A 107,714-nucleotide genomic window follows, 5' to 3' on the forward strand; every position below is an offset into this window, starting at 1 on the left:
AGTGGCCATGAAGAGTATGATGTTCCAGTCCCGGCTTTTTGGGTGGGGTGCTGCCCTGGAGGGGTCCCGGCCAGGCAGGCACCGCCGACTCCCACGGGCACGCCGACCCTACAGCCGCCGCCGCCCAGCCAGCCAGGGCCCCCCAACGGTGAGTAGGTGGCACCAGCAGGAAAACTCTGGCAAGCGGGGAGCAGTCTGCCTTGTTATTAGAATTCCCCCCCCAACCCTGAGGCTGGCGCAGGAGAGAAAGCCGGTCACCCCAAGGCTGCCCGCCTGGTACTCACCTTGGGGGTTTCAGCGGGAGCTAGGAGGGACCCAGGGGCCTCAGGGAACCCTCTCTGGAGGGCAAGGAGGAGTTACAGACTCTGGGAGGCCTGGTGCCTGTAGCCCAGGGTGAGGGCAGGGGGAGGAAAGACACCCCCCCTAGGAGGGGCCCCAGCGGATGGGGCTGGAATAATGGATCCAGCTTTGTTGGTTGGGGAGCCAGCTGCCCTGAGACCTACTGAGGAGACCGGGAGAAGTGTGGGAGGCTGAAAGTGGCAGACCCGGGGCTTGGGTGGGATGCCATAATGGGCCCCAGTAGACCAGCTATGGTGTGACCTTCGTCCCATATGCCAGTGGTTGGCACCGTACTTGGTCGCCCCACCCCAAGGCCTGAGGTCGGGATGAGAGAAGCAGTGGGTGGGCCCAGGCCCCCACCCCCCGCAGATAGCAGGATCTGCAAGGGAGGCCCATGGTCAATGTCACCATGTGTTAGAGAGGAAGGAGGCAGGCAGGGTGACCCGCTGGCCACCGGCCTGCTTGTGACATTGAGCAGCACTGTTTCTCTCTCTCTCTCTCTCTCTCTCTATTTCTCTCTCGTGCTTGGGGTCCCCCACTCTGGGGCTATGAAAAGGCGTGCGGGAGACCAAGGAGTCTCTGATACTTGGTAGCCTGGGAGCGGCGGGGGTGGGGGGTCTATGACAGAAGGCTGCAAAGTCCTGAGGGCAGGAGAGAGAGGCAGAAGTGAGGCCTAGGCAGAGAGAGGAGGGAGGTGGGCCAGCCTGTGACTGGTCTCCCCACTTATGAAGGAGGTGTGGCCTCAGCCACACAGGGGTCCCAACCAACTGAGCCCACACTGGCTCCTTCTGCAGATCAGGTGCGGCCCACCTTCGGGAACCGCAGCCTGGACCAGCCACAGGTGCAACCCACTTCCAAGGAAGGAGCCCACAAAGCCCCCGCCCAGCACCCAGCACCCAGCTCGAAGGCCCCCGCAGGCCAAAGCTGGCTCAGAGGGAGGAGTCACCCCGAGCAGCCTGGGAGCAGGAGTGGTGTCACAACAAGGGGCCTAGCAGCAAGCGGGCCCAGCCACAGGCCATAGCCAAAATGGGGGCTGAAGCAAGGCCCCAGGCCACCAAGCTCGGGCCCTTTCAGGCCAGCAGGGCCTCCCGAGCCCAAGAAGGGACAGTGGCCACCAAGGAGGGCCAAGGCAGGAAGGCAGGAGGCCAGGCACCCAGGCGATAGGGCCCAAAGCCCAGAAGGCCCCCCAAAGGTGAGAACCGGCCAGGACAGGTAGCCCCCAGATGAAGCCTGCAGGGGGTGATGGGGCTGTGCCTGAATCTCAAGTGGCTGAGGCTTGGTCACACGTCTCCCAATCATACCAGCATCACCAGCCCCTCGGGCCCCCACCCTGCTGTCAGTGTGCCCAAGCTGAGTGGCCCCGCGTACAGGGCCCCGGGCAAGCTCCTGTCCCTCAGCAGGCCCCTGTTGCTACATGACCAGGCTGGGGCTGTGTCTGTTGTCCTCTAGGGGCCTTCCACCAAGCTGGCTCAGGGGGCCGGCATCGAAAGAAGGATCATGGCCAAGGCCAAGGTGGCCGCAGCACCAAGAAGACCACAGGCCACGGGCCTAGAGGCAGGCACAGGCACGGGTTCACGGACCTGGGCACCTCACAGCAGGCCATGCCATCCCTGCCAGCCTCCTGCCTCCTGACCCAGGAGGCCATCACCCGCAGCAATGTCAAGATGAAACACATCCCTGCCCTGACTGACCCTGGCCTAGCCATGCTCCACCTGGCAGGTCGGTGACCCCTTTCCTCCACACTCACCCTTATGGCAGGAGTAAGAAGGCCACGCACTTGGGGTTCTCCTCTAGTGGGTCCTCGGCCGCTGTGGCTGCAGCATCGCTGTGCCTGGAAACGGCCCACCTACCTGTGCGTCCTGGTTAGCAGTGAGAAGATGCCCTGATGCCCGAGAGCCAGCTCCTCCGGTCCATGTTGGGGAGGTACCGAGTGGCAGAGGGGAGGGGGACAAGGGAGCGCGGAGTCCAGCTGCCCTGTGTCTGCACAGAGCATGAAATGGCCAAGATCCCATCCCGCACGTTCCCCGGGCTCCCAAATCTGGGGCGGCTGGACCTGAGTCAGAACAAGCTGGATGCCCGAGGCCTGCACCCCTGCGCCTTCAAGGTGTGCAGCACCCTTCCGCTTGTGCTCCCGGGAGGAGGGCCGGCAGGCCTGAGATGGCTCCAGGCGGCCACCGTGCCTCTCCCCACCCTGCCTGGGGTGATCAGGCCCGGAGGAGGCGCTGCGCAGACCGCCCAGCATGGTGGGCTTCAGTGATTTGGGACAACACGGTCCACAGCTGGGTGCGGAGAGCAGCGTGGATCCTCGGGCCCCCACAAGGGATCCTTGCGTCCCCACAAGAAGTTCTGGGAGAAACCGAGCAGCGATTCTCAAAACCCGCAGACACACCTGCTCCAAGCCGCAGTGCAACCAGATAGGTGTCCCTCGGGCAGAATCAGCCCAAAGCCATGCCCAGAAGGCCTAGCCTTCCTAGTGGCACCGCGGTCCCCAGCCCCCTCTTCCCCCTGCCCCCCAGAATCTGACACGGCTGAAGCTGGATGGGAACTCGCTGTGCACGGTGCCAGCCCTGCAGCAGCTTTCAGAGTGTGGGGGTGGGCCCTGGGGGCAGGGGTTGACAAAGCCAGGCCTGGGAAGGGGGGCGGTGGGCGGTGGGGGGCTGTTGGTGAGGCAGAGGAGAAGTGCGGGCGAGGGGAGGGCCGCCCGGGGCAGCCTGGCTGGAGGGCAGAGAAGGGAGGACTGGCTGGGACAGTGGCCCTGGCCTCTAGGAGCTACACAGGGAGTTCCCAGGGGGCCCCCAGACCCCTGCAGTCAGGTCACGTGCCCGTCCGCCCACCTGCCCTGCAGGGCTCAGCCGGCTGCTGACGCTGGAGGTGGAAGGGAAACAGCCGCAGGATGGCAACATCTCGTCCCTGGCCTTTCAGCCCCTACACAGCCTGCTCTACCCGGGGCTGGACCTAAACTGTCTGCGGACCATCCTACCTGGCCTGCCAGCCTCCCTGCAGGTGAGCCAGCGGGTACGGCTGCCCATGTGGATAGTTTTAAAGATAAACCCACAGAGCCTCGGTGCCAGAGGGCCTCTCCTCTGACTGACCTAACCTTCCTGAGGCCCACAGTTGGGCCTCGAGGACCGTCTTCGACCTTCTGGGTGTCCCTGAACAAGGCTCAGGCCCGCCCCGGGCCACCCGGCCCCCCTGTGCTGGATGGTGCTCTTTGAGGCCGTGAGGAGCCCTGGCACAGCTAGAAGGTGTTGCTGGGATCCTCTGCAAGATGGCCATGGCCCCAAGAGGGACAGACATGGCGACACCTGCAAGGGGATAGGGAGCCAGGCCAGGCAGGTGGGCCCCTCACCCTCACCCTCAGCCCCAGCCCTAGGGGCTGTACCTGGGCACCAGTGTCGTCAAGGAGGTGACAGAGGGCATGCTGAACCACAGCTTCCAAGAGTGCTGCCCCCTGACCTGGCACTGTGTGAGCTTTACGCCGACGGGCACGCCGATGCCCGAGAGGGGGGATTCACTCAGAAGGACCCAGAGAGTCACAAGGAGGGGTGGCTCCATTGCTTTCGGGCCTGGTCTCAGGTGGGTCAGCTGGGTCATCTGCCTCCCTGCTCAGGGCTCAAGGTGACCTGGGCCCTGAGCCACCCACCTGCTACTCCAAGAGTTTCCTCTGCCCCTCCCACCCAGCAAGATCCCCAAAGCCACAGAAACCCCTTCCTCTGCTGGGAATTGCCCTGTAGGCCCCCCAGCCAGCTCCCCTGGGAGGTGGCGTGGGCAGGGACAGAGGGGCAGCAGGGGCAGCGGGAACTGGCCAGGTGCCGAGTGAGATCAGCTGGGAGGTGACAGGGCAGGAAGGTGCATGGAAGAGGTGGTGGGCACCGGAAAGAACAGCGTGTGGGTGTCCTGGGGCGTACCAGACAAATGCCACATACAGGGTAGCTTAAGATAACAGAGATTTCTACTCCCACAGCTCTGGAGGCCGGAAGTCTAAAATCGAGGCGTTGACAGGGTCACACTCCCTCCACAGGCTCTAGGGCACAATCCTTCCTCGCCTCTTCCAGCTTGGTGGCCCCGCGTGTTCCTTGGCTTATGACCACACCACTCTAGTGTTGGCCTCCGTTGTCACATGGTCTTTTCCTCTGTGTGTCTCTGTGTCTGTCCTCTTTTGTCTCTTGTAAGGACACTTGTCACTGAATTTAGGGCCCTCCCTAATCCAGGATGAGCTCGTCTTGAGATCCTTCACTTACATAGGCAAAGACCCTTTTGCCAAATAAGGTCATGTTGACAGGTTCGGGGCAGATGTATATTTGGGGGCTACTATTCGCCCCACTACGGGAGGGGTCCAGAATGAGTCCTTATGATCTGGTTCGGACAACTGGGTGGAGGTGCCAGCAGAAGGGATCCCGGAGGAGACTCGGCTCTTACAGGCACTGCCTAAGGAGTAAGGACGTGGTCCTGGGAGCAAGCAGCAGGAGGGCTGGGAAGTACAGTCCGTGGGGTCTGGTGACCGCCATGGCAGGGCAGGGGGTGGTAGGCAGGGGTCAACAGACACTCCAACCGTACATTCCAGGGGCCAGAGCCTCCCGCCCTGTACCCTCATGTTCCAGGAAAATGTTACCAGGACGTTCGGGTTTAATTATTCTTTCTTCCTCCCTCCCCCCCCCCCTTGCCAAGGGGGCAAAGGAAAGCAGACAGCAGCCTAGGGAGGGGCCTCCCAGCCACTGTTCCACTCCCACCACGGGGCCTGGGCAGGGGGCCGGCGGCCAGTCAAGGCCTGCTGGCGCCGCCCCGCTTTCCTCTGGCTGGTGGAAGAGGAGGGGGCCCCTCCGCTGGCAAGGCGGAAGCCCTGGAGCCCCAGCCCCCGTGGGCTGAGGGGCGGCATGGGCCCCAAGGCCAAAGGGCTGGCCCGCCCACAGGAGCTGGGGATGTCACAGTCCGCGTGGAGTGACCTGGGCTGACGTCCACCCAAGCTGCACCGCCTGCTTCCCTGATCCCTCAGGGTCCCCAGCCGCGGCCCCTGGGAGCCTTAGTTTTCTCTCCGTCCCCATCCGTCTTCTGCTGATCGGGCTGAGTGAGACAGGAAGAGGACAAGAGAGTGTGTAAGGACGAGAGGAAAGGGCTCTGGAGCTGAGCGGGGCAGAGTGGAGACAGACTGAAGTGGGCCAGCACCTGTATCTGCACTGCTTTGTCCCCTGGACGTTTTAGGAGCCCCCGAGGCGGGGGAAGGAGTGGGAGAACGCTGGCCTCACTAGCCCTGTGGTGAACTGGGAAGGGCCCCACCCAGATCCCCTTTTCCCAGCCTCTTCAGACAGAGGAGGACGCAGAAGCCAGACAGGGCCTGGCCTGACTCGCGGTCAGGCTGCAGCCGGCCTCCTGGCCCTTCCCAACGGTTGGGAGCTCTGGTGGCCTCTGCCACCTGGGAGCCAATGCCCACTCTCTTCTTGGGTGTGGACCAGGCACCTTGATTTGCGGCTTCGGCTGTGGCTGCGGTTCCTCCTGGGCACCACCGGCTCACCCCACACCCGAACACCCATCCTGCAGGAAGCTGGAGACCCTCGACCTGTCCCACGACCCGCTGGTGCACGTGCCTTCCTCCCGCCGCGGGGCCTTCGGCACCTGCCACCGCACCACAACCGCACGAGCGCATCCCCGGCTACGCGTTCGCGCACACGAAGCCAGGCCTGGAGCTCCTGTCCCTGTCCCACGAAAGCCTATGCACCGACGGCGTCCGTGGCGTGTGCTTCCTCGGCCTTCGCGCCTCCCTGACCGGGCCGCTGCTGGATCGCAACCAGCTGCGGGCCGTCCCCCGGGGCCTCGGGGGCCTCAGGGGGCTGCGGGGGCTGCGTCGGAGCCACAAGAAGATCAGGTGGGGCTGTACGCCTGGCCCCACACGCTGTCCCACCACGCCCCACTGCCAGCCAGGGGAGAGAAGGGCAGCTGAGGCGGGGGGCGGTGGGGGGGGGGGGCCCTGCCTGGCAGGTGGGCCCACGGGAGGAGCCCATCACTGCTCCTATCCATATCCACCTTGGTTGTCACGACGGGAGGCCGTGCCCAGTGGTTGGCAGGCCCGGGCAGCCACGGTGGAGGGCTGCAAGCGGCAGAAATCTGGGCAGGGGTGGCCAAGGGGGAGGTGAGAGGGCCCTGGCCCAGAGACACGAGGGCTGAGCCTCCAGTGGGGAGGTGGCAAGTGGTGGCCGTGACCTGCGTGACCAGCTTCCCTGGGTCTGTTTCTCTCCTCTTGTATGACACCTGCCTCTGCTTTCTGGGGTCTTCACTCCTCTGCTTGACCCTGCCACCCCACTCTATAGACAAGTGCCCCTGAATTCCATCTGCGTGACACTCCAGTGGCTCAGGACTCCAACCTCATCCCCACGCACCTGGAAAACAGCCTTATTGACCGGCGCCGCATCCTGCCCACCGCCTTCTCCCGCATCTGAACCTGCCTCGGCAGTGTGGTCCTCCGGCCCCAGCAGGGGGTGGGGGCTGGGGAGGGACCCTGGGATTCCTGCCCCCCACCGCTCCTTAGGACTGGTTGGGGAGGCGGGGGGGGGGGGGGGCCAGGTCTACCTCCACTTGATCTTTGCACTACTAACAGAAAGATCTAGAAGACCCAGCTGTTTCAGATGCTCCCACTTCCCATTGACTGCTGAGGCCCCTTCACTTAGTAAATGGCCCAGCAGGGTACCGCGCTGGTCTGGACTGGAACATAATAAATGCATCTCATTCAAGCCCAGAAGCCTCCATCAGCCTCCCTCTCTCCCTCCTGGATTTAAGCTGCACTTGCGTGCTGGCTGTCTATTGTGCAGGCAGTTAAGAGGGCCTGCTTCTAGAAGCTTCTCCAAGAGCCTCCCCAGCCCCACCCACCCCGGCCAGGGTACTGAAGTCCCCAGTAGCTCAGCCCCAAGCCATATGGGGGCCAGGCTCACCTCAGTTGCTCAGGACAGTATCAGTACCTCTCTTCAGGAAGCATCCCCGTCCCAGGTGTGGACCGACAGAGATGGGCTCTGCTGGCAAAGCGGGCTGATGTGGAGGCCCCTGGTGCCTGCCCTTTGTCCTAAAACCGCTCACACTCATACCTGTACCAAGGCCGGGGACACCCCTCGTCCTTCCTCCCCCTAACCCAGGTCCCAGGGCCCTCACCCTGGTCCCCCACTCATCCCCGGTGCATACACATCCCCATGCCAGCCTGAGGGTCACCGTGGCCCCACCCAAAGCCCTTAGAGGCAGGGGCAGGCATCGAAAGACGTGGGACCCAAATGTACCTTTATGAGACCTGGTACCAGGGAAGGGTAGGGAGTGCTTGGTGTGTGGGAGGCCAGACCTGGCCGGAAATGCTGACCGTCTGGCGGACAAGGCAAATGCACACACCAGCAAGCTGTGAGGGCTCAACCCTGCCGAGCACCGAGGACAAGACAGGACCGCCATGCTGGGTGGGGACACGGGCTTTGCAGAGCCCCCTGAAGCCACTGGGGCAGTCCCTCTGCTTGTGCGAGGGGACCACTGGGAGCAGGGTAGGGTCACCAGGTCAGCCTTGACAGCTCACGGTGCCACCATACCTGGTGCTGGGGCGGGTGAGGGGTTGGGGGGGGCGGGGCACAACCAGCCAAGAGCACAGCTGACCCAGCCCCTGCCCCAAGGGAGTGAGAAGCTCATGGTGGTGTGAGGGCCAGAGAGAGAGCCAAGTGACAGGCATCAAGGATGTGGCAGGAGCAGGACGGGCCCCAGATTTCAGTGCTGCTGGATGTGGGTGGAGTGAAGGAAAAAGGGCACCAAGTCCCCCAGTGCAGACGCCTTCCCCTGCCACCACCTCTGGCTGGGGTCTAGGACTATGAACTGCAAGTCTTATGTGGGTCCCATTCCCGCAGCCAGTCCCCCACCCCCAACCCTCATCCCTACCCCCACCCTGGAATTCTCAGCAGAGAAAGGGCCAGACTCAGGCAGGGGGCGGGGAGAGGCCTGGGAAGCTTGGGGAGTGTTTGCTTTGGACTCATCTTTACATTCCTTCTCCTCCGGGCCCAGGCCCGCAGATATGGCACTTCCTGTTTGGGCTGGGTCAGAGGTCAGCAGCCCTAGAGGCGCGCTGGCCCGATGGGAGGGAGGGCCTGCCTCGTTCCCAGATCTCATGAACCCTCCTCCCCAGCCAGCCGCCTGGCCTGGGCCCTGCACTCCTGCTCCGGTCAACCCCCGGTCCCCTCCTCCCCCATAGTTATAGAGGTCAGGCCCTAGGGAGGCACAGGAAGTTCAAGTTAGGTGACCCCCCCCCATCCCCCGTGGGCCTCCCCTTCCTGCTGCTCTTACCTCTACTGAGCAGATGAGGCCAGAGGGCCTGGGAGGAGGGCCACACCCCAAGGCCCACCTGCTTGTCAGGGCAACCTGGCCTTGAGAGACAGAGAAGGGCAAGGGACACAGGAGGCAGGCAGCCCAGGTAGTTACTGGGGCAAGTTCCACTTCAGACCGGCAGCTACTTGGCCCTTGGGGCTGTTGTCAGGTGGGCTGAACCCAGGCCTGGAAGCCTGTCCTTGATCTTCCTGAGCAGAGCTGGGCCCAAGACAGCCCAGACGCAGCCAGGCCCCTAGTGGATGTCTCCCATTGGGCTCCCCAGAAACACACTAGGACTAGGAAGCCAGGGTTAGCTCACAGGGAGTTTACTGGGATGTCTTGGGGCCACCACCTGGGGGAGGGGAGGACAAGAACAGGAGTGGCCCAGGGAGAAGGTGGCCCATGACCGATGACCGTCCAGGCAATCCCCACGGGGGCTCTGGAGCTGAGCCAGTCCTGAGTGGGGGCAAGGGGACTGGGAGTCTATATAACCCATCATCCTTGCGTGGGGCTGCCCAGCGGAGAGTAACATTCTCTCCTGAAGGCACGGGGTGCCGGCAGCTGAAGGCCAGGACCTTCAGTCCAACAGGGGAGATGGCCCAGGCAGCACGGCATGCCCACAGTGGGACATCCCCGGACAGAGCCCCAGCCGAGTGTAGCCGAGACCTGCCGGGGCGACCAGGCCCGCCCGTTGCCCTGCGCCGACGCCTTCCTCACCGGCATCTCTGACCCCATATCCTCTACTCACGCATGCCAGCGTGGCAGCGATTACTGTGCTCCTGTTCAGGGCAGAGCTGGCTCCACTGGGGCATATGGTGGTGGGCACGGCCCGGAGCGCTGGGCGTCTGAGGGGTGACTGCAGTCGGGTGGCAAGAAGGGCAGCACTCGTCCGCCCTCAGATTGAGACAGGGGTATTGAGGTGGTGGGGGTGACACTGAGGGGAAGGACGGTGGGGACAGTGCAGACCCAGAAGGGGACACCTGGGCCAACAAGTGCAAGCGGTGGAAAATACGGACGGGGAGCAGATGTGTACCCCTTGGGGCCACCCCCCCGTCTCCTTCCCCGGGACCTCAGTGAAATGTTGTCCCACTGCCCACCCCTCCCAGCTACAGGCCCAGAGTCCTGCCCATCGGCTTCCAAATTCTCCGACCTGCCTGCTCCTTTCTGTCCCCGGCGCCCCTAACCGAGGGCCCGCCTCCCGCCCCTTGCCAGGCTCCCTGCTTAGCTTTGGGCACATTTGCTTCCAAGCCTTCCTCCTGCCTCGTACCGTGGTGGCAAGCTTGGCTCACGTCCGGGAGAAACAGGCCCCGGAAGGAGCAAAGGATATGCCCGGCATGGTGTGCCCACGCCTGGGCTCCCCTCCCATCCTTGCCCGTGTAGCAGCTGCCACCAGGGCAGCCACGCAGGGCCCATCCAAGAGACGCTGGCCACCCGGCCCCTTCCCCTGTGCCTGCCCTCACCCACTGCCCCAGATGGAGCCTCCTGGCCCCACAGGCAGCAGGAAGACCCAGGGGCGGGTCCTGGGTGCCAGCCTCCCCCCACCTGGGGAAGACCATGGCAGCCTCCCCGTATCTCACCGGCTTCTTGGGCAGCCCACAGATGCCTCCCTGCAGCACAGCCCCCTGTCCACCTTCCCTCATCTAGCCACACCCCAGACCATGCCTCTCTAAAGATAGCTAGACACAGGCCCAGCCCCCATGGAGACCCCTCTGGGCCCTGAAATTATAGCCCTGACGGCCTGGGGCAGAGAGCCGCTGTGTGATTATGTCCTCAGGGGCAGGTCAAAAAAAGCTCTGGCATAGAGAGTGCCAGCTTTCACTGGCCGCACCTCAGCTATCGGAGCTGGGAAACTTCCAGATAGTGGAGGCTCGGCTCACTCCGCGGCAGCTCAGTTTCCTCTTGGGCCTGTTCAACATGAGCCTCATCCGGAATGGTTCCTAGCCCCCTGCACCCAGAGGGTCCCCCTGAGCACTTAGGCATGGGACCTCAGGGCTTCAGGATGTTACGACTCCAGCCTCCAGGGAGTGGGAGGGGCTCGAGGTGGGAGGGGCTGCCTCCCGGTGACTGTGGGCCTGGTTCTCACCCTGTCCCTGCCCAGCCACTCAGAGTGTGGAGCTTGGGAGTGGACGAAGCCAGCGGGCTGCGAGTGACAGTCACGTGCAGGGCTGTGAACTTGGAGATGCTGGCTTGCCTTCAGGGGCTGCAGCGCCCAGGAGTCCTGAGGGCCGTCTCTGAGATCTCGGCTGAGTTCCGGGCAGGGTCACTTGCTCGAGCGGTGACCTTGATATGCATGATATGTCCCTGCCCGGGCGTTTGTCCGGAAGGCAAAGGCGTCAGGGCGCTCCCTTGGTGAGACCACTTGCTTTGGGCCGGCTTTGCAAGGGTCCTGTGTGGGCACCCCGGGGAAGGTAGCCCAGGGTGCTGCTGGAGAGCCGCCTCCTCCCAAGAAGCCCTCTCTGCAGCCCCATCCAGCGCTAGTACCTAGGCCTGTGCGGTTTCCTTTGTAGCACTCATCATAGTTGGTCACCATCATGCTTCTTCGAGCACATCCTTGCTTCTGGTCCAGCAGCTCATGTGCTCGGGGGGGGGGGGGGGGGGCGGAGAACAGTGAGGCTGACTGACTCTGTGCCCAGGGGAGGGAAAGAGAGACAGACGGGAGATCTAAGGAAGGAGTGAGGAGCAGGAGGGAAGTGAGGAGGGAAGAACAGACAGGGGAGCGATGCGTAGAGGCGGACAGGGATGAGCAGGGACCCAAGCAAACAGTGCAAGGCAGAGAGGCCAGGAAGGCCCCAGAAGGGGGCTGGCAGAGGGCCCCTGGAGCTCAGGGCCATGCTGTTCTTTCCAGGCCCCAGAGGCTCACGGGGCCAGCAGCCGGGTGGGCTGGAGCTCAGGAGGAGCTCCCTCAGCTGCCACCACCTTGGTCGGGGCCCTTTCAAGCCCTTGGGAGCCCCGCCTGCTGGGCCACCTCCCGGGGCCCCAGACTCTGCCCTCCAAGCAACCCTACCAAAGGCAAGGGTTCGTGCCCCAAAGGGAGCGGCGGCTCGAAGCCTGCCTGCTGTGTGCCCCGCTTCTTTCCTGGGCCTCCCCCCTCTAACTTTGAAGGCAGGGCACAAACAGCTGCAGGCCAGCTGTTAGGGGACGGGCTGCCGCTGACTCCAGGTCCTTCACACACGGCCCTACAGGATGGCGGGGGGCTTGGATTGCCCCACCCCAGGAGCCCCCCACAGCTGCTTACGGGCCCTGCCTTCCCCCCTGCTCCCTTCAGCCTGCACACACTCCCACCTTAGCACCCCTGCCCCTGCCAGCCCTCCTCTCTCCCGACCCGATACCCCTGCCCTGCTACCTTCGAGCACCTTCCCTGCACCCTGGGGCTGCAGGCCGGGTACCGGAGAGCCGGCTGGGGCAGCTAGGCGAGGGCTCGCCGCAGTCTGATCTGGGGCACCAGGATCACCCGGCACTCTGCAGCCATTTGGGGAAAGTGTTCGGGCTAGGGTTCTGGGGCCCTGTGTGCTGGTATCCCAGAGTCCGGGGCACGCTGGGAGAGGACCCTCGTCACCCATGGGTCCACGCTGGCGGGGGCTGGGGTCTGCCTCCCACGGCCCCCGTGACCCCCATGACTTGGCCGGCCCTGTCCACCGAGCGTTCTTGTGGAGCTAAGACAGCCGTGCCTTGGCCTCCTTCAGAGCCTGGGGGCCTCAGGAAATGCATGCGCTTCCTTCCTGCCTTGCCCTCCATGCTGCCTTCCCCTGCCTCCTGCCGCCTCCTCCCAGCACTGGGAGGCCAGAGGGCAGGAGGCCACTGCTCCTGCTAGCCAGCAAGGACTTGCTGTCCCCGGCACAGCTTCAGCTGGGGTCGAGGTAGTCCCTTGTGCTTCAGGGAAAGCCGAGGCCTGGGGACAGGGAGGGGAAGAGGGAGGCCCAGGACTGAGGTGCTGCCTGGCTGTTCTGGGAGTGGCCCCCAAATTAGAGGGCCAAGCCGGCCGAGTGACTCAGTGGGCCTTGGGCCGGGCGTGCAGTTATGCCTTATTGCAGACTGCAAACCACAGACACAAGAGCCTTCCAGGCGCAGGAGCCGTATTTACAGAAATATTGCCCCAGATGCATCCCCCAGCTGCAGGAAAGAGCTCCAGGGTGCATAATGTGCCCTGTGCACAGGGCGTTGCCTCATGGTCACCCCCAAGCTCCCTCCAGGGACGTGCCTGGCTGATGCCCAAGGGTGCGCGCTGCGTGGGGGACACTGAGGCTGCCCCACCTGCTTGCGGCGATACTCTCCCCTCCCCTGCTCCCCACGCCCTCTGCACCTTGGTATGTGCTGTTCCTTCCACTGCCAATGTTTCTCTTTGGCCCCAAGAACCCTCTAATGTACTCTCTGCCCCTATAGATTTGCCTACTCTGGATGTTTCGTGTGGAATCACAGTATGGGGTCCTTGTTTCAGACATGTTGTGGACACGTTTTTCCTCCCATGCAGCCATGGTTGGGGATATCGCAGCTAAGGGAGGCTATCTTCTGTGATATAGTCTCTCTACTGCCAGCGATGTTGGGAGTGTGTCTCCCAGAAACAGGAAAAAACAAACACGGAGACAAACGACGCGTGCTCCCAGCCAAGACCCTGTTTTTCCCACATCTCCCTTCTCCATGGTCCAGCCTGGAAGCTTCTTGGAGGCAGGCACCACAGCCTGGGCAGGCCACCGTGCGTCTCACGTCCCCGGCCGGGGCTCCCGAACCGAAGCTGGTGCACATGGGAAGGGGAAGCCGCACCCCCAGGCAGAACCTTCTGGATCCCACCTGCACGTGGCCCGGGACAGCTGGCCAGGTAGGCAGGACCCTCAGACCTCATCCCTCTTCTCCTTGGACCCGCCTCTTCCTGGCGTGCCTCAGCCTCTGCCCGGCTGGTCCTCTATGCAGTTTTCTCTTTTGATCCCTGGGGCATCGTGTTCCGTCCTGTGGCCCGCTTCACTTTCCCCCCTCTCTGTTTCCTTTGCGGAACTCAGTGTTGCTCCCCACCTTGGTTTCTAGCTCCATCTAAACCCTCACCTTTGTTCTGGGAGCAGCACCTGCAAGAGTCTTCCTCAACGCGGCCAGGCTCTCGGCCTCACTCCGCTGGACGCTGGGGCACAACAGACCAGGGGAGGAGTGGGGCCCCCCTGGACGGGGAGGAGGTGTGCTAAGGCCCTCGGCTCTAGCCGCAGGTGGAGCTGGGCGCGTCCTGGCCCTCAGGAAGCCGCTGAGCTCCCAGCGATCACGTGGGGTGGTGGCTGACGATGGCCTCTTCCTGGGACGCTTGGCAGGCTGGCCCACTTCGCCCCTGTCAGTGGCCAGCACAGGGCTCAGCCCAGAGGAAGTGCCCACCCACAGAGCATTCATTGCGTTGCAGGGGACCGCACGGATTGAGCAAAGAAAGATGACTCACTCTTCCACTCTCAGCTTGTCTGAGCCTCAGGGCTGGCAGGCGAGGGAAGACCCTCAGAGTCTGTGATGCCTTCCTGTCCGTCCCTCGCGGAGTCCCGTCTTGAGATCACACAGAGAGGACCCGTCCTGCGTTTTAGGGCACAAAGGGCTGCAGCGGGGTGGGGGGCTGGGGTGTCCAGAGTACCTGGGGGCCTGCCTCAAGCCCTTCCAGAAATCCACAACAGCCGCCTCCCTGACTGCAGAGAACCACCTCCTTGTTCAGGCCCAGGCTGCCGGGGGTTCTGGGCGGGCTCAGAACAAAATTCCAGGGGCCACTCGCTGGACTAGCAACCAGAGGCCGCCTCCCCCTTGTCTCCCTTCCCTTTCTGCCATCTCGCCTTCGCCTGCAAGTGCCAGCAAGATAGTTCCCGCCCCTCTCTGGGCCTCAGTGTCCCTATCTAGGCAGTGGAAAGTTTGACTCTCTAAGGCTGTGCCGGCCCAGAGACACCAAGGGTCCTTGTGGGAGTGGGAGTGTGTCCCTTCCCCATGCGCGGGGGGGGGGGGGGGGGGGGGGGGTGGGGAGGGGAGGCGGTGGGGAGGGGGAGGGGGTGCAGCTAGCCCAGCCGTCTACAAGAAAATTGCTCCCTTTGAAGCTTCCAGGGGGGCTGGGAGGCCTGCCCCCTCCCTCCCTTCTTCCCTCCCTCTCTCCTTCCCTCTCCGCCCCACCAGCCCCCTCCCTCCTTTCCTCCCTCCCCGCCCCCTCCCGCCGTCCCCTCCCTGTCGGCCAGCCCGCCCAGCCTTTAGCCTCCCTCCCACCGCCTCTGTCTCCCTCTCTCCACAAACTGCCCAGGAGTGAGCAGCTGCTCTCGGAGGGCCCGACGGAGACGGACAGACACACTGACTGCCTGACACCCAAGCCTGCCAACTAGCCAGCCTGTGCCCGGCCGCTTGCCCTTCCCAGGTAGGGCCCCCACACCAGCCCCACACTGTCCCCACTGTGTCCCCACGCCGGCCCTGAGCTGCCCTCCTTGTCTCATCCCTGGTTCCACTGCGCCCTCGCCATCCTCAAAATGCCCCCACCATCCACATCCCTGCCCTTGTCCCTGCTGCCCCCTCACCCCCCTCTCCCACTCCCAGGCTGTCTGTGATCCCCAGATTCCCGGCCAGCGCTGCTGCGGGCTCCTGGCCCGCACCCCTGCGGCCCCCTTAGTGCTTGTCCCTTTTTGCGTTTTCTCCCCACCCCCCCTTTCCTCTCCCCTCTGACCTCACTCAGCTGCACTCCATACCTGCCCTCCCTGTCTCCCTCTCGGGTTCTTCCCCGTGACTGGCCCCACAGAGCATCGCTCAGGGCATGGCTGGGTGGCTGGCATCCCAGCTCGGCCAGCGGCTCTTCCTTCACCGCCGGTCCCGAGTCCCGAGCCTGGGAACACGGGTGGGAGGGCTCAGTGCTAGGGAACAGTCCCCACTGTCCCTGGTGTGGGCTCACAGACTTGGTTTCCCAGGCTGCCTGCCCAGGTATTTCTCCCTTACCCACAGGCTAATTCCCTTCCTCTACGTCCTCCTGGCTGAGGCGGAGGTCCACAGGGCCCTGGCCCCCGGGGGCCCTGGGTGGGGCTGCCCGGACGGCTCGGCTCTGTCTGTCCCCAGAAGCCCCTTGGACTGAGACTCAGAATGCGGGGTTGTGGGCAGAGAGAAACTCAGGCAACCGTGCCGTGTTACCCTGGGCAGGCCTGGCTTTGGGCCTCGCGTGGCTTCTGGGGACCCTGGGGAGAAGTGAGGCCGCAGGCCCACTTCCAAACTAGGACACCATTGTCCCAGGATGGGTGCCTTTTTAAAAAATGTTCTATTTACTTATTTGTGAGAGAGAGCATTAGCAGGGGAGGGACAGAGGGAGAGGGTGACACAGAACCCCAAGCAGGCCCCACACTATTACCCCAGAGCCCAACATGGGGCTCGAACCGACGAACCGTGAGATCACGACCTGAGCCGAAATCAAGTTGGATGCTTAACCGACTGAGCCCCCCAGGTGCTCCCCAGGATGGGTGCCTTTAAGGATCAGTGAGGTTCAAGAGCTCTCTGACCAACTGCCCTGTCCCCCAGAAGCAGCCCCCCCCCCTCCGCCACCACGGGTGCATGGGGCAACTCTGGAATGGAGAGAGAGCCTCAGGTCAGAATCAAAAGTGTAGCGCAAGGTTACCCCCAAAGTTCTCTGGGAGGGGCCGAGCGGTTCCTGCTGGTCTCACTCCCACTCCATCCATCATACAAAGGGGGCAAGTGAATCCCAGAGACGGGCAGGAACCTACCCACAATTGCACAGCAAGTCAGGTGCAAAGCTGGGGCCGGGACTCAGGGCTCCCGACTGACAAACCCTGGCTATTGACCCCATACCACCCAAGGAAGCCTCAAAGTCACTGGGGCATTGATAATGACAGCCTGTGGCCAACTGCACCTCCTGGGGATTGGAGGCAGAGGTGACAGGGCCCCTGGCCCCTGTCCTGCAAGCTCCCAAGATGGCGGGCATGCTGAGGGGCCTGCCAAGCCACTTAAAAGAAGAGCAAAGGAGAATGGAGCTCTCTGTATGTGCCACCGAGTGCCGTGGGTGCGGCTGGGGACTGGGCACTGGTCACGGGTTGGGGCGGGTAGGGTAGACCTCGCTCAGGTCAGAGAGACTGCGGCGGAACAGTGTTCACTAAGGGCCACTCTGGCTGCAGATACGGGCCAGTCCTGTCCTCAGCGTGCTCCTGCATCCGTGTCCTCCCCCACTCGCTGGCCTGCCAAGTCTCCACCCTGCAGGGACTGATTGGCATTGAGGCAAGCGGGAGATGCTCGAGGCTCCCTGGATGCCAAGAAGGAAGGTTCCTGGGGATCTGTACCCAGGGGCAAAGGTCAGCGGGGAGTGAGAGTGCATAGGCACAGCTGCGAACACGCACGTGAGCGCCTCCTGGCGACACGCAGCTGCCCTGAGAGAGTGTGCAGGCTGCCCACGTCTGGCCCACGGGACATCATGGTCAGCCTTTGAGGGCAGGACTGGGGGGGCAGGGGGGATGTTGAAAGGACGGCACCACGCCGGACAGCGAGAGCAGACTGGGAGCCAAGGAGCCGCCGCGGAGTGCCGCCCCGGTGGGCCCGGCCCACCCGTTCGCTCCCCGGCCCACCTTTAAGCCCCAAGGACCCAGGGCACAGTGGGCATTAACCACCCACCGCTTTCGTGCCCTGCCCTGAAGCAGGGTCCGGAGTCCCCGTTTAGCAGACGGGGAGCCTGAAGCCCAGCTTTTTCGCTGCCGGGCTGGTGGCAGTTCTGGGCAGGCTTATTTCAGAAGCCCAGAAACCTGGCCTGCCGGCCCCTGTGACCAAATTTCTCCCCGGCCCTACCAGTGGCCCTGGCCCCCTGGAGGAGCGCAAACGAGGAAGGACAGGAGGAAAAGGGGCCTTTGAAAGGCCCCAGAGCGTCCCTTCCCGGGCTGTGCCAAGTCCCCAGAAGGAGGCGGAGCCTTCCAACAAGGCCCTCCCGTCTCTCCCAGCCCCCCTCCTTCCTGGACCGCGTCCCTCTTCCCCTCCTGGGAGAAGCCCCGCAGACACCACACGGTCGGGACTGCTCCAGCAGTCACCTCTCCTCAGTTGCCTGGGGACACAGCCGTGGCACGAGAGAGGGGCGGTCTCCCAGGATTTCCTCGGAGCACACAGGCACAGGCAATGGCCCAGGCGTGTCCACCATGACCCCGCAGATGGTCCCAGCTGCAGCTCCGGGGCCTCATCTGCTGAGCCACTGGGTCCTTTGTCCTGCATGACCCCAGGGCCCTTCCCTCACCTTCCAACACCCCTAATTGTGAGAGAAGTCTTCGCATCCCCACCCACCACACCCTTCCCCTCTGTCACCCGAGAGTGACAGAGCTTGTTCTCTGCCCAGAGCTGCCTCCTTCCACACCCGTGGGCCCCACTGGTGGGAGGGGACATACCTGCCCAGGGCTTCGCTCAAATCGAGGGGCTGGGGATGATGGTCGCTCTCCCAGGGCACCCTCCCGTGAGCCGGGGAGGGGGGGAGGGGGTAAGCAAAGGCTCCCGCCGAAGGCGGGGTCCTGGCAGTTCTGGCCCCTCCCGTCAGCTGGCACCTGGGGCAGTCAGTGCCCCTCCCCTCCCTCCTGTCATCTTCTGCTGAGACACGGGACCCACACCTTGGTCACCCACAGAACGCCTTCTGTAAATCCCACCTTAGCGGGAGCCGGTAGGGAGCAGGCAGAGGGGGCTCGGCTGGAGGAACGGGGTGGGTGTCTGCTCAGTCCTGTCCCCCCGGGCCTGAGGCCTGTTGAGGCTAGCTGGCCAGCCCCGTGGTCAGGCCCTTCCGTCTTCCAGAGCCCATTTCCCAGTGGCCCCTGCGGGAAGGCCCCTGTGGGCGCGGGGCCTCCTCAGCCACTTCGTCTAGGGGGTGGGTGGCTGTGATCCATCCCCCCCAACCTGGGCCCACAGCCCCAGGGTCCCCCGGGGCCTCCTTCACTCCCTCTGGGACTCAAGGCTCCTGGAAGCAGCCTCACACCCACCCCATTTGGCTCCCCCTCCCTCGATCGGCTCTGGGTCAGGGCAGTTGTGGGGTGGCTGCGGAGGGGGCCTTCTCCCCGGGGGCCTACCAGCCTGCAGCATCACTCGGATGACTCACCTGCCTCTTCCCTGTGGTAACACATCTTGAAGTTTTGAGGGGCAGGGCTCTCTACCCAGCTTCCTTGCACCCAGCTCTCCCAATCCATGGCATGGGAGAGCCGAACTCTGCAAACGCCTGGGGCTGACCTGCAGTTTCCCCCCCACCACCTGCCCCTTGAGGGCCAGATGGCCAAGGGGGACACAGCAGTCAGAGGCTGAGGTGGCCACTGGATCGGGAATTTGAGGAACAGACGTGCGACTTCAAGAAGAGGGGCAGAGGGCAGAGAGAGGCTGGTTCTGGCAGCCCTGTCCTAGGAGACCAGAGGCAAATGTGAGGTTCACCTTCTTGCAGTCTGAGTCCCTGCCTACCCTTGATTACGGTCCGCCAGGACCTTGGAGGCCGCCTGGCTACAAGCAGGCATGCACTGGGGGAGCCCTGTGAGGGGCTCTGAGGGGCCAGAGCCCCTGGCAGAGAGCAGGGAACCTGATGCAGGGAAGGGGATGCAGGAAACCCCGGGCCCAGGAAGGCAAGGGCCTCACTCGCAGGTGCCTGGCCACTCTCCTACCCAGAAAGTGGGGCCAAACCCCCTTGTCTTGGCCTGGCTCAGGTGGGGAGCAAGGCAGGCAGGGCGCCATGCTCTGGGAGCCGGGCTGAGAACATCTTGCTGTGGGGTCTGGGGCCTGCTAGGACCTAAAATGCTCCGGGGCAGTTCCCTGGCCTGGTGACCAGGGGGCTTGATGCCTTTTCCGTGTGACATCCCTGCAGGCCCGTAGCCAGCACAAACAGCAAGGTTGCGATTGGCCTGGTGGGTGTGTTGGGGCCAAGGAGGGGCGTATGGCCCCACAGCCAGTGGGGAGCTCCTGATATTGGCGGTCAGAGAGAGGCATCACGTTGCCAGAGGATTCATGATGCAAGCAAGGGGGCAAAGGACCCACAGAGCAGGGCCCTGCTTTCCAATGGCATCACCTCCCAGCCTAGGTGAGGGAGCTGCCAAGGAGTCTTTCCCAAGGCCCCAGAGGCTGGTCTGCCCCCCCCCCCCCCCCCACACACACACAGCACAAAGAATATAGGGTCTTGTGGCTTTGGGACCTGTGGCAAAGTCTGCAATGACAGAGGGTGGGGCCAGACACAGGCGCAGGTAGGCAGAGAGTGGAGTCCCAGTTCTACCATTTCCTTATCGTGTAGCCTTGGGCAAGAGTGTGGGGCAAAGTCTGAGCCTCCGGTTACCTATTCAAGCCTCGCTTTCTTCTTTTGGTCATTGGGAGGGCCGTTAAGAAATCATTTGAGTCCCCTGCCCCGCCTCTGGCAGGTAATAACATCCTCCCTCTTCCCCAAAGATTCTAGAACGTGGTGAGCAGGGGCTCAGGATTCCTTGTGAGTGGGAGAAGGAGGAAGGACACACAGCCCAGGTGTGAAAGGACCAGGAAACTCAGGATCCCCAGCTGGCTTGGGTCATCTGCTGCGTGACTCCTGGCCAACAGTTTGACTCCTGTTTTCCAGAGGTTTCCTGGCAGGGTGGGAGAGGGGTGGATGGCTCTCCTGGACGCTGTGGGGAGAGAGGTCCGGCCTAGCCGGCACCGGCCACCCCACCACCTCCCCGGTACCAGCGCTCTGCATGCAGCCAATAGGTTGGCTCCCGGCTGGCTCCCTGGGGCCTCCAACCCCCACATCCAGGTCGAATCCGTACCTGAAGGCTGACAGAGCACAGGACCCAGCTCTGTCCAGTCACACCAGCAGTGCCGGGGCCATGGCAGGAAGGAGCAGCTCGCGCTGTAGCCTAGAGGGCATGCGGGGGCGATAGCGGAGGGCCCGGCGTGGCCCGGGGTGCGGACACAGATGGGGTGGGGCTCAGGGCCCGCCCCTCCCCTCTCCAGCCACCAGCCGCTCACGCAGTCACCCCTGCACACGTGTGCACGTGCAGGCTTCGGCAGACCCATAGCTGGCACCCAAGTGTAGATGAGATGCTGTCGGGGGGGGCAGGCTGGGGCCTGGGAGGGCAGCGAGGGGCAGCTGGGCGTCAGCCTGCGCACCGTGCCCACCTGTGCAATACAGTTGTGGACAGCGCCCCTGCCCCTGGCCTGTTGTTTGAAGCTGGGCCCTGAGGGCTTTGGTGGATGGAAAGGGGCGGGGGGGGGGGGGGGAGGGGGGAGGGTACCCTCTGCTCAGCCCGTCTCCCTCCCACCCGTCCCCATCCACGTAGTCCTAGGGATGGGGCAGGGCTAGGGAGACGGTGGCACGCACGCCGGAGTTCAGGTCGGGTTGCTCGGTGGGGCCAGACATCCCGGGCTGAGGCCTCGGGACAGTGCCCGGCGTCTACGACTTGGCAGCTGCGGGCCACGCATCTGCAAGCAAGCTCCCAGGGCATGCCAGACCTTAAGTCCTGCTCCCGCCGCCCTTGGCCTGGCCTGAATGCCTGGCACGGCACCCCCATGTTCTCAGAGGCCGCCAACGCGTCTTGTTTGGCGCTGACCTGGAACGGTCGCGCTCCGAGGACTGTGCTGGCTTTCGGAGGGCTAGACAAGGAAGGCCCTATTGGTTTGGCGGCACAGCCTCCGGGAAGCCCGGCCTTTTGCCTTGCTCACACCTGTGGGCACCGGGCCGGAGGCCTCACCGCCATTACCACTTCTTTCCTTGGCCCCGAGGGGCGGGGTCCGGCGAGCTCCAAGCACACCGCGATGGGGCTCAAGGCCCTCCCCGAAGTCCTTGGGGACACCCCCTCGGGTTCACCGGCCGGCCGGCCCCCTGCTCCCCATGCAGTTCTACCCGCCGAGTCTTGTGCCAGCTCCGGGAGTGGAAATGAGGCTCTGCTGGGAAGCCTGCCCAGCCCCCACCCCGCCGGCCTGTCCACTGCCTGGGCCGGGCCAAGAGTGGGGGCGGGGGAGAACCGGCCAAACCTCATCCTCTGCCTCTATCGCGGGGCCCTGCTGTGGGACCTCCAAACCCTCGGCCTCGGTCCCTCCCCCCGCCAAGAGTGAGCCTGCGCTGGAGCCCAGGGCCCCTCCCTCGGCCTCTCTGTGGCCCCCAGATGCAGCCATGTCAAGCACGGCCGGTTTGAGCTGATTCATCTCCTCTAGAGTCCCCATTGCCCCAGGACGGGTCCTACGAGCCCACTTGGAGCCTGGGTGGCCAGTCCCACCCCGGTGGGCCTTCCCAGCGCCTGCCCGTCCTCTACCCTGGGGGCGGGGGGCAGCCACGGGAAGACAGAGGCTCCCTGGGGAGACCCCCAGCCCTTCTCAGCCCCCGCAGGCCAGAAGAGGCCTGTTTCTGCCCACTTTGCCTCACAGCCGCCCCTGGACCCGGCCCGACCACCCCAGCCACCCCCACCTGTCCAGGTGGACCGTGGATCCCAAAGCCTTCCAAGGCTCCCACTGGGCGTTCCAGCCCTGACTCATCCCCCCGTGAGGTAGCAGCTTTGGCAGGGGTGCCGGGCAAGAGGGGAACAGTCTCCTCCCTCCCTCCCATTCCATCTTGCTCTCCTGCCTCCGTTCTCCCCTTCCTGTTCTCTCCTACCACTCCCCCTCCTCCCAGCCCTGGGCATCCACTGGCTCCCAGACAAGGGCCCCAAGCAGCGGCAGCAGGCACTCGAGGCCTCGGCCTACCCTGCTGTGTCCCGGAGGTTGCAGAATCAGGGGAAGAAGGAGGGACACACCGTCCAGGTAGGCAAGCACAGGGCCTTCTCCCTACTCGGCCCCATGACCCTCTGGGGGCTCCCCTGGGTCCTGCTCGGCCAGCCCGGGGCTGGCAGGACCTGGGGCGTGATCGTGGGATCTTGAGGCCCAAGGGAGCCGGGGAGACGGGGTCCTCTCCCGACATGGGGGATCCTCACTCTGCTGTGTGACCTGGGACAGGCAGGCAGCTTCTCTGAGCTCATCACTGGGGGCCAGCCCTCGGGAGGGCTGTTGGGACCTGCCGCGGGTGCTCCGGGGCTGACTCTCCAGCTGAGTCCACTGAACCACGTCCTGGGTCTGTGACCTGTGCCTGACAAGCACACCACAGCCCTGGGAGCCAGAAAGGCGGCACACTCCTCTCCCACTCTATCCTCGGGGATGGCGGGAGCCAGGGCACGCTCTATGACCCACTCGGGGCTGGCCTGAGGAGTGTGGAAGGGGTTGGCGAGGCTGGGATGGAGAGAAAGCCGAGGCTCGGAGCAGTTGTGCCCAGACCTGGAGGTGGCCCCTGGCCTGCCGGTGGGAGGAGCCCAGGGGAGCCTGCAGGGGCCCGGGCTGGCCCAGGGAAGCGGCGGCCAGGGCCACACTGCGCACAAGGTGCCGGCCTAGAGGATGCGGGCTCTGCTCCCCGAGGACTCCTTCCACACTTGCAGCCAGCAGTTGGGCTTGGGGGTCACCCAGACCCACTGAAGCCCCTGACAGCCCCTCCCCCATCCAAAGCGGGCCCGAAGTGAGGAGGGGCTCCCGGGGGTGGGGCCCACTGGGGGCTACAGGAAGCCCCTGGAAGCCAGCCAGGCTCACTGCCCACAGATGCGCCCAGGGCAGCCTCAGTCACCCGAGCCTGGGAGGGAAGCAGGGCAGGCACACATGCCTGTTTCACGAATGGGGCAAATGAGCCCGGCTGGGACTTTCCCGGGAAATCCGAATTGGTGAGGACGGCGGGAGAGGCAGGGGCCCCGGCCTTTTCCTGTACAGGAACTTCTGGATGGGAGAGGGGAGGAGGGGGGTAAATATGGGCACCTGGGGGCAGGTTCGGGCAGAGGGCAGCCTCCCCCTCACGCCCACCCCACTGCCTGGCCTGGGGGAGCCTTCAGACAAGCCTGATCCTGCCTGCCACCCAGAGGCAGCCTGCTCCCCTCTGGTGGCCTCTCCAGGGGGCTGGGCCACAGGCAGAAGGAAGGCAGGAGCAGATGTGGGAGCCCTGGGGCTCTGCAGGCCAAGCCAGGGGAAGTCTTGTGGGCCAGGAGAGGGTGCTGGGGCCCCGGGGAGCAATGGGGGGGGGGGGCCGCACCCCCTCCACCTCAGCGGTTTCGCCCCTGCCAGGGAGGGCGCTCCTCTCTTTCTCCACACGGCCTCCGGGGCTAGCCCAGGTGTCAGCCCAGCGTGCCCAGCCTGGCCTCTTGGCCTCTTGACTTTCTTTGAAAAATGTGGACGTGCTGCAAGGGGGAGCTGAGGCAGGAAAGGAAGTGACTCATGGTGGCCTAACTCCATCCCGACGGCGCCCACATTGCCCTGAGCATGTGGGATTGGCCGTGGCCACAGTAGTACATTCAAATCCAAAGTCTTCAAAGCCTGTAGGGGGCAAATGGTTGCCCTTCCCTCTCTGCCTCCTCCACTCCCTCCACTAGCCTCCCGGAACCCCCCACCACCACCCCCCCCCCGCCCCGGGCAGGCTGCCAGCTGACTCAGTGGTGCGTGGAAGACAGCAGAGGAGGCGGTTAGTGCTGCAGACTCGCTAACTGGCAAGGCGATGCACTGCCCATGAACCCCCAGGCCTGCCTGCGATCAGAGGGGAGCAGAGGGAGGTGTCTCCTGCCTGCCCGCACCCCCTCCCTCCGCCGCCTCCTTCCCTGCCACTCCCACCCTGGGGTCTGGCCGTCCGCAGTGAGGGATGGCGAACGCAGTGCCATCACATGCAAAAGCTCAGCGCCTGGTATTTGGAGGTTTGCCAGGAGGGGGCCCCGAGGGCAGGGACCAGTGGTGGCTGGGCCCTCCTGACGGCCCCTCCTCACCCCGGCCTCCCAGGCATGCCCACCATGTGGCCCCTGTGGCTCCTCGCACCCCTGCTGGCCCTGAGCCAGGCCCTGCCGTTTGAGCAGAAGGGCTTCTGGGACTTCACCCTGGACGACGGGCTGCCCATGCTGAACGATGAGGAGGCTTCAGGTGCCGAGACGACTTCAGGTGTCCCGGACCTGGACTCCCTCACGCCCACCTTCAGCGCCATGTGTCCTTTTGGCTGCCACTGCCACCTGCGGGTCGTTCAGTGCTCCGACCTGGGTCAGTCCCGGGCCCAGGGTGGGACGGGTGCATGAAGGCGCAGGCCCGGCCTGAGCGCCCTACCAGGGAGACAGACACGTGTGTGTCCCGCGGGATGGGCGCGAAAGGGTGGGGTCGGGGATGGGGTGACCCCACACAGGGTCCGGGGACTCCTGGTTTCAGCGCGGAACGCTGTCCAGCTGTTCGTTTGCAAAAGAGCAGGGAGTGAGGAGGGCCCTGGTCTACGGTGGAGGCCCTGTGTGGGTGTCCGTGGGCGCCCGTGTCCCCGCGCTCTGAGCTGCTCTGGGGGCTGGGGCTGGGGCTGGGGCTCACGCTGATGACCGCGGCCCCGGCCCCCAGGGCTGAAGTCTGTGCCCAAGGAGATCTCCCCCGACACGACGCTTCTGGACCTGCAGAACAATGGCATCTCCGAGCTCCGCAAGGATGACTTCAAGGGCCTCCAGCACCTTTACGTAAGCCCGCCCTGGCCCTTCTGAGGCGCTGCGAGGAGGTGGGCAGTGTGCAGCTGAGGAGTCGGGTGCTCGTGGGTGTGCACACGTATGTGTCGGGTGCGAGAGGGGACTGGGGACCCACAGAGTCCTGCGAGAAGTCTGGAGGCGGGCTTGGTGGGAGCGCCCCCGGTCACGGCTCACATGTGCGGATGCCTGCAGCCGTAAGCACGGGGCAGAATCGCTCCACCTCGAGGCCTCACTGGCAGCCCCACCGATCTCCAGCTCGGGCGGCAAGGGAGGGAGGAAGAGGTGAGGGCAGGGCGGGGCGCTTGTGCCTTCACTTCCCACGCCCCCCTGCCCCAGGCTCTCGTCCTGGTGAACAACAAGATCTCCAAGATCCACGAGAAGGCCTTCAGCCCCCTGCGGAAGCTGCAGAAGCTCTATATCTCCAAGAACCACCTGGTGGAGATCCCTCCCAACCTGCCCAGCTCCCTGGTGGAGCTCCGCATCCATGACAACCGCATCCGCAAGGTGCCAAAGGGCGTGTTTAGCGGGCTGCGCAACATGAACTGCATCGGTGAGTGTGGCACGGCCTGTGGCGGTTGTCACCCTGTGGCCAGCAGGAAAGGCTCAGGGAGAGGGGCCTCTCGCAGCCGGAGGGGCTGGGTGCCATGGACAAGCCTGGTGGGCCTCACAGGACATTCTGGAGGCTTGTCTGGGGACATGCCCCAGAGCTGCCAAGGCGAGATGAAGAGAGACCCGGGGACCGTAGAGGGAGGGAAGGGAAAGGGCTAGTGCAGCCAGCCAGCCAGCCAGCCAGGGGCCACCAGAGGCCAGGCCAGAGGAGCTGAGTGGGCTGCGGTGGAGCCCCACCTTGATCTCTGGCTCCCCTCCTTTTCCTCCTGCTCCCCTTACCCCCTGAGGCCAATGCCTGGGCCAACGCCCTTGGGAGCTGATGGTCTTGAACAGCCAGGAGTTTGCAATTAGCCCAGTAAATCACTGGAGCTGCTTTCAGGGGTAGATGGGGGAGCAGGACCCATCAGGCCAGCCCAAGTCAGGACCTGGGGCTGTGCGCGCAGCCACCCGGCTCTGGCGTCAGGGCTGAGTGGGGGGGCGTCTCTCCTAGAGATGGGCGGGAACCCGCTGGAGAACAGTGGCTTTGAGCCTGGAGCCTTCGATGGCCTGAAGCTCAACTACCTGCGCATCTCTGAGGCCAAGCTCACGGGCATCCCCAAAGGTAGGAAGACGGACCTTTTCCCCCATGCTGTCCAGCCTCCATGGCACAGATGGGCACAGATGGGGGGATCTGGGGACATCTGGAGCCACCAGTCAACTCAGGGAGGGCTTTGGTAGCCCTCTGTTCCCATCTGCGCCCCCCCCCACATACAGACCCAGCCCGCACACATGGCCTCCCCTCCCACATTCAACTCAGAGCACCCTCTTTTCCTGGCAGACCTCCCCGAGACCCTGAACGAACTCCATCTGGACCACAACAAAATCCAGGCCATCGAGCTGGAGGACCTGCTCCGCTACTCCAAGCTGTACAGGTGGGCTGCGGGTCCACGTGGGGTGCCCTGCCCCACTGCTCTTTTCTCCCCCAGCGTCTCGGTAATGTCATGTGCCCTTCGCAGGTTGGGCCTGGGCCACAACCAGATCCGCATGATCGAGAACGGGAGCCTAAGTTTTCTGCCCACCCTGCGGGAGCTGCATTTGGACAATAACAAGCTGTCCAGGGTGCCTTCTGGCCTTCCGGACCTCAAGCTCCTCCAGGTGAGAGCTGGGGGGAGCCCCCATGCCAGGGGCTGTGACACAGAGTGGCGCGCGACCTTGCCGTGCGGCCGGCCAGCTGTGTGGTCTGGGCAGCTACGCCTGCTCTCTCTGCCTCTGCCTCCGCATCTGGAAAGAAGCCATCACAAGGATCCCTCCCTCAGGGCCAGCGAGCTGTGCTGAGGAAGTAGGGAAGGCAAGCGGGGACTCCCCCGGGGCTGGCAAGGAAGGCGGGTCATGGGTGGAGAGAGGGTGTGAGGGATGAGCAGGAGCCGGCCTGCTAGACGTTGCAGCTGAAAGTCTCCTAGGTGGGCGGGACACCAGAAAGGCACGGCAGAGCCGGGGAGGTCAGGGAACAGTGTGCGCGCTGGAGGTGCACGGATTTGTGGTGAGACGGACGGGTCCAGCTCGGGGCAGGAAGTAGGCTGATGAGGGGGTGCAGGGTCTTGCCTGGGGTTCTCAGGATCCCCCCCCCCCCGCCCACCACCACCACCACCACCACTCCGGTCCTGGCTTGGCTTCCAGTCTCTTCCTCGGCCCCAATCACACTAGCCAGGAGACCTGCCATTTCTACAGGCTGTCGGGTCAGAGCCAAGTCGGGACAAGCTCCGCATCCGGGGAGGGCGGGGGAGGGCGGAGCAGCCCGGAAGCTGCCGGGGCGAGGCCCAGGCCCGGCTCAGCGCGCCCTCTAGCGGCCGGTGTCCTCTCTGCCTCTAGAGGGCGCTGCTCCAGCCTGAGCACCTCCCCCCGCCCATCGTGGGGTTCCTTACCCTCTCTCTCTCCTGCTTCCTCTGTCCCTCCCCAAGAGAGGGGCTTCGGGAAGTTGAGAGCTGCTAAAGAGCAAGTACCCCTGCGCGCTGGACGGAAGAGGGGGCCACGTGCAGGCTCCTTCTCCTGTCATATCTATGGGTCTCTGGAGTGAGAGGCTGCTGCCCGGGGGCAGGCCTGGAGCCCCGGGGAGCCCAGAGGGAGGGCCAGGGACCCTCTGTGAGCCCAAGGTGCCACCTTCCCTGCATCGATACCCACGTCCCATCCCTTGGCCCCCGCGTGCCCCTCCCTTCCCACCCACCACACGCCACACCGGGGCCCTTCGTCCTGGCCCCTGGTCACATACCAGTGCCTTAATCCCATCCAACAGCCTAGTGACCACCGTACCCAAACCTCGCTTTGCTCCTCCCAACAATGGAAGAATCACATCCCGGACCTCAAAGGGCAGGCGCTGTGATTAAATCACACCCATGAGGTGGCCAGGCGGGACCCAGCCCGGAGGGAGGGCCCAAGCCCTCTGTCGTCTGCCCTCTGCTTGGCCCACCCAGGCCGGTACAGGTTCGGAGGGCAGTCAGGGGTGACGGGGCCACCGGCACTGGGCCTGAGCCACCGCCCTCTGCCCTCAGGTGGTCTATCTGCACACCAACAACATCACCAAGGTGGGCGTCAACGACTTCTGCCCCGTGGGCTTCGGGGTGAAGCGGGCGTACTACAACGGCATCAGCCTCTTCAATAACCCTGTGCCCTACTGGGAGGTGCAGCCGGCCACTTTCCGCTGCGTCACCGACCGCCTGGCCATCCAGTTTGGCAACTACAAAAAGTAGAGGCAGCGGCGGCCGCGGTGGCCTGGGCGGGGTCTCTGGGGAGCGCAGCAGACATCCCGAAGGGGAGGGCAGAGTGAGGGAGGGAAGCCAGTGCCCAGCTGCACCCAACCCAGCCCCCGCCCTTGATCCCGGACCCCAACGCGCTGCCTCCCGACGCCCTCATCCCGACTCCCAGGCGTGCAGATGGGGCACAAGACCCAGCCGCCGTCACGTGTGCCTTGGCTTCAGAGCTGCCCCTGCCCCCCACTTCATAGCCACTCAGAGCACCCTCATAGAGCTTTCTTCCCATTCACCCTGAGATCAAGTCACCCAAGGCTCCGGTCCAAGGAAGACGGTCCCTGGGTCTAGGGGGTGGGAAGGGGCTAAGAGGGAGGAAACAGCCCACCCCACCTGCCTGGCACGCATTCCTTCTTCTCATGTACTTCCAGCTTCCAACCCTCCTTAGCCTGGCCTGCTACCCCTGGCCTTCCATGCTCCCCCCGCCCTTCTGCAAGTTCACGGCCCATCTACCCCAGCCTCCTTGCTCTACTGGCCTCTAGACCAGTGTCTTCCTGTCTGTTTCTCTGTCTCTCTCTGTCCCTCTCTCTGTCTCCATCCGTCTCTCTCATCCTCCCTCTCCTCGCTCACATCACTGAGCTGGGTCTGGTGTCTGTCTCGCTGGGCTTCTGCCCAGCCCCAACCTAGGCAAGCCAGGGGGCAGAGGGCAGCTGCCCCCAAGCCTGCCCTGCCCAGACTCTGCCCCCCCCCCACCCCGAGTCTGGACAGTCCTGGAGGAGGCCAGCGCGTGGAGGTGATGCACCCTGTGCGCAGTCCACGGTCCGAAGGGGGGCACTGGCCCAAGAAAAGGCCCAGCATCCCGCTGGAGTCGGCAGCCAATTTTCCTCGGCCTTTCCCGCCCCGCACGATGGCTAGTTCCCCCCTCCCTTCACTTTCTGGCCCCTGGTATGGTGGGGGTTTCGAGCAATCACACCCAGCTTGAGGAGGAGCTGCTTCTGAGGTCGGTTGTTGTCTTTCAATTAAAGAAACACTGTGCACTATGGCTGTGTGGGGACTGAGCAGACGGCGGGGGCGGGGGGGCGGGGGTGGAGGGGCACGATGTGCGGCTGCGGCTGGCGGCCAGGCTCTGCCTGTTCGTGTGCACTTTAAGCCTCGGGCTTCCTCTTTCTTGCTTTCCCTGCACTCAGGCAAGAGTCCCCAGTACCTCCAGGTCTGAGACTGGACAAGAAGGCCCCTTCCACTTCTTTCTAGGCACTTCCATTGCCCCAGCTGTCCTGCTCCTGGGCTCCTAAAGCAGGCCTGGCTGAGGGAGCATCTGCCCACCCAGAGTGGAGCATTTGCCAAGCACCAGCCAGCCAAAGAGCCCCGGATGAGACTCTCACCCTGACAGGGGAGCCTGGAAGTCCTAGGGGCCCCGCATGCCTGTCCTAATGGGATTTGCCGGCTCAGAATGAGGTTAGATCCTGGCTGCTGTCAGAGCTGGGTGCGGCATCCAAGTCGGCACCAGGGGGCGCACTGCCACGCAGGCCGGGCCTCCTAGGGCCGCAAGTTGTGCGAGGCCGCCTGTGCTGGCCTGGCCTGGCCTCAGGGCAGACACACTGTGTGCCAGCAGAGCCAAGCCCAGGTTGCCATATTCTGTCAGTGGCTGCCCAGAAAGGACCCAGAACATGGCCCGAGAAGCCTACTAGCTGGGGATACAGGACTGCCCCAGAAAGGGCAGCATGAGACAGACGGTCCCCGGAACGATGTGCCCTCAGACGGCAAGCCCAGAAGACCATCGGCATCACAGCCGTGATGCTCCACGGCAATTTCTGCTGAGCTGGGCAGGCTCAGGGCAGGGGCGCTGGCCAGGGTCCACCAGTCACTGCCTCAGTCAAGTCCCCTCTCTGGCCAGAAGAGGGACAGCCGGCACTGGGGCCCGGAGGAGACAGAAACATGGAGTCCGGTGGGAATGGCGGGCCACCTGGCAGAGCAGGGACAGCGCCCTGCAGGCGAGACCCACACTCTGCCCGCACCAGAGGCGTCGAGGCACCCAGGGGACCACTTGGGCCCGTGGCAGGAGCCCAGGGAGGCAAACAGGGCCACACCCCACAAGAGCTTGTGAGTTGTGGTTGGAAAACGGGGTTCCCTACCCAGAGCGGTTGGTCAGAGATGAATCACTTAGTCTCACTGTGCCATCCAGTGTGTTGCAAACTATCGGAGGAGGATGATGACCGTGGTCATACAAAAGGTGAGAGTGATCGGGCTTAAAAATCAAACCCATGGCAACCCCAAGGCGATCCGTGCCAGGCACCAGCTGCCAGCCCCCGTGTACTGTTCCATGTACACGTTATGCCAGGCAGAGTGCCCTCCTCATGGAGCTCCGCACCTGGCTGAGGTCACAGGGAGCCCCAGGTGGCAAAACCGCAGAGGGCTGGGGGGGGGGGCACCCTGAACTGTGAGTACCTGCATGGGCTCGGGGGCGCCCCGCTAGAAAGCCCCAGCAATGCCAGAAAGGTGGCGGGAAAGACGGAAGGAGCGGCCGGGTTCCAGCCCTGGACGTGGGGACAGATTGAACGTGGGGCGACAGGAAGGGAGTGGGCAGGATGGGAGTGTGGGACCCCCACGTCTGAGGGCCCTGGAGGAAGAGGAAGGGGCCGCAAGGAACATAACCTGCGGGGGAGAACACCCCAGGCGCCGTGGGGGTGTGGGCGCAGCTCAGGGGGAAAGCCTAAGGCTGAGGGTGAGCTGAGGCAGGCACGTGTGCGTACTCGCACACACACGCACACTCGCACATGCACACACGGGGCGACAAAAGTCCCGGGAGCAACTCGCTCAGGGAGGGCCGTCTGGTGAAAGCAGCGGCTGCCAAGCAGTGGACCCAGGGACAGGGGGCTGGGCTGCAGGACATTTCCAAGTGCTCACCGCAGGTCAGGTGCCTTTTGGATGTGGTGCGGCCCAGCTGGAGCCTAAGCCGAATCCACTGCTTGGTTTTAGACAAGTTAGGGCTTGTCGAAGGGGCAGCCAGCCAGGCGTCCGTCTGTAGATCGTGGCCGGGGATGGGGGCAGGGCACCTCAGAAGGACAACCCCTCCTTGAAGGGCCTGAAGGGGCGGTGGAGGGGCTGATTTGAGAACTTGGGGGGGTGGTGTTCATTCGCTTCCGGTCCCCCCTGCGGTCTCCAGGCCCCATCCCCATGGGCTCCAGCTCCAGTCTTGGGAGGGCAGAGGCTGCAGGCAGAGGCAAAGCCAACTCCACTCTGGACACGTGGGGCCGGGCGCCCTCACCAGGGTGGCCTGGAGCCACCACAGCCCTAGAGAGCCCGGGGCCACCGCGGCACCGCGGGGCCCAGGGCCTGCTGCACACAGGCTGCCAGGGCAGAGGCGGGGTGCCCGGGGTCTGAGCTAGCCCCCGAGGCTGGAGCAGGCTGGCGGGAGGGCTTGTGCTCAAAAGGCCACCCAGCCGCAGCCAGGCCTGAGTGGTTCCTGAGCATGAGACTCAGCCCAGGCTGTCCAGGACCTCTGGGGCACAGTCTATTGAGGCTGAGCACCTGAGACGCCCAAAGGGAGGTGTGCTGCAGGCAGGGTGCTGGGGGGGCCCAGGACTTTCTCGGGGGCCAGGTCAGGGACTGGTATGAATTTCCCAGGGATGCTGTAACCAAGGACCACGAGCAGGTGGCTTCGAATGGAGATTGGCTCCCTCCCAGCTCTGGAGGCCACAAGTCCAAAATCAAGGTGTCAGCAGGGCCGTGCTCCCTCCAAAAACTCTAGGGGAGGATCCTTCCTGCCTCTCCCAGCTTCTGGCGGCTCCAGTCCTTCCTCGGTTTGTGACTGCCACTCCAGTCTCTGCCTCTGTCTTCACATGGCTTCCTGCCCCGCGTCTGCGTGTGTCAAATGTCCTTCTGCCTCCCTCTTATAAGGACACTTGCCACTGCACTTAGGGCCCTCCCAGATACTCCAGAATCATCTCTCCAGGTCAAGATCCTTAAGCACATGCACAAAGTCCCTGTTTCCAAATCAGGTCCCACTCTGGTTCCAGGGCTGCAGGTGAACACTGACCCGGGAGGTCCCAGCGTGATGGTGGCCCCAAGGCCTTGGAGGAGTAGGGGAGGAAGAGTCTGTGACGTCAGCCAGGGAGAAAGTGAACACTCCGAAAAGAGAGGGCCCTGGGACCCAGCCAGAAGTTCCCCCACTTCAACGCTGGGCTGAGGAATTGCTGTCCCCAGAGGCGGCTGTGACAGCCACAGCAAAAGTGGCAGTAGAGAAACCAGGCAGGGGAGGGGTGGCAGCCGCTGGGTCCAGGGGGAGGATCGTGGTAGCAGGTGGCTTGGGACCTGGGAGAGAAAGCATCCGGGCAGTGGAGGAGATGGCGGTGGGGTGGGGGTGGGGGGGGAGTGGTGAGGTGGAGGCAGGGGACAAGGGGGGGTGGCCAGTAGGAAGAGGGAGAGTGGGTTCCTCTCACACAGTGCGTGTGTGAAGGCTGGAGAGAGATGGGCCTGAGGCTGGGCCTCTGGTTCTTGGCTTTGTTTCTTGGGCCAAGAGTGCCGTTGGGATGGTCCCAGGAGGAGACAGATGACAGGGATCCATTGACAATATAAGAGTGAGGGAAACTGACCAAGGCCCAAGGCTCCTGATGGGGCAGGACAGGCCAAGAGCACAGTGGGGACGAGGTGTGGGGCTGAAACGAACAGGGGCGGGTGCAAGGAAGCAGGGAGGGCTGTGCCACTAAGCCGAACACGTCCCCCTGCTACGTACATGCCGAACCCCAGCTGTGGGCCTCCCTGGGGCTGTCCCCCAAGCACTCTCAGTACAGAGCACAGGGCTTGATGTAAAGAAGAAGTTTCTTGAAAGCTCTGCCCGCCCACCTCTTTATAGACAGGGAAGCCAAGAGGGGCTGGCCAATGAGCAAGCAAAGGGCCATCAGTGACCCCGGGACAGCTTCCCTGGTACCCAGTCTCCCTCACTCCCAGATCTGAGACTTCTCTCTTGGCCTCAGGGCCACAGGCGAGGGACCAACTATTTTGAACCACGGAAAGGGGGGCACCCCCTCTCCTGGCTCGTTAGCTGTTTGGGGATTGCCATTTGCTAGAGACGGGATTTTCATGACACCCCGTGGGGCTGTGGCTCAGTGCCTTCAGCTCTCCTGCAGGCCACATACCTTGATCCTTGGCCAGCTGCCTGTGACCACAGTGGGCCTCATCACAAAGGCATGTACCCCTGGGAAAGAGGCAAAGGGGTGGTGCTGGGTGTTCCCTGCTATTGATTTTCTCCCCCTCAACCTGTTTCTTCCCCCTCAGTGTTCAAGGGCAACCCCAGCAAACAGGTGGCCTGGGCATAGCACAGGGAGAGGGGGGCCCGTGTAGCTGTCCAAACAAGGCAGCCAGCTCTGAGCTCTGGGAGCAGGATGGACTTCGCCGGGTGGTGCCGATGCCCCCACGTGGACAGCAGCCATCAGTAAAATGGACATGGCCTCAGGGGCGATCGATACGTCCCCTGGTCTCTGGAGGAAGGCAGTGACACAGTCCCAAGGGAGTCTCAGCTCTTCTCTTCAGCCGCTCCCAAGCCTGCACATGGAAGGCTCTCCCCTCCCCCTCAGCACCCATTTCTTCCCCACTGTCGTCCCATAGCTGCCGACACCCGTCTGCGAAGAGGCTGACCGACAACTGAAGGAGGCTCCCATAAGGGCCACCGAGGAAGGCTGGGCCCAGCAGCCTGCCCCATCTCCCCTGGCTCTAGAGCCTGGGGCCTGGGACAGAAGGACCTGCCGCTGGGCCACACTCCAGGGAGCCCGCCACACCCTGGGGGGCCAAGAAGGGAACCCAGCTTGAATACGTGGGGTAGAGGAGGCCACAGGCTTTCGGGAGGCGCTCCAACCGCTCAGGGCTCCACTTCCTAGTGCGGATGCCACGGGGGGTGGGCTGGCACCCTATCCCCTGGCCGGGGCGAAGGCCCGCCCAGCTTCCCAGTTGGCTCCAGGTGGGGCGTGGCGCCCCTTTGAGTGTGGGCTCCAAGGACAGCGCTGAGCTCGCGATGGACGCTCAGGAAATCAGGGACTTGCTTTGGCTTTTAGCTTCCATATTCTCGGCACAGCGTGTCAGGCAGGCCGGGCGCCGGGGCTGCTGTGGGGCCAAGGGAGCCAGAGTTGACGACAGCTGACCCTGTGTGCTAGTGCAACCCCCCCCCACCCTGCCGCCCTCCGTGGGACAGCCAGCTAGCTTTCCAAGAGCAGACACCCAGGAAAAGTGCATAAGTATCAGGTAGGAATGTGTGTGAGCGAGCAAGTAAGCGTGTGTGAGAGAGCGGGTGTGAGTCCACATCAGCGTGTGTAAGACAGCATGTTGAACCCGTGTCAGCGTGTGTGAGTGAGCGTGTAAACCCGCGTCAACGTGTGTGAGGGAGTGGGTGTGAGCCCGCGTCAGCGTGTGTGAGAGAGCGGGCGTGAGCGTGCCCGTGACCTTCGTCTACACTGAGAGGGGCCAGGTCTCCAGGGCTCTTCATGGGAGCAGCTGCTTCCTGCGGGCAGGTCAGACTTTGGGGAGGTGTGACAGTCCCCTGGCCGACCCTTTTGTCCTTTAGGTGTCTGTCACCGCGGCACCTCCTCACAGAAGCCTTCCCTGAGCCCCCAGCACCATCTTTCGTGTCCCCCTGTCAATATTCCCCGAGGGGCCCTTACCCCAACCCGTGACCTCACCTTCACTCTGCCCGCCAGCCCCCTGTTTTGTGGTCCCTGCTGCGTCCCCAGCGCCCAGTCCGGGCCTTGCATAGAGGACACCCCGGGGCCCTGTTTGTCCAAGGCAAGAAAGAATTTGTGGCTGTGTGCACATGTCTTCTACCTGACACACTCTTGGGCTCTGAGCCCTGCCTGCTCTGGGACGGTGATGTCACTGTGGGCCTGTCACTTCTCTCTCCTACAGAGTCAGCCCCCTTGCACTTCTACTCCATGGTCACAGATGGTGGCAAAGGCCTCATCTGAGTTTGGAGACACCCACTGTCCCTGGAACTGGGAAGCTTGGGACTCCGAAGACAAGTGGCATGGGTCAGCCAGCTCCTGCCTGGCTGCTGAGCGTCTGTGGGCACGCACCGGGCTCTCTGTCCACGGGTGTGGCCGAGTGTGTTTGTGGATCTGGGTCTTCTCGGCACCAGGGTTGTGTGTCTGTCTCCACTCATGTCTGGGATGTTTGTGTCCCTGTGCATCTGTCCCCGGGTGTCCACCCAGGGCGTGCAGTATCTCTGTGTCCTGTGTGACTGTGTTTATGTGATAACCTTTTGGGGTCACCCACTTTGAGAATCCGTCGTAAGCTCCAGCTTCCTTCTCAGAACTGCTTTCGGTTGTCAGACTCCCAACAGCAGGCAGTTTCAAGAGTTATCGCAAACCCCTGGGACACCACAGGGGCCCAAGACCCCCCGGGGCTACGAACCAGCAACCCAGCTCCCCACTCCACTTGACTGTTAGGGACAGGACCCAGAGGGCAGGAGTCTTGAGAGGAAGCGGCAGCGGGTGCCCCAGTCGCTGCTCATCGCTCTTTCTCTATGCTCCCAGGTGCCAGGGCCCCCAGGTTTCCAGGCCAGCCAGCCCGCCCCCCACCCTCCTTCCAGCGCCCTCAGGGGGCACTGGCTGGCCGGGAAGGGCAGGCACCCCGGCGCATCCTAGGGGACAGAAGGGCGCACGCCGGGAGTGTGGCTCTGGAGCCCCGCGGCCCCCGCGCGGCGCGCCGCCCCCCGCGCCCGCTCCCTCCTCCCTTCTCCTCCTCCCCCCCCCCCCCCGCGCTCTCTGCCTCCCTCCCTCCCTCCCTCCCTCCCTCCGCGCTCAGAGCTGCGGCTGGAGCCGAGCGCGCCGCGTCGCCCGCCGCCGCCGGTGCGGAGCGTGGGGAGCACTCGGCCGCAGCCCTCGCCTGCCGCGGAGGGTCGCGCCCGGCGCCTCCGGCCAGGCCGCCCTGTGCCCGGGCCTTTCCGTCCTTGGAGCGGATCGTTGCCCGCCGGGCGTCCGCCTGCAGCGACAGCAGCCGCTGGAGCCGAGGCCGCGGCGTCGGCCGTGCCCAGGACCTGGTAAGTGGTGCCCGGGGCGCGCAGGCAGGGGCGGGCGGGGCGGGCAGCCCGGCAGGTGGCGCGGCCCGCAGGTGGGGGGACGCGGGTCCCCGCCCACGGCACCTGCGCCCCGCGTCCGGCCTGCGTGTCCTTGCCGCGCCTCGCGTCACCCCGGGGACCCTGGGCCGGCGGGCAGCGCCCCGCACCCCGCGCCCCGCATCCCGCGCGCACGCGCATCTGCGCCCGGGGGGGAAGAAAAGGCCGCCGGGGGCTGCGGGCGGGGTCCTGGGCGGGCACAGTCTGGGCGCCCGGGCCTGGGCCAGAGCCAGGCTGCGCCGAACGCACCTTCCCCGAGTCTCTTGACACCCCCTCCCCCCCTCCATGCCCTCACACTGTGTCATCTTCCCCCAACACGCTGAGAAACCCTCACACGTTCCCACACTGCCCCCCCCCCCCCGCATGCCCACACGGCTGCCCCGCAGACCCTGCCGCGGGGTCCGGGCAGTGCAACAACGAGCCTCCCTGGCCACACTTGGGTAACTCCTTTTCTATCCCTCCACGCGCAGCTGTCCACCCCCTCCTCACCTGTGTGACCTTGGCCAGATGGCTTCTCCTCCCAGCCTCAGCGTTCTCTAGGTTTAGGATTCTGGAATTTGGAGGCTGGTATGGCATTTCCCAGAGGAGGGAGCCCTGGGTCTCCGCCTCGGACAGTCAGGTTCTCTCTCTAGGACCCGGTCTCTTTCCTTCTGCCGTCCCTGCAAGCTTAGCAGCTGGCCGGCTGACGAGGGGTGGCAGGCAGGACGGGGGCATGGCCCAGGGCCGATCTGTAGGGATCCTTGGAGTGAGGGTGGGTGAGAGGTTGGGGGAAGGTGTGGAGACACTCCCTCACCAAACAGGACAGGGCCACTATCCCTCAACTAGGAGCTTGACACCCCGGGTCCAGGCAGCTGAGCGGGGCCCCTAGGTATTCCTGACCCTCAGACCTGAAGTGGGTCCCTGCCGGCCAAAGGGTCGACGCCAGCCTTGACCCCGGCCATCCCAACCTCCCCTGGCTGCCAGCCTGGAAGGCATCCCCCTCGTTGCCCGCTAGCTCTGTGCCCTCCCCACTGCCCTCTCCCTTTAGTGGTCTGTGAGCATTTTAAGGCAGGGACCTCTTGAGTGCCCAGCACAGGCCCGGCTCAGAGTGGGTACAGGTTTCGGTGCAGCACGTTCACGACCTTGACCTCACTGAATCTGCAGAATCACCCAGTGAGGAAGGCAAGGCTGGGATCTTTGTTCCCATTTTTCAGTCGGGATAATTGAGGCCTCGAGCGGGGAGGGGTCCTGGCCCTACATTGACTGGCTGGGTGGAGGGCTGGGGACGCTGCCAGCAGCCTGGTGGGGCAGAGTGCCTCCCACGTGTCCCAGCACCATTGTAAGCACCTTCCTGGACTCCCCCCACCCTCCCCCCCCCGCCCCCCGCCTCCCGCCCAGCTGAGTCTCTCCGTCAACACCACTGTTTGCATCTCCCCCCTTTCACAGTTGAGGAAAGCAAGGCCAGGTGGCTGCTGAGGAGGGAGCCGGGAACCCCTACCAGAACCGGCCCGCAGCGTAGAGGGCTGAGGGACTGCCAAGGCCTTGGCCTGGCAGAGGGTCTGAGGGTGGAGCTGGCCCCTGGACAGGGAGCCAATTGGAAGGGACCGGGCGGTTTCGGTCCCGGGGCATCGATCGTCCCTGCTGTTGGCCTGGAGGAAAGGGAAGGCCAAGGACACAGCTAGTCTTGATCAAATCAACCTGGTCCCTGCCCAGCGCTGCCAGGTGGTTTGAGCGAAGGGGCAGGCGGCTCTGGCACAGAAGTGTGGGGGGGGGACGGGTGGGGAGGGGTAACGCAGGCAGATGGAACTGGGGTGGCGTGGGAGGGGGCTTTGCGCAGAGCCAGAAGGAAAGCCATTCCTTGGGGAAGGAAGCCCCCGAGGCTAAGAGCACTCTGGGTAGAGAGCTACGGCGGGTAGCAGAAATGCTACGGCAGGGCCCTGAGGGGCACAGAAGGCTGGTCGGAGGTGTCTTGGCCCCGGCAGGAGCTCCGTTTTGGTGCCAGCTCTGGGCCCGATGGTCTTCGTGACCTTGGCCAAGTACCTTCCCTGCTCCAGGCCTGGAGCTTTGGAGGTTGAATCATTTGTGAGCGAGTGGGGAGAGGCCAGGCCCCGAGTCAGTGAGTGCTCTCCACCCCAGCACATCTTCTCCCAGCCCAGGAAGGCAGCCAAGGGTGCTGGGGTCAGCTTCGGTCCCTCCGCCTCCCCCAGCGTAGCTTATAGAGGGGGGCCCCTTGCCTTCCCGGTGGCCAAGGTGAGGGCGCCCTGGGTCCCCCGGGGGCTTCGAGAGCTGAGCTTCAGCTGGTTCTCCTGAAGCCAGCAAAGCCAGGCCCGGCTTCCTCCTCCTCCTTACAGATCAGGTTGTCAGCACATAGGCGGGCTATGCGTTGCACTCCCTTCCAATTCTAAACTGAGGGCTGCCGTCTCCGGCAGAGGTTACAGGCACATTCAGTAATGTCAGTAATGACGGTAATAGTGATGGCACTCGTCTTGCACCAGACAGCGTTCTCAGTGCTTCACACACATCCCCTCGCTTCATCGAAACCACAACCAGTGAAGCAAGAGCTGTTCCTGTCCCCATTTTGCAGACGAGGAGACGGAGGCCCGGAGGGGTTAGGCAACACGCCCAAGGTCACGCGGCCAGCAGGTGGCAAAACCAAGATTGGAAGGCAGGCCACCAGTGGGACACATGAGCTGATTGTCGCGGGCACTTCCTCTGTGGAGGAGCAGCTTCAGTGTGTGTCAGTGGCAGCTGACAGACGGGGACCCGGGCTGTGGCACCGAAAGCAGATGCTCACCTCTAACCCATGGCGCGCTGCCCTGGGGCCTCGCCAGTGCCATCTGTGAGATGGGCTCAGGAGCCAGGCTCCGGCTGTCTCTTTGCTGGGGAGGGCAGGCAGAGACCTGGAATGTGCAGATGTCTCCTCCACAACCCCCCCCCCCCCCCCGCCGCCCGCCCCGTCATTTCCCGGAAGCCACTTCTTCGGCCGAGGCTCTGGCTCCTCACCGCTCCTCGCTTCCCTGCCCCGCCTGAGCAGGCAGAAGCCAGGCCAAGTGGCGCCCGGCGGGAGAGCCCTCCCCTGCCTATGCACCTTCTGTTGGGTGGGAGGTGCTGGAAGGTGGCCTGGGGTACAGCCTGGGGAGCGGGATCTGAGCCCACACGTCACCAGGAGGGAGGGAGAGAGGATCCCAGATCCGGCAGTAAAGGCTGGGCGTCCTGGACTGCCAAGGTTGGGAAGGGGAAGAGGCTGAGGTCTCGTGGCTGAACCCAAGCCAGAGCTGTGGGGGTGAAGTGGCAAGGCCCAGGTGGGAAGAAAGGGCTGGAGGTTTCTCCTGACCCCCGCCTCTGGGGACCGGAACAGGAGGTTTCCAGAGGGCTGCCCGGTCAGTGTTACTGGGGAGCACCTTCTCTGAAGTGGTCCTGAGCCTGCTTTGGGTTCTGCGGATGGGCCCGTCAGTAAGACGGGACCTTTTCACTCAAATGCGAGGCTCTTGCCCGCAGCTACGATCTCGAGGCACCGCCTAGAGCCTCGCGGTCCAGTGCGGTAACCACTAGCCGCAGGTGGGAATTCAATTGAAATGAAGTAAAATTAAAAATCCGGCCTCTCAGTCACACTAGCCACGTTTCAGGTGCTCAGTGGCCGCACGTGGCCAGTGGCTACCGTATCAGACAGTGCGCATAGAGAGCACTTCCTTCATTCCAGAAGGTTCTGTCCCACGGCACCACTTCAGGGCCACTGCAGGGCAGACCCCAGTCCTCACCCAGACCCCGAGCTCACTCCCCTGCCCGTCCCCTGTTGGCCCCCTGAAAGGGAGCGGGCCGGGTGGGCGTGGACACCTCAGGGCGGTGTCTGGGGAGTCTGGGGGCCCTGTCCACAATTGCCAAGGGCTGGCCCAGGTGCCCCGACCAACGGGGCCCCGGCACGCTAGCTTGGGGCGAATCTGGAGCCGGCCCCGCTCCATTCTGATGAGGCTCCTGCCGTGCGCTCAGGCTCGCTCACCTGGAACACGCCAGCGGGGCCCAGGCGGCTCCGCACAGATGGGCGAGGCTCTCGGGTTTCAAAGAAAAAAATAACGTTTGTGTCTCTCCATTTAAAAATAATGCTCTTAACATGCATGCCGTTTATAGAAGATTCGTAAAACCCAGAGAAGTAGAAGACGTAGGAACCCCCCTCGGTCCTATCGCCAAAACGCAAGCCAGTGTTTCCATCTTATAGGACTCGTTGTCACGCCGCTTTCCTTGCACAGGCTATTTATTTTCACATTACTGTAATTATACCATGGGCACAATTGTGTAATCTATTTTTTACTTTACATAAGCAGTTTCTTTATTAATATAATCCCTTCCTAAATGAATTTCTTCAAAATGGATATGGTTTAATTTTTTTTTCTTAAAGATGTTGAAAGCCGTAAGTGCTTCTTGCAAAAATCGAGAGAGAGCTCGAACTGTGCTCACTTGCCCATTCGGCGGCGACGTATCAAGCACCCAGGATGTATCCAGGAGGGCCTCAGGACTGTAATTACAGTGTTTAATGGCTGAATAATATTCTCTCAAGAGATTATAACTCGCTTAATTATTTGGCTATTTGTGGAGATCCAGGCAGTCGGATCCGTTTTGCTGTCATCCTTGAGGCTCCGCGGACAGAAGCTCCTTCTGCCAAATTGTTCTCCAGAAGGGCTCTTCAGCACATCCGAAAGCCTGGCCCACGGAAGCCTTGCCAGCCTTGGGTATTATAATCAAACAACCTGGCACAAAGATCTGGGGCCAAAATATCTACTTCGATATCTGTTTCTTCCATGGTTCCTGAGAGTGAGCATTTTTCCACGGGTTTCCTAACTGTATTTCTCTTTTCTAGTGATGCGTCTCTTCCTCACCTGGTATTTCCCTGGTGGGTTTGAATACACTTTCCACGTGAAGGATGTCGACCATGTAGCACACTTGTTCCGAGTCACTTTTAAAATTCTTTGCTCTTTGCCTTTGAATGTTGTCTTGTACCAGGTGAACACTTTCTATGCCACATTTTTGGGGGATTTCTTCCCCTGCTTCCGGGCTTACAAAATCCCTGACAAAACCCTGAGAGCCATCCATTTCTGGGCTTGCCCTGCACGTGTGTGTGAGTGTGTGCAGTTGTACGTTTAAGATTTTTAACCCTTTCATTCGAGGGTGGACAAGCTTTTTCCACAAAGGGTCAGATAGTAAATATTTTCCCCTTGGCAGGCCACGCATTCTCCGTCCCGAATGCAGACAGGACAGAAATGGATGGGCGTGGCCCTGTGCCAATAAAACTTTATTCACAAAAACACTTGGCTGCCAGATTTGGCCCTTGGGCCATGGTTTACCAAACCTTGTTCAAATCCAAAGGAAATCTGTCTTGGGGAATAATAGGAGGCAAGGATCTAAGGCACACCGTTTTCCCGAGGGCCACCCATCCTCCCTGTTTCTTTTATCAAATGATTTGTCACCCAGCTGATGTGTGATGCCCCCTTAGTCCAGACGGATTCTGACGTGCGGGAGGGTCTGTTTTAGAGCTGTCTGTCCCATTCTGTGGACCCGTCTGTGGGCTCATGCCTTTTATCTTTTCATACCTAACCTGCAGCCACACCTTAGCAATCTTAAAGCAAAACAAACCTCTTGCTTTCCACAGACGCTGTGGATTTTCCTCACAGAGATACACAGGGGGAGGCGGGTGTGGGCAGGAGAGTGTGATCAGAAGCAAAGGCTCACAGCTGAAGATGGCCAGACAGCCCAGGAGCACCAGCGCCTCCTGATTAAGAAACAGAGAAGCAAAGCTGGCAACCCAGGAGGGGACAGGGAGATGTGGGGATCACCGCGGGCCGCCCCCACCCTGGCTGCCGGGGACGCAGACGACGGGGCTTTGGTCTTTTGGCTTTTCTTTGGGAGTCGCGTCTCTGGCCTGCCCCAGAGGAAGGAGTATTGGAAAGAGCCACCGCAGTCAGGGTTTCCCCTCGCTGGCCTGGGAACACCGTGGGTCCCTTCACTGTCCCCATCCTGGGAATCCCCGCGCGCTGCCGTTTTGGCACAAACCCTGAACGCGGGTCGAGGCGCGGGGAGCAGACACCTTCGGCTTGACGAGGTGATCGCCGGGACCCCTCGATGGCGGCCCGGGACGTGACCCGGTCACGTCGACCAGCCCTATGGAATGCGCTCGGCGCCCTGGGCGCATAGGATGGCGAACGGCCTGGGCAAGTGCCTCCCGGGCCACGTTCGTGCCTCCTCCCGCCCCGCCCGGTCCAGGGGACCTTCCCTGACTCCCGTCCCCTCAACGGGCTTCAGCTCTGCTCTTCCTCGAAGACCTCGGGGCCAAATTTCCCGTCTTGCTTTGGAGCCACAGGCGCGGGAGGGGTGCACTGGGTCCAGGGACAGGGCAGTCTGGGCTCCTCGGGCTGCTGGGGTCCGCGAGTGCTGCCCCCTGGGTGGGGTGACCCCCGCGGTCAGAGGGAGGCTCATACCTGAGTGGCCCCGCGCCGGCAGCGGGACCGGAGCGTGGGGCACGGTCACGGGCCCCTCGAGGGCGGCCGCCACCCCATCTGTTCCCTCCTTCCCGCGGCCCCTGGCTCCTGGCCGATGGGCTGTGGTGCGGGGTGCGCCGAGGGGGAGACTCAGACCCCGCCTTGTTGTCACCGTCCAGCGGTCCCACCGTGAGACGGGTCCTCCTGCCTTCACACCAGCCCTCGGTCCCTCTCGGCACCTCCCAGGCCTGCAACAGCTTTGCGGCATCCTCTCAGGGCTTTGTGGGAAACGCTTCTGGATTTGTGTGCCGATCCTCAGCCAGACATAGGCTTTCAGGACCTGGCAGGGCTTGATCTGTGTGATTCAGATAGCAGCCAGGCCCCTGGTGAGCCTCAGGTCCTGCCCTGGTCGCTGACCGGGGTCATTAAGGGCCGCTAGACCCAAGCCTGGAGCCCTCGCAGAGGCCCCTCCCCCGACCGCAGCCTCCAAGGCACCGTCTCCTCCATCAGTGTATTGGGCAGCGGGCCTCCGAAGTCAACCCGGAAAGGTGGCGGGAACACTTTGGTGTGCCAGTTCTTTGCGTCTGGGTCACAGAAGGCCAGCTGGGCTCAACTCCCATCTTTAGTCCGAACGTGTCTTCTCTGCTCCACCCAGCACCCTTGCCACTCCACTGCCAAAGGAAAGGCCAAGGCCAAGGTCTTTTCTAAGTGCTCAGAATGACCCGTGTCTAAGTGGTGATGGTCTTGGTCAGTTCATTCTCCACGCTGAGTTGGCTTTATGGACCTGACTTGAACCTCTAGCCTGAGTTTGCCCACAAGTCTCCCATCCCCCACCGGGGCCTGATCTTCCGGACTCTTACTGGCCACGGGGACGTGGGTCTCCTTCCTTAACAGTCCTCCTGGCCCCTGACTTTGACCCAGTGAGTGTTCCCAAGGGCTTCAGCCTGTTTCCAGAAACCAGATCCTCTCCCCATCAGGACCCACAATGGGGCCTGCATGGACCCTACCCCCAGGGGACACCTGTGTTTCCTGACAGTCTCCTTGTCTAGTCAACCCTGGGCCTGCAGTGTCCCGTGGCCTTCAGCTGTCTATAGTTTCCTTAGTTACTTGCCTAGGCCTTGGGTGCTTGCAGTGGCTTACAGCTGCCTTTGGGGATTGGAAGCTGGCAGGGACAGCCAGCCCAGTACCACGGACAGAGCTAGGGAGACTTGTGGGGAGGATTGGGACCGGGCACTCCTCATTCTGTCCCTGTGTTCTCTATGAAGGCCTGGAGGGCAGGGATCTGCTACCTCCCAGACGCCAGATGTATTTTCTCTGCTCCTTTGTGGGCTGGAGAAATGCCCCAGAGGCAGCCGTGGTGTTTCTGGGTCCCCTCCTGCCTGCTACTCCTGAGACCACACGCCAGGCCACGCTCTGCCCTCTGCGGGGCAGGCCCGGGACCTCACTACCCGCCAACTGCTCGTGGGATAAAGCAGGAGGGGCGTGGGCCAGAGTGTGCCAGACCACGGGTATGGGGGGAGGGGGCGGCTGGCTCAGGCTCCCTGCTGCAATGCAGTTCTCTCCTGAGCAGCCCGCTGTAATTGGATAATTAGTGTCATTATGCTTCCTGCCCATCAGCTCTCCTCTCCTGCTCTCTCGCACTCTCCTTTTCCAGCTCTCGCCTTCTCTGGCAGGAAGACAGATGACTGCCTTCCCCAGGGGAGAGTGGTGACCCCCACAACGACACTTCAAGGCCCCAGCCAGAAAGGGGCTTCCGACTTCCCTCTGGGACCCAAGGGCACCTGGTGCTCTGAGAGCCACCCGTGTGGGAGTGTGGACTTCCCTCCAGAAGCATCCTGGGGAGCCAGCTGTCCCCACAGGACCTAGCACTCTCCAGGAGAGATTCGCGGCCCTGGCCAGCTCGAGGATGGCCCCAGAAATGAGGAAGCCTCTGAGCATTGCATACAGCCAGCCCCTGACCAAGTGGAATGTTCTGGCCTCACTAGTGGAGCCGGGTTCTGACCTATGACTCCTGGGGTCCAGATGGGCTCAGAGAGAACTCAGGGCTTCGGGGCGGATGGAGGGCGGGTGGGTGTGGCAGATAGATGAGTCAACAAGAGGCATTCCCTTCATCGTCTTCCTGATGGAGACCTGACGGGCACCAAGAAACCCTCCAGGAAAGAAGGTACCCTGGCGACCTTGTTAGGTATGTGGGGCACGGTGTCTCCCTGTCCTCAGCAAGGAGGAACAGTGATCCATTTCCCAGATTCAAAAATGGACACCCAGAGAGGTTGAGGGACTTGGGCCGACTCAGACAGCCAGGCTACAGTCCCAAGCCCTGAGGTTTACGGGGACACATTGCCTGTCTAGACACTTTGTTGAACTCTTTTAATTGGTTTTAATCGTGTGTTCATTGCTTTCCCGGGGTTTCCTGGGCAGTCACTTGGCAGAAGGACAACGTAGAATTCTCTGGAGCCAGACCACTTGAGTTCACGTTGGCCTCTGCTCCTTGCTGGCTGTGTGACCTTCAGTGAGTTCTTCGGTTTCTCTGTGCCTCAGCAGTGACGTGGAGATAATCACGTAGCAGCTTAGAGGCTTATGGCACCAAGCAAATGGGTAACTCCGTCAAGCGTGGAGAAGGGTTGCCTGTGACCAGACTGCCATTCTGTCTCTCTTCAGTACTCCCATGGTTCTGTTTTCTGCTTTGGCTAGGGCTTCTGGGACCACGTTCCAATACACAGGCGAGAGGGAGCCTAGCTCCGGGTCATCGCATGTCCCAGAGAACGCATGCAAGTGTGGGCCTTTGTTAGGTCACAGAGACTTCGGGGAGACATGGGCGGAGCAGGCAGGATGGCGACATTCATCCCCTTTAAGGACACAACCCTGAAGTTGGCCCTATCCCCCTTTTGTTCCGTGTGCTGTCCCAAGTGTAGTCCAAGGGTAAGGTGTGTCCCTGTCCCATTTGCTTGAATGCCATTGGCCAAGACATAGTCACGTGGTCATATGTAGCTGTACCGGAGTTGGGGGAATGTAGTCATTTTCCTGGATGACAAGATGCCTGATTAAAAATTAAAATCCAACATTGGAAAAGAGAAACAGAAATCGGGGAATGTCTAGCAAGTCTCTGCCACAACCTCCTGGGGGTTCTTAGCACTTCCTAAAGCCATATTATATAAACAGAATGCAGATCTGGAGGCCAGGCCTTCCCCAAGTGTTTTGGCCATCCCTTCTCGTCCCTTCGGTGGGCAGGGTGGTGTCAACACCTCTGAGGAAATGCATGCTAGCATGTGGGCGACACGTAGGGAGCGGGACCACACTTCCTCCAGGTAGAGTGGCAAGAACGGTGGCAATGGCCTCCAGGAAGCCCCGCTTCTCAGCTCCTCCGGGTCCCTGCCACCTAATAGGGCAACCGTCCAGCTGAGGCGGAGTACGGGTGCTGTCGAAGGTCACTGAGGCCAAACGGTGGGGGTAGGGCGTGTGCAGGACGATCTGCTCAGGCTTCCATTTCAGACAGGGGATGCTCCTGCAAGTTACGATTGCCACGGGCAGAGCCATGGGCTCACCGCCAGTCGCCAGTCGGGGCAGGGGGATTCCTGCGATCACTGGACACAGCGAGAAAGGGGTGGCAAGACCCGTTTGGTTTTTCAATTGTGGCGAAATAACGCGTAACATCAAATTTGCCGTCTTCACTATTCTTTTAAGTGTCTAGCTCGGCGGCATTGAGTATGTTTACTTTGCTGTGCAACTCTCCCCTCCGTCCTTCGCCAGAACGTTGCCGTCTTCCCAAACTGAAACTCTGTCCCCGTTGGACGCTAACTCCCCTTCCCCCGCCCCCAGCCCCGCCCCGCACCCACCATCCTGCTTCCTGTCTCTCTGAATCCGACTGCTCTGGGCAGCCCATAGGAGCGGAGTCCTCCGGTATCTGTCCCTTCGCGTCTGGCCTCTTTCACTCAGCCGCGTGTCCGAGGTTCATCGATGTGGGAGCAGGCGTCTGCCTCCCCTTCCCTTCCAAAGCTGAATAACGATGCATTTGGTGGACAGACCACATTTTGCTGATCCATTCGTCCCTTGATGGGTCCTTAGGGTTGCTTCTAGCTACTGGGAGTCATGCGGCATGGAACATGGGTGTGCCAATCTCTTAGAGACCCTGCTTCCAATTCTTTCGTAGGTATAGGCCCAGGCGTGGCGATCGTACACATGGTGTTTTTGATGAGCCGCTGTTTTCCGTAGCAGCTGCACTCTTTTCCGTTGTCTGCCGGGGCTTGTTTTCACTGGACAATCCTGGATACTCCCTGGAGCCCCTGAAGGCAGGCAGCCGTGTGGCATCAAACCTGGCTGAGGCCTGGGATCCCCAGGCAGAGGGCTTTACAGAGTCCCAGTGCCACCCCCTTCTGACTATGGAGCTGCGACTGGGACTGTGCATTTTTAAAGCCCCTTGGTGGAAAGGGGGGCCCTCCGGGTCTGGCACGCGCTGCTCTAGATGAAAGCACTGGGCCGTCAATTAGCAAGGGGTACTACAGATGTTCACCCACCCATAGGCAGGGGCTGCACCAGGTAAACCCCAGGTCCCTGCCACCTAGTCTACACTTGGGTTTCTCTGGGTTCCAGAACCCTCCTTCACCCGGCTCTAGTCAGCAAGGACCTCCCGATGCTTGAAGTCTGTGCATCTGTCTTCCTGCTGGTCTCAGACAGTCCTTTGAGCCCGGACCAGGCGCTGGATGGGAAGCATCCTTCGCCCTTGCTGGCAGCCCCCAGCGGGTCCCTGAGGTGGCCCTAGTGGCCCGGTTGCGGCACAACAGTCCCTCCCTGGGGGCAGCCCTGCAAGGGCAGACGTGCCTGTGGATGGCCGCGTGCGTCAGTTTGGGGAGAGGGGGCCACGGAGTTATTGTTTTTGCCCAAAGCTGTTCGCTGTGAGCGCTGCTTGGCGCGTGCACAGATTGTACCAGGAACGAGGGGGAGGAAGGAACGGAGGGGGGACTGTCCCTTTAAATCTGTTTTCTCTGTTTTATTTCCTTCTTTCTTCCCATCCTCCTCCTTCCACTAGCACAAGTGGTGGAGCTGTGAGGGCCCAGGAGCTGCAGTGACGGCGCCTCTGAAATATTAATGAGGCTGTTCTCTGCCTCAGCTCCCCCCTCGACGCCCGCTCCCTCCCTCCCCAGCTGAATGCAGGCTTCATCCTTGGAGCCCTCTTTTCTCCTACCAGGTGGCAAACCAAGGTGTGCCGAGCAGAGGGGAGGGACAGGGGCCGGGCAATAGAGAGGGCCCGGCAAAGGAGGGGGTCGCGAGAGAAGTCAAGGGTCAGAGGGCTGTCCAGCCACATGTTCACCTGCCTGGGATTAAAACCGGGCCCAGGAGAGAGCAGGGCTCTGCCAGTGGGGTTTCCGGAGGGCCCCTGCACCCACTCCCCACCTGCTCTCGGCTGGCCGCACCCCACATCTGCAGGTGTGAGGGAGGCCTGGGCCGGTATATGGGGCCCGCGCGCTCTTCCTCTCTGGGTTCTGTAGGGCCTGGCCTGGGCTCCAGGTGCCTGGAGGCAGAGAGAAGAGGGGACGGTTTTCTCGAGGAATCCCCACAGTGAATCACACTGCTGAGCCGTGGGTTCTTCCGGCGGTGGGTCTGTCGGGAGATGCCAACAGGCAGTGTGCATCATGGGGGGCAGCGGTGGAGGGCATGTGCCTGGGTGGGCCCTCGGGCCCACATCTCCTGCCCTCTGACCCGGCCTCAGACGTGACCTGGCTGTGCCGGATTCTGCTCCGTTCTTGCCTCGGGCAAGCGCAGGGGGAATATTCTTGTCACCAGTTTACTGACCGCAGGGCTGAGGGCACAGTGACTTGAGAGTGACGCAGGGACCTGGGACTCCCTGGCTTCTAGTTGGTGCTCCCGGCCAGCCTCCATCCATCCTGGGGTGGGGGGCGGGGAGCGGTGCCTGGCAGCAAATGCCCTCTCACCAGCCCGGGGACACATGCCCGCTCAGACACACGCGGCAAGCACGGACTGGTGGTCACGTCCGGTGGCCGCTGCCCACAAATGAGTGCGACCTCTGACTTGTAGGGTTTCACCCTCTGTTCCTGTCCCCTCTGTGAAGGCAATGGCGGACAGCCCACACAGAGTAGGGACTGAGCAACATGGAAGGCAGGCCCAGGAGGTCTGGGATCATTGAGCCTCCCTGAGCCTCAGTTTCTGCATCTGTGAAATGGAGAAATGTGTCCTTGCCCCTTGTTTATGAGGTACAATGAGGAGAGCATCTGGAGTAGGGGCCCGAGAGAAGGGAGCCTGGGAGCAGAGGTGCTCCCACCTCATTCAGGAAGCTCCCACCTTCCTGGAGGGTGGTCGGCTGCCCCGGGCCTCAGGGGAGGTGGTCAAGGAAGCAAAATGGGGGATTTGGGCAGATTAAGTCAAGGGTGCTGGGAGATCCCCCCAAACCTGATTCGAAGTGGCCAGGAAGGGCCGGCGCAGACGGGACGAGGACTCCTGGGCTTCTGGTTAGGCAGACTTGAGTCAGTGGGCCTACGGACAGGGGGCGTCAGGCCACACTGGAGGGAAGGGTCCAGAACACGGTTGGGTGACTGGTGCGAACATGGGCGATCTCCTGCGGTGCTCTGGTAGCAGCCTGTTGAAAGTCCCAGAGCAAGGGCGAGATGGTCCCGGGGACCCACTACAGCTCACTACTCTCGCCATCGCACCGCGCGGGCCAACTTATGCCACGACAGAGCAAGTGTCGGAAGGTGTGAGTCCGTCCCTGTGAAGGTTTGCAATTCAATTAAGCCAATTAAGGTCTGGAAGATGGTACATTGCCTGCACTTTTAGTGCCTACAAACCGTTCTAGGCAGCCAGCCCAGGCCGGAAAGCCTCTGTCGGGCCTGTAGAACTGATAGGCCTGGTCACTTCTGTTCTCAGCCATTTCAGTGATGGCTGCCGTCCTTATTAAGAATGAGAGAGGCAATTGCCCAAGCTTACAGAGAACCCAGAAAAACAACAGTATGTGCCATTTGGTCTCTACAGCGGCCAACGGTCACTCAAGACAGACTTTGATTTAACTGATGGCTCCTGTCTGGCCTACAGAGTTAATGAAGATGAGGAAGGTTAGCGTGAGCACAGTCTTTGACTTGAGGGGGCCCCCCCCAGAGCTGCGTGGAGGCCCCGGGCACACTGCGAGTAGCCTGCTGGGGGTCAAGGCATCCCTGCCCTGCATCCCTGTGCCCCCCTCATGCTCTCCAGGAAGGCGATCCACACCCCGCCCCTCAAAAAAAAAAAAGACTCCCCGCTCTTCCTTGGCCAGCCAGGCCCCTGTTCGCTCCCTCCTCCGGGCCCCCATCCCCAGCCAGGGCTGACCATTCAGTGAACTTCCTGCCAACTCAATAACCGCATGTCTCAAAAAGCTTTCACCCCTGGGAGTGGGAGAGAAAGCAGAGAGCCACAGGAGCGGTCGGCGGCTTAGAGACTCGGCAGCGATCAATTTTGGCACAGCCTTTCTGGAGAATGTTCCACTTGAATTGCCACTCAAATTCGTCAGAGGTCATCAGGCAGAGAGGGGACAGCAGGCTGTGCGTGGCGGCCAGGGGAGCGCTGACGCGGGTAGACGGGCGTGGGGCACAGGCTTGAGGGGGGCGGGGGGGGTCACCTGCACCGGGGAAAATGGTGACCCAGAGCCGGGTGGCGACAGGCTGCCCAGCTGGAGGGAGACAGGCGACGTGGTAGGCGGGGACACGGGGCCTGCTCGGCAGGGGATGAGGCAGAGGGACCAGGCCACAGCCGCAGGCGGGGTGCCAGGGGACGCCGAGGTGCAGAGGAGCAGCAGGGCCGGCTGAGAGGCGGTGGTGAGGGCGGGCACGCTCTGTGTCCCACAGAAGGTCAGGCCTCGCCTCCCTGCTCGGCTCCCTTACCGTGAGTCACCACAGGCACAGGAGGCCTCAGTGATGACAGCACACCGATTGGGAGCAGCTCAAGGACCCTGTGTGGCTGTCTGGGCCACGGCTGTTGCTCAGTCGAGGGCAGGGCCCCGCCTGGGGGCCGAGTAAGGAGCGGGAGGCAAGGACAGGGCTCACCTTCAGTGAGCCCTGTTTTCAGGGAGCGGGCGGGAGAGGCCGGCGCCTCTGGTGGAAGCAGGCGTGTGAAGGTGTGACCTCCAGCAGCCTGAGCTGCTGTCTCCCACCACCTGCCTCAGAGCCCACCCAACTATGGGCCATTCCTCTGTCACCCCCAGGAGCCCTCCAGTGCCATACGGGCGGGGTCGGGCGCCTTCTACCTGAGCCTTCTCTGAGTGGGTACAGGTGCCGAGAAGATAAAGGGGTTCCAAGGGAACAAAACCATTCATCTAACTTCGCTTTTAGAAAGAACCCCCGCGGAGTCCCTACACAGCTCAGTGGGGGCCATTCGGGCACATAGCTAGCCCCGGGGGCCTAGGTGGAAGGTGTGGGATGCGGGCCCGGGGCCTGCCTGCCAGGGGCGTCAGAGCCTCCCTTGTGCTCACCACTCCCCTCGGCCTGGGAGGAGGGGCCTACAGGGCACCCCAGGGTGCTGTGCTCAGGGACAGTTGACTCCCCCCCCACCCCCTGCCGGGACCCACACAGCCCATAGATGGGTGTTCTCTCAGCAGCCGAGTGTGCCCGGGACCTACTCGCCGGGGGCTCTGTGCCTATGGCAAGCCAATGCCCGCACACGTGAACCAGCCCCTGTCCCTCCCGTCCAGCAGCCAACAGGCCAGGGGGCTGGGGACACAGAGCCCAGCCCTGCAAGTTTCACCCAAGTTGCCTGGTACGCGGGAAGGGAGACGCGTGGCGGCGACACTCGGGGTCAGAGAAAGGAGGGGAGAAGGGGCACCCGGCAGGGGCGCTGTCCTGAGCCACAGTCTGGACTGGGGAAGGAATCTAGCAGGACGAAGGCAGGGGTGGGGGCGACAGGCAAGGCCATCTAGAGACATCGAAAGCCACCAGCGCTGCCTCCGATGGCTCCTGAGATGGCCTGAGGTCGGGACAGCCAGGTCTCCCAGTGGCCAAGCCTCTGTTTCCCGCGCTGGTGAACGGGCCAGTGATTCCTACGGCTCCCACCCAGGTGCGTGGGCCACATTCGCAGAGCACCCCCGAAGGAGCCCCACGTGCCATGGAAATGAAAGGTTTGCTCGCTTGAAGCTCTGCGTGCCGGTGCTCCCAGGAGCTCAGGGTCACCCGCGTTGCCTCCGCCCTCTCCCCCACGTGCCGACTAGCAGCTGACTGCAGCCCTCCCTCATCTCTGGACTTCTGCCCCTCCAGTCCGGCGTCACCCGGCAGCCGTCTGCTCGGCGATGGCCCATGTCACTTGTGGCCCCGTGGGATCCGCAGCCCCATTCCCCCACCGACCCGTCCCACTACCTGTCTTCTCCTTAGGATCAGAACGCTCTTTCATCCAGAAGAACGGCTCGCTCCTCCCCCTTGTTCTGGTCTTCTCGCAAACGCGCCCCTGCCAAGAGGCCCTCCCTGCCCCTGCCCTCAGCGGACACCATTCTGTCCATCACTCTGTCACCTGCCGCGAACTCACCTCCAAGCCAGAGAGCGCAAGGATGCACTCAGTGCTGTCACCTCTGCGTCCCCAGCACGGATGGCCAGTGCAGGCCTGTAGTAGATGACAAAGTGGAAGGATGGGCAGTGGGAAGATGCGTGGGAGTGGAAAGGACGGCACGTTCTCGTGTCTGCCATTTTGTTCCCACATCTTCCGGCACCGAAGTCTGCTCCATGTGGAAAGTGTCTAGAGGATTAACACTTAGGTGCCCAAACTTACAAAATGGGGATCGCTTTCGATGGGCATTTTTTGAAGTGCCTCCCTGGGTCCCAGGCCTCCTGGGTGGGACTGCCCTAGGTATATGTGCCTCTTTTGGACACGGTAGGGTCAAGCGTGCGGAGGAACTAAGGCCCCCACATGGTCTGAACCCCCTCGGGCCGGTCTTGTCCCCGGAGGGTTGTGGTGCACCCCTGCTTCTGGTGTCCCCTGGGCTCTGAGTAACAGGTGGGACCTCTCCTGAGAGTAGGCGCCATAGGCTCTGGGCTGTGTTTCCACGGGCAGTTCTAGATCAGGAACCTGCATTGGTAGCCAAGTTTTGCTTCCAAGAGGATCCTTCGGAGCCTGCAGCTTCCCCAAAGGCAAAAGACTGGGCCCAACTGAGCCATGCCGTCGGGAGGCCTCTTTGCTGTTGTGAAGGCCAAGGCCATGTGCACTGACACTAGTTTAATCCTGGGAGTTTGACCTTTGGGGATGCTTGCACTCGTGCTCCCAGCCTGTGTGTGTGTGTTGTGGGCAGCCCCCCCCCCGGTTCATCGCCTGGAGGGCAGAAGGGTGTGGAGGGGAGGGGACGGCACCGTGCTGTGGGCGGGCTGATGGGGAAGTCGCCAGTGACCTGTGGCTGCTTTCCACCTTCTCCTGTGCGCCCTCTCCTCCACCCTTCCTCTTCTACTCCTTTTATCCCCTCCTTTCCCCTCCGGCCCTCCCTCTCCCTCCTTACCCCCTCCCCCCAGGCCACCTCCCTTCCTCGCCCCAGACCCCCCAGGTGCCCTCGGGGCAGCAGAGACACCCTGCACGCTAAGTCTTGACCTGGCTCCCGGCTGGCCCCGCCCATGGCCTGGCCTGCTCCCTGGACCCCCCGCGCAGCCCCAAGCCTGAAACCGTGAGCCCCCGGAGGCTGTGCCAGGCCGCTGCAGGGGATTTATAGCACGTCTGCTACACCGGGCGAGTGTTACTCAGGCAAGAGCAGGGAGCATGACGGAGGGGACAAGCTTTCACCCAAGGTAGGGCACGGACACGAGAGGATTGTGGCACAGATAGCCCACCCACCCGTGCCAGTAATCAACCCCAGGACATCACCTCTGCTTCGGTGTGGGTTCCCAGACGGATTTGGGAGGCAGTCAGAGTCTCCGTATCGCAACAGCAGACCCCTTCCAGGAGACACGAACGCTCCCTCCTTCCCCACCGAGGCGAGTCCTCCTGCCTCGGGTACTCGGGCTGGGCAGAACTAGGGGATGGCCCGGCAGCTGGGCCTGGCAGGGCATGAGGGCCGCTGACCCAACCGAGGAGGCGAATTTTGCAATCGGCAAGTCACGGCTCAGACTGAGTGCCGATTTTCGGAGAACGTTCTGGAAGAGTGGACCTCAGTCTTGTCTCAACTTCGCCCCTGGCTTCTTCTCACCTCTCCCCAGGTGTCCGTGCTCGGCCACTTCCCCGCCGCAGCTCCCTCCACTACACCTCACCCAGGCACTGGGACCTCGGGTGGCTGCCTGCCCCTAGCTGAGGCCGCACCTGTGAAGAGGTCGGGCACCCTGTCCTCCCGGCACGACAGGCGGGATGGGCGACATGGCCAACAGTTCCATCGAGTTTCACCCCAAGCCCCAGCAGCAGCGGGAGGCCCCCCATGCGGGCGGCTTTGGGTGCACACTGGCTGAGTTGCGTTCCCTCATGGAGCTCCGAGGGGCTGAGGCGCTGCAGAAGGTCCAGGAAGCCTACGGGGACGTCAGTGGGCTTTGCAGGAGGCTGAAGACCTCGCCCACAGAGGGTAAGGCTCCCAGCAGAGCCCCAGCGCAGGCCGCGAGTGCGCCAGGGAGGTAGGGTCATGGGCCACCGGACACTCCCCCCCGGCCTCCAAGGGCCATCCCGAAGACGTCCCGTACCCCCGGGGCGGGCCTGGTCGAGGGCCGGGTGGTGCTTCTGCGGCAGCTTCCGGAAGCACTCTTGACCCTGAACTGTGCCCTCCCAAGGAAGCCATCCCGCCCCCGCCACCACCGAGCGGGAGACGCTCTGTAGGGGGGTGAGGGGGATCGTCCTCTGGGTAACCTGGGGTCCTCCGGGAGCCGTGGCCTGACCCCCTCCATCAGCGGCAGCTCCCTGCTCCCGCCTCTTTGGATTAAATAGAAATCAAGCAAAAGAGGAGGGAAGGAAGAGGACGGCATGGTGTCAGTCTGGGCCCCAAACTGAAACCCCAGGAGCTCTTCTGGGCAACAGGGCGACAGGGTGGGACAGAGGAGGAGGAAGGCCGGGCCCCAGTCTGTATGCTCCAGGCCGTGTGCCCAGCCCCGTGTCCGGTTAAGGGGCACAGGAAAACGAGGGTGCCGGCCCTCTGCGGGCTTGGGTTGCAGGGGGTCTCTCTGGAAAGTGGGGGGCAGAGCGCTGAGTGGAGGTGCCACTGGCCACAGGCTGTCCCAAAGAAGCAAAGAAGCAAGTCTGGTGCTTGGGTGGTTCAGCGGCAGAATTCTCCCCCGCCAAAGAGGTGCAAGCCTCAGGCAGCATAGATCTGAGGAGATGTGCTGCCCGGAGCCTTGAGGAAGGCTGAGGAGCGTTGTCTAGAAGGTTCCAGAGGCAGAGGCCTGACCGCCACCTTGGGTCCCTGCCTCGGCCCTGTAGCCCTTGCCCCCTGCGCCGGAGGCAAAACTGTGCCCCGCTCTGCACCAGCCTTTCCCAGTCCTGCCTGCTGGGTCTGCTGGGAGGCCGGGACCACCAGGCCCCGGGCTTGGCCCCAGATTCCAGGAGTTGGAGTGTTTTCTGGCCCAGCTGGCACCTCCCTGGCAGGGCTGCTAGGGCTGTCCCAGCCCAGTGCCAGGCCTGTTCTCGGCCAGCCCTGATTTATCTCATCAGCTCCCATCTCAGCTGTCACACCTTTGTCCACCCAGGGCTCTGGCCGTCACCCTTGTCTGTTGCTCCCTGGCCCTGTCTGTCTGTGGATGGCACGCGGGCTGGAGCAGGGGGTAGAGAAGGCCCACCCGGGAGGAGATGGGCCCAAGGGCCGGGTGAGAGGGTGCCCACCCAACCAGGTCAGGAACTCCAAGCCTAAGTGGCCTTCTCAGGGCCGCCTGGGTCTCTCTCGTTTTGTGCTCTAAAAGGACCCAGCCCGGTGTGTTGTGTTATCAGGGCAGATGGCTTGGCTCGGGGCCAGAGGGCTCTCTCTCCTTCCCTCCTCCTTGCCCGCCCCCCGCCCAGGATTTGGGGCTGGGGGGGGGAGGCTGGGGTGGAGGGCCATTTAGCCATAAGGGCTCTGGCCTCGTCCAGATAAAAGGAAGCAGATGGGCTTCAGCTGGCGGCTCTTTCCTCTGCCTGTCAGGCCTTGTTAAATATTTAAAATGTCAGGGCCCCTGGGAACCTGCCTGATTCTGCCACAGCGGCTCTGGAGCTCGCCCAGCGCCTGTGGAGGGGCGGGCATGAAGAAGGGCAAGTGCCCAGATGGGTGGCCAGGCCGCAGCAGAGGGAGCCAGGCCTGACCCGCCTCCTGAAGAACGAGCAGCACGAGGGCTACCCCTCCCCACTCCAAGCCCAGGAGCCCTGGCCCCCAGTACACCTGCCGACTTGGCCCTGGAGTGTCCACCCACGTGTCCCCACTCCTGCCCAGACACAGTGGCCTGAGCTTTAGGAGGGGCCGGCTTAACCGCACCCTGGGCCCCACATCAATCCCCTGGCAAGGTGTGCTGGCAGAGGGGTGCTTTGGGAAGGGTGGGGGGCGTGGGGACGTGCATGGTGTACTGGGGGGGGGGGGGAATTTTGTCTGTTCCCGGCAATAAGCACGTCAATGGGCTCAGGCTTTGTAGCTATCCAAGAGGATTCCAGATGCCAGAGAACCCAGGTCTTGGGCCAAGCTCAGTGGGAAGCCCACCGGGGCGGGGGGGGGGGGGGGCCTGGGCCCCAGCCCTTCCCCTGTCTGGCCTTTACCAGCAGCAGTCATGGAAATGAGAGGGCGGATTATCCAAGAGCCGCACGATGTGGTCCTAATCCAATTCCGATGGCATCTGGCCTCTGCTCTGGGCAGGACACTCATCTGTGTCCAAGCCAACCAGCCGGCCCCTGCCCCAGCACCTGGACCCGGGCCGCTGTGGGGGCCTGCCGACGGGGCACATGCTTGGAGCCAGAGGGGCTGCAGCTACCTTCCGGCCCCCACATGAGTACCTGAGCAGCTGTGTGGACCCCCAAGCCCAACAGGAAGGCCATGGTCTTGGGCTGGTGCAGGGCAAGGGAGAGAGAAGCGTTGCTAGAGTATCAAGGGCAACCCAAGGCCAAGGGACAGGCTGACAGTGGGAGGGGAGGAACGGAGCCAGCTCACTCCTGGGGAGGGGGCCCCAAGGGCCTGGCTTCCCTTGGGGACAATCTGGCGTATGGGGTGAGGCAGGCAGGATGCAGACTTACGGTGGCACAGGGACCCATGGGCTCTCTCTTGAGGGTCTCCGGATCCGTGCCCTTTCTCAAGGCAGGGGCCGTGGAAATTCCGGGTGTCTGGGAGAGCGGGGGTTCAAGCACTTCCATAGTACTGACCTCACTTCTCATATCTCTTGTAGCTTAAAGACGCAGGCCTCAGTTAGGAGTGGGGCACAGGCCCTCGGCTGGGACCCCAGGCCCTAGGAGCTGAGGTCCTGAGCTTGTCCCAGACACCCAGGTGGAAAGTTGCAGCCTTCAGAAACCGGAGCCCCGGCAGGGCCCAGGCACCATGAGGCCTGGGGAGAAGGGCAGGGGCAGCCGCAGCCCCGCTGGGTGCGGAGGTGTGCCCAGGCTGTGCCGGCTGTGGGCTTTTGCTCTCGTCAGGCCTTCCACCTCTGGTGGGCTCCACCCTGCCCCTCCCCAGGCCCCTTCCCTGCCTAGTGGACAGCCACCCTCCTTCCTCCCAACTCTTTCTGCACCCCACTTAACACTTCCTTGCTATCAAGTCCTATGTGCCTTCCCAAGCCAGCTGAGATCACCCCCATAAGCTGGGGAACCCGCCCCCCCATCTGCCCTGCCGGTAGCTCCCTGCCCCCGGGAACTGCAGTCCAGTGTCTGCCCACGAGGTGTCAGTGTGGAGCCGGACCCTTGGGTTCAGGCCTAGAAGGAAGCAGCATCCTGAGGGATGAGGGCGGGGCCGGGGGACGGCGTCCGGTGGGCCCGCCTCTGGGGAGGGTGGCCAAGTGGATGTCTGGCCTCGGGAGGAGGTAGCCTGGATGTCAGTTCCACATGGAGCCTTCTGGTAGCTCCAGGCATGGGCCTGAGGGGACTCATGCTGTAGAGGCAGAGACCCAGAGGGCTTGGTGCGGGCCTGGGTGGGAAGTGGGCTGTCCCAAGGATGAGAAGTAAGGTAAGGGCCCAGCCTCGAAAGCCGGAGCTCGCCCCTTGGTGGATGTTGATTCTGAGCCCTTCATCCCAGCCCCAACACACTAGAGTGCCTGCGATGTGGCGGGGGCCTCCCAGGGCTCTAGAAGTCCGGGTCAGGCCTCTCAGCCTCTCAGCCCTCCTTCAACATGTTTCACCTGCTCTGGCCACAAGGGGTCCCCACTGAGACCGGCTTCTTCACCCTTCACTCTCCTCATCCTCTGCCTGGTGGCCTGGGGACACTGTGGCATCAGTATGAATCACTCACTGACAATCCCAGAGCCTCAGAGACATTCACCAAGTGCCACGTGTGCGGCCCCAGAGGAGGCCATGGGCGGGGGCGTGGGCAAGGCAGGGAGCTCACATCCCATCCCCGCCCTTCGCCGTGACCCCCAGCTCAGAACTCGAGGTTGGCACTGCAGCGGGGTCTAGGGAAAGCATTAGGAAGGAGGCAGCTGACTCCGGACGACGGCCACGAGAGCTCGGGGCGGGGGCAGTTCCTACGTACCTCCTGGTGCCACGGGTGCCACACCCATGCTCAACAGCATGGGCAAAACCGACGATGTTTTGGGGCCGCCAGAGCCGACTGTCTCCCGGGTCTCGTCAGATGACACGGGTTCTGTGTCCCGCGCGCATGGCTTGGCCACGCCCCGCTGTTGATGGCTTAGCATCTGTGAGGCTCCCGTCGTCCTGACCTAGGGTCAGGTGCACAGGGCAGCAAAGGAGTCCTGGGCTGCCAGCAAGAGCTCCGACTCACAGGCACAGGGCCCTTTCCCTCCCTGGACTCAGTTTCCTCCTCTGGACCCTGGAGGGATTGTACGAGCACCTCGGCCCACTCACCGCCCACAGGGGATCAGCTACCCTGGGCCTGGCCGACAGCAGGCTGCCACACCTGTGCCCCCCATCCCAGTCTTGTACCAAGCCCTGCGCTCCTGCGAACGCCTGGGCTGTTCTCTTCTCCTGTCTCCAGGTGACACTTGGCCATCCCTGGCCCAGCTGGGTTCCCTCTGCCCACCCCCACCCCATGGTGGCCGTTATCACCGTCCTTCCCATCTGCCCTCTGAAGGGACCCACCGTAGCCCATAGACCTCCCCGAGCATATCGGGAGGACGACCGAACCCTTCCTCATGCCAGGGGCTCCGCATTGTTGCGAGTCGCGCGGTCGCACGCCTGCGCTGTCCGGGCAGCTGGAGGGCACACACGCCCACATACCTGTCCTCGGGGTTTGCAGAAAGGCTTGGAGGATCGGGCAGGTGCAGTTCCCGCCTTCCAGGGGCTTTCAGGCCAGAGAACAAGACAGGCACTCTGGGCGAGCAGGGGAGAAAGGGGCAGGGCCTCAAGCTGTTGGCCCTTCCCATCTTCTTGCTCTGTGTCCCCGCTCTCCATCCCTGCACCACACAGGCCTGGCCAACAATGCCAATGACTTGGAAAAGCGCAGGCAGATCTATGGGCAGAACTTCATCCCTCCCAAGCAGCCCAAGACCTTCCTGCAACTGGTGTGGGAGGCCCTGCAGGATGTGACGCTAATCATCCTGGAGGTAGCCGCCATCGTCTCCCTGGGCCTTTCATTCTATGCACCGCCCGGAGAGGAGAGCGAAGGTGAGCAGGGGAGGACCCGGCAGGAGGGAAGGAATGGGACCTGAGCCGAGGGGCCTCAGCGTGACTTTCCTGCCACCCCACCCTTCCCTGCTGTCCTCGGGTGCAGCGTGCGGGAACGTGTCAGCTGGGGCAGAAGACGAAGGGGAGGCCGAGGCAGGCTGGATCGAGGGAGCCGCCATCCTGTTGTCAGTCACCTGCGTGGTGCTGGTCACGGCCTTCAATGACTGGAGCAAGGAGAGGCAGTTCCGGGGCCTGCAGAGCCGCATCGAACAGGAACAGCGGTTCTCCGTCATCCGGGACGGCCAGCTGCTGCAGGTTCCGGTGGCCGCACTGGTGGTGGGCGACATCGCACAGGTCAAGTATGGTGAGTGCATCTGGCAAGGGCCTTCCCCACCCCCCAGTACGTGGGCCTTCACCTGCGGAACAAGGCGGGGCAGGGGCAGCAGTGGGCGGTGGGGGGGGCTCAAGCTGGAGACAGAGCCCCAGGAAGCAGGCCTGAAGCTGAAAGGAGAGGGCCCCACCCCCTAGGTTCGAGACCTCTCCTGGGGCAGGCGGGAGGCAGCCGGGCGGAAGGCTACCTGGACCCACAGCGTGTGGTTCCGGCTGCCTGGCCGGCCTTAGGAGACCTGCTACCTGCTGATGGCGTGCTCATCCAAGGCAATGACCTCAAGATCGACGAGAGCTCCCTGACAGGCGAGTCGGACCACGTGCGCAAATCAGCTGACAAAGACCCCATGCTGCTCTCAGGTGAGGCCTCGGGGCACTGGCCAAGCTGTGGGGGGGAGGGGGGGGGGAGGGGGCAAGATGCAGGCTGGCACTGCCCTCTGGACCAGTTCGGCACCAAAGAGCCTCGGAAGCCATCTGGCCCAGCCACCCCCTCAATCGCAGGCCTCCTGAGTCGCCCTTCTGGCTAGGGAGTCTGAAGTTTTTGCCCCCAAGAGGCCAGAGTGGCCCGTGGGAGGCCTGATGGTGGTCGCTCTAGCCACTGGGGAAGGAAATGGGTGCTCCCCGCCTCGAAGGGCCCCTAATATCCTGAGGAAAGCTCCTAGAACGTTTTGGCCTAGCCCAGCATTTATCCCGGCGGCAAATGCAGTGTGACACAGGACAGAGAGGCTGGAGGCCCCAGGTGGACCCTGTGAAGACCTCACCCTGTGTTTCTGGGCAAGCAGCTGCTCATGTGTGCGCCTCCGGGTCCCCTCCAAGCCAGGAACGAGGCTTCGTTCTAGGATTAGGGTCAACATGGCCTCCAGGGGCCTCCAAACACCGAGTTCGTGCTTCTGGGATTCCTGGGGGAGAACTTGTAGGTGTTCAGCCACGCCTCCCTCAAGCAATGCAAATCTGTCTCGGTCCCCCTGTGTTCCCAGGTACCCATGTCATGGAAGGTTCTGGAAGAATGGTGGTGACTGCTGTTGGTGTCAACTCCCAGACAGGAATCATCTTTACCTTGCTTGGAGCTGGTGGGGAGGAAGAGGAGAAGAAGGATAAGAAAGGTAAGGAAATAGTGACGTCCAGTTCCCAGCACCACTGGCCTAATCCCCCACTCCAGCTCCAGCTGCAGCGAGAGCCAGCCTTGCGCGCTGAGAGGCCGTACCTTCTCTTCCGATTCCTTTGGAGGACCTGCTTCTGGCGTCTTTGCCCAAAGGCTTTGGGAAGTGTGTGCCAGGGTGGGGGGGAGCGCCCTGCCTGGGGAGGAACGGGGTTGGAGGGACAGAGGCCAGCCGCCTTGGCTTGGGAGAGTGCCCCCGGGGACCCCGTGCCCGCTCTCGGGTGTGCTGACGCCCCGTGGTGAGGTGCCGAGGGCCCCACCAACGTGGCAGCCAGGGAGATGTGAGTCATACAGCCAGAGGTAGAGGGCTCCCGATCGAAATGGACTGGACTCCCCAGAGGATGTCCGAGGCCAGAGGAAGCTGGGATGGGGTGGGGGCCCAGGGGAAAACAGTGTCAAGGGACAACTGTCTTGTGAGAGTCCAGCTGGCACACGGCCGTCCCGCTGCCTCCTTTCGCCACTGCCCCGAGCCCCAGGCGTGGCCGCTGTCTCTTCCAGTCCTCAGAACAGCGCTGACAAAACTAGGGAGCTGTCCTCAGCACCACCCCACGCCCAGAGCCCCAATCCCACCAGGCAGGACCCCGTTCAGTTCTTTGTTACAGGCCCGCACCAGGTCACGACTCACCTTGATCTAACCTGGGTCTCCCCCGAACCAGGCGGGGAGCAGAGTTTCCTAGATGTGTGCCTTCGAGAACATTCGCTTGGGTCCACTCGGAGTACAAAGAAGCTGCACACATGTGGAGAGAGCGTGTGCTGAAAGCCCGCAGCCAGGGTCCCCGGGGGGAAGTGAGACAGAGGGGTGCCGGTCACCAGCCCTACATCAGTTAGTCAGGGCACCTAGACCGGGCAAACAAGTGGCAAGGGGACAGGCCAGCATAAGGAAGGATGTGCCAGTGTCTCCAGCCCTAGGCTGCCCTGCTCCTGGAGACAGCGAGAGAGGAGGTGGGTGACCTGCTGTGGCCTAGAAGCTTCTGTGGGCCCCGTCTCCCAGCAGCCAGCCAGCACTAGCAGACCCTCATCCACATTTGCCACACCAAGCATCCTGTCCCTGCGGGGCTCAGCGCAGCTTCTCTCCACCGTGAACAGCCGAGGGGCCGCAGGCAGGCAAGCGGGCGGGTGGGTGGGCCCTGGGCCTCCTCCAGGCTGGGCTGGGGTACCCATCCGCCTCTCCAGGGAAGCCTTCTCCTCCCCTGCAGCCCTGTCCCTGAGATGTTGGTGGTCTGCAGGACTTGGTTTTGGGCCCCTCTTCTTCAACCTTGACAAAACCCCACCAGTCCCCCCAGGCCCCTCCCCAGCTCTGGTTCGTCTGCCCCTCACTCGGCTTCAGCTGCCCTAGGCTGAGCTACTGAGGGGTCAGAGGGGGCACCTCCGCCAGCCAGCTCCCTGGAAGAGGGGAACCCTGAGGTGGGGGGTGGGGGCTGGAGGGGAGCAGAGCTGGCCAGGCTCCAGGCAAGGGCAGCAGCACCCACAACTCCCCACCAAGGTGTGAGCCCAAGGCCCGGCTGCTGCTGCGGTGGCAAAGCCAGCGCCCCACCCTGGCCCCCATCCCTACTCCTGCTGCCTCGCAACCCCGTCTCTCAGCCCGATGCTCCCAGGCCACCTGCTGCCCTTCAACCTGTTTCTTGCCTTTTGGCCTTGACTCCTAGTCGCCCTCCTACTTGAGGTGCTCTCCTTCCCCCCCTCCCCTCCCTGGGCTTTTGTCTTCCTCTTCCTGTAGTGCTGATCCCGCACGCCTCTCCCTCCTCCAGAGGCCTCTCTGGGCCCTTCTGCATCGTCACCGTGTGTCTACAGGTGCCTCCTCTCCCCCCAGGAGTCTCCTTCACCTCTGAACCTCCCCACTCTGACAGAGGGACAACCTGCATACCACCCCAGCCGGGAGGGGGCCTCTCTCTCCTCCCTGGGACCCCCAGACTAGACCCCACTGCCTAGAAGCCACCTGGCACCCTGTCTGCACTCCTGGATCCCCAGTGACATGAGTTATTGGGTATTGGTCAGCACACAGACCCCTCCTGTCACACGTCAGTCATTTCCAGGTCCCGGGCTAGCACTTGTGTGGTCCCTAAGAGAGCTCTTTGAACCGATGCCCCACCGCGATGCCCTGGGGAAGATGAGGCCAGAGGGGCTGGTACAGAGCCCGACCCAGAGCACCGTGCTGGCCTCACTGCCAGCGCCGTTTACCTTGGTCTTGGAAGCCAGTCACTGCCCTGGTCCCCAACACCCAGCTGCGGGCTTTGTGGTGGCAGACCACATTCACGAATGCGCCCCCCGCCCCCGCCGCCGACACACAGGTCCAGCTGGGGCCCGGCCCATTCCGTGTACCATTGCTCCCTCCAGTGCCGGGTGCCTGGCACCCCTGTGGGCATTTAAGGCCAGCGGGTTTCTAGAGTCTCCCTTCTCTGTCCCTCCAAACACTCTGCAGAGCTGACTGCTGGCTGCGCTGCACGGAAAGCTGACCGCTAGGCCACTAGGGGTCAGGGACCACCTAGGTAGATGGTTCGTGCCACTCCTGTGGAGGGGGGTACATATCCCGACTGGGGGGGCCCTGCTCAACGTGGCAGACCTGGGACCAGACACCTGGCGGCTCTCACTCCCCGTGGCGGTAGCCTTTTCAGAGACCTCCCCCACTGCTGGGCACACGTGACCCAGGGGCCGTCCAGGACTGGCTCGGGGAGTTCACTGGAGGGCCGGGCCCTCGTCCGGGAAGCCAAGAGTGTGGCTCTCGTGGGCCGAGAGGTGGAGAGAGGGCATCAGAGCAGGCCCGGGGAGCACAGGGCCCTCCTCCCCGCCCCTTTGCACCGCGCCCTCTGGCCTCGCTGTCTGTGTCCCGCTGTCCTGTGTGCGTGTGCGTGTGCGTGTGCGTGTGCCAGGGCCACGTGGATGTTCTGAAGCCTTCGTGTCTGTCATTCCTCTTCCGTTGTAGGCAAGCAGCAGGATGGGGCGATGGAGAGTAGCCAGACCAAAGGTAATGCGCGCCCCGTGCTCAGGGTGGGGTGGCGGAGGGGTGCGGCACAGGGTGGGGGGCCGCCCGCGTCAGTTGCTGGAGCAGCACCCAGAGACCAGGTGAGTGGGGTGGGGGGCCCCTGTGCAGACCCTGCCAGAAGTATGCAAAGATCACCCGTGAGGAAACTGAGGCTCAGAGAGGGTGACTCACCCAAGACCACACCAGGCCTGTGGGTTTCCCGGTCCAGCTGCCTTTCTTCTGGGCTTTTGAGGCAGGGTGACCGGGTGCCGGTCCGACACCCACTCTCCTCTCGGCCCGAATGCCTGGTAGGTGCTGATGCCGTGTGGCTGGGATGAGGGTTGTCAGCGGTGAGGGGCTTTGGAGGGAAGCCAAAGGTGTAAAGCACGGTCCTTGCCCTCAGGAAGGTCAGAACGCAGAGAAACGGACCCAGGGGCAAGACTCGAGTGCATTGTGGGGCCCAGGGGCCCAGGGACCAAGACAGAGTCAGACAAGCAAACTAGAGTTCAGAGGAGAGCTGAGGTTGGGAGGGATCTGGGTCAGGGGGACAGCCTGATGGCTAGGGTCCCGGGCTGGGGCAGGGAGTGCCAGTCGGTGGGGCGCAAGGCTAGAGTGACCCAGCTGGGTGGGGCATTGAGTATCACTGAGGCCGTGGGCTCTGGCCTGAGGCCCCTGGGGACAAGAAACCTTGTGGTCAGGGGCAGCGTGAAGAGAGCAGGCCCCAGTGAGGAAGCCACGAGGACGCCACCTGTCCCAGACAGAAGGCGAAGAGGCAGCTAGAGGAGAGAGGGGTGTGAGGCTCGCCCATGGTGGCCCATTCCGGCAGGAACCACCTGCAGCCAGGGAGCGGGCTGAGGAGGGGCACACAGCGAGCCGGGGCTCTGATGGAAGTCAATGCGCCCACTCGAGAGGCTGACGGGAGAAGACAGCCTAAGCAGGGAGCAGGGGAGAAGAACGCAGGGGCTCCTAGGCCTCCTGAGGGGGGGGGGGGGTGGTGGTGCTTGGACACCAGTGGGCCACTGACTCAGTTCAAGGTTCTGGAACGTTCCCTGGGCCCCAGACCTCTGCTGTCAGGTATTGAGATTTGGGGCATTATGGGGCTGGCCATCCTGTCTGTGTGCCCAAAGTTGCTCGTGCTTGTGTCTGTCCTCCTTTCCCCTGAGAAGCCCCGAGACAACCGTCTCTGCACTGACCACGACAGCACCGGAGCCTCCCACCCATCTCGGGAGGGCCTGAACTGCCAGGGAGACGGGAGGGAGAGGAGACGGCCCCTGGGCTAGGTCACACTCAGAAAGCAGAGAAACCCCTTGAGCCCCGTTTCCTCTCGTATAGCGTGGCACGTCTTTCCCTGTGAAAGCCCCTTGTAGCTGTCGCCTGGGCCCTAAGTTTGGCTGTGGGGTTCCTCTGTACGCAGCCAAGAAGCAGGACGGGGCAGTTGCCATGGAAATGCAGCCCCTGAAGAGTGCGGAGGGTGGGGAGACTGAGGAACGGGAGAAGAAGAAAGCCAGCGTGCCCAAGAAGGAGAAGTCGGTCCTGCAGGGCAAGCTCACCAAACTGGCCGTGCAGATCGGGAAAGCAGGTAGGGCCAGCGGACGCGTGGTCCAGGGGCCACCGATAGGCGAGGACACTGGGCCCCCGGGCCTGAGGCCGGGCTGTGGAGGGCAAGTGGGAAAGGGATGTTCCAGGGGGCGCAGGCCAGGCAGCAAGGGGACCCCACCAGGGGCCGGCAGTGGCCGGCAGGGGCCGGTCCGGCCCCCATTTGGAAACCGTGGCTTCCAAACGTCCGTCCGCAAGGCTGGGGACCGAGCGCCGCCCCCGACCCGGCTGGCCGTGGTGCGGTCCGCAGCCTCCCTTACCACTCCTTCGCTCTTGCTCTCTCCCTCCCTCGCCCCGGCCGACTCCCCTTCCCGCACCCACCCTCTGTGGCTTCCGTGGCTGGGCAGGGCTGGTGATGTCTGCCATCACCGTCATCATCCTGGTCCTCTACTTTGTGATTGAGACCTTCGTCGTGGATGGCCGGGTGTGGCTGGCGGAGTGCACGCCCGTCTACGTGCAGTACTTTGTGAAGTTCTTCATCATCGGTGTCACTGTACTGGTTGTGGCCGTCCCGGAGGGCCTGCCTCTTGCCGTCACCATCTCCTTAGCCTACTCTGTCAAGGTAATAATTATAAACACAGTACGCGTGAGAATGCCTTCATACTAGGAGACAGACCCAGAAATTGGCGTTCCAAGCCATTAAGCAAGTTGGGATCGGTCGTGGGGAGAGTGGGGCGGCTGGGATGAGCTGGACGGCAGGCAGGCGGGAGGATAGACCTAGCATCTGCAGGTCTGAGGACACTGCTGTCCCTTGCAGAAGCGGGTGCAGGCGCAAAGGGTGATCCGGAGAGGGCTGAGAACACCAGCTGAGACAGTGCGGGGAGATGGCGTTGGGAGGGGGGAGCACAGAGACAGCCAATGACCTGAGCGGGGGCCATGGGCAGGGGGGAGGCCCCGGGGAGCCCTGGGAAGAGGGAGCGCCGCGAGTCGACCGCTTGGCCTGTCTCACGAGAGTCCTCCCGCTCTGCCGTCACTCCAAGCCGTGCCCGGCCGCGAGGGTATGTGCCAGCTGACCGAGGCCCCCTGGGCTGTTAGTGCCACATGGAAAGCTGGCTGGGCAGAGCCGAGTCGCACATGACCGGCTGATGGCCTCTTGCTCCCCGACCCCGTGGGCCAACCTTTCCAAGGACAGCTGGCTACCTAAGCCCTCATCTATGCCCTTCACAGAAAATGATGAGGGACAACAACCTGGTCCGCCACCTGGATGCCTGCGAGACCATGGGCAATGCCACAGCCATCTGCTCAGACAAGACGGGCACGCTCACCACCAACCGTATGACCGTGGTCCAGTCCTACCTCGGGGACGCCCACTACAAAGAGGTTCCGGCCCCCAGCGCCCTGACCCCCAAGATCCTCGACCTCCTGGTCCACGCCATCTCCATCAACAGTGCCTACACCACCAAAATACTAGTGAGCGGGGAGCGGGCGGCAGGCTGGGCCGGGTCGGGGTGGGACGAGGGCAGGGCGCCGGGCCGGAGGCTGCGGCATCAGGGGTCACCAGGGCCCCTCTGGACTCCTGCCCTGGCTTCTGGGCGGGACCCGCAGGTTCTGGAAACCCCCTCTGAGCCCAGTGAGTGGCGGGAAGCCTGCCCACATTGGAGTCCGCGTGGAGGCCCTCCTCGGCTCCCTGCCACCACACCGTGAAGACATGGTGGCCACAGCCAGGCCGGGGTCCTGGGGGCAGCAAGGAGGGGAGACTTGGGCCCCCAGTGCCACGCTGGTTCTCCTTGCCTCGTAGCCTCCAGAGAAGGAAGGCGCTCTCCCACGCCAAGTGGGCAACAAGACGGAGTGTGCTCTGCTGGGCTTTGTCCTGGACCTGAAGCGGGACTTCCAGCCTGTGCGGGAGCAGATTCCGGAAGATAAGCTTTACAAAGTGTACACCTTCAACTCGGTCCGCAAGTCCATGAGCACAGTCATCCGCCTGCCTGACGGCGGCTTCCGCCTCTTCAGCAAGGGCGCCTCGGAGATCCTGCTGAAAAAGTGAGCCGGCTTCTGAGTTCACTGTTGTGGTAAAATAGACATAGCGTAAAAGCGGCCATCGTCATCGCGTGAAAACACGCAGCAAGTATAGTCCCGGGGTGGCGCATCACGAAACGTTCTCGTCGCCAGCCCCCCAAAGGCAACCCTGTCCCCATTCAACAGTCCCTCCCACCACACCCCCAACCAGCCCCTGACGGCCACTCATCTCCTTTCTGTATGGATTTGCCGATCAGGGACATTTAACATAAACGGGATCGTACGATATGTGGCCCGTGTGTCAGGCTGCCTCTACCGAGCAGAACGCTGTCAGGGTTCATCCGTTCGGCCTTCGGCCAGTCCCCCGCCCTTGGGCTGCTGTGAGCCTCGCTGCCGTGAACAGGGGCGTACAGCTGTTCCTTGGGGTTCGTCCTCTCGGTTCTCTCGGACATACCTGGGAGCGGAAGGCTGGGTCCTGCCGTAACACAGGTTAACTTTTTGAGGAACCACCCAACTGTCTCGCGCAGGGGCACCATTTTCTATCCCCCCAGCTTCTCCTTATCGCTCTTCTCATCGCCATCCTAGTGCACGTGAGCTGGGACCGCACAGGGGCTTGGTTTGCATTTCCCTGATGACCAGGGATGTCGGCCCCGAAATGGCCAAATTTCAGGCCATTTGGGTGCCTTCTTGGGAGAAACGGCCACTCAAGTCCTTTGCTCGTCTTTGATTTGAGTTCTTCGTGGTCTTGTCGTTGTCCTGTAAGAGATCTTTAGCACATACTTGATTGACAAATGCCTTTTCACTGTCTTCATTCATTCTTGGAGGCACATGTGTTTTTCGCTGATGAAATCCTGTTTGTCTCTTTACTTCTTGTGTCCCTCGTGTAGGGTTTTTTTTAGAGGTGATGGAAATGTTCTAAAGTGCACCGTGGTGATGGTGGCACAACACTGCGACTAAACTCAAAGCCATCGAATTATACATTGTATTTTTTTAATATTTTTTAAATATGTATTTTGAGAGAGAGAGCACGCGTGCGTGGGGTGGGGGACAGAAAGAGAGGGGGGATCGAGCGTCCCAAGCAGGCTCTATGCTGACAGCAGAGAACCGATGCAGGGCTCCAACTCACGAACTGCTAGATCATGACCTGAGCCGAAGTCAGACGCTCAACCAACTGAGCCACCCAGGCGCCCCTGGATTGGACATTTTAAATGGATAAGTTGTGTGGTGTGTGAACGATATCTCAATAAAGCTGTTATACAAACTGAGTGGGGTGAGGAGCATGGAGCTCCGCCTCCAAGTGCCCCCCCAAGCTCCCCACCCCCCCCCCCCCCCGCTGCTCTGCCCTGCCCACCTGGCTCCTCACTTATTCCAAGGCTACCTTCTAAGACGTAAATGTTCTCCCCCAAGTCTCTGCCCAGGCACATACTCCCCGGGTGCAAAGGCCACCTCCCCCCTGAAGCTGTCCTACCGCATCCCAGGAGGTGCGGCGGCCAGGTTTGGAGGCCCCAGCTCTCTTTCTGTGCTTCCTCAGCCTCTGGCAGGTACCGTGGCTAGAAGCCCCATTCCTGTAGTTGGGCGCTGGGCTCCACTCCTGGCTCTCCTCTTTGCTGGCCGTGTGGACAGCGACTCACTCCCCAGCACAGCCTCAGTTTCCCCTACGTGGAGACAACAGAAATACCTCCTGGGAGTGTTGCGAGAGTTACATGAGTGACTCCGCAAAAGGGCGAGAGTCCCTGCCAGCTCCTCCTTTCCTCCTTCACCAGTCTGTCCAGGGCTCCCATTCGCCCCCTCCGCCATGCCTGCCTCTGGGGACCTCGGTTCCTTTGCTCCTTCTTCTTGCGCACCTGAACCCTGCCTCTTTGTCACGGCCACACTCCATGGCATTGCCAGAGCAGTGTACCCCAGAGAGTCCACGAAGAGCTGGGGTGAGCCCTGCACTCTAGGGTCTCCTCGCCTACACCAGCCTGTGAGTTTCCAGCTCCTGGGGCTTCCAGAACGGAGGACCATAAATCCGATGGCTTAAAAACACAGAAATCTGTTTTCTCACAGTTCTGGAGACCAGAAGTCCGAAATCGAGGTGTGGGCAGGGCCACGCTCCCTTCGAAGCTTCCGGAGGAGGGCCCTTCCTCGTCTCTTCCAGCTTCTGGCCGTGGCCAGCAGTCTTTGGGGCTCCTTGGCTTGTACACGTATCACCTCTGTCTTCACGGGGCCTTGTCCTTGTGTGCGTCTGTGTCTCTGTGTGTTGTCTTCTCTTTTGATAAGGACACCAGTCATTGGATTAAGGGCCCACTCTAAACCAGTATGACCTCGCCATGACTTTGCAACAACCCCATTTCCAAATAAGGCCACATCGTGAGGTTCTGGGAAGTATGTGAGGGGTTGGGGAGGGTACACCGTTAGGCCCCAGGAGGCAGAACGCCTCCCTCCTCGTACAAGCCTGTCTGCCGCGCTGAATGCGGGGCTCACACCGACGCCTGCCGAGACTCTCTGTTGCGCCGGCTGCCCTCGCTTCACTGGCACCAACGCTGTTGTTCTGTCCCCACCCCAGGTGCACCAACATCTTAAACAGCAACGGGGAGCCGCGCGGCTTCCGCCCTCGGGACCGGGACGACATGGTGAAGAAGATCATTGAGCCCATGGCTTGCGATGGCCTCCGCACCATATGTATCGCCTACCGGGACTTTTCCGCAGCTCAGGAGCCCGACTGGGACAATGAGAACGAGGTCGTGGGCGACCTCACCTGCATAGCCGTCGTGGGCATCGAGGACCCCGTGCGGCCCGAGGTAGCCACCCTCTGGCCCGGGAGCGGCCCGGGTCGTTGGATGGGTGGAGGGGCAGCCCTGGTTCCCGTACGGCCTCCACGGCGTGGCCCCCTTCTGGTGCCTTCGCCGCTCTCACACTACTTCCTGCCGGAGCCCAGAAAGGTTAGGAAAGGTGGGCAAGGGCAGGGCCCCAGGGTCCTCCAGGTCAGACCTCCCCGGCAGGACTGACAGGCTGGAGGGAGCGGCGAGGGAGAGGGAGAGTCAAGCACCACTCCCAGGGCTCTGGTTCGGAGGCGGCACCGGGGCACGGTGCCGGGAGTCCGACGGGACGCAGGTTTGGGGGGCAGGGGGCTGTTCCCGGTCACGGGTTTGGTGGGGGCCAAGTGACGTTCGGGACATCCCTGCAGAGATGTCAAGTGGGCAGGTAGCTGCAGGAGTGGCGCACTCAGAGCAGAAGGTCCTGGCCGGAGAGAGATTCCCGAAGCATGTTTATATGAGCGATGTCGCAGGGTGAGTGGACAGCTGGGACGGAGGTGGGAGGAGCCTGCAAAGAGACTTGAAGGAAGGGGCCAGGCAAGGAGCCAGCGTGTGTAGACGGCTTTACCAAGAGCTTTTGTGAGAAGGGAACAGAGAAACCGGGCAGAAGCCGAACAGGCTGTAGAGCGAAGAAGCAAAGGGGAGGGTTGCCGGTCCGTAAAGACGCAAGAGCCTTGAGACAGGGAGAGCGAGCAGGCCCCAAGGGAAGAGCACAAGCCACAGGGGTGCGGGTTGCCAGAGGCAGGGAGGGACCCTCTCTCACCTCCCAGGGCCTCTCCAGTGGCACCTACCTCATGTCAGAAGCAGGGCCACCCCGATCCTGCTGATTAGCCTGAAAACACACGCGTTGCTGAGACGAGGGAGGACAGGCTTCTGGGCCTTTCTTCAGGAGACAGGTATTCACTGACATACCGGAGCAGGCGCCTGAGACCGGCCAATTCCACAGTCAATGCTCGCTACGTGTACACAGCGACCACAGGCCCTCGGCAGCAGTGTATCCCCGCATTCTGAGGACGCTGGGGCCTCTCTGTGCAGAAAGGGGACGCCTGGAAGCTGGCCTGGGAGGAAGCGGATGGCAGCAGAGGGGACGGGGAGCAGCAGCCTGGGAGAGCAGGGAGAGAAGACGCTGCTGTGGGCGACAGGGCCACCCCCCCGGAGACACAGGGCCTTGCCCTTCGTCAGGCCAGGGAGAAACTGAGGCGTGGATGATTGGCCCGTGTCTACACAGCAGAGCCGAATCATAAAGCTGCGCTGTGCTCACATAGACCTGATGGCCTCTCCCTTCTGAATGGAGCTGTTCACTGCTCCACCCCCACCCCTGCCAGGCCGAAGGCGCCCGGCTGGCGTTCAGTGCTGCTCCTAGGCTGGCAGGTGCCAGAACATCTCACAGACCCAGGAGGGCAATGTCCCTGGACTCCCAGGACCCTGGCCACAACCATTTCTACTCCACGATAACCGGCCTGCCCCCACCCTTGTACCTCAGCCACGTGTCTACTGGTTCCAAGTAGTGAAAATACCTTATCATGTAGAACCTATAGCTGTAAATGCCTCTGGTTCTATGTTGTAAAACGGTGGGTGGCGGGGGCGGGGGACAAGTGAGAAGTGTCCAGAGCTTGGCCACAAGCCAGCTGATGGCCAGAAGCCTGCCCTGAGTCGGGGCCCCGAAGCAACAGGCCTGCCCTTGGCCTTGCCATCTGGCAGGGTAGCTGGGGACAGAGGTCTCTTTGTCATTCTTCCAGAGCTAAGTGATACAGCCGCCCTGCCGGCCAGCCTGGTAACCAGGGCCGATCCTGGCTCGGCCGCTCTGGACCTCCAGTTTGCAGAGGAAAATGAGATTGACGGAGCTGGTGATTTCTATGGTCACCTTTCCAGACAAGACTCCAATGGTGCCCCTCGACAGCATAAAAGCTTCCAGTGGCTTCTCCCAGCTTTACTTGTGTCGGGGCCTGGGTCCGAGTCGTCGCCGGTCCCGGGGCCCAGCGCAACGAAGGAGGCACCCGGGGTCAGGGGGTGGGGGTGGGGGTCGTGCCGAGGGAACGAAGGAGAGGTGCCGCGGAGCCGGATGGAGGGCAGGGCTCAGCCCAGACGCGGATGTGTCTCGCCTCGGTGGCCGCACCCATGCCTTTTGTCTCTTCCAGGTTCCCGAAGCTATCCGCAAATGCCAGCGTGCCGGCATCACAGTCCGCATGGTGACCGGGGACAACATCAACACGGCCCGGGCCATCGCGGCCAAGTGTGGCATCATCCAGCCTGGGGAGGACTTCTTGTGCCTGGAGGGAAAGGAGTTCAACCGGCGGATCCGCAACGAGAAAGGCGAGGTAGTTCCTGGCTCTGCTGCCCTCCCACCTCAGTCCGGGGCTCTGGCTGTTTCTTCCCGCCCCCCCCCCCCGCCCCGCCTCTGCTCGGGACCCCCTCCCCCGCTCCAGGCTCTGCAGCGTCTGTGTGCTTCCCCCTCCCAGATAGAACAGGAGCGTCTGGACAAGGTGTGGCCCAAGCTGAGGGTCCTCGCCCGATCGTCTCCCACCGACAAGCACACTCTGGTCAAAGGTAAGGGAGCCCGCTCACCCCTGCTGCCCCCTGCCGTGCCCCTTCCTGAGGTGCCATGATGCTGGCTGGGTGTGGCCATCGTCCCCACGTGTGCTCTTGCCCCGGGGCTCCCAAAGCCAAGCTCCAGGGCCTGCCTAGGAAGCGGGGTCCCGGGCTGCACACGTGTTGCTGCTGGACATGGCCCTCCCTAAACTTCAGTTTCCTCCTCAGGAAAATGGGGATAATGATGGAGACGCCCTCGAAGGGCTGACATGCCAGAGCTCACTCTGCTTCCCTGGCTAGCAGCATGAATGGAAGACACCACTAGAGAATGGCCTCTCATTGTAACAGATGGGGAAACTAAGGCCCAGGAGGGGGAGACATTTCTCCAAGTCACATAGTGCTTGACCGATGACACTTCATAGTTGGCCGATGACAACTTTGCCACCTGCCTCCCACCCAGCCACACCACCCTGTGTCATCTCACTGGGGGATGGGCCAGGGCAGGAGGAGGGGAGCAGGGCTGCCGGTCGAGGCACAAGGACTTGACCCCGAAGGCGACAAAAGGGCAGGGGATTGGGGGTGGTTGGCACGGTCACGATCCCGAAGGGTTTCCCGAGGCAGCCAGCCGCCCCCACAGCCCCCAGACAAGGACCCACTCTGCATTCCAGGGATCATCGACAGCAGCACCGGCGAGCAGCGGCAGGTGGTGGCCGTGACCGGGGACGGCACCAACGACGGGCCAGCCCTCAAAAAGGCAGATGTGGGCTTTGCCATGGTAAGCCGCCCAGTGCCGGCCTGGCTCACCACCACATCAGGCGGGGCCTTGTGTCTCAAGGACATTGGCTTCGTGCAGAAAGGTGCGGGCTAGTGTTAAGGCAGGTTGCAGAGCGATGAAGTCTGCCTCTCGCGTCCTGGCCCCTGGGACCTCCGAGGGCTCATCTGGTCAGGGGATACAGGTGTGAGTTGTTTCAAGGCATTTGGCGTGGAGATGCCCGAGGTGACAGTGGGGCCTCAGGGGTGGGGGACACGGGGCCTGCCACCTGTGCGCCCGCCTCAGCCACCCCCAGTGCAGTCTAAGCGAAACTCGGCCCCAGGGGCGATCACTGGAGTCCCCAGATGAGCTTTTCCTCTGTGTTTCTCTCTGGTTACTTGTACGGAGCTCGTTATTTCTATAAAACCCTGACCCCGCCACCCGGGTGGCCAGCCCCGGCATCCTGCAGCCAGCTGCGTGCGCCTGGTCACCGAAGGCACAAAGCGAGCGAGCCCCTTTCCTCACCTGCCATGAAGGAGCCCCCTTCACTCTGCCACATTCAGGGTAGCCCACTGCGGGCAGGCGCCAGGGGCACGGGCCAGTCCGTCCCAGAGCCCAGGACAGAGAAGGGCACCGAGCCACAGCCCCCGGGCACTGTGAGTGCCGAGCCGAGCTGCGCAGGACCCGACCTCAGGGTGGCAGACAGGGTGTGCAGCTGTCCCTGCATCAGGGGCTGTGAGCAGCAAACACCCCCACGGGCCAGCAGGACACGTCCCTGCTCTGCGGAAGGCATCCCCGCCCAGGAGTCGCGGAGCTCCTCATACAGCAGGCCGCTCTGGCATGCTAAGACCGGACAGAAGACCGCTTGCTGGTCACGTGGTGGCAGCTGGGCCTCGTATGTGAGGCCATGGTAGTGGCCATGGTAGCAACACCCTCTCTGTTTGTGAGCGAAGGCCCTTACCAGGCCACGAGACACCCTGCCCACTCCTAGTACAAAGTCGCACTGGATGAAACCAGCTCTGTCTGCAGCTGGCGGGGAGCCTCATTTGGAAGGGAAGCCAGACAGTAAGGCCGGGTAGGCTGGGTCGTCAAGGGGGCTGGGGAAGAGGGGCCTGTGGACACTGTGTGTGTGCCCCCCAGGGCATCGCGGGGACTGATGTGGCCAAGGAGGCCTCAGACATCATCCTGACCGATGACAACTTCACCAGCATCGTCAAGGCGGTCATGTGGGGCCGGAATGTCTACGACAGCATCTCCAAGTTCCTGCAGTTCCAGCTGACAGTCAACGTGGTGGCCGTGATCGTGGCCTTCACGGGGGCCTGCATTACTCAGGTGGGCACTGGGGACCGCTGTGCCCAGGGAGGGCCCTGGGCTCTCCCTTCCACAAGGCACAGGGCCTGCAGGAGGCAGCTGCTTTCCCAGGCCCGGCCTGCTTCCTGCACCCGGACCCCAGTGCGGAGAGCAGGCCCTGGAAACCCCATCCCGGGAGTTGCGAGAGCCAGGGGGTTCTTTGCCACAGATTTTTTTTTTTTTTTTTTTGAGATAAAAGTCACATACCAAAAACTTCACCATTTGAGAGCACACGGTTCAGTGGCAATCAGTACACGCACAGTGTGCACGACCACTGCCTGTGTCTAGTTTCTGAATGTTTTCATCGCCCCTGCGAAGACCCCGGGGCCCATTGGCGGGCACTCCCCACCCCCTCCCCCACTCCCCAGCAACCACGGATCTGCTCTCTCTGTCCTTACAGACTTGCCTCTTCTGGACATTTCCTATAAAGGGAATCAAATAGCATGTGGTCTTCCATGTCTGGCACCTTTTCATTCAGCACGATGTTTCCAGGGTCCATCCAGGTTATAGCCAGTATCGGTACTTTGTTCCTTTTGATGGCAGAATATTGCTGTGTCATATGGAAAGAGCACATTTTGTTTGTCCCTTCCTCCGTCAGTGGGCATTGGGGTCATTTCCACCTTCTGGTGATTGTGACTGACGCTGCTGTGAGCACACCTGTACGAGTCTGTGTGTGGACCTACGTCTTCATTTCTCTTAGGTGTGGATCTAGGACTGGAAGTGCGGGCTGAGATGGGAACTCCATATTTAACCTCTTCCCCCTTCCAATAGTCTCGTTCTCCCCAGTAGTGAGTGTCCAGAACTTGTCTCCCTTTGAAAGGTTTTTTAATTGAGATAAAATCCACATAACATAAACTGCACCGCAGTAACCATTTGAAAGTGCACAATTCAGTGGCCTTTGGTGCATTAACAATGTTGTCCAACCACCACCTCTAACTCATTCTACAACCTCCTTGTCACCTGTGTGCCCACTAAGCAGTCATTGCCCCCTCACCGTGCCCCCAGCTCCTGACACCCACCCACCCATTTGCTTTCTGTCTCTATGGATCTGTCAGTTCTGGGAGGTCAGGAGAGTACCCACCAGTCGAGCACTTTCACGGTCTGGGATAACACACGGGTTGTCAATCTCCTGCTGACAATTTGGACCACACCTTCTAGGTCACTGCCACCAGGTGAGAGCAGGGAGGCTGGCAGCATTTTCAGAGCAGGAAATCCGAAAGCCCAGTGAAAACCCACTGCTAACCTTCCCACAGGGATGGAGATGTTAGATTTTGATGGGAAGGTCAGATCTGCCGCGTTTCACTCGAACGAATCCCCGTGACGTTGCCCCCAGGCTGAGTTTCTTCCCACTGGAGTGGTGGGCCACTGGGCTTTCTGGCCCCGTGTTAGGGTGGCTGCCTCCTCTCGACAGGACTCTCCTCTCAAAGCTGTGCAGATGTTGTGGGTGAATTTGATCATGGACACATTTGCCTCTCTGGCCCTGGCGACAGAGCCACCCACTGAGTCACTGCTGCTACGGAAACCATACGGCCGGGACAAGCCCCTGATCTCCCGCACCATGATGAAGAACATCCTGGGCCACGCGGTCTACCAGCTCACCATCATCTTCACGCTGCTGTTCGTTGGTAGGTTGGCCCCGGGTCACACCGCCCTGCCGCTGGCCGCACAGGTTCGGGCCCTGTTTGCCAGTGGAAGGGACAGATGAGCACCCATGAACCAAATTTCCAGCACGGGCCCCTGCACGCTCACCTCCCCGCTGTCTCTCTGTGTGCGTGCCCCGTGCAGGTGTCATAGGCCCCCGTGCCTCTGAGAAACTGCTGTCCTTCACCGAGACCCAGATCACCCCCATCCATCCACTCACCCTATGGCCATTTCTCCAGGGCATGGCGAGCAGAGCACTGTGCCACAGACAGTGGGAAGAGGGGGACCAGGAAAGACAGGTGGAGGGAGAGGGAGGGGATAGGAGAGATAGGAGAGGGAGAAGCAGTCGAGGTGAGGCAGAGAGTGGAAGACAGAGAAGAGGCCTGAGGGGCAGAGGAAAGGAGGGCGAAGGGGGAGAGAAGGAGGAAGGAAAGGGAAGAGGAAGGAAGAGAACGAGGAGGAGGAGGAGAAGGAGGAGGAGGAGGAAGGAGGGGTGGGGGGAGAGGAGGAGGAGCAGAGAGGAGTAACTGTCAGGAAGCCAGAAGAAGGGGGCACGAGAGAAAGAGGCTGTGGGTCGGGTATCCAGGGCCGGCTGGGCTCTGGCTCTGTCCAGCAGTTTCCTTGGGGTGGGTTTGTTGCTTTGTCTGCTTGTGGCGTCTCTCCGTTATGTCACCAACCCTGGCCTTGAGGGCGCAGGCGCGTTCCCGGGAGCAGATTGGAAGCTCAGTTTGCAGGACAGTATTTGCTGAGGGGCAGGAGGGACGGTGTGTGGGGATCACAAGGTCACTACTGGGGATCCTCTCGGGGGGCCTTTCTCCGATATCTCGGGAGCAGAAGCCTCTCTCTCATGGCCTGCCTGACGGTCTACACCTGGCCGCCCGGCCTTAGGGACAGGGCGGAGGAGGGCTGGCCCACCCTGTGCCCAGCCCCGCTCAACCCGGCAGGCACACGGTGTCTTCTTCCGGGATTTCTGCGCCAGACCTCTGCTCCAGGGGTGAGCGCGTGTTGTGGGGAGAGACCCGTTACTTTCCCTCCGGGTCCCTGTCACCACAGGGTGGGGCTGCCTGTGGCCCTGCCGCAGACCCCCTGGCGCTCCTCAGGCGACACTGGCCGGGAGCTGCCTCCACCCAGGGCTCCGCCCCCCTCACGTGCCCCCTCACGTGCAGGGGAGCTCTTCTTCGACATCGACAGCGGGAGGAACGCACCCCTGCACTCTCCACCGTCAGAGCACTACACCATCATCTTCAACACCTTCGTCATGATGCAGCTTTTCAACGAGATCAACGCCCGCAAGATTCACGGCGAACGAAACGTCTTCCACGGCATCTTCAGCAACCCCATCTTCTGTACCATCGTCCTGGGCACCTTTGCAATTCAGGTAGGCGGGGGCGACCGTATACCGGCACCAGATGAGGAGCGGGGGACCGTGCCCACTACCGGCCTCCCCATCCCCGTTTACAGAACCAGAACCAGTTCCGCCCCTCCCGCTGTCCCAGGCCCCACCGGCATGCCTTGTGACCCCAGGCTCTCTGTGCTCCCCTGCTGGCTTCCAGAGAGCCTTCCAGGGCCTTCCTCAGAACGAGCCTCCTCATAGTTCCCTCTGCGTCTTCCACGCCCATTTCCAGCGCTGGATTCCTTGCCGGGGGGACTATCATAACTCTAGAAGGTTCCCTTGGGATACTTTCTGTCCCCAGTGCTGACCATCGGCCTCTGCCTGCCACCATGCTGTGGACAGGCTGGTCAGTCGACTCTTTGGGAGTCTGAGCCTTTAAAAGTAGGGTGTATTCATAGAAAGTGTGACGTATAGTGAGGACAACAGGCCAGGATCGTTTGCTCCTCACAGGGATCAAAGGAGGGGGCCTGCCACGCCATGAGGGGTCCACCTGGGGAAGCATCTGGGTCGGTCGGAGACAGAGGGAGAGGGGGAGCCTTTACTGTGGTTTCTGGGAGAGAAACTGGGGTGAGGCGATCAGGCCGAGGACTCATGACTATGAATAATTTCAGGGTTCAGGGGGGCGTAGCGCCATCTCTGCTTGTGTGCGCCCTGGCCTGGGGAATTAGGGCAGAAAGGACAGCACGGTATCGGAGGCGGTGGTGGCCTGGGCTCGGGATTGCTTGGTCTGTATTGAAACAGCTCACCCCCAGGAGGAGGGTTCTTCCCTAGGAAGGGGCGGTGAGGCAGCAGGAGTCCCAGGCAAGGCTGGCTGGGCGTGTCACTGGGGCACCCGGGGTGAGGCGTGTCCGGCACGGGCGTGCAGGGCACACGGTAAAGCATCAAGTTTACAGAAGTGGGAGATGTGGCTCATCTGCTGAGCCACGGCCAGAGCCCCATCTGCCGGGAGGACCCACTGGCCCATCTCTGACCTGCCTCCCTCCCATCCCACCCCTGCAGATTGTCATCGTCCAGTTCGGCGGAAAGCCCTTCAGCTGCTGCCCCCTGTCCACGGAGCAGTGGCTCTGGTGCCTGTTCGTTGGCGTTGGGGAGCTGGTCTGGGGACAGGTGAGTGTCTGCCTCGTCACCTTTCCCAGCCCCGACCCTTCCCTGTTTCCAGGGACGGACACAATGCCGGGCTGGGGTGGGGGAGGCCATGGCACCTCAGAGCCCGTGCTTAGGAAAGCGTTCAGCGTGCTCAGGGTGGGCAGCACAGCAGGGCTCAGGCCCGGGCCAGGCCACGGCCCAGGTACACGGCCACAGGCGACAGTTGTCGGCAGAGAGCGGGCAAAGGGCCACGTCTGGGATGTCACAAAGCCCTGGCAAAAATCACCCAGCACTCCCCTTTCCATGATAGAAGCCCAAAATCGTCCTCTAAAACCGGGCGGCTTGGAAAACGCTCACGGATGTGAAGCTAGACCACACCGTGCTAAATCTTCCAAGGGGCAGAAAGAAAGTGTCAAGGAAAATGAAGAAATATTTTGAGATGCTAGAACGTGGAAGTCAGACACCTGTAGCCCTCGACGGTTAAAGGCATGCACAGAGGGAGGCTTCTGGCACCCAACGATGACGTGAGGAAGAAGCAGCCCATGCCACAGGCACGCGAGAGGCTTCAGAAAGCATTGCTCTGCAGTTCTAGAATATTGGTGCAGGACCCACTTTGCCCTGCGTCTTAGTCACATCTCAGGAAGCTGGAAGTCCAAGATCAAGCATATGTAGGACAGGGTCCGAGAGAGACCGGGAGTGAGCTTCCACGGAAGCTTCCCTGAGCACCGGGGACTTCAGCGGGGGTCGGTCCTGTGGGCCCGGGGCTCCCGTGTGGTTGACCTCAGATCCTCAGTCTCTGCCCCCCAGGCGTGAAGCCGGGGCCCCACCAGGAATCACGCTGTCGGCACAGATGGCCCGGCAGGGCCCTCGGGGAAACTGAGACCGCCTCGTCAGGCAGGATGTGCCAGGGGCCTAGCGGTCCCCTCTCAGGAGCGGGGCGGTGGGGGGGGGGGGGGGGGGGGCGGGGCACCAAGGCCAGACCTCCCCTCGCTGGAAAACGCTCCTTGGCCCCAACGGCTCCCGCGCCCTGCTCCCCAGGGACCGCTCCTGGTCATGCAGCCTCGGGGACCAGAAAAGGACGTCCCATGCCCCAGTCTGCCGACAGAGAACGGGTGTTTAGGAAACAGCGGTGCATGACGCGGGAGTGCAAGGGGCACACGCACTAGCTGTCAGAGGGAGGCGGGAGGTGTGGGTCCCTCCCCAGCCCCAGCAGAGCTCCTACCCCAAAAGGACCAGCTGTGCTCTGACAGCCACCTGCGCCTGCTACCCCTCGCCTCTGGCCCCCCAGGTCATCGCCACCATCCCCACCAGCCAGCTCAAGTGCCTGAAGGAAGCAGGGCACGGGCCGGGAAAGGATGAGATGACCGACGAGGAGCTGGCCGAGGGGGAGGAAGAGATCGACCATGCCGAGCGGGAGCTCCGCAGAGGCCAGATCCTCTGGTTCCGGGGCCTCAATCGGATTCAGACGCAGGTAAGCCGCCGTGCCGCTTGGCTTCTCTGGCTCTCCCGCCTTGAGAGGGTGGCGAGCAAGGGCCATCCCCGGATGTGCCCGCTGGCTGCGGTGCTGCAGACACGGCCCACCTCTGACGCTTCCGTCAGAGCCCAGGCGGCTCTCCCCCCCCCCCCCCCCGGCGCTGGGTGCCGGTGTCAGCTAAAGACGTGTGTTGTGATCGGCGGCTGTCTCTTGGGGTCGGGTGGAGGGGGCGCAGGCCACCCGCTGTCTGCACGGCCGCTGGGCCTTGCCTCATTTGCCGGAAGCAGCCTGGTGACAGGGAGGTGACGTTGTGGGGAGGAGACAGATGCCCGTTGCAAACAGCCTTTGGTGAGCTCACTGTGCACCGGGTTATATCGCGAGCCCTATGGAAGCTGATCCTGGCCCCGGAGTTGTTTCTTTCTCTTCATCTCCGTCCCTAAGTCACATAGTCACAATGACCACTCAGCCACGGGCACTTCCAAAGGCTTCAGGAGACCCGTCTGCCAGAGCAGCCCCATGCTCTTTGCCCCAACCCTTCCCAGCTAGCCTTCTTGCCAGAATGTTCTGTACTCCGTCTCTCCGCATCCTTTCCTCACACTCGTGATCGCATCGCAGCCTGGCCTCTGCCCGCAGGGTCCCAGGCGCAGTTCTCACCGAGGTCTGTGCGACCTACAGGGCCCGGAACCGGGCTCTCCCTCCATCCCGCGTCAAGCCCTCAGCTGTAGCCTCTGAATGCCACACCTTGAGCCAAGATGTCCACGGTGGGCTTGGCCAAGACCACGGTCCCCGAGCCAACCTCCTTTCAGCCCCTCAGCTCCCAGACGCTCTTCCTGTCTCCCCGCACAGCTGGCGCAGCAGCACGGCCCATCCGTTCAGGCCCGCCCCCTCGAAAGCACGTCCCCAGTCCAGCCACCCCTGCCCCCCATCCTCCCGGCCTAGTCACCAGGATCTGCCCGGAGTCGTCTCCCTGCTGCCTCCCTAGCCCCCAGTGACACCTGTCACTCTCTGCCCTTCCCGTGCTTCCCAAAGCCCCGCCTCTGACCTTTCTCCACGTGCTGTCCAGGACCCCCAGCCCCCCTGCTTCCCCTCCTGGGGGTCCCACCAATGGGAAGGCCACTACCCTACACGTAGCCCTGCCCGGCCCCGCACTCCTGCCGCGGGCCCCCGGGCCTGGGCAATGGCTTCAGACCACACGTCTGCCCTGTGTCTGCCTCCAGCCTGTCACACATCACCGCAAGCTCATCCCCAGGAATCTTTCACGCACCCCACCCACAGTGCCCTCGGCAGCCGGTGCCCACCCTGCCCCCGGCCGGAGGCTCCCCATACACACAGCTTGCCTGCTATTCCCATACGGTCCCCGGAAGTCTCCCGGGGCTCAGCCTCAGGGCCCCCTGCTTCTTTCTTCCGCAGGCCCCACCAGCCTCAGCTCCAGCCGCAAGCTCTCAGCCTCCTGCCCGCTGCTCCCACCTTCGTTCAGCTAGCTTGCCCCCTGCCCCGCCGTGGCCAGTGTAGCCTCTCTTCTGGTCTTAAGGGTCAAGTCCAGAGTCCTGACCATGGCCTTCAGGCCCCGGCCTCTTGGCATCACCCCACACACCCTGTGTCCCTTGGAACCCCTGCTGCTTTTCCAGATGTGCACTCGCTGTGCCTCCATGCCGGCCACGATCTGGGCCCCAGGCCTCCCCAGCTGCCGCCGTGTTCCCTCGGGGGCCCCCCTCATCCGGCAGCAGCCCAGAGACCACCACTCTCTCCCACCCCCGTAGGCCCTCGCGTGCCCAGGGCACTGGAATCAGTGAGGAGCAGAATGCCCCAGGGAACTTTCCAAAGCTGCAGACTCCTGGGCTGCCCCCAGGGCTTGGGATATCGTGGGGCTGGGTGAGGTGGCCCCAAGTAAGTCCGGTTTAAGGAGCTCCCCAGGGATGCAAGGGGCTTCTCCAGTGGAGAAGCAGGAGTCCGGGCCTGTGGCTCATTCCCCTTTGCGCCCCAAGCCCCTAAGCCAGCGCGGCCAGGCAAGAATGTCTTAGGCCCCAGGTGCGCTGCGGAGCCTGGAGCCTGACACCCGTGAGCCCGAGGTGGTGGCCATTCTTCTGGCAGCTGGGACAGCCCCTGCCCAATCTGAGGCATGGCGGGGGGCGGGGGGGGGGGGGGGCTCAGTGGTGCCCGACTGGTGTGTGTCTGTGCCTTCCGTGCGCCTGTGGGCTCTGAGTCCTGCCACCGCTTCCTGGACAGTCGGGCGGGTCTTCTCAGTCAGAGCCTGGGAGTCACTGCCCAAGTAGACACTGGCCAGTCAGGTCCCTACTTCAAACATGATGCAATGGGCGGGGGGGGGGGGGGCGCCCAGAGAGAAGGGACTTGCCCAAGGTCACCCAGTGACAGCGTCCCTCCCCCATCCCCTAGCATATCCCGTGTCCTTTCCAGAGAGCCCCTCACTGCTCCACAGGATCGTCCCTTTGTCACATCCGATCCACCACCCTCCTCGAGAATGCTAAGCCAATCCGCTACTTGAGCTAACTTTTTAAGAGCATCTGTTCTTTTTGATTCAAAATACCTGCTTGAAGGACAGACGTAAAGCGCCCCAGCGTGTAGGTGCCCCCAGCCAAGGGAGACATGCCTAGATTTCTGGATTTTGCAAACAACGGAGCTGCAGGGTTTGGGGGCCAGCACAGCTTTGCTAAGTGAAGGCATTTTGTAACCTGCTACCTGCTGTCACCGCCATTCCATACTAACATATTACTGCACCAGACAGGGGGGTCATTCCGGCATCAAAGAGTCCTTGAAACCCAGAACACGGAGCTTCTCGAAGCACTCACGACGTGGTCCATTTCACATTCCATTATAAACCAACGAGAAGCTTCAGCAGCAACTGGGTTTTGGGGGGCGGGGGGGGGGGCAATTGTGAGGTATTTTGATGGACACCGTCATCCCATCCGGACACCGTGAGGAGAGGGGTCCAATCAGAGGCAGAAAAGACATCTTTTCCTTGCCTCGTCGCCCTGGCCGCAGTTAAGAGTGCATCACATCACGGGCCATCTTCCTTCAGGTCATCGGGGCACACTAGACACACCGTGCCAGCCCCCTGTGGCCACTCGGTGTGCGTGACGCACGAGTCTCAGCCCTGGCAGTGAGGTCGCCCTGCTCACGAGCGGGGTGTGTTGGGGGCGGGGGGCATGGGGGAGGAGGGAGCTCGGGGGCAGAGTATGGGACAAAAGTCTTTTTCCACCGCGCGTGTAGGGCTTGAAATGATGCACATCTTCATGTGCGAGCACTCAAGCTGCCTTCTTCCCAGAAGCCTGGCCCCGTGTCAGACTCCCTGCCGAGCCTAGGGGCCACCACGAAGCCACCGCAGGGCTTGGGTGTGGCACAGGGCCTCCTGCTCTGGGCCCCCGAGTAGGCAGCCAGTGGGCTGCAGGCTCACTGTGGCCACTCAGGCACAGGTCTCAGGTCTGAGTCACCCCCAGTCCCGCTCGCCAGTCAGAGATGGGGGTCGGGAAGTCAGACTACACGAGGACTCCTAGTGAGTTCACCCCACGGTTGTCATTTCCCACAGACCCACATCCCTTTTGACCCCTAGGAAGCCTCAGGGGGAGGGGGCTGCAAATAAAAGCCATCTCTGCTCCCGGGACACTCCTGTCTCTGCTCTCCCTCCTGCCGGGCCTGTGGCTCTGCAGAAAGGAGTCTGATGAAAGAAAGCAAGTGCTTTTGCATTTTAAATCCTTTCCTTTCACGGAGGAGGCTCCCCCAGGGGCGCCGGCCTCCATCACTCTGAAGAGACTGAGCCACCCGGGCAGGGCAGGGCAGGGCAGGGCAGAGAAGCAGTAAGCGTCTGTTGCTTAGAGCAACGTAAACAAAGGGTGTTCGGGGAAGGCCCCGGTCCCGGCACCAACCACGAGCACTGCCACAGAGGGGAGCGGGGAGCGGAGCGAGTCCTACCCCTCAGGTATATCGGGGCGGAAAAGGGGGTGCAGAACCAGTGATCTGGGATCTCAAAGGACTGCCAGACCCAGGTATTTGTTGACAAGTGGCTCGCAAAGAGCGGCTGGTGACTGCGAGTGGCTCTTTCTGCAAAGGCTTGCCGCGCGTTCCCCACCCCCCCCCCCCCACCCTCCCGGTCTTCTGAGTGCTAATCATTTGCTCAGCAAACCCTCTCTCGGTGGAGGACACGGAGGCTGGCCCCAGCCGTGAGCACGGCCCGTCCGAAGCGCTGTCAGCTCCGAGGGGGCGGGGCGGCCTAGATGCCGCCTCCTGTCCCCATTCGTGTACCCAGCGTGGCCCCTGCCCTCACCCAACCCCACCCCCGTGCGGTAGCCGGGACCGCAGTGCAAGCCAAACTTTATCTCATTTTCTCTCCCACAGATGGAGGTAGTGAGTACCTTCAAGAGAAGCGGTTCATTTCAGGGTGCTGTGCGCCGGCGGTCTTCAGTCCTCAGCCAGCTCCATGACGTAACCAATCTTTCTACCCCTACTCACGTAATTCTCTCTGCTGCCAATCCCACCAGTGCCGCTGGGAGTGAGTCTTGAGTCCCCTTTTCTCTCATACATGGCATCTCTGGGGGAGCAAAAGCCTCCCCAACTCTTCCTTCTCTTTTTTCCCCGTCCAGTCCTTTCCGCCCAGACGGTGTGTGTCTCCAAAGCCATAGCCTCTTATGAAATGTACTGAATCCATGGCCCTGCCGGACCTTCTGTTCTTTGCCTCGTTTGGTTGTTCGCTGTTCGTCCCTCCTGTCGTTGGTTTGCTTTTCTTGAACTTGTCCGCATCTGCCAATGGTTCTTCACGAACTTGGGCCGCTTCGGGTGGCGTCCGGTGGCAGGATGGGGCCTTGGTCGGTGTTCGGCGGGGCAGCCAAAGGGAGGCTCGGGACCGCCTCGCAGGGCCGCAGGGGGAGGGAGGCGAGTGCCTTTCCGGCATCGTTGGCAACAGAATAATCCGGCCCACCTACTTGGGACTAAACTGACAGCTTCCAGAACTCTCCTGGAGGTGGTTTCCAAAGGCAGTGCACCTGAGGTGGGCTTCGGGAGGCCGCTGTCACGTGTCCCCAGGTGGGCTCAGTGGTGGCCGACTGCTTCTGCTCGGGTGCTGCCTGCCCTGTAGGCCTTGGCCCTGAGCTGCCCGTATGCGAGGTGTCTGAGGGGTTCCTCAAACAGGAGTCATCCTCACACCCCCAGCCCGCACTCTGCCACGTGTCCCTTTTGTTCCCAAGGCACCTTTGCTCTTTCCAAACAGGCGTCAGGATTGGAAGGTCTTAACATGGTCTGGTCCACATTCTCTCTCCTCCTTCCTCCAAGAAGCCGGGACAGGTAGATTCCTTCCTACATGTTCCAGTGAAACGTGCCCACCATGCTAGTCACGTGTTCAAGAGAACCCAGGGGCTGTCGTAAAGAGATAGAAACTTCCGTGTTTGCTGGTATCTTTTTACAAAGACGAAGGGAAAGCTCTTAGAACCCACCGCCCCATGGTTTCCCTAATGAGACAGAATGCAGGGAACGTGTCTGCTCCCGGCCACGGCCACCTGCTTTTGTAACAGACTCATCTCAAAAACCAAGCAGTAAACTTTCAAGTGTGGGCCCAGAGCCCCTGCTGGGATGGTTCGATGCTACCTCTTTCCTTTCCTTCCAGTGACACCCGGCAACTCTCACCTCCGTGAACACATCACTTCCCCACAGACGGGAGCTGTTAACCGTGCCTTTTTCCCTCACCAGACTCTGGCATTTTTCTTTTTGCTTGATTTCTTCTCTTTGCCTTTTGCCTTTTGTCTTGTCTTTTCTCTTTTTTTCTTTTTGCATTTTCTTCGCTTTTTTTTTTTTTTTTTAGGAACTGGTGAGAGGTCCCCAGTGGGGGGGGGCATCCCTCCTCTTGCTCAAACTGTCGTTTCAGGCCACTCTGCCCTTTAAGGAAGGGATGTGGGCCGCACCAGACCCCGCTGGACCATGTGGTCCCCTTCGGAAACAGCACGTACATGTGCGTGCACGCACACACCCCACCCCCAAACCACAGGCCACACACACCTCCGGCTCCCTTGCACACTCCCTGGGCCCCCCACCCGGGCCACAGACGTTGGCCAACAGCCATCACAGACAGGCTGGAAAGGTCCAGCCTTGTCCCAGAAGGGTCTCACTACCAGGCCACCCAGACAAGTCTGCACGGGGCTCAGCTACCTCCAGTCAACCGAGGACAGAAACGGTACTCAGCCTCCCCGGGGCGCACCAGCTAGGGCAAGGCTAGGACAGCGCACGTTCTTCCTGGAAATGAAGGGACAAGAGGGGGCGTGGTCTGCCGAAGGGGCACCTACTGACCTGCCCCTGTCCCTCCCTCACCCGTGACTTTTTTCCACGTGTTTCTTTGCCATCTCTGTCTGTACTTCCTCTCTGTCTGTCTGTCTGCCCGTCCATCTGTCTGTTGACTTGAGGCAGGGGCGGCAGCCGACACAGCCCCCGCTCCTCATGCCCCTCGGGCCTTCTCCACACCTCTGGCCTTGTTCCGCTCCAGGGCCAGCCTGGGCCTCCCCTCCAGGATCCTGGCGAGGCCTGCGGTCTCTTGGCTCCCTCTGGATTCCTTGGGCTTCCTCCCTGGTGGGAGCCTCTTTCTCTCCTCTTCCTAGCACCTTCCTTCCTTCTGCAGCCATCTGTCACCCCCCGTCTTCCCACCTCTGGGAGCCCAGCAGTGCCTGGTAAGAACAGTGCGAAAGACACCACCCCTCCCCCTGGTCCCGAGCTACTCCAGGGGCATCTAACTAGTGCCTGTCTGAGGAGGGTGCTGGTGTGATAGCAAGGGGATCCCAATGTCCCAGCCCATCCCAGTTGAGCAGCAGCACCTCAGAAAGGACCCCACTGTGGAGGAAGATGCTGGTTGGAGGACCAGGCAACACCAGGGGACATGCCTGCTTCTGGAAGCCACCAACCAACACCACCTCCTGCCATCACCACCGCGTGGCAGATTGGTTTGGAACTCTCTGAGGGCCTAGAGAAACCATTAAGCCCAGCGCCCTCATTGTGCCAATCAGGGAAAGGCCCGGTGGTGGCGGCGGCGAAAAAAGGGACTAGACGCAGGTCCCCACCCTCTCTTGGAACTCACCGGAAGGAAGGCGAGGCACAGACCACAGCAGAGCTCCTAGCCGAGCATTGTAGAAGGTGCTGTGGACGCAGGCTACAGGGTTTTCCTGAGCAGAACCCCAGCTCTGATGGGACATCTCCTATCACCCACCGCCTGGCCAGCCTGGCCCTTATCCCACATGCTGGAGCAAGGCCTCTGGTCTGACAGCACTTCCACTGAGAACCTGAGGCCCTCCGGGCCTTAGAAGGCCCAGTGCGGGGTGTGTACAAAGAGCCCGAGGGCCACAGTGATAGGTGACGGCGCTCACCGACACGGGTCCCAGCACACGGCACCCAGGCCAGAGGCGGCCAGAGAATGTCCCCGGGGCCAGAGGGAAAGGAGAGCCCCTAGAGGGGTGACCAGGGAGAGTTAGAGACGCAGAGACCCTCGGAGTTCAGCACACCCACAGCCTCACCCCCTCGACCTTCTAGCCGACCTCTGACCCCGCCCCCCCCCAGGCTTCCCGCACCCAGCCACCCTCCCTGAGCCACACACAATGCTCATTCTCAACCTGGGGTGTGGCATCTGCCCTCCATGGCGTCCACCTCATTTCACGGGACCTCAGCCGTGGGCTGGAGGCCAGCCCCTGGGAGTGGCTCCAGAAAGCGCATCCGTTAATAACCGCTTTCGGTCTTAAGGAAACCAGCCGGGAGGGAAATCCTATCCCCTGCTGGGATGCCAGTCACCCCAGCTCCTCCCCGCTCACACACTAATGCCAGAGGCTCGGTGTCACACCCTGGCTGCGTGTGAGGGTCCAAGCCACGGCCCCAGATGGTATATAGGGTTCACCCACGTTTACTACCCAGCAGCAAGCCGGGTGCCAGACGGCTGCCTCCAGGTGTGAGCGGAGACACGGACACACCCTAGCCAACCCCCCCCCACCTCCCCAGCCACACTTTCCAAAGCCTGTCCCCTGCAGCAGCACTGGGTCTCTATACTCGAACGTTTATTGCTACAGTGCTTCATGATAAGGCTCCTGACCCAGCCGGGGCGGAAGGCGCGGAGGCGGGCAGTGAGTTTGGTCACATGTGGCCTTGAAGAGCTCCCTCAGGGCTCTTTAGTTCGGATGGACCTAGCCTGAAAGAGATCATAGCAGTTGCTTTATTTTAATTGCCTTTGCAACATGAAAGCCTTGCATCCAACTTGGCAATGCTGATGCCGGGTAAGCCCCCACGATTTCCTTGCACACGCCTTTCCGGGGCCTGAGGAATCGAGCCAGCCCCATAGAGGAAGGAGCCCCGCAAAGCGAGCACAGCTTCGTCTGCTGGAGTTTGCTCCTTTCTCAGGCAGTCCGTCCATTTCAAGCCAAGTCTCTCTCTCTCCCCTCGGGTTTCTGGGGACAGTGCACTGGCACTTCTTCTCAGCTATTTGACAGTGTTGTTTCCACACTAGGACTGGTATCACCCCGTCCTGCACGAGCCCTTCCTGCAAGCATGGGCCCCACCCCAGGGAAGGACCGTACAGTACCAGCCAGCTCGCAGCCCAAGGCAGACCCCAGGACCCCTGCTCCTAGGCCCTCCCCAGTGGGCACTTGCAGGCCGACTCCCAGGGCTGGGGGCTAGGGCCCAGGGAGCTCAAGAGACTTCTTTGAGGCCCTGCACCTGGCCACGGCCAGGATGAGAGGCAAGGCCCACCCCCCGAAAGGCCGGGGACCCACTGTACCTGGGTCACCTCAGTGCCACGGCTTGTTGACATCGGCAGCGTGAGTCTGGACCCTCCCAGTCCTGGGCACAGATGCACGCACACAGGATGGGAGGTGACCTTCGCGAAAGTTGCCAGCCGCTAGCATGTCTGACTTGCTCACATACACAGAGCCCTGCCTTTGGTTTGGGGTCCAGTCCCTCAGTGGGAGGGCCAGCTCTGGAGTTCAAGTTTCTTAATTCCTTGGTGAGGAAAGGGAACCTTCCTCTTCAACTGTGGGTATGTCGCCCCACACCTCTTTGTGTCGCTTTCAAGTCACGATTCACCCTCATGCCTGCAGGGATGGTTTGGGACCTGGCAACCCCAAAGTACTTGGAAAGCAGTTCCCCTGGCTCTCCCCAGCTGCTCTGCTCGGAGTTTGCCATAAACCCAGAGTTTGAATGCCAGGAGAGCGGAAAGTCCCCTCCCTCCCACAGAAGGTTCTGGATTAGTGGCTGGCACAGAGACAGGCATGTCCATCAAGCATGTGGCGGGCAGGGGGTGGGCGGGAGGGCTTTGCAGGAGCAGCAGTGAGACAGAAGTGGAGGGCGGAAAGCATGAGGACCCCTCCCCATCTGGGGCCTGCTTGTCCCACAGCACAGAGGAGAAAAGGCCAGAAGGTTGTCGAACGCAGTTTCTGTTGTTACTGTTGTCATCATCGTTCTGGAGCCTTTGCTTTTGTTTTTCTCTTCTCTTCTTTTCTTTTCATTCCCTTTGTGCATTTCTTTAATGGGGCGGGTGCTCCCTCAGGCCTCCCCTTGCCTCCCAGTGTTCGCATCCCTACTCTGCCCCCATCACCCCCTGCATTGCAAACTTGAGCGATTGAAGGTCAAAACAAAAGCGGAGTCCGTCCACTTTGCCCCACTTTCAGCCTTGACCTTCAGCCCCTCTGCTCGCACCCCAAGCATCCATCAGTAGCACAGTGCTGTTGCAGAGTCTGACATAAGCATCCCTTCTGCTTTGGCTCTATGTGGCTGGCGTGGCGCTGTGAGTTTGGGCCATCACCCGCCCTGTCCCCACTAGTGGAGCTCACGGTTCAGGTGAAGGCAGGCCAGCACTCACATGTCGGGGCGGGCGGCGGACAGCAAGGAACAAACAGAGAAGTAAGCTTATGCTAAGTGTCCGGGACAGCTTCTAGAAGGATGTATGTGTGAGCCGGGTTCTGAGTAAAGAGAAAATCAGCCAGCACAGGACAGTCTGGCAGAACAGTCTAGGCAGGCGAAAGGGCAGGTGTAACGTTGCTGGAGAAGACTTTCGGCAGGGTTGCCCACTCACTGAGCCCTTGCTGGGTGCAGGCGCTGTGCTGGGTGCTGGGAGCTGGGGAGCTCGTGAATCAGACGGAGCCCTGTCTTCAGGGGGCTACGGCAAGGAGACGGAGGGGGAGGGGGAGCCTTGAGGCTCAGTGGGGAAGAGCTCGTGCACAGGCCCTGAGGCAGGGGTGTGCCAGTGTTCTTCACGGAAGAGCCAAGAAGCTGAGGCTGGAAAAGCAGGATGAGAAAGAAAGCGGCCCGAGGCAGGCCCTGACTTTGCAGGAGGTGCGGCTACAGAAGGGTTTAGACCAGTGGAGGCTGTGACTTGTTCGGGCTCTTATTTGAAAAGATTGCTTGGGCTGCCATGCAGAGAATAGACGGTAGAGGTCAAGGGCACTGGCAGGAAGACCAGGGAGGAGGCGTGGGGCGGGTGAAGCTAAAGTAGCAGCCGGAGCCCACAGTCTGGAGATAAGGACGCGGCACTCATTAGAAGACAGATGGGACTTAGGGCCACGGCAGATTCGAGCACCTGGGAAGTGTGCTGGTGTAGATGAAGAGAAAAGGTCCCAAGATGAGCCCTGGGGCCCCCAGATGTGAGGGGGGTGGGGGCAGACGGAGACCCTGCACAGCCGTACCCAGCCAGGAGGCGGGGATGTGGCATGGGGAGTGCTGGGTGCCCCGCTGGGGAGGTACCTGGGGAGCAGGGGGTGAGGCGAGAAGCGGCCATTGCCAGCATCTAGAGGGGACCGCGGCGCCACGACAGGGTCTCTTTTAAGAGAGACAAATGAGTATGCTAGTCGAGGGAGGAGGCAACATCCGTGAGTGGGTGCAGGGCCCGGGGCGGGGTACCCAGGCAGTGCGGGAGCAAGCCGGCTGGCTCTCGGAGGTCCGGAAATTGGCGGGGGGCGGGGTCTCGGTTGGGGTGAGACAGGAAGGTGGAGAGCCCTCCAGCCCCAGCCCGACCTGATCCTCCTCGGCCTTCCCAGGCACCTTGGCTGTAGCCCTAGGAGTCAAGTTTCCTGGAAAGTGCTTTCACGTCTTTTACTTTCAGATTAGCCCTCAGCAAAGTGGAGTTTCGGGGGGTTCAGTTCAGTGAATTCCCACACTGCACGGAGTGGACCCAGAGCAGCTCCTTCACCTGCTGTGAGGCTCGGAGTCCCGACACCGGCCAGGCTGGGAGGGCAGGGCCTGACTCAATAGTCGGAGAGGAGGGAGGCTGCAAGGCACCCCGGGGATGTCAGCCACACAGGCAAGAGCCAGGGAGAGATCAAGAGACCAGGCAGTCGGAGTCTCCGCCCTTGGGGGCTTGAGTCCCAAGGGGCCCCCAGGGCCCTGCAGGTGTAGCAACAGCAGTGGAGGTAGAGGGGCCTCCGCCGTGAAGGGGTTGGGGGACTGGGGGCCATGGGGCATGCTGCTGTAGGACGCTGGGGTCGGGGGTCGGGGGTCGAGGTGCCTCTGTGGTTTCGAAGGAGCCCGGCACTAGAACCGGAAGACCAGGGCTGACGGGGCCAAGGCCGAGGGCCCTCCTGAGCGTCCTTCAGTCCGGTAGAGCCCTCGGCCATCCCGGGGGAGGTGGAGCAGTGCATGCTGGGAAGGGGTGCACGCTGGCCGCAGCCATAGGCGGAGGTGGTTCAAAGGGGAGATATGGTGTCACTGCAGCGTGTGGGCTGTCGGTGGCACTGACAGCCTTGAGGGTGGCAAGGTCCCCTTGGGAGTGGTAGAGATGGAGAGGCGACCTGATGGTCCCAGGTCGGGAGAGTAGCCTGAGGCGGCCTGAGGGGAAGGGCACCGCTTCCGCTCGGCCGTGGTCGCTCTTGGTGAGCGGTCCTGAAGTCGGCTGTGGCGATGTGGCCAAGCCCCCGTGGGTGAGCTCGGGTCTCTAGGGCAGGCCTCTCTTCGACACTGCTGGCTGTCACCAAACCAGTGTCCCAGGAAGTGACTGTGTTCTTCAGCGTTGGGTGGCCTGAAGACACCCCATCGTAACACCAATACCGGTGACTTGTTAACCGCCCAGGATGGGAATGCGGGGAAGTGGGACCTGTAGGAAGGCCAGAAGAGACTCGGGAGGCCAGGAGCCCCAAGAGCCCCAACCGTGAGTTTGGCCAGCGGCCCCGGCACCCCCCGTTGGTGATTGAGTGACTGCTCGAGGCCGCACTCTGTTGATAGGCCGCAAACAAGGCTAGCGACAAGACAGTCATTAAAGTGAGTCTGGTTATACCTGGGAGGAGCACCCTGAAGGAACATTCCAGAGCCGCAGAAGCTGAAGAGGGAAGGGCTGGCTGCCCTTTTTGGGCAGAGACGATGGAGTTCAGCCAGGTGCAGGGAGACCTGGGATGGGTCTCAGCAGGGCTCTGGCCTGATCACTTGACCCAGATCCAAATGAGGGGAGGAGCTCAGCTGGAGGAAAGAGTGTAGCCCAGGTCATCAGATCATTGCAGGAAAACTTACCACAAAGGCCCCCAGGGTCAAGGGCAGTGGGATCCAGCTTACTCTCCTTTCTCTACCACCGCCAGGTAGCCGCAATAAACGTCCCGGTAGCTCTCCCATAGTTCTGGCACCAGGAAAGGCCCAAATAATGAGTCCACATCTGCCGTGACTCCAAAAACTGAATTCTGTTTCTTTCCATTAAAAACGTCAAATGATGCTCACCTCAATTTCTGTGTTAGCCCTTTCTCAGGAGCCAGTCTGGGGGAACTAAGGAACTGAGTGCAAATAGTTGGCCATCTGTAATCCAAAAGATGTGACTTCACCAAATTCGAAGAAAATCCTAACCAGACTTAAGATCTGGAGTTAGAGAATTCCAATTTTACGGAGCTCTTTGGCTGATTATTTTTGCACTCAAATGACTGAGATTCAACTAGTTTAAATTGATTTCAATTGTGCTTGGCCAAGCAGTGACAGTCCTGGGTTCCAGACGCTGGAGGGTTGAAGGAGACTCATTGTCAGCGGTGTGATTCATGGTCTAAACTAGGGGGCAGCAAACTTCTCCTATAAAGGGCCTTAGAGTAATTATTTTTACTTTGCAAGCCAGGTCTCTGTCGCCACTACCCAACTCTGTCCTCTGATCTCAAAGACCCCCACGAACCATGCAGAAATGAATATCCTCACAGAGCTGCTGCCTAGAACCTTTGACCTGGAAATGATGTTACAACCGATGTTGTGTCCAGCCACTCACATAGGAAGGAGCTGGCTTCCCCATCTCAGCACGAGGCCAGCTGGCTCACGCGGGGCCCTGCAGAGGCCTTCCCTCTGCCCGACAGAGGTCGACTCTGGCTTCTAGAACCCAGAGGGAGCCCAGGGTGGGCGGCCAGGGAGGGAACAAAGAGAGGCAGCAGCTCTGTGAGGATATTTGAGCACGCATGTAAGTGCAGGTGGGACTGAAGAGACGACAGGGTAATTCTGGGAGCACGAGCCTGTAGGAGGCGGCTGAGCCCAGCTGGGGCCGGGGGCCACGGTAGCCAGGGATCAGGGCGTTGTGGGATGTGCTTCCCTGCGGGGAGTTATGCTGATCTGGGGTCTGCAAATGCCAGTGGAGCAGCCAGGAACAAGGGCAGGAGACGCACAGGCAGAAGTCCTTGAAGGGAAATGACCACCCAATCAGCCACAGGCCAGGAGGGTTGTAAGGAGGCTTGAGGAACCATCTCGGTGGGTCAGGGCCTCCCAGCAGGATAGGCTTGGTGGGTGCAAATTCAAAGCGGGGCCATTTTCAGTCTTGGATGCCTCCAGATGGGAGACGGGCAGGCTCTCGCGCCTGGAGCTCGGAGGAGACGCCGGGGCCACGGTCTCTGATTGTAGCCAGATGAGTCCCCGGCGAGGAGGTGGGCCTGGGCGTCTGAATAGAGGGGAGGAGGACCGGTGCCAGGCCGGGGCTCTCGGGCACCATGGGACAGAGGAAGGAGAAGTGGAGGAGACAGGGCCAGAGCAGTCAGGGAGGTAGGAGGAGGGTCACGCGGTGGCAATGTCAGGGAAACCAGGAGGGCTTTCCAGGAAGCGGGGCAGTCAGCTGTGTTGAGTGGCCCCGAGATGGAGACACAACAGTAGCCAGTGCGCTTAGCAGCAGGAAGACTGATGGCCACGTGGGTCCGGGCACGGTTCGTGCTGGTTACAGTTACGAGAGCTGGCGGGAGAGAGGAAGAGATCTATAGAGAAGCTGGGGAGGGTGACCCATTTGAGGAAGGCTGGCAATGTGACCATAGGCTGGGGACTTTCTCTTACCAGAAAGTTCTTGAGACTTTCTGGTGAGAGAAAGTGGGGAGTCTCCTCTCTACCATTCTCCCCTTTTCGAATCATCTTTTTGTTCTACCAAGTTGGAATTCAGATTTGGCAGAGGGCCCGGGGGCCACCTAAGCCGGTCCTGCCCGCTCCTGGAGCTGGGAAAGGGGGTTAACAGCTAAGAGTCCCAGGCATTTGCCACTCGTGAGTTCCAAAATATGTGCACAGGTCAGCCTAGAGAAAGCTACCGCCCTTCGTCCCGCATATGGATCAGTTGATGAGACATAGCCCCAAACCTGAACACCCTTACCGCAACCACACAGAGCTGCCCGTTGTTGCATTCCAATGGATGGCTATTTGTCAGCAGTGACCTTGTGCTATTGGTGTGGGTGGAATTTGCCAGCATTAGCCAGCCATTGACTATCTCCTTCCCTCCTTCCTTCCTTCCTTCCTTCCTTCCTTCCTTCCTTCCTTCCCTCCTTCCTTCCTCTCCTCCTTCCTTCCCTCCTTCTCTCCCTCCTTCCTTCCCTCCTTCTTTCCCTCCTTCCTTCCTTCCCTCCTTCCTTCCTCCCCTCCTCCTTTCCTTCCATCCTTCCTCCCTTCCCTGTCTTCCTGCTCCCCCCTCGCGCCCCTGTCCTTGCACCTTCCACTCCAGATCCGGGTGGTGAAAGCGTTCCGTAGCTCGCTCTATGAAGGCCTGGAGAAACCGGAATCCAAGACCTCCATTCATAACTTCATGGCGACGCCCGAGTTTCTGATCAATGACTACACCCACAACATCCCACTCATCGATGACACGGACGTGGACGAGAACGAGGAGCGCCTGCGGGCCCCCCCGCCCCCGTCCCCCAACCAGAACAACAACGCCATAGACAGCGGCATCTACCTGACCACGCACGGCACCAAGTCAGCTACCTCGTCAGTGTTTTCTTCCAGACCTGGGAGCCCGCTCCACAGCGTGGAGACGTCCCTCTAGGGGACCCGCTCTCAGCACGCGCACACCACACGCACGCGCGCTCGGGCGGGATGGCGCAGGCCTGCAAGGAGGATGGTGCCCCGACGGCGCTTGCGGGAAGCCGATCCATCCAAGGCTTCCTACCCGGGACTGAAGACGAAGAGGGAGAAACGAGAGAGTGACAAGAGCTGTGTTTCCCTTTTTTCTATCGAGGCATTTTTTTTTTAACGGACACTACAACTCCGCCAGACGGGTCGCCGTCTGGGCTGTGTGGTGGGGCAGGGGCCAGTTCGCTGGGAGCTCGGCGGCACCCTAGGGAGAGCCCTGCAGGGCCTGGAAGGATGCCCAGCCCGGACCGCCCACCGCCGGGAGCTGCCTGCGGGTGTACCAGCGCCACCAAGCGCCCGTTCCCCGGGACACATGTGCAGTCCGTACGTGTGTGCGTGTGCATAGATATGAGCGTGCGTATAGACATATACGTACCTATATGACCAGATGCATATTTAAAGAATAAGGAGCTATTTATCAGCATGAATTTCCATTCCTCTTATCGGGTGTTTTCATTTTGAAATCTCATTATTTATTGTGGCAGGTTTTTTTTTTTCAGGGAACTAGACTGCAAGAATATCTTTTTGGTGGCTTGCCCCTCCCTCGCTGCCCCCCACTTTCCGCCCAGCCTCCGTTCTCCATCCCAGCCCTTCCTCCCCCGCACAGTTCCCGAGGATGTTGCACTTTGAGACCCCTGCCTATAGAGGAAAACAAAACAAAACAAAACAAAACCCTTGCAATGGAATTTTTTATTTAAAAGGAAAATACCAAAGTATTGATGAGAAAGATCCCCTCCAGGGGCTGGAAAGGGGACTTTTGCTTTCGGTTTCGACTGGTTTCAACTCCAAGTCCTGGATTCTGGCTGGTGGGCTTTCTTTGTCCGCACCCCTACGTCAACAGCATGAAGCACCACCCCCTGCCTCGCCGATGCCTTGGGAGAACCCAGAATTCCTGGAGCGGCCCCAGGAGAGCCAGGGCCAGAGGTGGGGGGTGGGGCGAGCAGCAAGAGTGAGGCCAAAAGCGGCAGAGGAAGAGGTACCGTCAAAACCCAAGAGGAGCTGAAATGACCGCAACCGAGAAGTTGTACCGGGGTGTCTGTCGAGTGGCTGGAGCAAGTTCTCGGTCATCGCCCGCCAAAGCACTCTTCCGACCCGGGTCTTCTCCTTCAAGGACAACTGTGACCCACAAAGGCAGCCACCTACAGTGACGTGGGGGAAGCTCTCTCTCACGGGCGGGGAAGGCTGAGGAGGCCAGCCTCGCCAGGCCGGCTGAGCACCCCGTCTGCACGTGGGAGAGCTGGGCCTGGGCTCCCCAGACGGTTCCCTCGGGAGCCTCTCCTTGCAGTGCGGGCACGCCTTGTGCCAAGCCTCAGTTTCCCCCTGAACGCGCACTGAGCAGAACAAGCAGAGGTCCCTTTACCTTCTGAGTTCACGTGTCTCGTGTTTTGCAGAGAGGCAGTTCAGGGGCCTGTGCCTACCACTTGGGCCTGGGGCTGAGCCGCTGCGGGCCAGCCGCGAGCGGAGGGAGGCGGGAAGGAATGGGAACCGCCGGTGTGGGTGGCTGGCAAGGCTGGCTCGCAGCACGCGCCCTGTCCTAGGCCCACGGGCAGGGGACTCGTCTCACCTCCACCCGCGTCCGTGAGCACCGAGGTCGCCGTTCCCACCGCTAGCAGGAATGCCGCGTCACCCCTGAGCGGGAGTAGTCGAATCTCGGGCAAAGGAATTTCGGTTAGAAAAGAGAATCCCACTGAAAATGCCAGCTACAGATAACTTAAAGCCATCCCTTTATTCCAAAGGGCACATTGAGAATGTTACCCATTTGTAAATTGTTCCCTAATGTCCTCGTTTAACCGACAACAAAAAAAGGGCAACTCAATCTGTTGAGGGTCTGTGTGTTCTGAAACTAGAAATAAAATTGGAAATCTTTTCATTCTCTGTTATAGACACATCAGTAGAACTAATGGTCACTATAGATTCCAAAAAACCCTCACTGCTGCTGTACAAAGTTGCCTACGGTACGTGTCGATTGTTTAGTCCCCAGGCTGCCTTTCCCCCGGGTGTGGGGTTCAGAAAAGGGGCGCCGTGACCTCGGAGCGTTGCTCTGCTTTCTGTACGGTCTTCAGGCCGAGGCACCTGTCTCATCAGGAAGCCCGTCTCTATAAAGCGCATTATACGGAATGGCTTGGTCAACTGTGTTCAGTTATTAAATACGTTTTCCATTTTTATCTGCCTGTTATAAAGATGAACGAAAATTATCTTAATGAGGAAGACCAGATGCATCATAACTTAAAGTCTGTAGTTGAATTTCCTAATTTAAAGAATAGTCCGAAATTTCCATGTATTAAAAAAAAAAAAAAAAAAAAAAAATGAAAGCCTCCTACAGTCCCAGTCTGGGTAACGTGTGTAATTTGTTAGTTTTTCGGGAATTGTCATCCGGAATGAAAAGGAGGCGTCTGCATCCACTTCGCCAGGCCGAGATGAGCTCCAGGGGAGGCAGAGCACCCCCCCCCCACACACACACACACACACACCAGGTGTGCGGCCACCTCCCCAATCCTTCAGGGAGGCAGCAAGGGCTCGCCCGCCCCATGGGGTCAGAGGCGCTCCCAGTGGAGGTCTGCGTGGTGACCCTCTGACTGTCTTGACCTAGAGGGGCCTGGCCTGGACGTCCAGGCCGGCGTCCTCAAAGGAAGGCGAGGGCTGGGAACACCAACCCAAACGGGAGAGCCTGGGACACGCGCGGACTCCGTCTTTTTTCTTTTTTTTCTTACGGCCCGATACATACCACGTAAAAGTCGCCATCCTCACCATTTTTAGGCAAACAGTTCAATGGCATAGAGTCCTTGCACACCGCTGTGCAGTCGTCCCCACCGTCCGTCTCTAGAACATCTTCATCTCCCCAAACTGAATTCTGTTCCCATTAGACACGAACTCCCCACCCCGCTCCCCCAGCCCCTGCTACCCACCATCTTTTCTGTCTCTGTGAATGTGAGTTCACATCCGCGTGAGTCTTAGAGTGACTCGAAGCAACTCGCAGAACTGGAATCCTACAATTGCTGTGTGCGACGGGCTCATTTCGAGCAGCACGGGGTCCCCAGGGTTCGTTCGTGCATGTTGTAGCCTGTGTCAGAATTTCCTTCCTTTCTGAAGCCAGGTAACATTCCATCGAACGCATAGACCGTAGTTTCTTTATCCACTCATCCGTCAGTGGACACTCGAGTTGCTTTTACCTTTCGCCTGCTGTGAATCGTGCTGCTGTGAACCCAGGTGTGCAAATAACCCTGTGAGTCCCCGCTTTCGATCCTCTTGGGGCTACACCCAAAAGTGGGATTGTTGGGTCATATGGTAACGCTCTGTGTCATTTTTTGAGGACCCCTCCCTCCCCCACCAGCAGTGCGCACGGGTTCCAATCCCAGACTTCCTCTTTCATCCAAACCCATGGAAAGAAAACCCATTATTTTACTCCTTCCCTTGCTCCGTGGGTCATTCCCCCATCTGTTCCTTTGCTCACTACGTGTCTTTGAACACCTGTTGGGAGGACGTCTGTGCCCCGTGACCCACCCCTCCGCTCTGCCAGCAGAGCCACGAAGGCAGCTCGGGTCTAAAACTTGCCACGTCTCCTCTCCCTGTGCTTCTATTTCTCCACTCCACACATCACCCTTTTAAACTTGGCAATGCCGGCGGGTGCATTTTCCAGGGAAGCTGCCAACAAAGGACAAAAATGACTTCTAAGTTCCCTCCCAACCACCAGAGCCCACACTTCCAAAAAAGGCAAAGAGACAAACACCAGAAAACAGCAGAAAAACAAATAGCGGAGAGCCCTTGCTTCACTGACGTGGGAGTCCATCTGGAACCACAAGGCAAAGTGAGTCTAGCTTGGGCCAAGTGCCTTATCATGAGAGCTGGCACCTCATGGACAGATGTTGCGCTGCCCCAAAACCGTTCGTTTCTGTCCGTGGAGACTCTTGCCCAGTCCTGCTATCAAATATGGCCCAGGTTCCCGTGGGAAAGAATCGGTAGCCAGCCGTCCCTCCACAAAGCCGCCCCCGTTTCCCCACCCAGCCAGAGGTCAGAGAGCAAGGTGTCGGCAGGGCGGCGCTCCCTCCGAAGGTTCTAGGGGGACGCTCCGTCCTCGTCTCTTCCAGCCTCTGGTGTTGCTGGCAGTGCGTGGCCTTCCTTGGCCAGTAGGCCCAGCATTGCGGTCTCTGTTGTCACATGGCCTGCTCCCTGCTCGTGTCTGTCACCGTGTCTGCTCTCAGCTTCTTATAAGGATACCAGTCCCGTGGGATTCAGGCCCACCCTACTCCCGCAGGATCTCATCTGACACTGACAAAGACCCTATTTCCAAATAAGGACCGGTCCTCACGTTCCAGGGGTTAGGACGTAAACACATCTTTTGGGGGACACCATTCACGCAACCACAGCTGGAAAAGAAGAGGCAGGCCAAGTCCCTCACAGGACCTGGATTGCCCCCCTCCTCCCACTGGTTTGACAGGCCAAGCAAGGCTCAGCCGTTTATCACGTTACAGTAATTAAGACGTGCTGGGGCGGGGGGCGCTTGGGGGGCTCAGCCAATTTAAGCATCTCACTCTTGATGTCAGCTCAGGTCTTGATCTCGGGGTCCTGAGTTCGAGTCCTCCACTGGGCTTAAAATAAAAGACATGCTCTGGACTAAAAAGCTCCTGGAAGTTTTGGGTTCTGGACAATCTCTCAACCCCTTATGGCTGACCAATCCCTTTCCTTCATCAGGAAAACACAGACGCCCCCTGAGTGATGAGCACGGACGGCACAGGCCCCGAAGCCAGCACACAAGCCAGCAAGTGCCAGGCCAGCGTGATAGGCACACGCGCAGGTCCCGGAATTTTCAAGTAGTAAGCAGCAATCGCTGATCATTTGGGCCAACCTGCTCAATTTACAAGGTGGGAAACTGAGTCCCACAGACGGGAACTGGCTGGCTATGCAGGCATCGTAAAAGGAAACCTAGAGCTACAAACTGTCCAGAAAGCCCGCCATTAGCCACAGCAGACCAGAGCCGACGGAGCCACGCTCTCCCCGTTCGGCATGGCGGCTCCCAGCCAGGGCTGAGGATGTTCACCAAATCCCTACAGAGCTTTATCCAACTATCCTCCCTTCTTTCTGGTAAGTCCTGGGGTCGAGGGTGGGGAGGAAACAGAGTGGAACAGGGGCAGATGGAGAGAGCTCTCTTCGACGTACCGTCCCCTCCACCTGGCCCTCCCATCCACAGCAGGGGGTTCTGGCCTCTGAGAAACTGACCTCACATCGATTGTGGGGGAGCCGGCTGCCTCGCTGGAGGCTAAACCCTGAGGTCCAAAGATTTCCAAAGCCATCGAAGCTTCTCTAAGTGCCAGTGATCTTGTCAGGGGAGAGAAGACAGAGAACCCGCCAGTGAAACACCCATCACCTAGTTCCATTCCAATCAACAGTAAGTGCTGGCCAAGGGCAGTGCCCGGTCAATGCAGCACAGGCAAGACTGGGATATGGGAGAGAGGGGGGTCCTGGGCCCAGCCTGTGGGGGGGGGGGAGGACTCGAGAGAGACAAGGTGCTTTTTAAATAGCACAAGACAGAAAGGACCAGTGAGAGAGCCAAAGCTGCCCACAGAGGCCTGCCGCTGGCCCCTCGCCACCCACCCCCCCCCCCCGTGCTCAGAGCGCCAGCCCCATGCCCTGAGCCTGGACACCAACCCTGTCCTCGGAGAGCTCCCAGGTGAGCTGGGTGGACACACACGGAAGGCACCTGGTGGAAACGTGGACATGTACTCCGAACCCTCATCCCGAAGACAAATAACACAGCTGCTTAGTAAACTCACGCAAGCCTCGCTGCCTGACTTGTCACCGGTGTGTGAGCCCTCCCTGTCTCCTCCACCAGAGACAAGCGCTCGGAGGCACCCTGGCCGACCCCAGGCATCGCAGCAGGTTCCCACACCTGTGGGCGCCGGAGGGCGTGGCAGCCAGTCCCCAGAGCCCATGCTCCGCGGGCCCTCACACCATCACGTGTTGAAGGACGGCCCCACCAATGTGTGTCGAGCCCAATGCGCATCCCCACGGAGAACAACCTAGGCTGCTCCGTCTCTCTGGGCGGCCCAAAGCAGTTCTTCCGGGAAAAGGGCCTTCGGGGTGGGTCAGGAGGGAGCCAGGGCTCTGAGATTCTCTAGACTCTCCCAAAGTAAGCCTCGCTCGCTGAGCGGGACTGCCAGGCTCTGCGAATGTTCCAGTGGACTCCCGCCCGGAGAGAGCATTTTAGGGGAAACTGGGGCTGGGCGGCACCCATCAAAAGCCCAGAGCAGCACAGGCCATGGGGCAGTGACAGGACATCACATTTGACTTGTATCATCTTTTATTATACAAAATAGAATTCCATCTATGTCACACATTCATCCTTTCTATAAATCTGGCTTTTAAAAAATCCCCAAGGGCGCAGTCTCATCTGTTCTCTGATTTTCCTTCCAATGATGTCACAGCTCAACTGCATTCGGTGCCCTCTCAAAGGACAAAAGCAGACAGGGACGCCTTGCGGGCCCTTCCCCTGGCCCGCCCCGGCCTGCCCGCAGGACGTATGGCTCCCGTCACCGTCTGGACCACAGCTGCTAGGGACAGTCAAAGCATGAGAATCAAAGTGGCAGCATATGTCATCGCCTTCACCAGCCTGTCTCCAGAAGCACAAAACCAGTCCCCGCAGCTGGTCCTCTGGGGACCAGCTGTCACGGCGATGTGGTGGCGCTGTCCCCAGGCGGCCGAGCATCCCGGGCTTCTCTTTGGGCAGGCCTGGACCAGGGCCTTAGGGGATCTCTGTGTCCATGGTATAAATCTGAATGAGATCAGACACAATGTTATCAATGATTGGCTTGGTAAGGTCGTCACTAAACACCTAGAAAGGAGAAGGAAAACAGGTTCTGATTAGACTCCCTCTGCATCAGACAAGGCACCCTCCAGTAAGCGCGGAATCACACTGCATAGGGGAGATAGCCCGGGGACTTGGCTATCACAAATCATGGTGGCTCTCTGCAAAGCCAGTTTACTTCCAGCCTGCCAAGGCTGATCACAAAGCAGAGAACATTCCAGATGGAAGAGGCCTTGGTGATCACCCAGCCCAGATGGGGCAGGGAGTTGGTGATCGAGCTGGGCCAGGAGTCCATTTCCAGGGGTTAGCAGGCCAGAGCACCTGGGCCAGACATCCTCCTGACCGTGAGCGAGAGCTCATCAAAGTGTAAAGTGAATCCCCGGGCACCCAAACTACGAGGAGTGTGCAGCTCGGGGCTAACCCTGCATGTTCCCAAGGAAGTTCTGGCCCTTGCCCAGCCCCTGGGAAAGGACCTCTAGGCCCCTGGCACGTCCTGCCTGATGAGAGGGTCTCGGATTCCCTGAGGGCCCTGCCAGGCCGTCTGCGCCGACAGCGTGATTCCTGGTGGGGCCCCGGCTTCACGTCTGGGGGGCAGAGACTGAGGATCTGAGGTCAGCCACGCGGGAGCCCCGGGCCCACAGGACCGACCCCCACTGAGGTCCCCGGACGCCGGCGCTCGGGGAAGCTTCCCCGGCGGCGGCATCCTGCGCGCGTCGTCACGCGTCACCGCGGGTCGGACCGCACTGCCCCACGACCCCCCTGGCCAGGGACCCGGAAGCCCGCCCCCGGTCTGTCCCGGACCCCGCCCTACGCCCCTTTGGTCCTTGCTGACTCCCCCCTGTATCCTCTCACTGTAAGCAGCCATTGTAACGGCCGTAAGCACGAGTAGGACGGCTCTGCTGAGTTCCGTGGCCCTCCTAGTGCAGCACCGAGCCCGAGGGTGCTCTCGGGGACCCGTGATGACATGGAAAGTAAAAGGCAAAACGAGGAGATCTTGGTTTGATGCTGTGGCCCACCTTGGGCCCAGGGCTTGCTGCTTGGGGAACCAAAGTGCCAGGAGGGTTAAGATTTTGGGGCAAGCCAGGGCAAAAACTAGCCCCGAGTCCACCCCCTCTGTGGCCCCCAAAGAAAGCTAGGACCCTCCAGAAGCCACTACTGCAGGTAGGAAACAGTGACCTGGAAATCCCCTAAGCCCTGACTCACGGAGATTGGCCATCTCACCCCAGATTCTGGGTAGAAAATCAATGCTTCAGAAACATGTGTGTTCCTGGAGACCCCAAGCAGAGAAACACCATTAAAAAGTAGTCCAGGGGGGCGCCTGGGTGGCGCAGTCGGTTAAGCGTCCGACTTCAGCCAGGTCACGATCTCGCGGTCCGGGAGTTCGAGCCCCGCGTCGGGCTCTTCTGGGCTGATGGCTCAGAGCCTGGAGCCTGTTTCCGATTCTGTGTCTCCCTCTCTCTCTGCCCCTCCCCCGTTCATGCTCTGTCTCTCTCTGTCCCAAAGATAAATAAAAAAAAAAAAAAAAAAAAAAAAAAAACTTAAAAAAAAAAAAAAAAGTAGTCCAGGGCCAGAAGCTGGAAGCAGCCCAAGTGTCCATCCACGGAGGAACGCACAGACACAATGTGCTCGGTCCACAGCATGGGACAGAATTCAGCCTTAGCAAGGACAGAAATCCTGCACCTGCTACAACATGCTACGGCTTGAGAGGCACCGCCCCGTCTGACACGGCTTGGCACAAAGGCCCGCCTCGCCACTGTCACACGCCAGCGGGGGCAGGCTGCTGGGGGAGAAGCACATCAGGCTCGACCGAGTGTCCCGACCCACCCCCAGGAGACAAGTGACCACAGACAGGCGGTTACTGCAAGGAGGAAAAGCGTTTCCCAGCTCAGACTTCAGTGTCCCGGGGCCGGGCAGGCGGGGGCGTCATCCGGAGCCGCTTATCATTAGGCAACTGGTCCTTGCGTGTCACGAGCCCCGAGGGCAGCTTCGGCTGCTCCTGGCACGTGTGGCCCAGAGCCAGCCAGAACAGGTAAAGAGCTGAGTGAACGGGGATGCGCCACCCCATCCTGCCCGGCACCTTTCGCTGGTGAGGGCCATGCACGGGAGCCAGAGGCAGCAAGGTGGCACCCAGTGAAGTCCAGGAGCAAGCGAAAAGAAAGGAGAGAAGAAAGGAAGACACAAACAGAGGCGAGCCAGACGATGGGACACAAGCGATGGCACCACAGGTCTAAGCAGCCCAGAGACGGGCTGCCGTGCCCACCAAACGTCCTGTGTGAGCGGGGCCAGGAAGTGGCAGCCCCTTGTGCTACCACCCGATTCCAACAGAGCAGGGCCACCACGGTCACATGATCTGGAAGCCCCCGAGAAGCCCTAGCACGGAGCAAGATGCCTCTTCAACCCCATGCTGCCAGAGGAGGCACGTCTCACCTGAGAGCGGGACGACACATGCGTGTGTTCAAGGGTGCACAAGCGCCTACTATGTGCCAGTGTGCTCAAGGGCGCACGAGCACCTGCTACGTGCCAGCTCTGGGCCCTGGTCATAGGGCGGCGGATAGAGCAGACAACATCCCTGACCTCCAGGCACTGACAGTGCGACTGGGTGGGGGGTGGGCAGTCCCGCAGGCAATAAAGGACATAGAACAAAAAGCAGGAAAAGCTGGGTGTCCGGGGAGGGCAAGCAGGCTGGGGGAGGAGCATCAGGAAAGGAGAGACATCATCGGAGCCCAGAGCGGCAGGACGGGAGGGGCAGCCAGGAGCACGCGCGGGAAGGCACCCAGGTGGCACCCTCTGTTCATGAAACAGATGACACATTTTCGATTTCTGGCCACTGGGGGTTTTGCAGGGGACGAAACCTTCAGTCATCGAAAATACTGCTTGCAGAGGACCTCCTACAGGGCAAGGCCACACAGTGAGGGGTTATGACAAAGGAGCAGCAAGCTTCAAGTATGGGAAGGGACAAACTGCAAATGATCTCCAAACTCCAAAGTCGATAGGGCTGCAGAAGTCCTTGAGGGGAGCAGCCCTTCCCCCAGACTCGCCCTGTACAAACAGCGCTGTGCGTTCGGCAGGTCTGGGGGAGGCCAACGAATCTTCCAAGCACCAGGCTCCTTATCCGCCCTCCGGCCACCCACCCCGCCCTCCACCCGTCTGTCATCCATCTACCTGTCTGTCAGCAGTCCATCTTTTCAGAGGACCCCCTATAACTTCTCCTGATGCGAATCCACGCACATTAAGCCCTGATCTACAGGAAGCTCCCACTCGGTCCCATAAAAGCGCTCGGTTGAGCAAAGTGGCTGTCAAGTGGCGGCCATCCCCACCCCGGGACACTTGGTGATGTCCGGAGACACTTCTGGTCGCCATGACCGAGACAGGGGATGCTCCCGGCACCTACAGAGAGTGATCTAGCCCCCAACGTCCACAGGGCCAAGGCGGAGAGCCCCTCCTGCCTTAGACTACTGTGACGGGCGACGTTCGAGCCTCAATGTCCCGCAGTGGCACGGATCTCCCTTCACGGATAATCGCTACAAGCAGACACAGGCACCCGGGTACCGGCACTCCGGAAAGTCCTCGGGCGAAGGAAAGCAGAACACTCAGCAGTCACCTCACCTGCCACCACGGCTTCTCGGCCTCGGCCTCGGCGGGCACCTCGACCCCGTAGGCCTGCAGGGCCAGGTGGAGCACTGCCACGGCTATGTGCTGAGCCCGGAACCGGAGGCACAGCCCCCCGTGGTAGCTGTCCCGCAGCAGGGCCCAGGCAGTGACGGAAATGGGGGTCCGCTGCCAGCTGTAACGGTTCAGCCAGTTCTTGAGGGAAACCAGGTAGTGGAGCAGGTACTGCAAAGACACACCAGTCAGCCGGTTGGCCTTCAGGGCTCCAGTCCCTAGCCGCCTGACTCCCCACTGCGAGGCGCTGTGGCCCCTGTGTCCACCCGCCACTCTCTGCTCAAGCCCTCCAACGGCTCCCTGCGTCCCTTAGGAAAAAGCCCCGCTGGGGGCGCCTGGATGGCTCAGTCAGCTGAGCGTGTGACTTTTGATGTCAGCTCAGGTCTTGACTTCAGGGTTGTGAGTTCGAGCCCCATGTGGGGCTCCACACTGGGCGTGAAGCCCACTTCAGAAAAAAGAATGAAAAAGGCCCCAGTATCTTCCACTGGCCCCCCAAGCCCTGCCAGCCCTGCCCTGCCCCACCCCCTACCATGTGGGAACAGGCCAAGCACGGTTCCCTCGTGGCCTGGTCATTGACCGCTCCCTCTGCCTGAAGTCCTCTCTCCCCACGGAGCCGGTCCCCGTGTGCCCACCCACTGTCAACTGGCGGCCCCGATCCCGGAACCCGCCTGGGCCGCTCTCGAGGGCCACCCCTGCCACAGTGCATCTCCATCACGGGGCCCCGCTCTCGTCAGCGTCAGAGGTCATTCGGCACATCCCCCTGCCCAACTCCACACCGGCGCCGGAAATAGCGCCCTCGTCTTCCGGTCCGCACATCGTGCCAGCCTGTGCGCCCAGCCTGAGGCCGGGGACTGCCCAGAGACAGGACGCCTGCTTTCAGGGGGACTAAAACTGGTGACTGTGTGTCCCGGTAGTGCTGCCCTTGGCTGTGAACTCTCAGCGACCCGTCGGCCCCGCTGCCTGTCAGCTCTCGCTTCGGGAAGACAGCCGCTTTGCTTGAACCGCCTGGTCCACAGGCGTGAACACACAGGCGTGGGACTCTTGCACGCCACGGGACAGGGGGCTCAACTGCTGCCCTACACCCCGTCCCAACCCGACGGAAGGGGAAGGCCGCTAGGCTCAGGGTAACGCTGAGCCCCGCTCCCCTGCCCGACAACCCCCTTGGCCGCGGCCGCTCGTGCCACCAACTGAAAGCATGACTGTTTCAAAATCTCCACCAGGGGCTTCTGGGATTAGAAAGGCGGTTTGGAAGGGGGGGGGGGGGGGCGGAGGGGGCGGAGATTACAAGAACCCCCGGG

At 61.6% G+C, this 107,714-nt stretch overlaps 3 protein-coding genes and 1 long non-coding RNA gene across 9 annotated transcripts in view; 2 read left to right on the plus strand and 2 right to left on the minus strand.

Annotated features, from left to right (window-relative positions):
* Positions 1–8,962: 8,962 nt before the first annotated feature.
* LOC123595440 lies at positions 8,963–14,549 on the minus strand. Of its 2 annotated transcripts, none has more exons than XR_006711167.1 (2): positions 14,063–14,549; positions 8,963–11,275 (listed from the first exon to the last, which is right to left on the minus strand). It is a non-coding gene; the product is annotated as an uncharacterized LOC123595440 (long non-coding RNA). The 2 variants fall into 2 exon arrangements; XR_006711166.1 differs by lacking the exon at positions 14,063–14,549 and adding an exon at positions 11,996–12,231.
* A 158-nt stretch (positions 14,550–14,707) lies between these two features.
* On the plus strand, positions 14,708–29,445 carry BGN (biglycan). Of its 2 annotated transcripts, XM_045473195.1 has the most exons (9): positions 14,708–15,001; positions 22,202–22,329; positions 24,367–24,618; positions 24,958–25,070; positions 25,413–25,626; positions 26,176–26,286; positions 26,503–26,596; positions 26,681–26,819; positions 28,211–29,445. In XM_045473195.1, the coding sequence occupies exons 3-9, from the start codon at positions 24,369–24,371 to the stop codon at positions 28,406–28,408; spliced, it is 1,119 nt and encodes a 372-aa protein (XP_045329151.1). In that variant the 5' UTR covers positions 14,708–15,001; positions 22,202–22,329; positions 24,367–24,368; the 3' UTR covers positions 28,409–29,445. The 2 variants fall into 2 exon arrangements, with proteins under 2 accessions (XP_045329151.1, XP_045329152.1); XM_045473196.1 differs by lacking the exon at positions 22,202–22,329 and having other exon boundaries at positions 14,765–15,001.
* Positions 29,446–36,316: 6,871 nt separating this feature from the next.
* ATP2B3 (ATPase plasma membrane Ca2+ transporting 3) lies at positions 36,317–97,080 on the plus strand. Of its 3 annotated transcripts, none has more exons than XM_045473148.1 (22): positions 36,317–36,428; positions 54,091–54,443; positions 59,390–59,587; positions 59,694–59,951; positions 60,209–60,334; positions 60,952–61,077; positions 64,054–64,095; positions 65,507–65,671; positions 66,036–66,250; positions 66,856–67,098; positions 67,427–67,668; positions 70,193–70,427; positions 72,581–72,760; positions 72,902–72,989; positions 73,640–73,746; positions 74,863–75,054; positions 76,484–76,697; positions 77,880–78,091; positions 79,106–79,213; positions 80,481–80,663; positions 85,017–85,103; positions 95,548–97,080. In XM_045473148.1, exons 2-22 carry the CDS (start codon positions 54,236–54,238, stop codon positions 95,866–95,868), a joined length of 3,750 nt encoding a protein of 1,249 aa, XP_045329104.1. In that variant the 5' UTR covers positions 36,317–36,428; positions 54,091–54,235; the 3' UTR covers positions 95,869–97,080. The 3 variants fall into 3 exon arrangements, with proteins under 3 accessions (XP_045329104.1, XP_045329106.1, XP_045329105.1); XM_045473150.1 differs by having other exon boundaries at positions 85,017–85,170; positions 95,548–95,757; XM_045473149.1 differs by lacking the exon at positions 85,017–85,103.
* A 5,151-nt stretch (positions 97,081–102,231) lies between these two features.
* CCNQ (cyclin Q) overlaps positions 102,232–107,714 on the minus strand; it is an 11,511-nt gene continuing 6,028 nt past the window's right edge. Inside the window, exons 4-5 of one of the 2 annotated variants that reach the window (XM_045473214.1) lie at positions 106,360–106,587; positions 102,232–102,780 (exon numbers count right to left, since the gene is read on the minus strand). In XM_045473214.1, the coding sequence (XP_045329170.1) occupies positions 102,691–102,780; positions 106,360–106,587 (318 nt within the window). In that variant the 3' untranslated portion in view covers positions 102,232–102,690. The remainder of the gene's footprint in view (positions 102,781–106,359; positions 106,588–107,714) is intronic. The other variant, XM_045473215.1, reaches the window with a different exon arrangement.

This window comes from Leopardus geoffroyi, chromosome X (genome assembly GCF_018350155.1).
Source record: "Leopardus geoffroyi isolate Oge1 chromosome X, O.geoffroyi_Oge1_pat1.0, whole genome shotgun sequence".
Classification (NCBI taxonomy): domain Eukaryota; kingdom Metazoa; phylum Chordata; class Mammalia; order Carnivora; family Felidae; genus Leopardus; species Leopardus geoffroyi.

What these genes read in the sequence shown, in the direction of transcription:
- BGN (XM_045473195.1), top strand. Translation starts at nt 24,369, where the DNA reads ATGCCCACCATGTGGCCCCTGTGGCTCCTCGCACCCCTGCTGGCCCTG. An exon ending in CGTTCAGTGCTCCGACCTGG is followed by an intron (nt 24,619 to 24,957) that starts GTCAGTCCCGGG and finishes CCCGGCCCCCAG; the next exon opens with GGCTGAAGTCTGTGCCCAAG. An exon ending in GCGCAACATGAACTGCATCG is followed by an intron (nt 25,627 to 26,175) that starts GTGAGTGTGGCA and finishes CGTCTCTCCTAG; the next exon opens with AGATGGGCGGGAACCCGCTG.
- ATP2B3 (XM_045473148.1), top strand. Translation starts at nt 54,236, where the DNA reads ATGGGCGACATGGCCAACAGTTCCATCGAGTTTCACCCCAAGCCCCAG. An exon ending in GGAGAAGAAGGATAAGAAAG is followed by an intron (nt 61,078 to 64,053) that starts GTAAGGAAATAG and finishes CTTCCGTTGTAG; the next exon opens with GCAAGCAGCAGGATGGGGCG. An exon ending in CTTCACGCTGCTGTTCGTTG is followed by an intron (nt 76,698 to 77,879) that starts GTAGGTTGGCCC and finishes CCTCACGTGCAG; the next exon opens with GGGAGCTCTTCTTCGACATC.